This window comes from Diprion similis, chromosome 12, assembly GCF_021155765.1.
Source record: "Diprion similis isolate iyDipSimi1 chromosome 12, iyDipSimi1.1, whole genome shotgun sequence".
NCBI lineage: Eukaryota > Metazoa > Arthropoda > Insecta > Hymenoptera > Diprionidae > Diprion > Diprion similis.
The window spans coordinates 6,464,469-6,586,364 of NC_060116.1; the positions used below are offsets into that span (position 1 = coordinate 6,464,469).

The 121,896-nt window shown below is 41.9% G+C and overlaps 2 protein-coding genes across 8 annotated transcripts; one reads left to right on the top strand and one right to left on the bottom strand.

Moving 5' to 3' along the window:
* Nucleotides 1–29,725: 29,725 nt before the first annotated feature.
* Nucleotides 29,726–117,250, bottom strand: LOC124413484 (M-phase inducer phosphatase-like). 4 transcript variants are annotated; one of them, XM_046894082.1, is made up of 6 exons: nt 116,988–117,250; nt 116,778–116,823; nt 115,407–115,872; nt 91,507–91,561; nt 32,641–32,833; nt 29,726–31,196 (listed from the first exon to the last, which is right to left on the bottom strand). In XM_046894082.1, exons 3-6 carry the CDS (start codon nt 115,630–115,632, stop codon nt 29,820–29,822), a joined length of 1,851 nt encoding a protein of 616 aa, XP_046750038.1. In that variant the 5' UTR covers nt 115,633–115,872; nt 116,778–116,823; nt 116,988–117,250; the 3' UTR covers nt 29,726–29,819. The 4 variants fall into 4 exon arrangements, with proteins under 4 accessions (XP_046750038.1, XP_046750037.1, XP_046750039.1 ...); XM_046894081.1 differs by lacking the exon at nt 116,778–116,823; XM_046894083.1 differs by lacking the exons at nt 91,507–91,561; nt 115,407–115,872; nt 116,778–116,823; nt 116,988–117,250 and adding an exon at nt 33,472–33,610.
* A 2,017-nt stretch (nt 117,251–119,267) lies between these two features.
* On the top strand, nt 119,268–120,950 carry LOC124413486 (phosphatidylethanolamine-binding protein homolog F40A3.3-like). 4 transcript variants are annotated; one of them, XM_046894093.1, is made up of 3 exons: nt 119,268–119,309; nt 119,875–120,128; nt 120,447–120,950. In XM_046894093.1, the coding sequence occupies exons 2-3, from the start codon at nt 119,933–119,935 to the stop codon at nt 120,797–120,799; spliced, it is 549 nt and encodes a 182-aa protein (XP_046750049.1). In that variant the 5' UTR covers nt 119,268–119,309; nt 119,875–119,932; the 3' UTR covers nt 120,800–120,950. The 4 variants fall into 4 exon arrangements, with proteins under 4 accessions (XP_046750049.1, XP_046750047.1, XP_046750048.1 ...); XM_046894091.1 differs by lacking the exon at nt 119,268–119,309 and adding an exon at nt 119,349–119,623 and having other exon boundaries at nt 119,877–120,128; XM_046894092.1 differs by lacking the exon at nt 119,268–119,309 and adding an exon at nt 119,350–119,584 and having other exon boundaries at nt 119,877–120,128.
* The last annotated feature ends 946 nt before the right edge of the window (nt 120,951–121,896 follow it).

A 121,896-nucleotide genomic window follows, 5' to 3' on the forward strand; every position in this document is an offset into this window, starting at 1 on the left:
GAGAGAAATCGATTGATCGCAGTCCCAATGCGCTGCGAGCAACACCTGTAAAGTTACAGCCGAAAAACTGCAGATTTTCATCGCCATTTCTCTGCTGCTGGTCCTACGCTGTTTTTCATGTGTTTTCTGAGTTCCTGGGCCTCGAATTAGTCTAAAAAGCGTCATAATAATCGATTCCCAGACAAAAGATTTTTCGGCCAAAAAAAATCCAAGGCTAACCCCTTTGCATTTTTGGTGAAAATTTCGACGACTTTGAAAAGTGCTGCAATTAATTCTTTAGAACACTATTCCGACGTAATTTTGCGAGAGAAATCGATTGATCGCAGTCCCAATGCGCTGCGAGCAACACCTGTAAAGTTACAGCCGAAAAACTGCAGATTTTCATCGCCATTTCTCTGCTGCTGGTCCTACGCTGTTTTTCATGTGTTTTCTGAGTTCCTGGGCCTCGAATTAGTCTAAAAAGCGTCATAATAATCGATTCCCAGACAAAAGATTTTTCGGCCAAAAAAAATCCAAGGCTAACCCCTTTGCATTTTTGGTGAAAATTTCGACGACTTTGAAAAGTGCTGCAATTAATTCTTTAGAACACTATTCCGACGTAATTTTGCGAGAGAAATCGATTGATCGCAGTCCCAATGCGCTGCGAGCAACACCTGTAAAGTTACAGCCGAAAAACTGCAGATTTTCATCGCCATTTCTCTGCTGCTGGTCCTACGCTGTTTTTCATGTGTTTTCTGAGTTCCTGGGCGTCGAATTAGTCTAAAAAGCGTCATAATAATCGATTCCCAGACAAAAGATTTTTCGGCCAAAAAAAATCCAAGGCTAACCCCTTTGCATTTTTGGTGAAAATTTCGACGACTTTGAAAAGTGCTGCAATTAATTCTTTAGAACACTATTCCGACGTAATTTTGCGAGAGAAATCGATTGATCGCAGTCCCAATGCGCTGCGAGCAACACCTGTAAAGTTACAGCCGAAAAACTGCAGATTTTCATCGCCATTTCTCTGCTGCTGGTCCTACGCTGTTTTTCATGTGTTTTCTGAGTTCCTGGGCGTCGAATTAGTCTAAAAAGCGTCATAATAATCGATTCCCAGACAGAAGATTTTTCGGCCAAAAAAAATCCAAGGCTAACCCCTTTGCATTTTTGGTGAAAATTTCGACGACTTTGAAAAGTGCTGCAATTAATTCTTTAGAACACTATTCCGACGTAATTTTGCGAGAGAAATCGATTGATCGCAGTCCCAATGCGCTGCGAGCAACACCTGTAAAGTTACAGCCGAAAAACTGCAGATTTTCATCGCCATTTCTCTGCTGCTGGTCCTACGCTGTTTTTCATGTGTTTTCTGAGTTCCTGGGCGTCGAATTAGTCTAAAAAGCGTCATAATAATCGATTCCCAGACAGAAGATTTTTCGGCCAAAAAAAATCCAAGGCTAACCCCTTTGCATTTTTGGTGAAAATTTCGACGACTTTGAAAAGTGCTGCAATTAATTCTTTAGAACACTATTCCGACGTAATTTTGCGAGAGAAATCGATTGATCGCAGTCCCAATGCGCTGCGAGCAACACCTGTAAAGTTACAGCCGAAAAACTGCAGATTTTCATCGCCATTTCTCTGCTGCTGGTCCTACGCTGTTTTTCATGTGTTTTCTGAGTTCCTGGGCCTCGAATTAGTCTAAAAAGCGTCATAATAATCGATTCCCAGACAAAAGATTTTTCGGCCAAAAAAAATCCAAGGCTAACCCCTTTGCATTTTTGGTGAAAATTTCGACGACTTTGAAAAGTGCTGCAATTAATTCTTTAGAACACTATTCCGACGTAATTTTGCGAGAGAAATCGATTGATCGCAGTCCCAATGCGCTGCGAGCAACACCTGTAAAGTTACAGCCGAAAAACTGCAGATTTTCATCGCCATTTCTCTGCTGCTGGTCCTACGCTGTTTTTCATGTGTTTTCTGAGTTCCTGGGCGTCGAATTAGTCTAAAAAGCGTCATAATAATCGATTCCCAGACAAAAGATTTTTCGGCCAAAAAAAATCCAAGGCTAACCCCTTTGCATTTTTGGTGAAAATTTCGACGGATTTGAAAAGTGCTGCAATTAATTCTTTAGAACACTATTCCGACGTAATTTTGCGAGAGAAATCGATTGATCGCAGTCCCAATGCGCTGCGAGCAACACCTGTAAAGTTACAGCCGAAAAACTGCAGATTTTCATCGCCATTTCTCTGCTGCTGGTCCTACGCTGTTTTTCATGTGTTTTCTGAGTTCCTGGGCGTCGAATTAGTCTAAAAAGCGTCATAATAATCGATTCCCAGACAAAAGATTTTTCGGCCAAAAAAAATCCAAGGCTAACCCCTTTGCATTTTTGGTGAAAATTTCGACGACTTTGAAAAGTGCTGCAATTAATTCTTTAGAACACTATTCCGACGTAATTTTGCGAGAGAAATCGATTGATCGCAGTCCCAATGCGCTGCGAGCAACACCTGTAAAGTTACAGCCGAAAAATTGCAGATTTTCATCGCCATTTCTCTGCTGCTGGCCCTACGCTGTTTTTCATGTGTTTTCTGAGTTCCTGGGCGTCGAATTAGTCTAAAAAGCGTCATAATAATCGATTCCCAGACAAAAGATTTTTCGGCCAAAAAAAATCCAAGGCTAACCCCTTTGCATTTTTGGTGAAAATTTCGACGACTTTGAAAAGTGCTGCAATTAATTCTTTAGAACACTATTCCGACGTAATTTTGCGAGAGAAATCGATTGATCGCAGTCCCAATGCGCTGCGAGCAACACCTGTAAAGTTACAGCCGAAAAACTGCAGATTTTCATCGCCATTTCTCTGCTGCTGGTCCTACGCTGTTTTTCATGTGTTTTCTGAGTTCCTGGGCGTCGAATTAGTCTAAAAAGCGTCATAATAATCGATTCCCAGACAGAAGATTTTTCGGCCAAAAAAAATCCAAGGCTAACCCCTTTGCATTTTTGGTGAAAATTTCGACGAATTTGAAAAGTGCTGCAATTAATTCTTTAGAACACTATTCCGACGTAATTTTGCGAGAGAAATCGATTGATCGCAGTCCCAATGCGCTGCGAGCAACACCTGTAAAGTTACAGCCGAAAAACTGCAGATTTTCATCGCCATTTCTCTGCTGCTGGTCCTACGCTGTTTTTCATGTGTTTTCTGAGTTCCTGGGCGTCGAATTAGTCTAAAAAGCGTCATAATAATCGATTCCCAGACAGAAGATTTTTCGGCCAAAAAAAATCCAAGGCTAACCCCTTTGCATTTTTGGTGAAAATTTCGACGACTTTGAAAAGTGCTGCAATTAATTCTTTAGAACACTATTCCGACGTAATTTTGCGAGAGAAATCGATTGATCGCAGTCCCAATGCGCTGCGAGCAACACCTGTAAAGTTACAGCCGAAAAACTGCAGATTTTCATCGCCATTTCTCTGCTGCTGGTCCTACGCTGTTTTTCATGTGTTTTCTGAGTTCCTGGGCCTCGAATTAGTCTAAAAAGCGTCATAATAATCGATTCCCAGACAAAAGATTTTTCGGCCAAAAAAAATCCAAGGCTAACCCCTTTGCATTTTTGGTGAAAATTTCGACGACTTTGAAAAGTGCTGCAATTAATTCTTTAGAACACTATTCCGACGTAATTTTGCGAGAGAAATCGATTGATCGCAGTCCCAATGCGCTGCGAGCAACACCTGTAAAGTTACAGCCGAAAAACTGCAGATTTTCATCGCCATTTCTCTGCTGCTGGTCCTACGCTGTTTTTCATGTGTTTTCTGAGTTCCTGGGCGTCGAATTAGTCTAAAAAGCGTCATAATAATCGATTCCCAGACAAAAGATTTTTCGGCCAAAAAAAATCCAAGGCTAACCCCTTTGCATTTTTGGTGAAAATTTCGACGGATTTGAAAAGTGCTGCAATTAATTCTTTAGAACACTATTCCGACGTAATTTTGCGAGAGAAATCGATTGATCGCAGTCCCAATGCGCTGCGAGCAACACCTGTAAAGTTACAGCCGAAAAACTGCAGATTTTCATCGCCATTTCTCTGCTGCTGGTCCTACGCTGTTTTTCATGTGTTTTCTGAGTTCCTGGGCGTCGAATTAGTCTAAAAAGCGTCATAATAATCGATTCCCAGACAAAAGATTTTTCGGCCAAAAAAAATCCAAGGCTAACCCCTTTGCATTTTTGGTGAAAATTTCGACGACTTTGAAAAGTGCTGCAATTAATTCTTTAGAACACTATTCCGACGTAATTTTGCGAGAGAAATCGATTGATCGCAGTCCCAATGCGCTGCGAGCAACACCTGTAAAGTTACAGCCGAAAAACTGCAGATTTTCATCGCCATTTCTCGACTGCTGGTCCTACGCTGTTTTTCATGTGTTTTCTGAGTTCCTGGGCGTCGAATTAGTCTAAAAAGCGTCATAATAATCGATTCCCAGACAAAAGATTTTTCGGCCAAAAAAAATCCAAGGCTAACCCCTTTGCATTTTTGGTGAAAATTTCGACGACTTTGAAAAGTGCTGCAATTAATTCTTTAGAACACTATTCCGACGTAATTTTGCGAGAGAAATCGATTGATCGCAGTCCCAATGCGCTGCGAGCAACACCTGTAAAGTTACAGCCGAAAAACTGCAGATTTTCATCGCCATTTCTCTGCTGCTGGTCCTACGCTGTTTTTCATGTGTTTTCTGAGTTCCTGGGCCTCGAATTAGTCTAAAAAGCGTCATAATAATCGATTCCCAGACAAAAGATTTTTCGGCCAAAAAAAATCCAAGGCTAACCCCTTTGCATTTTTGGTGAAAATTTCGACGACTTTGAAAAGTGCTGCAATTAATTCTTTAGAACACTATTCCGACGTAATTTTGCGAGAGAAATCGATTGATCGCAGTCCCAATGCGCTACGAGCAACACCTGTAAAGTTACAGCCGAAAAACTGCAGATTTTCATCGCCATTTCTCTGCTGCTGGTCCTACGCTGTTTTTCATGTGTTTTCTGAGTTCCTGGGCCTCGAATTAGTCTAAAAAGCGTCATAATAATCGATTCCCAGACATAAGATTTTTCGGCCAAAAAAAATCCAAGGCTAACCCCTTTGCATTTTTGGTGAAAATTTCGACGACTTTGAAAAGTGCTGCAATTAATTCTTTAGAACACTATTCCGACGTAATTTTGCGAGAGAAATCGATTGATCGCAGTCCCAATGCGCTGCGAGCAACACCTGTAAAGTTACAGCCGAAAAACTGCAGATTTTCATCGCCATTTCTCTGCTGCTGGTCCTACGCTGTTTTTCATGTGTTTTCTGAGTTCCTGGGCGTCGAATTAGTCTAAAAAGCGTCATAATAATCGATTCCCAGACAAAAGATTTTTCGGCCAAAAAAAATCCAAGGCTAACCCCTTTGCATTTTTGGTGAAAATTTCGACGACTTTGAAAAGTGCTGCAATTAATTCTTTAGAACACTATTCCGACGTAATTTTGCGAGAGAAATCGATTGATCGCAGTCACAATGCGCTGCGAGCAACACCTGTAAAGTTACAGCCGAAAAACTGCAGATTTTCATCGCCATTTCTCTGCTGCTGGTCCTACGCTGTTTTTCATGTGTTTTCTGAGTTCCTGGGCGTCGAATTAGTCTAAAAAGCGTCATAATAATCGATTCCCAGACAGAAGATTTTTCGGCCAAAAAAAATCCAAGGCTAACCCCTTTGCATTTTTGGTGAAAATTTCGACGACTTTGAAAAGTGCTGCAATTAATTCTTTAGAACACTATTCCGACGTAATTTTGCGAGAGAAATCGATTGATCGCAGTCCCAATGCGCTGCGAGCAACACCTGTAAAGTTACAGCCGAAAAACTGCAGATTTTCATCGCCATTTCTCTGCTGCTGGTCCTACGCTGTTTTTCATGTGTTTTCTGAGTTCCTGGGCGTCGAATTAGTCTAAAAAGCGTCATAATAATCGATTCCCAGACAAAAGATTTTTCGGCCAAAAAAAATCCAAGGCTAACCCCTTTGCATTTTTGGTGAAAATTTCGACGACTTTGAAAAGTGCTGCAATTAATTCTTCAGAACACTATTCCGACGTAATTTTGCGAGAGAAATCGATTGATCGCAGTCCCAATGCGCTGCGAGCAACACCTGTAAAGTTACAGCCGAAAAACTGCAGATTTTCATCGCCATTTCTCTGCTGCTGGTCCTACGCTGTTTTTCATGTGTTTTCTGAGTTCCTGGGCCTCGAATTAGTCTAAAAAGCGTCATAATAATCGATTCCCAGACAAAAGATTTTTCGGCCAAAAAAAATCCAAGGCTAACCCCTTTGCATTTTTGGTGAAAATTTCGACGACTATGAAAAGTGCTGCAATTAATTCTTTAGAACACTATTCCGACGTAATTTTGCGAGAGAAATCGATTGATCGCAGTCCCAATGCGCTGCGAGCAACACCTGTAAAGTTACAGCCGAAAAACTGCAGATTTTCATCGCCATTTCTCTGCTGCTGGTCCTACGCTGTTTTTCATGTGTTTTCTGAGTTCCTGGGCGTCGAATTAGTCTAAAAAGCGTCATAATAATCGATTCCCAGACAAAAGATTTTTCGGCCAAAAAAAATCCAAGGCTAACCCCTTTGCATTTTTGGTGAAAATTTCGACGACTTTGAAAAGTGCTGCAATTAATTCTTTAGAACACTATTCCGACGTAATTTTGCGAGAGAAATCGATTGATCGCAGTCCCAATGCGCTGCGAGCAACACCTGTAAAGTTACAGCCGAAAAATTGCAGATTTTCATCGCCATTTCTCTGCTGCTGGCCCTACGCTGTTTTTCATGTGTTTTCTGAGTTCCTGGGCGTCGAATTAGTCTAAAAAGCGTCATAATAATCGATTCCCAGACAAAAGATTTTTCGGCCAAAAAAAATCCAAGGCTAACCCCTTTGCATTTTTGGTGAAAATTTCGACGACTTTGAAAAGTGCTGCAATTAATTCTTTAGAACACTATTCCGACGTAATTTTGCGAGAGAAATCGATTGATCGCAGTCCCAATGCGCTGCGAGCAACACCTGTAAAGTTACAGCCGAAAAACTGCAGATTTTCATCGCCATTTCTCTGCTGCTGGTCCTACGCTGTTTTTCATGTGTTTTCTGAGTTCCTGGGCGTCGAATTAGTCTAAAAAGCGTCATAATAATCGATTCCCAGACAAAAGATTTTTCGGCCAAAAAAAATCCAAGGCTAACCCCTTTGCATTTTTGGTGAAAATTTCGACGACTTTGAAAAGTGCTGCAATTAATTCTTTAGAACACTATTCCGACGTAATTTTGCGAGAGAAATCGATTGATCGCAGTCCCAATGCGCTGCGAGCAACACCTGTGAAGTTACAGCCGAAAAACTGCAGATTTTCATCGCCATTTCTCTGCTGCTGGTCCTACGCTGTTTTTCATGTGTTTTCTGAGTTCCTGGGCGTCGAATTAGTCTAAAAAGCGTCATAATAATCGATTACCAGACAGAAGATTTTTCGGCCAAAAAAAATCCAAGGCTAACCCCTTTGCATTTTTGGTGAAAATTTCGACGACTTTGAAAAGTGCTGCAATTAATTTTTTAGAACACTATTCCGACGTAATTTTGCGAGAGAAATCGATTGATCGCAGTCCCAATGCGCTGCGAGCAACACCTGTAAAGTTACAGCCGAAAAACTGCAGATTTTCATCGCCATTTCTCTGCTGCTGGTCCTACGCTGTTTTTCATGTGTTTTCTGAGTTCCTGGGCCTCGAATTAGTCTAAAATGCGTCATAATAATCGATTCCCAGACAAAAGATTTTTCGGCCAAAAAAAATCCAAGGCTAACCCCTTTGCATTTTTGGTGAAAATTTCGACGACTTTGAAAAGTGCTGCAATTAATTCTTTAGAACACTATTCCGACGTAATTTCGCGAGAGAAATCGATTGATCGCAGTCCCAATGCGCTGCGAGCAACACCTGTAAAGTTACAGCCGAAAAACTGCAGATTTTCATCGCCATTTCTCTGCTGCTGGTCCTACGCTGTTTTTCATGTGTTTTCTGAGTTCCTGGGCGTCGAATTAGTCTAAAAAGCGTCATAATAATCGATTCCCAGACAAAAGATTTTTCGGCCAAAAAAAATCCAAGGCTAACCCCTTTGCATTTTTGGTGAAAATTTCGACGACTTTGAAAAGTGCTGCAATTAATTCTTTAGAACACTATTCCGACGTAATTTTGCGAGAGAAATCGATTGATCGCAGTCCCAATGCGCTGCGAGCAACACCTGTAAAGTTACAGCCGAAAAACTGCAGATTTTCATCGCCATTTCTCTGCTGCTGGTCCTACGCTGTTTTTATGTGTTTTCTGAGTTCCTGGGCGTCGAATTAGTCTAAAAAGCGTCATAATAATCGATTTCCAGACAAAAGATTTTTCGGCCAAAAAAAATCCAAGGCTAACCCCTTTGCATTTTTGGTGAAAATTTCGACGACTTTGAAAAGTGCTGCAATTAATTCTTTAGAACACTATTCCGACGTAATTTTGCGAGAGAAATCGATTGATCGCAGTCCCAATGCGCTGCGAGCAACACCTGTAAAGTTACAGCCGAAAAACTGCAGATTTTCATCGCCATTTCTCGACTGCTGGTCCTACGCTGTTTTTCATGTGTTTTCTGAGTTCCTGGGCGTCGAATTAGTCTAAAAAGCGTCATAATAATCGATTCCCAGACAAAAGATTTTTCGGCCAAAAAAAATCCAAGGCTAACCCCTTTGCATTTTTGGTGAAAATTTCGACGACTTTGAAAAGTGCTGCAATTAATTCTTTAGAACACTATTCCGACGTAATTTTGCGAGAGAAATCGATTGATCGCAGTCCCAATGCGCTGCGAGCAACACCTGTAAAGTTACAGCCGAAAAACTGCAGATTTTCATCGCCATTTCTCTGCTGCTGGTCCTACGCTGTTTTTCATGTGTTTTCTGAGTTCCTGGGCCTCGAATTAGTCTAAAAAGCGTCATAATAATCGATTCCCAGACAAAAGATTTTTCGGCCTAAAAAAATCCAAGGCTAACCCCTTTGCATTTTTGGTGAAAATTTCGACGACTTTGAAAAGTGCTGCAATCAATTCTTTAGAACACTATTCCGACGTAATTTTGCGAGAGAAATCGATTGATCGCAGTCCCAATGCGCTGCGAGCAACACCTGTAAAGTTACAGTCGAAAAACTGCAGATTTTCATCGCCATTTCTCTGCTGCTGGTCCTACGCTGTTTTTCATGTGTTTTCTGAGTTCCTGGGCGTCGAATTAGTCTAGAGAGCGTCATAATAATCGATTCCCAGACAAAAGATTTTTCGGCCAAAAAAAATCCAAGGCTAACCCCTTTGCATTTTTGGTGAAAATTTCGACGACTTTGAAAAGTGCTGCAATCAATTCTTTAGAACACTATTCCGACGTAATTTTGCGAGAGAAATCGATTGATCGCAGTCCCAATGCGCTGCGAGCAACACCTGTAAAGTTACAGCCGAAAAACTGCAGATTTTCATCGCCATTTCTCTGCTGCTGGTCCTACGCTGTTTTTCATGTGTTTTCTGAGTTCCTGGGCGTCGAATTAGTCTAAAAAGCGTCATAATAATCGATTCCCAGACAAAAGATTTTTCGGCCAAAAAAAATCCAAGGCTAACCCCTTTGCATTTTTGGTGAAAATTTCGACGACTTTGAAAAGTGCTGCAATTAATTCTTCAGAACACTATTCCGACGTAATTTTGCGAGAGAAATCGATTGATCGCAGTCCCAATGCGCTGCGAGCAACACCTGTAAAGTTACAGCCGAAAAACTGCAGATTTTCATCGCCATTTCTCTGCTGCTGGTCCTACGCTGTTTTTCATGTGTTTTCTGAGTTCCTGGGCCTCGAATTAGTCTAAAAAGCGTCACAATAATCGATTCCCAGACAAAAGATTTTTCGGCCAAAAAAAATCCAAGGCTAACCCCTTTGCATTTTTGGTGAAAATTTCGACGACTTTGAAAAGTGCTGCAATTAATTCTTTAGAACACTATTCCGACGTAATTTTGCGAGAGAAATCGATTGATCGCAGTCCCAATGCGCTGCGAGCAACACCTGTAAAGTTACAGCCGAAAAACTGCAGATTTTCATCGCCATTTCTCTGCTGCTGGTCCTACGCTGTTTTTCATGTGTTTTCTGAGTTCCTGGGCGTCGAATTAGTCTAAAAAGCGTCATAATAATCGATTCCCAGACAAAAGATTTTTCGGCCAAAAAAAATCCAAGGCTAACCCCTTTGCATTTTTGGTGAAAATTTCGACGACTTTGAAAAGTGCTGCAATTAATTCTTTAGAACACTATTCCGACGTAATTTTGCGAGAGAAATCGATTGATCGCAGTCCCAATGCGCTGCGAGCAACACCTGTAAAGTTACAGCCGAAAAATTGCAGATTTTCATCGCCATTTCTCTGCTGCTGGCCCTACGCTGTTTTTCATGTGTTTTCTGAGTTCCTGGGCGTCGCATTAGTCTAAAAAGCGTCATAATAATCGATTCCCAGACAAAAGATTTTTCGGCCAAAAAAAATCCAAGGCTAACCCCTTTGCATTTTTGGTGAAAATTTCGACGACTTTGAAAAGTGCTGCAATTAATTCTTTAGAACACTATTCCGACGTAATTTTGCGAGAGAAATCGATTGATCGCAGTCCCAATGCGCTGCGAGCAACACCTGTAAAGTTACAGCCGAAAAACTGCAGATTTTCATCGCCATTTCTCTGCTGCTGGTCCTACGCTGTTTTTCATGTGTTTTCTGAGTTCCTGGGCGTCGAATTAGTCTAAAAAGCGTCATAATAATCGATTCCCAGACAAAAGATTTTTCGGCCAAAAAAAATCCAAGGCTAACCCCTTTGCATTTTTGGTGAAAATTTCGACGACTTTGAAAAGTGCTGCAATTAATTCTTTAGAACACTATTCCGACGTAATTTTGCGAGAGAAATCGATTGATCGCAGTCCCAATGCGCTGCGAGCAACACCTGTGAAGTTACAGCCGAAAAACTGCAGATTTTCATCGCCATTTCTCTGCTGCTGGTCCTACGCTGTTTTTCATGTGTTTTCTGAGTTCCTGGGCGTCGAATTAGTCTAAAAAGCGTCATAATAATCGATTCCCAGACAGAAGATTTTTCGGCCAAAAAAAATCCAAGGCTAACCCCTTTGCATTTTTGGTGAAAATTTCGACGACTTTGAAAAGTGCTGCAATTAATTTTTTAGAACACTATTCCGACGTAATTTTGCGAGAGAAATCGATTGATCGCAGTCCCAATGCGCTGCGAGCAACACCTGTAAAGTTACAGCCGAAAAACTGCAGATTTTCATCGCCATTTCTCTGCTGCTGGTCCTACGCTGTTTTTCATGTGTTTTCTGAGTTCCTGGGCCTCGAATTAGTCTAAAATGCGTCATAATAATCGATTCCCAGACAAAAGATTTTTCGGCCAAAAAAAATCCAAGGCTAACCCCTTTGCATTTTTGGTGAAAATTTCGACGACTTTGAAAAGTGCTGCAATTAATTCTTTAGAACACTATTCCGACGTAATTTCGCGAGAGAAATCGATTGATCGCAGTCCCAATGCGCTGCGAGCAACACCTGTAAAGTTACAGCCGAAAAACTGCAGATTTTCATCGCCATTTCTCTGCTGCTGGTCCTACGCTGTTTTTCATGTGTTTTCTGAGTTCCTGGGCGTCGAATTAGTCTAAAAAGCGTCATAATAATCGATTCCCAGACAAAAGATTTTTCGGCCAAAAAAAATCCAAGGCTAACCCCTTTGCATTTTTGGTGAAAATTTCGACGACTTTGAAAAGTGCTGCAATTAATTCTTTAGAACACTATTCCGACGTAATTTTGCGAGAGGAATCGATTGATCGCAGTCCCAATGCGCTGCGAGCAACACCTGTAAAGTTACAGCCGAAAAACTGCAGATTTTCATCGCCATTTCTCTGCTGCTGGTCCTACGCTGTTTTTCATGTGTTTTCTGAGTTCCTGGGCGTCGAATTAGTCTAAAAAGCGTCATAATAATCGATTTCCAGACAAAAGATTTTTCGGCCAAAAAAAATCCAAGGCTAACCCCTTTGCATTTTTGGTGAAAATTTCGACGACTTTGAAAAGTGCTGCAATTAATTCTTTAGAACACTATTCCGACGTAATTTTGCGAGAGAAATCGATTGATCGCAGTCCCAATGCGCTGCGAGCAACACCTGTAAAGTTACAGTCGAAAAACTGCAGATTTTCATCGCCATTTCTCTGCTGCTGGTCCTACGCTGTTTTTCATGTGTTTTCTGAGTTCCTGGGCGTCGAATTAGTCTAGAGAGCGTCATAATAATCGATTCCCAGACAAAAGATTTTTCGGCCAAAAAAAATCCAAGGCTAACCCCTTTGCATTTTTGGTGAAAATTTCGACGACTTTGAAAAGTGCTGCAATCAATTCTTTAGAACACTATTCCGACGTAATTTTGCGAGAGAAATCGATTGATCGCAGTCCCAATGCGCTGCGAGCAACACCTGTAAAGTTACAGCCGAAAAACTGCAGATTTTCATCGCCATTTCTCTGCTGCTGGTCCTACGCTGTTTTTCATGTGTTTTCTGAGTTCCTGGGCGTCGAATTAGTCTAAAAAGCGTCATAATAATCGATTCCCAGACAAAAGATTTTTCGGCCAAAAAAAATCCAAGGCTAACCCCTTTGCATTTTTGGTGAAAATTTCGACGACTTTGAAAAGTGCTGCAATTAATTCTTCAGAACACTATTCCGACGTAATTTTGCGAGAGAAATCGATTGATCGCAGTCCCAATGCGCTGCGAGCAACACCTGTAAAGTTACAGCCGAAAAACTGCAGATTTTCATCGCCATTTCTCTGCTGCTGGTCCTACGCTGTTTTTCATGTGTTTTCTGAGTTCCTGGGCCTCGAATTAGTCTAAAAAGCGTCACAATAATCGATTCCCAGACAAAAGATTTTTCGGCCAAAAAAAATCCAAGGCTAACCCCTTTGCATTTTTGGTGAAAATTTCGACGACTTTGAAAAGTGCTGCAATTAATTCTTTAGAACACTATTCCGACGTAATTTTGCGAGAGAAATCGATTGATCGCAGTCCCAATGCGCTGCGAGCAACACCTGTAAAGTTACAGCCGAAAAACTGCAGATTTTCATCGCCATTTCTCTGCTGCTGGTCCTACGCTGTTTTTCATGTGTTTTCTGAGTTCCTGGGCCTCGAATTAGTCTAAAAAGCGTCATAATAATCGATTCCCAGACAAAAGATTTTTCGGCCAAAAAAAATCCAAGGCTAACCCCTTTGCATTTTTGGTGAAAATTTCGACGACTTTGAAAAGTGCTGCAATTAATTCTTTAGAACACTATTCCGACGTAATTTTGCGAGAGAAATCGATTGATCGCAGTCCCAATGCGCTACGAGCAACACCTGTAAAGTTACAGCCGAAAAACTGCAGATTTTCATCGCCATTTCTCTGCTGCTGGTCCTACGCTGTTTTTCATGTGTTTTCTGAGTTCCTGGGCCTCGAATTAGTCTAAAATGCGTCATAATAATCGATTCCCAGACAAAAGATTTTTCGGCCAAAAAAAATCCAAGGCTAACCCCTTTGCATTTTTGGTGAAAATTTCGACGACTTTGAAAAGTGCTGCAATTAATTCTTTAGAACACTATTCCGACGTAATTTCGCGAGAGAAATCGATTGATCGCAGTCCCAATGCGCTGCGAGCAACACCTGTAAAGTTACAGCCGAAAAACTGCAGATTTTCATCGCCATTTCTCTGCTGCTGGTCCTACGCTGTTTTTCATGTGTTTTCTGAGTTCCTGGGCGTCGAATTAGTCTAAAAAGCGTCATAATAATCGATTCCCAGACAAAAGATTTTTCGGCCAAAAAAAATCCAAGGCTAACCCCTTTGCATTTTTGGTGAAAATTTCGACGACTTTGAAAAGTGCTGCAATTAATTCTTTAGAACACTATTCCGACGTAATTTTGCGAGAGGAATCGATTGATCGCAGTCCCAATGCGCTGCGAGCAACACCTGTAAAGTTACAGCCGAAAAACTGCAGATTTTCATCGCCATTTCTCTGCTGCTGGTCCTACGCTGTTTTTCATGTGTTTTCTGAGTTCCTGGGCGTCGAATTAGTCTAAAAAGCGTCATAATAATCGATTTCCAGACAAAAGATTTTTCGGCCAAAAAAAATCCAAGGCTAACCCCTTTGCATTTTTGGTGAAAATTTCGACGACTTTGAAAAGTGCTGCAATTAATTCTTTAGAACACTATTCCGACGTAATTTTGCGAGAGAAATCGATTGATCGCAGTCCCAATGCGCTGCGAGCAACACCTGTAAAGTTACAGCCGAAAAACTGCAGATTTTCATCGCCATTTCTCGACTGCTGGTCCTACGCTGTTTTTCATGTGTTTTCTGAGTTCCTGGGCGTCGAATTAGTCTAAAAAGCGTCATAATAATCGATTCCCAGACAAAAGATTTTTCGGCCAAAAAAAATCCAAGGCTAACCCCTTTGCATTTTTGGTGAAAATTTCGACGACTTTGAAAAGTGCTGCAATTAATTCTTTAGAACACTATTCCGACGTAATTTTGCGAGAGAAATCGATTGATCGCAGTCCCAATGCGCTGCGAGCAACACCTGTAAAGTTACAGCCGAAAAACTGCAGATTTTCATCGCCATTTCTCTGCTGCTGGTCCTACGCTGTTTTTCATGTGTTTTCTGAGTTCCTGGGCCTCGAATTAGTCTAAAAAGCGTCATAATAATCGATTCCCAGACAAAAGATTTTTCGGCCTAAAAAAATCCAAGGCTAACCCCTTTGCATTTTTGGTGAAAATTTCGACGACTTTGAAAAGTGCTGCAATCAATTCTTTAGAACACTATTCCGACGTAATTTTGCGAGAGAAATCGATTGATCGCAGTCCCAATGCGCTGCGAGCAACACCTGTAAAGTTACAGCCGAAAAACTGCAGATTTTCATCGCCATTTCGCTGCTGCTGGTCCTACGCTGTTTTTCATGTGTTTTTTGAGTTCCTGGGCGTCGAATTAGTCTAGAGAGCGTCATAATAATCGATTCCCAGACAAAAGATTTTTCGGCCAAAAAAAATCCAAGGCTAACCCCTTTGCATTTTTGGTGAAAATTTCGACGACTTTGAAAAGTGCTGCAATTAATTCTTTAGAACACTATTCCGACGTAATTTTGCGAGAGAAATCGATTGATCGCAGTCCCAATGCGCTGCGAGCAACACCTGTAAAGTTACAGCCGAAAAACTGCAGATTTTCATCGCCATTTCTCTGCTGCTGGTCCTACGCTGTTTTTCATGTGTTTTCTGAGTTCCTGGGCCTCGAATTAGTCTAAAAAGCGTCATAATAATCGATTCCCAGACAAAAGATTTTTCGGCCAAAAAAAATCCAAGGCTAACCCCTTTGCATTTTTGGTGAAAATTTCGACGACTTTGAAAAGTGCTGCAATTAATTCTTTAGAACACTATTCCGACGTAATTTTGCGAGAGAAATCGATTGATCGCAGTCCCAATGCGCTGCGAGCAACACCTGTGAAGTTACAGCCGAAAAACTGCAGATTTTCATCGCCATTTCTCTGCTGCTGGTCCTACGCTGTTTTTCATGTGTTTTCTGAGTTCCTGGGCGTCGAATTAGTCTAAAAAGCGTCATAATAATCGATTCCCAGACAGAAGATTTTTCGGCCAAAAAAAATCCAAGGCTAACCCCTTTGCATTTTTGGTGAAAATTTCGACGACTTTGAAAAGTGCTGCAATTAATTTTTTAGAACACTATTCCGACGTAATTTTGCGAGAGAAATCGATTGATCGCAGTCCCAATGCGCTGCGAGCAACACCTGTAAAGTTACAGCCGAAAAACTGCAGATTTTCATCGCCATTTCTCTGCTGCTGGTCCTACGCTGTTTTTCATGTGTTTTCTGAGTTCCTGGGCCTCGAATTAGTCTAAAATGCGTCATAATAATCGATTCCCAGACAAAAGATTTTTCGGCCAAAAAAAATCCAAGGCTAACCCCTTTGCATTTTTGGTGAAAATTTCGACGACTTTGAAAAGTGCTGCAATTAATTCTTTAGAACACTATTCCGACGTAATTTCGCGAGAGAAATCGATTGATCGCAGTCCCAATGCGCTGCGAGCAACACCTGTAAAGTTACAGCCGAAAAACTGCAGATTTTCATCGCCATTTCTCTGCTGCTGGTCCTACGCTGTTTTTCATGTGTTTTCTGAGTTCCTGGGCGTCGAATTAGTCTAAAAAGCGTCATAATAATCGATTCCCAGACAAAAGATTTTTCGGCCAAAAAAAATCCAAGGCTAACCCCTTTGCATTTTTGGTGAAAATTTCGACGACTTTGAAAAGTGCTGCAATTAATTCTTTAGAACACTATTCCGACGTAATTTTGCGAGAGAAATCGATTGATCGCAGTCCCAATGCGCTGCGAGCAACACCTGTGAAGTTACAGCCGAAAAACTGCAGATTTTCATCGCCATTTCTCTGCTGCTGGTCCTACGCTGTTTTTCATGTGTTTTCTGAGTTCCTGGGCGTCGAATTAGTATAAAAAGCGTCATAATAATCGATTCCCAGACAGAAGATTTTTCGGCCAAAAAAAATCCAAGGCTAACCCCTTTGCATTTTTGGTGAAAATTTCGACGACTTTGAAAAGTGCTGCAATTAATTTTTTAGAACACTATTCCGACGTAATTTTGCGAGAGAAATCGATTGATCGCAGTCCCAATGCGCTGCGAGCAACACCTGTAAAGTTACAGCCGAAAAACTGCAGATTTTCATCGCCATTTCTCTGCTGCTGGTCCTACGCTGTTTTTCATGTGTTTTCTGAGTTCCTGGGCCTCGAATTAGTCTAAAATGCGTCATAATAATCGATTCCCAGACAAAAGATTTTTCGGCCAAAAAAAATCCAAGGCTAACCCCTTTGCATTTTTGGTGAAAATTTCGACGACTTTGAAAAGTGCTGCAATTAATTCTTTAGAACACTATTCCGACGTAATTTCGCGAGAGAAATCGATTGATCGCAGTCCCAATGCGCTGCGAGCAACACCTGTAAAGTTACAGCCGAAAAACTGCAGATTTTCATCGCCATTTCTCTGCTGCTGGTCCTACGCTGTTTTTCATGTGTTTTCTGAGTTCCTGGGCGTCGAATTAGTCTAAAAAGCGTCATAATAATCGATTCCCAGACAAAAGATTTTTCGGCCAAAAAAAATCCAAGGCTAACCCCTTTGCATTTTTGGTGAAAATTTCGACGACTTTGAAAAGTGCTGCAATTAATTCTTTAGAACACTATTCCGACGTAATTTTGCGAGAGAAATCGATTGATTGCAGTCCCAATGCGCTGCGAGCAACACCTGTAAAGTTACAGCCGAAAAACTGCAGATTTTCATCGCCATTTCTCTGCTGCTGGTCCTACGCTGTTTTTCATGTGTTTTCTGAGTTCCTGGGCGTCGAATTAGTCTAAAAAGCGTCATAATAATCGATTTCCAGACAAAAGATTTTTCGGCCAAAAAAAATCCAAGGCTAACCCCTTTGCATTTTTGGTGAAAATTTCGACGACTTTGAAAAGTGCTGCAATTAATTCTTTAGAACACTATTCCGACGTAATTTTGCGAGAGAAATCGATTGATCGCAGTCCCAATGCGCTGCGAGCAACACCTGTAAAGTTACAGCCGAAAAACTGCAGATTTTCATCGCCATTTCTCTGCTGCTGGTCCTACGCTGTTTTTCATGTGTTTTCTGAGTTCCTGGGCGTCGAATTAGTCTAAAAAGCGTCATAATAATCGATTCCCAGACAAAAGATTTTTCGGCCAAAAAAAATCCAAGGCTAACCCCTTTGCATTTTTGGTGAAAATTTCGACGACTTTGAAAAGTGCTGCAATTAATTCTTTAGAACACTATTCCGACGTAATTTTGCGAGAGAAATCGATTGATCGCAGTCCCAATGCGCTGCGAGCAACACCTGTAAAGTTACAGCCGAAAAACTGCAGATTTTCATCGCCATTTCTCTGCTGCTGGTCCTACGCTGTTTTTCATGTGTTTTCTGAGTTCCTGGGCGTCGAATTAGTCTATAAAGCGTCATAATAATCGATTCCCAGACAAAAGATTTTTCGGCCAAAAAAAATCCAAGGCTAACCCCTTTGCATTTTTGGTGAAAATTTCGACGACTTTGAAAAGTGCTGCAATTAATTCTTTAGAACACTATTCCGACGTAATTTTGCGAGAGAAATCGATTGATCGCAGTCCCAATGCGCTGCGAGCAACACCTGTAAAGTTACAGCCGAAAAACTGCAGATTTTCATCGCCATTTCTCTGCTGCTGGTCCTACGCTGTTTTTCATGTGTTTTCTGAGTTCCTGGGCCTCGAATTAGTCTAAAAAGCGTCATAATAATCGATTCCCAGACAAAAGATTTTTCGGCCAAAAAAAATCCAAGGCTAACCCCTTTGCATTTTTGGTGAAAATTTCGACGACTTTGAAAAGTGCTGCAATTAATGCTTTAGAACACTATTCCGACGTAATTTTGCGAGAGAAATCGATTGATCGCAGTCCCAATGCGCTGCGAGCAACACCTGTAAAGTTACAGCCGAAAAACTGCAGATTTTCATCGCCATTTCTCTGCTGCTGGTCCTACGCTGTTTTTCATGTGTTTTCTGAGTTCCTGGGCCTCGAATTAGTCTAAAAAGCGTCATAATAATCGATTCCCAGACAAAAGATTTTTCGGCCAAAAAAAATCCAAGGCTAACCATTTTGCATTTTTGGTGAAAATTTCGACGACTTTGAAAAGTGCTGCAATTAATTCTTTAGAACACTATTCCGACGTAATTTTGCGAGAGAAATCGATTGATCGCAGTCCCAATGCGCTGCGAGCAACACCTGTAAAGTTACAGCCGAAAAACTGCAGATTTTCATCGCCATTTCTCTGCTGCTGGTCCTACGCTGTTTTTCATGTGTTTTCTGAGTTCCTGGGCGTCGAATTAGTCTAAAAAGCGTCATAATAATCGATTCCCAGACAAAAGATTTTTCGGCCAAAAAAAATCCAAGGCTAACCCCTTTGCATTTTTGGTGAAAATTTCGACGACTTTGAAAAGTGCTGCAATTAATTCTTTAGAACACTATTCCGACGTAATTTTGCGAGAGAAATCGATTGATCGCAGTCCCAATGCGCTGCGAGCAACACCTGTAAAGTTACAGCCGAAAAACTGCAGATTTTCATCGCCATTTCTCTGCTGCTGGTCCTACGCTGTTTTTCATGTGTTTTCTGAGTTCCTGGGCGTCGAATTAGTCTAAAAAGCGTCATAATAATCGATTCCCAGACAAAAGATTTTTCGGCCAAAAAAAATCCAAGGCTAACCCCTTTGCATTTTTGGTGAAAATTTCGACGACTTTGAAAAGTGCTGCAATTAATTCTTTAGAACACTATTCCGTCGTAATTTTGCGAGAGAAATCGATTGATCGCAGTCCCAATGCGCTGCGAGCAACACCTGTAAAGTTACAGCCGAAAAACTGCAGATTTTCATCGCCATTTCTCTGCTGCTGGTCCTACGCTGTTTTTCATGTGTTTTCTGAGTTCCTGGGCCTCGAATTAGTCTAAAAAGCGTCATAATAATCGATTCCCAGACAAAAGATTTTTCGGCCAAAAAAAATCCAAGGCTAACCCCTTTGCATTTTTGGTGAAAATTTCGACGACTTTGAAAAGTGCTGCAATTAATTCTTTAGAACACTATTCCGACGTAATTTTGCGAGAGAAATCGATTGATCGCAGTCCCAATGCGCTGCGAGCAACACCTGTAAAGTTACAGCCGAAAAACTGCAGATTTTCATCGCCATTTCTCTGCTGCTGGTCCTACGCTGTTTTTCATGTGTTTTCTGAGTTCCTGGGCGTCGAATTAGTCTAAAAAGCGTCATAATAATCAATTCCCAGACAAAAGATTTTTCGGCCAAAAAAAATCCAAGGCTAACCCCTTTGCATTTTTGGTGAAAATTTCGACGACTTTGAAAAGTGCTGCAATTAATTCTTTAGAACACTATTCCGACGTAATTTTGCGAGAGAAATCGATTGATCGCAGTCCCAATGCGCTGCGAGCAACACCTGTAAAGTTACAGCCGAAAAACTGCAGATTTTCATCGCCATTTCTCTGCTGCTGGTCCTACGCTGTTTTTCATGTGTTTTCTGAGTTCCTGGGCCTCGAATTAGTCTAAAAAGCGTCATAATAATCGATTCCCAGACAAAAGATTTTTCGGCCAAAAAAAATCCAAGGCTAACCCCTTTGCATTTTTGGTGAAAATTTCGACGACTTTGAAAAGTGCTGCAATTGATTCTTTAGAACACTATTCCGACGTAATTTTGCGAGAGAAATCGATTGATCGCAGTCCCAATGCGCTGCGAGCAACACCTGTAAAGTTACAGCCGAAAAACTGCAGATTTTCATCGCCATTTCTCTGCTGCTGGTCCTACGCTGTTTTTCATGTGTTTTCTGAGTTCCTGGGCGTCGAATTAGTCTAAAATGCGTCATAATAATCGATTCCCAGACAAAAGATTTTTCGGCCAAAAAAAATCCAAGGCTAACCCCTTTGCATTTTTGGTGAAAATTTCGACGACTTTGAAAAGTGCTGCAATTAATTCTTTAGAACACTATTCCGACGTAATTTTGCGAGAGAAATCGATTGATCGCAGTCCCAATGCGCTGCGAGCAACACCTGTAAAGTTACAGCCGAAAAACTGCAGATTTTCATCGCCATTTCTCTGCTGCTGGTCCTACGCTGTTTTTCATGTGTTTTCTGAGTTCCTGGGCCTCGAATTAGTCTAAAAAGCGTCATAATAATCGATTCCCAGACAAAAGATTTTTCGGCCAAAAAAAATCCAAGGCTAACCATTTTGCATTTTTGGTGAAAATTTCGACGACTTTGAAAAGTGCTGCAATTAATTCTTTAGAACACTATTCCGACGTAATTTTGCGAGAGAAATCGATTGATCGCAGTCCCAATGCGCTGCGAGCAACACCTGTAAAGTTACAGCCGAAAAACTGCAGATTTTCATCGCCATTTCTCTGCTGCTGGTCCTACGCTGTTTTTCATGTGTTTTCTGAGTTCCTGGGCGTCGAATTAGTCTAAAAAGCGTCATAATAATCGATTCCCAGACAAAAGATTTTTCGGCCAAAAAAAATCCAAGGCTAACCCCTTTGCATTTTTGGTGAAAATTTCGACGACTTTGAAAAGTGCTGCAATTAATTCTTTAGAACACTATTCCGACGTAATTTTGCGAGAGAAATCGATTGATCGCAGTCCCAATGCGCTGCGAGCAACACCTGTAAAGTTACAGCCGAAAAACTGCAGATTTTCATCGCCATTTCTCTGCTGCTGGTCCTACGCTGTTTTTCATGTGTTTTCTGAGTTCCTGGGCGTCGAATTAGTCTAAAAAGCGTCATAATAATCGATTCCCAGACAAAAGATTTTTCGGCCAAAAAAAATCCAAGGCTAACCCCTTTGCATTTTTGGTGAAAATTTCGACGACTTTGAAAAGTGCTGCAATTAATTCTTTAGAACACTATTCCGACGTAATTTTGCGAGAGAAATCGATTGATCGCAGTCCCAATGCGCTGCGAGCAACACCTGTAAAGTTACAGCCGAAAAACTGCAGATTTTCATCGCCATTTCTCTGCTGCTGGTCCTACGCTGTTTTTCATGTGTTTTCTGAGTTCCTGGGCCTCGAATTAGTCTAAAAAGCGTCATAATAATCGATTCCCAGACAAAAGATTTTTCGGCCAAAAAAAATCCAAGGCTAACCCCTTTGCATTTTTGGTGAAAATTTCGACGACTTTGAAAAGTGCTGCAATTAATTCTTTAGAACACTATTCCGACGTAATTTTGCGAGAGAAATCGATTGATCGCAGTCCCAATGCGCTGCGAGCAACACCTGTAAAGTTACAGCCGAAAAACTGCAGATTTTCATCGCCATTTCTCTGCTGCTGGTCCTACGCTGTTTTTCATGTGTTTTCTGAGTTCCTGGGCGTCGAATTAGTCTAAAAAGCGTCATAATAATCAATTCCCAGACAAAAGATTTTTCGGCCAAAAAAAATCCAAGGCTAACCCCTTTGCATTTTTGGTGAAAATTTCGACGACTTTGAAAAGTGCTGCAATTAATTCTTTAGAACACTATTCCGACGTAATTTTGCGAGAGAAATCGATTGATCGCAGTCCCAATGCGCTGCGAGCAACACCTGTAAAGTTACAGCCGAAAAACTGCAGATTTTCATCGCCATTTCTCTGCTGCTGGTCCTACGCTGTTTTTCATGTGTTTTCTGAGTTCCTGGGCGTCGAATTAGTCTAAAAAGCGTCATAATAATCGATTCCCAGACAAAAGATTTTTCGGCCAAAAAAAATCCAAGGCTAACCCCTTTGCATTTTTGGTGAAAATTTCGACGACTTTGAAAAGTGCTGCAATTAATTCTTTAGAACACTATTCCGACGTAATTTTGCGAGAGAAATCGATTGATCGCAGTCCCAATGCGCTGCGAGCAACACCTGTAAAGTTACAGCCGAAAAACTGCAGATTTTCATCGCCATTTCTCTGCTGCTGGTCCTACGCTGTTTTTCATGTGTTTTCTGAGTTCCTGGGCCTCGAATTAGTCTAAAAAGCGTCATAATAATCGATTCCCAGACAAAAGATTTTTCGGCCAAAAAAAATCCAAGGCTAACCCCTTTGCATTTTTGGTGAAAATTTCGACGACTTTGAAAAGTGCTGCAATTAATTCTTTAGAACACTATTCCGACGTAATTTTGCGAGAGAAATCGATTGATCGCAGTCCCAATGCGCTGCGAGCAACACCTGTAAAGTTACAGCCGAAAAACTGCAGATTTTCATCGCCATTTCTCTGCTGCTGGTCCTACGCTGTTTTTCATGTGTTTTCTGAGTTCCTGGGCGTCGAATTAGTCTAAAAAGCGTCATAATAATCAATTCCCAGACAAAAGATTTTTCGGCCAAAAAAAATCCAAGGCTAACCCCTTTGCATTTTTGGTGAAAATTTCGACGACTTTGAAAAGTGCTGCAATTAATTCTTTAGAACACTATTCCGACGTAATTTTGCGAGAGAAATCGATTGATCGCAGTCCCAATGCGCTGCGAGCAACACCTGTAAAGTTACAGCCGAAAAACTGCAGATTTTCATCGCCATTTCTCTGCTGCTGGTCCTACGCTGTTTTTCATGTGTTTTCTGAGTTCCTGGGCCTCGAATTAGTCTAAAAAGCGTCATAATAATCGATTCCCAGACAAAAGATTTTTCGGCCAAAAAAAATCCAAGGCTAACCCCTTTGCATTTTTGGTGAAAATTTCGACGACTTTGAAAAGTGCTGCAATTGATTCTTTAGAACACTATTCCGACGTAATTTTGCGAGAGAAATCGATTGATCGCAGTCCCAATGCGCTGCGAGCAACACCTGTAAAGTTACAGCCGAAAAACTGCAGATTTTCATCGCCATTTCTCTGCTGCTGGTCCTACGCTGTTTTTCATGTGTTTTCTGAGTTCCTGGGCGTCGAATTAGTCTAAAAAGCGTCATAATAATCGATTCCCAGACAAAAGATTTTTCGGCCAAAAAAAATCCAAGGCTAACCCCTTTGCATTTTTGGTGAAAATTTCGACGACTTTGAAAAGTGCTGCAATTAATTCTTTAGAACACTATTCCGACGTAATTTTGCGAGAGAAATCGATTGATCGCAGTCCCAATGCGCTGCGAGCAACACCTGTAAAGTTACAGCCGAAAAACTGCAGATTTTCATCGCCATTTCTCTGCTGCTGGTCCTACGCTGTTTTTCATGTGTTTTCTGAGTTCCTGGGCCTCGAATTAGTCTAAAAAGCGTCATAATAATCGATTCCCAGACAAAAGATTTTTCGGCCAAAAAAAATCCAAGGCTAACCCCTTTGCATTTTTGGTGAAAATTTCGACGACTTTGAAAAGTGCTGCAATTAATTCTTTAGAACACTATTCCGACGTAATTTTGCGAGAGAAATCGATTGATCGCAGTCCCAATGCGCTGCGAGCAACACCTGTAAAGTTACAGCCGAAAAACTGCAGATTTTCATCGCCATTTCTCTGCTGCTGGTCCTACGCTGTTTTTCATGTGTTTTCTGAGTTCCTGGGCGTCGAATTAGTCTAAAAAGCGTCATAATAATCAATTCCCAGACAAAAGATTTTTCGGCCAAAAAAAATCCAAGGCTAACCCCTTTGCATTTTTGGTGAAAATTTCGACGACTTTGAAAAGTGCTGCAATTAATTCTTTAGAACACTATTCCGACGTAATTTTGCGAGAGAAATCGATTGATCGCAGTCCCAATGCGCTGCGAGCAACACCTGTAAAGTTACAGCCGAAAAACTGCAGATTTTCATCGCCATTTCTCTGCTGCTGGTCCTACGCTGTTTTTCATGTGTTTTCTGAGTTCCTGGGCCTCGAATTAGTCTAAAAAGCGTCATAATAATCGATTCCCAGACAAAAGATTTTTCGGCCAAAAAAAATCCAAGGCTAACCCCTTTGCATTTTTGGTGAAAATTTCGACGACTTTGAAAAGTGCTGCAATTGATTCTTTAGAACACTATTCCGACGTAATTTTGCGAGAGAAATCGATTGATCGCAGTCCCAATGCGCTGCGAGCAACACCTGTAAAGTTACAGCCGAAAAACTGCAGATTTTCATCGCCATTTCTCTGCTGCTGGTCCTACGCTGTTTTTCATGTGTTTTCTGAGTTCCTGGGCGTCGAATTAGTCTAAAAAGCGTCATAATAATCGATTCCCAGACAAAAGATTTTTCGGCCAAAAAAAATCCAAGGCTAACCCCTTTGCATTTTTGGTGAAAATTTCGACGACTTTGAAAAGTGCTGCAATTAATTCTTTAGAACACTATTCCGACGTAATTTTGCGAGAGAAATCGATTGATCGCAGTCCCAATGCGCTGCGAGCAACACCTGTAAAGTTACAGCCGAAAAACTGCAGATTTTCATCGCCATTTCTCTGCTGCTGGTCCTACGCTGTTTTTCATGTGTTTTCTGAGTTCCTGGGCGTCGAATTAGTCTAAAAAGCGTCATAATAATCGATTCCCAGACAAAAGATTTTTCGGCCAAAAAAAATCCAAGGCTAACCCCTTTGCATTTTTGGTGAAAATTTCGACGACTTTGAAAAGTGCTGCAATTAATTCTTTAGAACACTATTCCGACGTAATTTTGCGAGAGAAATCGATTGATCGCAGTCCCAATGCGCTGCGAGCAACACCTGTAAAGTTACAGCCGAAAAACTGCAGATTTTCATCGCCATTTCTCTGCTGCTGGTCCTACGCTGTTTTTCATGTGTTTTCTGAGTTCCTGGGCGTCGAATTAGTCTAAAAAGCGTCATAATAATCGATTCCCAGACAAAAGATTTTTCGGCCAAAAAAAATCCAAGGCTAACCCCTTTGCATTTTTGGTGAAAATTTCGACGACTTTGAAAAGTGCTGCAATTAATTCTTTAGAACACTATTCCGACGTAATTTTGCGAGAGAAATCGATTGATCGCAGTCCCAATGCGCTGCGAGCAACACCTGTAAAGTTACAGCCGAAAAACTGCAGATTTTCATCGCCATTTCTCTGCTGCTGGTCCTACGCTGTTTTTCATGTGTTTTCTGAGTTCCTGGGCGTCGAATTAGTCTAAAAAGCGTCATAATAATCGATTCCCAGACAAAAGATTTTTCGGCCAAAAAAAATCCAAGGCTAACCCCTTTGCATTTTTGGTGAAAATTTCGACGACTTTGAAAAGTGCTGCAATTAATTCTTTAGAACACTATTCCGACGTAATTTTGCGAGAGAAATCGATTGATCGCAGTCCCAATGCGCTGCGAGCAACACCTGTAAAGTTACAGCCGAAAAACTGCAGATTTTCATCGCCATTTCTCTGCTGCTGGTCCTACGCTTTTTTGATTGTGATTTTCGAGTTCCCGGGGTTCCAATTAGCCTAGAAACGGTCATACAAATCAATTCAGAGACCAGAAATTTTCGGCTCCAAAAATCGCAAAAAAAGTAAGGCTAACCCCTTTGGATTTTTGGCGAAAATTTCGACGACTTTGGAAAGTGCTCTAATTGATTGAGTAGGGCACTATGCCGACGTAATTTTGCGAGAGAAATCGATTGAGCCTAGTCCCAATACGCTGCGAGCAACGGATCAGAAGTTACAGCCAAAAAACTGCAGATTCTCATCGTCATTTCTCTGCTGTTGGTCCTACGCTTTTTTAATTGTGATTTTTGAGTTCCCGGGGTTTCAATTAGCCTAGAAACGGTCATACAAATCAATTCAGAGACCAGAAATTTTCGGCTCCAGAAATCGCAAAAAAAGTAAGGCTAACCCCTTTGGATTTTTGGCGAAAATTTCGACGACTTTGGAAAGTGCTCCAATTGATTTTTTAGGGCACTATTCCGACGTAATTTTGCGAGAGAAATCGACTGAGCGCAGTCCCAATACGCTGCGAGCAACGGATCAGAAGTTACAGCCAAAAAACTGCAGATTCTTATGGTCATTTCTCTGCTGTTGGTCCTACGCTTTTTTCACTGTGATTTTCGAGTTCCTGGGGTTTCAATTAGCCTAGAAACGGTCATACAAATCAATTCGTAGACCAGAAATTTTTGGCTCCGAAAATCGCAAAAAAAGTAAGGCTAACCCCTTTGGATTTTTGGCGAAAATTTCGACGACTTCGAAAAGTGCTACAATTGATTCTTTAGGGCTCTATTTCCACGTAATTTTGCGAGAGAAATCGATTAAGCGCAGTCCCAATACGCTGCGAGCAATGGATCAAAAGTTACAGCCAAAAAACTGCAGATTCTCATCGTCATTTCTCTGCTGTTGGTCCTACGCTTTTTTGACTGTGATTTTTGAGTTTCTGGGGTTCCAATTAGCCTAGAAACGGTCATACTAATCAATTCAGAGACCAGAAATTTTCGGCTTCAAAAATCGCAAAAAAAGTAAGGCTAACCCCTTTGGATTTTTGGCGAAAATTTCGACGACTTTGGAAAGTGCTCTAATTGATTTTTTAGGGCACTATTCCGACGTAATTTTGCGAGAGAAATAGATTGAGCGCAGTCCCAATACGCTGCGAGCAACGGATCAAAAGTTACAGCCAAAAAACTGCAGATTCTCATCGTCATTTCTCTGCTGTTGGTCCTACGCTTTTTTTACTGTGATTTTCGAGTTCCTGGGGTTCCAATTAGCCTAGTAACGGTCATACAAATCAATTCAGAGACCAGAAATTTTCGGCTCCACAAATCGCAAACAAAGTAAGGCTAACCCCTTTGGATTTTTGGCGAAAATTTCGACGACTTTGAAAAGTGCTACAATTGATTCTTTAGGGCACTATTCCGACGTAATTTTGCGAGAGAAATCGATTGAGCGCAGTTCCAATACGCTGCGAGCAACGGATCAGAAGTTACAGCCAAAAAACTGCAGATTCTCATCGTCATTTCTCTGCTGTTGGTCCCACGATTTTTTTACTGTGATTTTCGAGTTCCTGGGGTTCCAATCAGCCAAGAAACGGTCATACAAATCTATTCGGAGACCAGAAATTTTCGGTTTCAACAATCGCAAAAAAAGTACGGCTAACCCCTTTGGATTTTTGGCGAAATCTTCGACGACTTTGAAAAGTGCTGCAATTGATTCTTTAGGGCACCATTTCGACGTCATTTTGCGAGAGAAATCGATTGAGCGCAGTGCCAATACGCTGCGAGCAACGGATCAAAAGTTACAGCCAAAAAACGAATTTGTTATCACGTCATTCTCTTGCTGCTCATCTTTCAGTCGTAATTCTTTAGCCGATGTTCCTACGCACTTTTCGCTGCGTTTCGCGAGTTCCCGATGGTTCAATTCACCTAGAAAAGATCATACAAATCGATCCGGAGACGAAAAGTTTTGTGTTTCCGGAAATCACGAACGCGAAAGGCATCCATGTCGCACAGTCGGAATACGCTGCAATCAACACATGAAAAGTGACAGCCCACAAAAGGAAAGATTCCATTACACAGAATTTGATGAGGATCCCAACAAGAAATCAGGCAAAAAAATTGGAGAGAATCAATAGTTGCAGACAGAATTACAAAAATTGGAAAGACAACATAATTAAGGGCTAAAAAAATGAATTTCTCACCTAGATACGATATTCACTTCTATGCAAATCAAGGATTTGATCGAGGTCAAAAGTAAAGTAAACTGAACGCTTGAAGCTGTATTAGCTGCAATAAGCTTGAAAAGTGCCAGTCTGAAAGCTTATAGTGATTTGATAAATACTAAATAATAATACCGTGAGAAATTCGCCATTTCAAATGGACTTGCAAGAAGGCATTCTATCCGACGTTTCTTTCTAAATCGATAATTGAATCATAAATATCCATTTTATATCAAACCATTCTGTCACACGCTGTCGCAACTCTACCATTTAATAAATTTGTGGATGTCTACATTGAAAAACTATTACATTTTGTCAATTCTACGGGGTGTATTGTTATTGTTCATTTTTTTTTGTAAAAAAGTTGCACTGATAGTTGCTTGACTTCAGGCAAAGCCGTATAACTAAGTTACTAAAACATGAGCTTCGTAAATCTAGGTTGGAAAAATTCTGGCGTCAGAGTACTTAATCGAGTATTTTTTGTATGAAAAATCGACTCAACGATGAGGATGTATCCTATACATGTAAATCTTGAAAAAATAAAAAAGGATCATTCATATATGCTCTCCGAGAATTAATTTCCTCGCATGCCTTCAATTTTAATTTCTCACTACACACTCTGCCGTGATTACATCAGCGATATTAGCAGGGATCCAGGACAGGTGAAGTATGATTAATAAATATGTAAAGCCATTATTTTAGTATCAAGAATTATATTCTTATATAGAAGAATGTGTATCGCATTACAAAACAACTGTAAAAATAGAATAATATTTCAAAATTTTGCATATTTTATGAAATCAGTTCATATATATTTCTTGTATCAGAACAGGAAAAAAGAAAGGAAAGGGGAGAAACAAGAATCGGGGGAAAAAACGATAACAAAAATATTCAATTTTGTAAAATGTATTCATGGAAGGATTAATAATACATCAAAATATAACACTATTCTTGATACAGAAATTCAATTACATTCATAATCAATGCATTTTTGACCGCCGTCATGTCAGACTGCCTATACCGCGAATCGTTTCAACTCTCCGCATTCTTGGACTTAGAAAAAGTAGCTGCATCCGGAGTAGTGTCATATCTGTACAGTGGGATGCCTGCCCAATTTTATATAAGCATTAAAATTTGTGACACATGACACCTGTGTACAGCTGTATTGCTTTTGCCATCATTTACAATCAGGCTATTGCTTTTGCCATCGTTCAAATTGAGGCAGTAATAATCTTATGTACATATTTAATTTTTCAGTTCACATTATAATTATTCTCCAATATTTTACTGTAAGTGATTAATGATCTGCATTAGGCATTTTATTCTGCTCCTTGTACTTGCTTGATACTTTATATATATATATATATATATATACATACATATACATACATATATATATATATATATGCATATACTTAAAATTTATTATATGTACAAAAACAGGTATTTTCATAAATCTTGAAAATATATTTAATATTTCCCTAGATATGGAGCGAGGAAAAAAATAGCATTGAACAAAGTACGACTCTTTTAACTTGTCCTTTTAATTCTCAGCTAGTTTCTTTTTACACATTCACACTCGCGAGATCACATATAGTATCTATTTTATGAATTAAGCTATAACGTCACAGAACTCTATAAACCGAGTCGCTTAAGATTAGCACGGGCAGTGAAACCGTTCAATCGCGATTTTTCCCCTTGCCAACTCTTGCTCTTGCTGCGAAACTGGCGCAAATCTGCTTCGTGATCAGGATGCCGCATAGGTCTGTATCCTTGAGGCGAGCAGAGTTCCTTTTGCTGATGGTAAAATTGTTGATATCCACCGTGAAGGAGATAAACTTCTGGATAATGGAGCGCAGGATAGTGTTCCTTGTTACGTTGTCTGTCTATGTTGCGAAGGAACCGAGAAAGATTCGGTCCTCTTTCCCAGGAGAATTCACAGTGAAAAACAATGATATCCCGCTTTTCTGCGTCCGATTGAATTTCCGGAACATTCTTCAACGGTTCGAGTAGATGCTGTTCGATCATATCTTTGCTGAAGAGGTTCAAGGCGCCTTCTACATGGCCTCCTTCAAATTCATACGGATATCTGCAATCTACAATCTTAAAAGACCTCACACGATCATTGAACTCTCCGCGAATCAGCGACGCCAAAGTCTTCGAGGATATCGATTTAAGATCTTCGTGCTGTCCTTCGGCCAATGGCAGTATGCACTGTTTGCTAAAATCTCCAGTGAGATCAGCGTCGGTTGTACTTCTGTGAATCGCAGACTTGATGTGCGCGTGGGCCTCGGTCTCCGAGAAACATCTCTGAAGTGACGGTTTCTTCGGGCTGGTAGTTTGCTCGGATATATCCTGCAGACTATTAGATTTTCTAGATCTCTTGACGAATGCTGGACTGGCGTCGGTCGGTGGTTCCGGTCTCTTGAACGATTTTGGTGGAGGTGACACGGGCGTCGAAACCAACCGAGGACTGTCGTTGAAGGATAATCTTGACACCGAGGATATCGCGCTCGGAGATCTGAACAGGCAGGATCTGACCCTCGAGCTCTGTGGGGTGATATTTTCGTTCTGTAGAGAGAGGGAACGCCGGAAGGAAGGCTTCGGCCGGCTTTCCGGCGTCGTGGGCTCGCATTCCATCGGCTTCTCGGACATGATCTGACCGGAGAGAAGAGAGGACAATCCGCAGGGTAACTGCGTGTTCTCGTCCAAGGTGTCCATGTCGATGAGCTCGGTGAAACCGTCGTCCATGTTTTCCGAGCCGGATGAAAGGCTCCTAAAGAGCGGAGGTCTGACGTTTCTGATCGGTGATCTATGCGGGGATCGCAACGGACTCCGGGATTCGGCGGAAGAACGTCTTGGTGCGACACCCAATGGTTCCGCGAACCTGAACTGATCCTGACATTTGACGTCATCCTTGTCCGGGAAATTCGCCCCATATCCACTGTCCTGGCTGTTCGGATCGCAATCCTCCAGAGGCGCACGAGATTTTACCGGCCTCGATAGGGAGAACTAGAAAATAAATAATAAACAAATTGTTAGACGTCGTCGAAGTAAAATATCGTCGGGTATCTGTAAAATTTCTATCCTAACCTTCTATCATTGTTGAAAAGAAGTCAAATAGTAAATGAAAGAACCTTGAGGCTTAGGTTGATTGAAATGGAAAATAAATTCGTTCAATTGTTATCATTTTCATTGTAAAAAATATGAAATTATTTCATTCTTAACGGAACCGTAACGGAAAGTTGTGACGAAAAGATACGAGAGCATTTTGAAGTAGTTTGTCGGGTGTAAATTTACGATTCGGTTTACTTGACTTCCGGTCTGAAATCGATATTGGAATCACGTCGTCGACAGCGGCTAATCTGAAATAGCCCGGTACCTATTTAATAAAATCTTGAATGCCGAGTGATACTATATGCGGACGGAAATGAATGAGCAGCGCGACTGGGGCAAGGTGCTGAATAAATTATCGAAAAATCAGTGAGCATTCGAGATCTCGTATCGTACGTGTAAAATGCATCCACATCGGTCGAAGGCACGTATATAATCGCGAGTCAGATCTTCGTATCGGTATAATACTTCCGAGTTGGCGTGTCGCTTCCCCAACATTTCGAATCTATGATCGAATGCAAATTTGATAGAGGATGTTTGTTTATTGTGGCTCGTGTGTAAACCGTTTCAAATTAAAGCGACAGCTGTACACATGAAACGCCTTTGCTCACGTTGCAGCCACGCGACGGTTTTTCACCAAATATCTATAATGCTGCACGTGCACGACGATACCGCGGCTAATTGACCGTGAATAAATTACGTATTCAGATTCGACATGATATATACACGCGCATATCTGTGCAGCGACGATAAAATAAAATAAATTCAACGATGTCTCGGCGGAAAATGGTTGTAAAAAAAGAATAGAAATACAGTCACGGTAATATCAATATTGTTTCATCGAGATTTTAAGATATTATCAGTTCTCAATTAGCCCGTTTAAATACTTGAGGAGAGAAAACGACGGGTAAGATTAGTAAGAAAGCAGGAAAAAACGCACAGGAAACACGTTCAACGAATTAAATTTTCATAACAACGATAGAATTTTACGGTTACAGGCTCCGTTTAAAACTCGAATCTAATCAATCTGACAAGACATAAGTACACCTTGAATAAAACACATACGAAATGATACATTGTACGAAAACTAACGAAGACTTTAAGTTTTGCGTAATAAATAACCGACATGAATTTTCTTCGGTAACTGATTCCAAATTTGAACCACTTGAAGGAAAAAAAAATGAAAATAACTATTATATGAAGATAAAAGACATTATTTCACGAAATTGGAAAAACCGAACAAGAGAGTTGAAATCAGTATTTTTCAAAACTGACGAAATTATTAACGCGACGTTTTGAAGCCGGGCAAAGTAAAATCGATATTACAGATCATCTTTCTTACCTTCTGGGGACTCGTGTTGAAGGCATGAGGACTACGGAGTGCGAATCCGTTCTCCTTGCCGGAGGTAGATGGCAGCACTATTTCCGAGCTGGTGTGACCTCGCGACGTCATGCCAACGAGACGACGGGACAGCGGTCGTTGTTTCACCGCTGTTTCAGGTGTTGTAGTGAGTTTGAAGGCATTTTTGAAGAGTCTGAAAAGAGATTGAAAAAACACTGTTTTACCAATTTGTACATTTGATATAGAGCTTGGGTTTAAATCGTGTACAATTTTTACAGAGCGAAATAGAAACCCAGTTACGGTGCAAAATGGAATTAACCACAAAGAAAAAAAAACTCCGATCGGCAATCCAAGCGTGCTTCCTGAGCAGCCATGTAACATAACCTAACATAACCTAAGAAAAAGCGCGCTAAAACTACTAGCAGTCACCACAAATGTGTTGCGTATTTCATGATAAATTGATATACCCGCGTAGATTCGTAGCGAGAATAAGGAAAATGGGAAGAAACAAACAAATTACGACATACCAAAAGACAATTTCGAGCCTAAAACAAATACAGATAGGTTAAAACTACGGATATAAAATTGTGAACGATGTGCGGCAAAGAAACGGCAGAATTTTTACACCGCTTTTGTGCGTACAGAGAAATAGATATCATACCTATAAATCACAAAACAGTCTACGAGTAATAGAGAGACCAAACAGAGATAGAAATAGAAGACAAAAAAATGATAAAACTCAAACATTCAAGACAAAACCAAAGTGCGAAGTATAGACAATTGCAAGGTGGTAAATTGTTGCTGTTGATTAAATTTGAACAAAACTCGTACCGATACTGCGGAAATTTTGCTTATTACGATCAATAGACTCCGTAGTTCCTTCGACTCGACTGAAAATTCACCATCTCTTTTTATTGTTTCTCTTGTAGGCCTTCTCACTAGTATATATCACGCTTCCCACTGGCAGACTCCCTGCACGCAACTGAGAGCGAGCTCTACGTTAGTGACGTCTCAGAGAGAGAAATATGCCGACGAAGGGGAGGGGGGAGAAAGGGAGAGGAGAGGAGAGGAACACTAGCGCGCGAACCCGGGCTACGATGTGTCGATCATTTTTTGTACTAACTACTAATTTCTAGCGATCATTTCTCTGCATAGTCTCGCTCTTACACGAGGGTGAGAATTTCCTCGTTCATGAATACCACCGAAAGTTTCAATCATTGCATATCTTTTTTTCCCATTTCGATTTTAGTTTTTAATTCAACCGCAATAGGTATAAACCAAGAAGAAATATTATGCCACGACAAATGTAGTTTCTGCTAGTGTATTATCTGATAACAAATAACTACAATATCCAACGAAATATATAGAGAATATAAAGACGAGAAACGATCCCCAAGCGTGAGGCGAAAAAAAAAAAAAATCAAAAACGAGTCATATGGTGAACTCGATTTACTTCACTTCACTTTTTTTTTTTCTCACACATGGTCACATTTATCGCTTCCCGGAGATCAATGCATTAATAATAAATGCCCGTAACTGCAGGGTATCGAGGTTCTATAGCCGATCGTAGCACTTTTTCTCATAACTTTATATTATTTTTAAACTCGACATGTTCAATATAAAAACAGTATGTCGTATAATTCGTGAATAAATATATCCGCAACATGTGATATAAGTATATGTATACATATACATATATATATAATATGTTCATATATATTGTTACAGGTTTATTATGTACCTTGTGCATTGACACACTTCACAAGACTCCGATAAATTTTTCCACCGCATAATCGACATGAACTCGAGAACCCGGTCGTAGTGGAGTGCAAAAACAATGATAAAAACGGATAACTGAACGATGCTTGTTTGTATATCGCTCTTCTTCGTTTTGCCTAGTTTATAATATACAGAATACACTGCAAAATTATCTGCCTATACAGAAAACACACTGCACAATTCAAAGACTTGTCGCGGTTCACGGTGACGTCTTCACTTAGGAGCAAACACACTTCACCGAGCAAACTCCGAAGCTCGAATGATGCCTCGTGAACGGAAACGAGGAGTATATATAAGTCCGAGAGCCCAGAGTGGGGATAAGGGCTGGCCAATCGGGAGCCGGCGGAGGTCCCGCCTAAACCTTTTCCCTACCGCGATAGGGCTGCCTGCCCTCCTTCCTTCCTTCGAGGAATGAACGGAACCGCTCGGTGCAGCCGCAACTGCACCGGCATCGACGAGCCGAAGCTCTGGGGGGCCGTCTATGTGGCCCATTTAATTATATTTGGGCCCTATTGTCTCCGAAATCAATGCCCGCGCGGCTAAAATCGCGAGGGCCCGACGTCGGCCGGTTAAAAATGAAGATCATTCGCTGCATCATCGAGATCAGTTCGAGATCTTATTCAGGGTGTATACGGAAATCAGAAAAAAAAATTCCCGGGTTTTTCCCGGATTTCCTGGTGAAGAAAATTTTTTTTCCCGGGTACCTTGACATCGATTATCGGTTTTACTTTCCATATCAAAGAAATAACAAACCTGTGATATATTTTTATAATACCGTGCTTTAGGCTTCATAAATGTTGTTCATAGCTCGCAAAATACAGAATTCTGTTCACGAAGTCTAAGATCACAGCAATGTGTGCGAAACCTTTTTATCGCCATATTAAGGACTTCAGGATACACTAATAATTTGAATATCTAAAATATTGCAGTCATGCACATACAGGCGCAAGCGGCTGTATACAATGTTAGCCAGCCGAAAAACTATATTATTAATAATGTCAACCAGACAAAATGTAGAAAAATGTTTCCTAAAAACTGAATTACGTACTCACCGCAAAATTTGTTTCATTATCCCGTAGTACTATACCATTCCAGTATTTTTCCCGGGTTTTTCCCGGAATTCCCGAATTTCCCGGTGCGTATACACCCTGTTATTCTTGTAAAAAGAAGGAAAACGAAGAAAAAAGGAATATCCTTCACGCTGGTAGGTGAGGTATATTTGATAAAAGAAATGGAGGAATTTACCAAGTGCAGCACCGAGGCGCGACTTATATACGTATCTAAATGTAACTTATCTCACGATTCATGAGAGATCACAAAGTTCACGGTTGCAGGCGGAGATTTTTATCACCTAGATATTATAGTTGCCCGCTACGAAGACCGCTTGCAGACCGTACGATTCGCGGATTCGATTTACTTACGGGCACAGTTCGATTCGATCAGCCGAAGCCTGCCTCCCGCTTGTACCACCGCACCGGGTCAAGCCTATAATCATTCATGAATTATTCCGAGTTAAATCGGTGAATGCATTCGTCATATATTTCCAAAATCTTCTCATACAGAGCTCGGTGGCGTCTGACGCAACGATGTCTTCCCGTCTTATTAATTTTTCATCTAATCACATATATACAGGAAATTTTTTGTTTTCTTTGTAAACTATAAGGCTAAATTTGCGAGCGAATACCGCAAAGCACGACGTATGAAGAAGCCGCGGGCAGGGAACAGGGGAATCCCCAAAGGACCAAAAATCTTCAGGATGAAGCAGGTACGACGACTCGAGGCCCGGTTTTTCTATTCTTTGATGACAATGCTTCACCTGACCTCCCGGACCACCCTCGCATTCTCCGGGGATTTTCACACGACAGGTACCTTATACCTCCCTCTACGTCCTTATGCTCCTCTTCTACGCGCCGCTGCAGCGTTATACGCCTCTACACGTGAATACATGTGCGTATATACAAAACGGTAGATATATACTAAGAAAAGATCCGAAACACGTGGTAGCTGGATCCCCGAAATACCGACAAAGTGCGAAAAATCGAAGTTCAACCAGCCTCTGTCTCTCTCGATCGTTGGGTTGTAACTAGTTTTTTCTTTCCCTCTCTCTCTCTCTCTCTCTCTCCCTCCATCTCTGTCTCTATCTGCCCTCTCACACGCCAAATTTTACCCAGTCGCCTGATATTCTAGGAGTTCGTTGAACTCTGAGAATTCTCATGGCGATGCTGTTACAGGCTCAAGCCTATCAGATTAAGGATTTTTTTTTCTGATAATTTATTGCAAGATATGTATAATATCTCTATTGAAATGTATCGCAAAAATTTTGTGAAAGTAAACGTGAGAATTACACGGTAGCGTCATTACGCGATTCCGTAAATTCATTCGCATATAACTGCACTTGGTGTGTAAAATATTTTGTTGCAAATTTTTTACATCGCTGAGATTCATACTCGAGTAGGTACATTATAATATTTGATACTGAATTTCAAAATTCACCAACTATTAACACATCATTAAAAACAATGTTTTCAGGATATTTTGTGTAATATAAGTAGAAAATAAATGATGACTTAAGGAAATACGTTAGTGAAACGCGTAGACTTTTTCGATAAAACGAGTGGTTTCCAATCGGTTCTAATCAGTTACGTTTCATATGTAGGTACCCAGGTATTACGTAAAATAACGTCGAAAAGTGGTGTTTTTTAAAAAGCTACTTGCGTTACGATTCTCGTCGTAAAATTCTGGAAATATTCCACAGCTATTGGAGGAGCGTAGGCAACAAGAGTTACCCCCTAATTGTCCCCATAATAATCGGTAATCGAAGATTTGTGTAAAAATTGTCAATTTCTAGAATTTCAATGACGTATCCCCTTAAGATAAAGATATTCGCCGAAAGTAAATATATCTTCAAGCGAGGTATGCAGTACAGACGGTATAGTTTGGTAATGCGCGATAAGTTGCAGTGAATAAGTGACTGGCTTCTATAAGTTTTGAGGATACTTGCATTTGAGTATTTCTACAATCGAATTTTGTAATGTTCCAGATAAAGCAAATTCACAGAGATAATCAGCAGTCGTATCGATGAGGAATTAGCGAAAAAGAAGTATACTTGGTCTGCTGAGACGATATATATATACATAAAATTTGGACTGTAGGTTCTTGGTACTCGATCCTAATAACGTGTGTGAATTGTGCACATATCAGGTATAAATTCAAGGTAAGAATGGGGTTCGGTTCAACAGGGGCGAGTTAAATTTGGAGCAACCCTTCCGCTTCCTTTTTTGTTTTCTTTTCTCTTTTTTTCTCTTGTATACCTATTTCAAATGTCTCGGAGCAATTGTGTGAAAGGAGAAATGAAATACCAAGGATCCCTGTGAAAGTCTTGTGTTCGGATGTAATTTTCTACCGCGATATTGCAGAGGAACAGACGATGAGTGCAATTGATGAAATTGAAAAATGTATCTAATTATCCGCCGTAATTGAATACAGGAGCAAAGTTTAAAAAACAGTTTACATTTTCTGTATCTGTAGAAAGTATCAAGTTATAATAATCTGTACTCGTTCATCCGTAATATAAGAATAATTCCGAACAAGTATCGATGTGGCTATTTTTGGATCTAGACGCGAGAACTATTTGCAGAAATCAGTCCTAAGTGGTTGAAATAACGGTCGAGTAATTATCAGTTCCGAATTATCGGGAGATTTTATCTAGTTTGGGTAGCAAATAAAGCCTTGAAATTATAACGGTAGTTCGAAATGCGGTGGTTATATTAGAAAAATTCCGAAAATTTTACAGCGTCGGAAAACGTTTATACGTTGCATCGATGATTAGTATAATCCTGCAAAAAATACGATATAGAGAATGAGTTCAAACAACCTAAATGATGGTAATCGATCCAGATCCTGGTCAAATTACGGTGGGAGGGCTTTGTTGAAATTTCGATAATATCGATTTATTCATTTTTGAAATGACTAAAAAAGATGTGATCAAAAATTCTTTCCACCAAAATTCAAATTACGATAGTACCTGTGGTGAAAAAAAATGTCCACCTTCCGCGCTGAAAGTGTACGCCTTTTTAGTAATTTCATAAACGAAAAAATGGAAACGATACAATGGAAAAACGCGTCATTCTTTCATACAATTTGAAATACAAAATTTGATCGAATTTTCTGCGAAATGTTTAAAAATGGAGAGAATGAAAGGAGAAAAAGAAATAGAAAATTTTGCACAAGGTTTTTTTTATAAACCATATACCACACAGGTATAGGCCTTATAGACCATGTCCCACGGATTTTTGCACAGGTACAGTCGGTGCTCGAAAGGCGACGTGGCGTAGCGCCGAGGACGCGGCTGTTCGCCTCGGCGAGACCCGGGCGAATGGCCGGAGTTCGAAGACACCGTCGAGAACCTTGCGGATTTGCCACCTGTGGGCGCCACGAGAGTCTGGCAGGTAAAACTACCGCGGAATGCCGCTAGCGAAGGGTAACTGCAAATGGAAAGACGACTGGGGGAGAGCTTCTCGATTTACCATTCCGTTGCTTTTTGTTTCTTCCCATTTTTTTTTCTTTTCTACTCTCTGGGTAATTTTAATTTTACTTTTTGTCGCTTTGATTCTTGTCTCCGAATTTTTTCTCCATCTTCCGAGAGTTTTGACGGACGGCGCTAACGGTCTCTACCCAGGCTCTAAGTTCCGCACATTAACATCTGGGCTTCAACCCCTGCACCCCATTGTTTCATTCGCTCAAACCGAGAGGGTGTCACGGGGCGATGATCTCGCCGAGAAAGATCTTGGATCGCAAAAAGAAGATGCATTGCACGATACGAGACTGTCTTCTTCTACATCCAGGATATTACTGAAATCACTTTGACACGTATGATCGGTTGAAATTGCGATCCGGTATATCGATGATTGATCAGAATAATCCGGCAATTCACTTACAGCTTTGATATAAAGGGAAAGCATGACTTAAATATGATCGATAAAACAGATATCTGTATAATTAGTAGAATTTTTTTCGATTATACACTTCAAGTTGTATTCTACGGTTTTCGTATATACAACGCGAGATTTGAAAAGCTTATTATCATCACCCGGATAGGAGGCTTAAAGTGTTAGAACTTATCAAGACGTTTTTGGACCCCGGGAAGCGTGAGTGAAATCATCTTCTTATCGGGACGGAGTACCGTGAAGAATAAATAAAAGATAAGCTATGGGTACGTCACTTGCGCGTTTAAGGTAGGACAAGTGGATGATCGATCGAGATCTAGTTTGAATAAATTATAGGCACGTAGCGAGTTATTTGAAATGATTTGGTTTCACCGCAGACGCGTTGGGGCTTTCTCCGTTTCAATTTTTGTTTGGAAATTGGAAAAATGATCTGCTATTTTCTCTGAAGAGACGCAGCAACTTATCGAATGAATATGAAACTTGTCAAAAGTAAACTTTTTAAAGTAAATTTTGTAAGGAATTTATTTTTTAAAATATTTCGTTCTCCTTTGATCGACGTTTCTTTGCAAATTGGATATATAAACGGATTATATTAAGTTTCAAGAATCTTTGACTGAAAAATATTCAACCTTGTATCAAAACCACCCAAAATCTCAAATCCGAGGAACTTTTCATACAACTTATGAAATTTAAAATTTTTTCAGGTATCTACCGAGAACCTAAATTCAGCTTATCGAGTAATAAAGTAATTCCTGGCCCTAAATCTCGCTAAGCTGGCCTCTTTTGATCGTTTCGATGAAGGGTCAGGCGGTTACCTGATACGAACGATATTCGTCGAACCCTTAGGTACAATCGCGAACTAATACCTGCAGTTATAAATATCCTATTGTCTAATTGTAATTGTCACCTAACCACCTGCCGAGCGTTGTTATAATGTGAACCAGTGACTCAAATACGTACCATTTTCACGGAAATATTCAATTTCGACCTGCTATAAGTCGCAAGATTCATCCATCGGCTCAATTACGTGATGAGATAAAGATTTGCTATCTAGATTACCAGATTCCGAGCGTTCACGTTTGCAATTGCAAATCAGAGTTAATGAGATTGAAAATTGTTTCTGTGAGCACGGATCTGTTCATTCAGAACTTCAACGTGCGATATTATCGCCGTATTTTATACTTAGGTATACGTGTAAGGAGAACCTGTTTGCGATACTTGAGAAGAATCTTGTATTTCTGGATACATATTCAAGTAAAAGAACCGAATAAAACACCGACTTCGCTGAGAATTTCATTCAAGAAAATCTAGAAGCTGTTCGCCATACGCGGCTAACTTAAAGGCAAATATATATATATATATACATATATGTAACCGCAGGGATTTTCAATTTGTCATCGATAATTTGAAAGAAACTTAAAAATAATGAAAAATAATTACATTTAACGAAATCAAAAAACGTTTGATCCCTATCATATTTTATGATTTAAAATTATATTCAAACTATTTTTCTAAGTACCTAACCATATAGCTTGTACAGTTGTAAACCCAAATCTATGCATAATAAATGTTTATAATTCTCCAAGTGAAATAGTTAGTTACAATTATTTTTTCCCCCAATAAATTATTCATAGAAAAATAATTAATGTTGAGATAGAATGAAACAGTCGTAGGCTGACTAATAGAAAAAAGGTTCTAAGATTTTCTATACATCCACGACTAAATCCCGTTATATGTAACATATGAAAACGTTTTAAATATTCAGCATGGGGTTCAGACATGTTATATACCTAGTGTGAACGATTATCGAGAAATTTGGAAAAACTAATACTGGAAAAAGAATTAAATGATTTTCATTGCCATAAAATAAGACGAAACGTAGCCCACCGAAGGCTGGTTTAAGAAAGATCGCAACCTCGTAAAAAGTTGATGAAAATAGATTGGAAAAAAAAAAAAAAAATTCCAACGTTTCCGCACAAGAAGAGTGACCGGATGCAATGCGATTGAGACAGCCTCTGTTCCGACCAGACTAGAGTGCCTTACAAATAGGATCGATTCATCCCGGTTCCTGGTCACCGCACGATATTAAGGGGCGAATAAGGCAGGCGGACCGGCGGTGACCAAGTTGAGGTCAAACTTAAGATATTCGTCGGCGATCATCTGCTCGGTGCGGTAGTCAGCAGGAGGAAGAAGTATGGGAACCCAGGGCGGCGGGGCCCGGTTCTAGACTCGCTCGAGTCTCGTGTGAATTTTTGGGGTCCCGTTCGGGGTCGTTGGGGTTACGCGATGGGCCAATCAGGGCCCGCCTTTGCAATCGGGGCCCAATGGCCGGCCGGCTACAGGCGAATACCCGAGATAGCGATACGTGTCGTCTGGGCCCCGAACCCCCGGCACATCGCATTTTGCCTCTTGAGCGTGTGAAGGAATTTAACGACCCCGTACTTTCGGGGGGAGACTTTTCTTCCGATCTTTACCCAATCGCAATCCACCACTTCCTCGCATATATACATATATGCACGTGTGTTAAAGCTACACGCGTTTACCTGAAGAGAAATCCTGTATTCGGTTCTCTGGAGGTTGAACTGGGCGTTGCGGAGAAAATAATATGGCGAAAGTGTATCTCTTGTACAAAAGTTTTGTAGAAAAGGATCAACGAATTTTCAATTTATTGTTGCGAAAAGGCAGGACATTTTGTTTGAGCAAAATTGTCGTCAGCCTCTTTCAAAATTTCACGTTATTTTATAGTCCACGATTCGCGAATGGAATATTATTCACGATTGAATTTTCAAAATTCGAAAGTGTCAAGCAAGGAAATCTTATCTTATAATAAAGAATATTTTTTTCTAGTCTCAGAGTCAACTTTCATCGACGAGAAAATTAACGTTTTCTTTTACCAACAATCTGATAACGGTCTCTCTGTTCTGCTAACGCTTGCTAGACAATATCTGAATTAAACCCTCGTCCCATCAATGGACACACGCGTTTATTGATATATTGCAAGGCTCGTTTCAAGTGAAGAGAATATGGGGAATTCTCGAGTCAACGGGTGAGCGAAATTCTGAAAATTGGGGCTTTTGTTTTGACAAAAGTTAGCAGTAGGTAATAAGCTCCTCGTGATCGCTGCCTTTTCAATTTACAATAAGATCATAATGACCCCTGGGGCTTGTTGTCTCCTCCTTTCGCCGGTTTACATTCAACGCGCAAGATCCTGCTGGGCAGGTATGTTGGTAAGCGGGGGACAGGATTAGAATAATCGAAAGTCGCATTCACGAAATTTACCTGAAGGAGCGATGACACCCCCTGCTGATTCCTCGATTGTCTCTTACCTGAGTAGAAAGGGTTTACCTGTAATCGGTAAAATATGATATTCCCGTAGAAAGTCACATTGCTAAACGTACGCATATAACCACCATGACTAATTATAGACGTTCTGGAATTTGGGCAGAACTACGTTTTTCTTTCCTCATCGCTAAGGTATTTCTCTTTACAAATAACGAATTTGAAGTTTGTAACGTTTAATGCAACGTTGAATTATTAGGAAAAAAAACTGGATTCAAAACTCGTCCAAGTAAGATATGTGAGAGTGTGCTTTGATTTTTTTCCGTTGACAGAAAAATATATTAACTCAAACTGAAGGGTGACACGGCGAAACGGTGTGAAATTATTTTGATTTTTCAGTAGAGCAAGAACTGTACAAAAAATTAAGTAATTAATTAGAAAAATAAAATAAAAAAGTACGTTTTGGAGTTTGTCAAGCTCTTTCAAATGGCCTAAATCCAGATTCAATATGGTAATCCACCTTCGAAAAATGCCTTTTATGTCAAATTTTTTTTAACATTAGATGCTGATTAGAAACATAATTGCGATATTGAAATTATGGAACAAAAATGAATCGATGACTTGAATGTTAACAAATAAGATCCGCTTGTAGACTTTCAAATTTGTACAAATTTCCAAATATTACAGAGCAAAGTGGTGAGCTAGGGAGGATCGAAAACGGTGTAAGTGTCGAAATGAACATAATTTGCTAACAAAATTGTGAAATTTTAATTTTGTTGAAATAAGTCCTGATAGTAAGTGATTTTGCAAACTTTGAACTAACTAGGACCCATACAAGGTCAAGGCTTATCGCCGAGAAAGACCGATTTATATCTGTTTCATAATTTTAATATCGTAATTGTGTTTTTAATCAGCATCCAATGTAAAAACAAAATTGGGACGAACCGCAAACCTACAGTGGCATGGAAAAAATCGATTTTCGCGAGTCATTTTTTCATATCGGATCGGGTGTTTGGCTATTTAAAAGAGCTTGAAAAACTCTGAAATGTACTTTATGATTTTCATTTTAAATTAATCAATCAAATTTTGGGAAAGTTCTTTACTCTCCTGAAAAATCATAATGTCAACATCTAGACTTTTTTGTCGTGCCAACTTTTTATAACTTCGCGAATAAATTGTCGTCAGTCTGCAGTCATACCGTTTCGCAAGGAAGTGCATATGGATTTTTTTTAATACATTTTCACGAAAAAAACCCGTATTTCCGATATTTTAGCACTTACACCGTTTTGCCATTCCATCTTTCACCTATAAAATTATCGGATTGCATCAATTAGCAAAGTCTGTACATTAACGAAAAGAAATTTAAAAATATCTCCGGGATTTCTAGTCCTAATTACCATACACGACAAGGCGTAATTGTACAAACGTGGTGTATGGCACGCACGGCTCATTGCATGTGTACCCACATCATACGAGTTGAACGGAGCATATAACGTACTTCCGCATCTGTCAAATGAGGAAAGCTTGGCTCGCGCCAACGAAGAAAATAGCAGCCCTTGGGGCCCGCCAACCTAGATCGGAGGGGGGAGTAGGGTGCAACGTGTGTGTCTGTGCATGTGTGTAATGGCATGAGCACACGGGTGGCGATACATCGAAGGTAAGTGGTGGTGAGAGAATTTACCTGCAAGAAGCGAAACGCCTCGCGTAAGGGCACAAGTTTATATGTCGTGAGGGTAGATCAGCTGTCGCTTGACTTAATCGCCGCGACGCAACCGCCCCGCATATGTATATATATATATATATATACAGACACACGCATATGTTTATATATATATATGTAGACGCATGTATAGCAAAGGCCTCTGTTTCCTTCCTTCCGTTTCGCCGGGGTGATTTCTTGACGCTCGATTGTTCCTCCACCGGCCTTAGGAGAGGGTGGAACTCCTACAATAAGGACCGATCAAGGAGCGCGGCAAAAACGTCGAGAAGTGAACTCCCACCCCGTTTCCATCCCCCTCGAAGGTCGAATGAAAACCGCCAGACCGCCGCCGCGCCGAGGTTTTCGACCGGCGATCATATGCAGTGTCCTCACGTGGTGTGGGCCACGCGCTTTTGTCCACGTCTCTGCACGCATACCTACTACTAAGAATTTTGTGTACGCTGGATATAAGGGTGGGTAGGCGGCGTGCCTGTGTACCGCGAAAAACTACTCAGCTGCAGCCTCATGCCTACGAAGGAAGGAACTCTGCACGAGACGACGAGTACGTAGCCTAGGACGACTTCAGGGGTCGGAGACCCCTTAAGCAGCTGCCTGTGTACCTACACGGAACCGTGCTCGTTTGTTCACCGTTATCGTTGCTGTTCCTTATTGGTGTACCTACGCCTGCAGTATGCGACATATGCTCAATTTATTACGCAACGTCTATAATGACACTGCAGGGGCTTTTCACCTTGGCTTTTGGCTTTTGGCTTCGGGCTTTTCTCGCCGTACCGTCATACTTCTTAGTAGCTAGTTTATGACGAACGAACGTCTTCCGGACAGTGGATTGACTGTGACTTCGGAACGAATCGGACGTTCTGAAACTAATTTCACCTCTCCGATCATTGGCGATGCAATAAATGTCATGTGGATATTCGGTATAAACCATTTTTGCATGATTCGAAGCTCGTCGCTGGTCTGATTCTGCTTGTCAAGATCTTTGGCACTTTGGGTAAGAATCCTATTTAGTATGACCGGATGAAAATTGCAACACATATTCTCTCATGCGAGATCTCAACTTTGTTCGAAAGGTTCGAAGGTATACAAAAAATCTGTTAGAAGCCACAATGATTGGAACCTGCGGCCGAACGGATAAACTTACAATGACCAAGACGTTTTGTTGAACTGATTTTTTTGACAGTTTGAAACAAGTTTCAGGAAACTTATAGTTTACTGCATATCGGTGACTATTTTTAATAGAAACCTATGAGGTTACACTTATCGGGTAATGATTACAATAAACGATCGACCCCGAATTCTCTCTCTTCAGAAGTTAAAGTTCACTCGAAATTCAGATTAACCCATCAACTTCTTTGACAGATTAATACATCTAGACACATACCAAAGTGTAATACAAAATAACGAAAGAAAAGTGTGATACTGAAAGTAAAAATGAAAAACGGTTACCGCATGCGCCTCACTGACGTAATTAATCAGCAAGTAACTCATTTCTCATCAAAGTATCCGATCAGTAACTATCTTGCAAAACCCCACCGATGCCCTCAACTCTGCATAGAACATTCATTCAGTCATTTGGTAGTTCGATTCCTTTCTAAGGAATCCATTGACGCGTACATAGATGCGGCAGTTGGTCCATAAGAAGATGAATCGAGAGGGGGAGGCAGCGATGTAAATGTTACGTGAAAATTGGCCTGCAATAAGTCCGGAGAGACGATAGACGGAGACGAAGCGATGCATCTTGGACGCGGGTCAGCGTGTCCCATCCAACACAGAGGGTATCGTTCGTTCGGCCGAGGTACAGATGCTGGATTTCTATTGTGATATTATTGGCGCGTGCCGCGTGTCGATGGTCCGTCGTACGTGAAGCAACGCACCGTGCACGGGGACTATATGGATGGGGTTTCCCGGGGGTTTCACCCTCCGTTTCTCGCTCCCTGCACTGGGCCACCTTGTGCCTTCTTCTTCGACGGCTTCTACTGTCCCTCTTAGGTGGCTGTGAGTTACACCACTGCTGCGGGAATCTTCGGGACCGCTTACGCAATCCCTCCTGGTCCCGAGTGTGAGTGGATATACACACGTGAGTGTATCTACATTCAAGGCGTACCTGTGGGCTCGTGTGGTTCTCAAATTGGAACGGATCTCTCAGAGATTTTTGCATCATAAGGATGGATGATCGTTAATAAAACACGGTAAAGAGTAGCATTCGAGAATCCCGATCACCACATTAGACAGACTATGAAACAACACCCGGAGCATGAAGAAAGAATGGAAAGAATCGAATCTGTCTACTATTTGAATCAGGATCCATTTTAAATGCTTGGAACGTTCGTCCAGACGAAAATTATGTACTTTCTTAAAACTTTTTTCAAATTCCAATAAATTTGTTTTAAATTTTCCATCATGATACGATTATGTTTATCGGAGAATCAAAAAGAATCTGTTCGAATCAGCAATGAGAATCACTGTAACGGCAAATGATGACCCCCGTAACGTCTCCAGACGAATGGGGCACCTTTGCAGCTTCCTAAACGGGATCATCTGTTCCTTCGGGATTCTACCCTACTACCTTCCCATTCTTTCGACGGCACACCCGTCGCAGATGTGTGTATGTAAGTATATATCCACATGTGAGATGCCGAGTACAAAATCTGCAATATGCGATGAAGAAAAAGAAAAAGAAAGGGAAGAAGAAGAAAAAAAAAAAATTTATCGAATCCCCTCGTTTCTCCCCACTGCGGCTGTCTGCGCAGATGAAAGGTCACGAGATCACCGGATCACGGAAGTCCTGTGGGAAGAACCGGGAAAATTGGGGCAGATGCTAATCGACGCTACGCGTTGCAAAAATTTTACGACAGTTTCACCTAGTTCCGATGCGATTTCTGCCCTCCCATTTTCAGCCCCTTCCATGTTCTCAGGTAATCCGTTCTTTCTCTTCGAACGCTGTTTTCCAAAGTTTGGTAAAAAAAAGTTCCCGGATCTTGACTATTGAACAAAACAGGTGGATCGTAATCGCGTGAGAAATTCTTTCCAACATTTTACCACATACTCATCTGCGTCCAGAATGTCTCGCGGAATTGGTCGTTTTCAATTTTCAAAAACGAATCAGTTAATTTAGACATTCAAAAAAGGACGTTTGACTGAGGACGAAAAATAGGTTAAAAATGAGAAATACGGTCAGCGGCCGTTGGCACGCGACAGACACTAAAGGGTGCATAATATCGAAGGGGGTAAAACCGGACAGCGAGTCATTACCGGGGCTGAAGGTTCGGTATTCGGAGGAAAATAAGAAGGCGAAATACGAAGGGTCGTCCAACGAAGTTTCCGTCTCGAGATGGGGTAAAAATAGCACAACTGATTACCATGGATGAGGAATCTATAATCAATCGCCAGTTTTCGCAAGATTCTAAGTAATCGCGAATGCATAACCTACATTGTAGAACGTGGATTGACGGAGTTATACGTACATAAAGCAAGTTGTGTCCGCAGACGTCGCGTTTCGCGAGGCAGACGGATGACATTGAGAGATCGCGATCCTGTACCGCGATAACGCGGTAATACCGTTGCTTTTGTCTATCTCTGATGTTTTAAATGCCCGAAGACCGAGCGATGCTGAATCCCGATTATACTGTGCAGCATCCACGTCACGACACAAGTGGATATACCTATGCAGTACAGAAGAATCGCTCTTCGACGTTTATAATTCAAGGTATAAGATAGATAATGTCTTTGATTTTTCTTCCAGTTCATGCTGTGGCAACGGTTTTACTTTATACGTAATACGGGTGTTGTGATGGACCATGCAGAGCGGGATTTGGAAGACGAAAATTGGGAACCAATAGGACACGTAACGCGGTTATGAAGTAAGCAGCTGATATTTCGAGGGGTCGCAACAAAAGTTGCCAATTCTTAAGACTCGCTCGCGCTCATATACCGCACTTAAAGCAGTTGACTGTTATACGAAGTTTAGGCTTACTTATACGGTCCTGATTTCTCGTTTTAGGGCCTAAACGGGGTAAAAATATAGAGTCATGAAAAGAGGGGAGCAATTTTTTTTCAATCTTAAAATCCGCTACGTGTCTCAAAATTAGTAACCAATGGTATGTCTGAACTAAAATAACCCATTACTAGACCGGGTATAAAAAAGTATTAATTAACGAACCATTCTCTGAACGAAGTGCGAATGGGAAATTTCACAAATTGGATGATCGACGTTCAAAGATTGCCGAAAATGTCTTCAAATTGAACTCGTTTTATTATAAGAACCGGAGCAAACATAACGCGGTGAGAAATTTACGCAACATTGTTTTGTATTCGCGAAAGCGCAAAAGCCTCTTATTGTTAATGTCAATTATTACCGAGATTCACGATCAGAGTTTGCCATGCACCTGTAATCTCACGGGTGTATCGTCGCGTATATCGGATCGGAGACTTTCCGTTGCACGTTTTTGAAGCTGTCTCGACGTCCTGCATTGGCGAATATCTCTTACCGGTCTTGTATGAAACGGATATATCGTCTATAAAACGGAACGGATAAAAGCGCAACGCCCGATATCTCGTCTCTAATTAAGCTCATTCAGGCCCGAGTTTTCGGGTCAACGATACCTGATCTGCAGCACGCCTCTATCTCTTGCGACGGGGGGATCGTTGATTGCGTATTGTCAAACCCCGCGCTGACATTCAACAAAACGCTTTCGGATATCCACGGCACATACCGCGTATGTACACATGTCGGCATATATTTACGTCTTCGAAACAAGAATAAAAAACCACACCGTCAACGTCCTCCGGAAGGAACGGTTTTGTTCCGGTTCCCTGCACCTACGCCAACGGTGTGTTGGGTTTTAGAGAGTTCTGTTGGATTTCGAACGGATATTTGTTTATAAAAGTAGAATTCAAATTATTTTTAATAGCATCGATAATAAGTGTATCGATGGATTCCGAGTTCAGATGGGATTCGAATTCGCATTGCAAATTGTAAAGTTAACCGATTCAACTTCAAAACTGTGGAGCAACTTTGCTATGATCACCTTTTTAATTGATTTTTTTTTTTTTTCTAACTTAAAAATACAAATCTGTGAAATGAAAATTGTAGAAATAAATTGAAAAGAACAAAAGTGCGAAGAGCACTGATCATATTACGATGTAAAAAAAAAAAATAAGATATTGTTACGATATTTTTAACGCGTATAAATTTGGCAAAAAATGAAATGTATATAACTGGGATGACTTTAAGAATTTTTATTCTAGAAGTCTGGACGAATTCTGCAGACTTTCAGATTGATGCAGTTTGTTGGAATTTTTTTCTCTGGTACGTATCTGAACCAGTTTTTGGAATCCTTAGCTTTCAAAAACAAATTTAACCATAGTACATTGTGTAACAAAAAGGCAAAGTCGTAGGTGAGCCGAAGACGAATATTGGAAATACGCAAGACGAAAAGACCGTTTTTTCGTTGATGCACACGATTTTTTATACACCAAGAGTATGTTACGCGTTTTTTCACGAAGTAAGAAGTTGAGGTTAGGGTCACGTAATATCAGATTTGTTCGCAAAAAACGTGTAAAACATGCTCGCGTTATATATAAATGTTTTTTCTGCTGAGCGGTGTCAAGTGGAAAAATGAAAAATAAGAATTATCCTAAATTGACCGCCCTAAAAACACAGAATTATGCAATCATAATCCCCAAGCGGCAAGCCTGACATTCATTTTTCTGTAGAGAGAACAGCGTCCCATCTCGAATGCAAATTAATTGCAAGTGTATTGAATGGCAAAGAAGCTATTTACAATATTTAACAAAAATTTAAATATCAAAGCTGGATAATCCCGAATCGCATTCTGTTCTGCCCGTTTCAAAATCCAATGTACAGGTACGTAGGTATGCATTCCGCGCACACAAGACTAACGGCAGCAGTGTCACAGTGAGAGTTCCGACGGAGTCTCAATGATCAAGGACCAACCGCGACCGACCTCCTTGCATTTTCGAACTTATTTACCGCAGTCAGACAACAGTCTGAGAAAATAATTCATAGCAAAAGAACGAGGGTCAGAGAGAGAGAGAGAGAGAGAGAGATAGAGGAAGGGGACCGATGTGGAGGCAAGGTATAGAATCAAGAGCAAGCTGCTAGATCCGAATCCCCCCCTCGACGTCCGTCTGTCGTGACTGAAGAAGGAAGAAGGAAGAAGGAATGAGGAAGGAGGAAATGGCGAAGGAACCGAGGCCCCCCTGGGAAAAGAGCAATGCCAGGATTCAGGCCCCCTTAAATTAGGCGCCATTTATATAACGCTAGTCACGATTCAGGAAAAGGAGGCTGCACGATGTAACAGAATAGGAGGTTCGTGTGACGCGATTTCGCGAAAACGTGAAGGAAAGAAGTTGGGGCCGAGCTGGCTTGGGACGGGTGTGTTTCTCAAAGTTACGAACAGTCGAGAGAAAAGTTGATCTGATTCGTCAAACAATGCCGCGCATTGATCTTTGGGAAATGTGAAAAAGCAACGTACTCAAGCCTTTGAAACAGAAAACAAAAAATTGCCAAGAGCAAAAAAGTAAAAAGGAAAAATATAGTCCGTGGCTATAATGTTGCTCAAATGGGTTGCAAAAAGTTTGACACAAAGGTCCGACAATCAACGCTGCAGTTTCACATCGTTTCCTGTTACAACCCGCGCGAAAAAATTCCCTCGTAATTTCGCCTTCTATTTTCTCCCTCGTTTCTTTTAAATTGAAAAAAAATTCAAAAAATTCAGAAACAGAAGGAGAATTTTTTGGAAACCCAATCAACTTATTGTTGAAGGCAAAGTACCTCGAACGTAAATTTGCAAAACAATTATCGTCTTGAATATAAAAGTGAGAATTAATTTTTGATTTTTAAAACTGTATCTCATTAGTTTCACCTTATTTTCACGAATTCGTTACTCGAACAAGTACTAAATCCTCATATTTTCAGAAATTATTCGTTGTTTCAATCGCAGCTAACTCATTTCATGCATAAGTGTAGACACTCGGCATGAGGGAAGGAAACGGAAAAAATTCTACAAACCGTTATCCCAGAGTCCCACGCGTCAGAGCCAATGACCTTTGTATAATTAGATGACGCTACTGCAATAAAGTGGACGCATCTGCCCTCCGGTAAACTGTAAGTGAACTGTGCATAATTTCCAGTTTCACGTACATACATACCGATACACCCGAGTTCCTAGACTCGAGGTGACGTTGAGCTCTACAATTTCCCACAGTTATTGTCAGAGAGAAACGAAACGGTACAAAGTAACCAAATTTTTATATTGGCCAGATTTGACGAACCTCTTTATCAAGGAGCTCAAGGTTTCGCACAAAGGAAAGGGTAGTAAGAAGATATATTCTGAATGATTTACTGCATGTTAGGCGAATTTCAGGAAATTATACTTGTTGTATAGAGTCAATTAGCGATTGATAAGTACAGACAGGTGAACCCCGGGTGTGGCGCGGAAGGCCCAAGTAGCAAGTAGCTTTACGTACCAGTCACATATCAGATATTAGTTACAGAAAAAATGCGATTAACAGAGCAATATATTCACCCTGATTAATTCGCGTCGGTTAAGTTTGTAGTTGTATATAAACTGAAACGAAAAATATTAAGCGGATTAAATGGAGGGTATTATCCTTTGGAGGTTAAGTCAAAGTGTAACAGATACCTTGTCAGCAGTAATAAAGGTGTATAGAAGACGAAGCAAAGCGTATGGTCAAAGAATAAAAGCGAACTATAATCACCTTTTGAAATTCTGGTAATTCCATTCTCGGTTTAGACTCCGCGATTACAGCTTTCTGTCTTTCTAATGCACCTCATACCGGTGTTTAATGTTAATCTTCAAGGGTGTACGGACTAAACAAAGCGAAGGATCCGGGAGCTTGCACCTCCATTGTGTCAACTCGAGCGACGTTCAATGGCGATCATTTCATAGCTATTGTATCCATTCTGAAGAGGATCGAATGCTCATTCGATGCTTTAGTTATTCGTAACAGAAACAAAAGAAGTATTACTTTCGCGTGCACCGTCTCGAACATTGTCATACGATCAGCGGGGGACTCGATCGAGGGTAAGTAACTTACCTTTTAGTTTGCACTTCCACCCCAAGGCTTCTCATTGTCCAAAGCATGAATTATACCCACTTTTACAGTCTGTGCAATTGCGAACCGACCACCACCCGTTGAGAACCGGCAGTAAAAACATCTTCGGCAGTTGTGAGAGCCAGTATGTGCTGACTTTTATCGTCAGAAGTTCAGACAATACGAGTTGGATAAAACTAAACGAATTACTGCATGTTCCATCAATATGTTTCAATTTTGAATAAGTGCTCTGATTTCAATGGCTTGAATCTCCAATTATCTTATCTTGAATCTTAAATTAGTACCGCTTACTAATTACTTGTGTGCTCCGGTTTGTTACACTGGTGCTTGAAAATCCTCTGCACGATCTGGAGTGGATGTCGAGCGCTGCAGGCCTCTACCCTTTTGTTTGTCACCATTGTGATTCCTCTGGGTTTATTCTAACGACTCCGAAGAATGGTAATAATAGAAACAACAAATAATAATCTCTGGACATTTGTCACGATCGTTGACAATGAGTTCGAAGCTGAATAGTGGCGTCTTGCTGTGGCGATGATTCTTATATTTATAACTGGATGCCTCTAACAATAAGTATGTCGAATGCAAATTCGTTTCGTTTCAACACGGTGAGCTTACCGGCTCAATCCCTTGAATTCAGAGCTTGTAAAAGTTTTATTTCCAGTTTTTTTTTTTTTTTTTTTTTTGGTTCGACGATATGATTTAAATTTAATTTTTAAAGCAATCTCTGTCGTTTTTCAGTGTTGTTTGAAACAGATCGAATTCGGCCTAATTGACTGGCGCAATCTTACCCTAATATTTTATTTCGTTACTCCAATTAACAAGACCTCTACGAGTTTCAATTAAACTGATTACACCGTCGTAGTGATTTTCTTACCGATTTAAACGTCATCGATATTTCATCATGGGATAAATGAAAAGACACTACAAATCGCATGCGGGGTTCCCATAGGAATTGAGATTTCAGCTCAGGGTTAATGAAATAAGTTCGGTTTTCGACCGGCCGATCCGCAGCGTTATCGCGCCCTAACCACTTCCCCAATTATTTCTCGTTATTTTACCTTCTTATCAAGTTGCAGAGCCGTTGCATAAACCACATGCGGACTTGTTATGCGACCCCGGTCGTACAAGAGCTTGTGGTAAAGTTTAAGCGGTATATAGTTGGTTATGAGTATACCTAGTGCTGCAGTGCAGCGCTACGACCGCTGCGCAAACACAACGCGGCAAACACGCGTGTAAGTAACCACCGTATTATTATACTCGATCACTGGTGTGCATGGGGGTATTTGATGCCCGCCCTCTAGTCTGCAGCCTACAAATGTCGTCGTATCGAACGCAATCAAGAGCGTAAAGTGAAACGGAATTGAATGCATGCGCGAGCGTAGGGCGGCCGCGTGCCCTTCTCGTTCTACCCCAAGCCTCGTCAGCAGCTGGCAGTGTATACTCAAAAGAAACGGAATCGTTTTAGCCAAATTGATAAGGAAAAGTAAGTATTTTTATGAATTTTTGGAGAATAATTTTTTTGATAAGATTAACCATCGGAGGGTGAAATTGAAAGAATCGATATCTTATAAGCTTTCATTCATAATTCCAGTATTTGGCTCGATCAAAATGGATTCGTCGATTATTCGTTGACGTAAACCGAATTTTTGCCTCTGTTTTACCATTTTCAAAACTTAAATGAGAATTCTGTTTATCCGAGAATAAAAACTCTATGTTTTCGTCAAATTGCTGCCATTTTTCACCCAATCGTCCAATTGCAAAAAAAAATATTTTTTTTCATGGAAGTTTGCGGAATTTAACAAGCTTTAACCCCGTTTCTAGGAAACTATGTTTTAGTGGAAATACTCTGAGATACAAGATAAAAACTGAAAAAATTTAATTTCAAGAGAAATTTGTTTTCTCAAAAATGCCATTTTCGATCATTGCGCGAAAACTTTACGATCGAAAGTGGCCACCACAGAATGATCGATGAATCCGCATGGATTACTCCGTCTACTATTTTGTATTTTTAAAGGTTTTGGTAGCTTACGAATATAATAACTTGATGACAATCAAACCGAAGAACATTTCAGATAATAATTGTCGTAGTTTCATCAGTAACAACTTTCGAAATTCGCAACAATACCTTCTCTGAATAAAAAGGAGTAAAAAAAAAAATTCAATCGCGCTATCATGCCAAAGTTCCTCTCGAGTTTTTTCCCCACTGCATTAAGGAACGCTGCGTGTATAATAGTGAAGACCCCAACCGCATATTTCGTCCAGTGGCAGCAATATGAAATTTGACTTGACGATAGCGTGAACCCTTTCTGCCTCGGCGTGGTAATATCGATTGCTCGAGCCGACAGATGGGCCCCTATTCGTGGGTATCTCGCGGGCCCTCGTGGCGAACTTCACGTTACACGTAGGTATACCTCAGTGGCTCGCAAGCAGTTTACCTCTTGCGTTTTTGCATCGTACAACGACTTCACACTGTGGTCAACCAGACTTTTCACCACTATTCTGTAATTATTTCCGAGAAAGCGCTACAGCTGCTCACTTAAATATCATTTGAAAAAGGTAACGTCTTGGCGTGAATTTCGAACGTTTATACCTTCGAGGGTGTTTCGACTGTGTGCGGTAAAACGCACTCTGATAACCACTGGGTTAAACAATGCTCACATCTATGCAGCCCATGGGGGCATTTGCTCTATCAACTTCCCATACGTACGTTATACGGTACGTTCATCCGTGTATACGGACCCGTTTCCAATTTACGGCACGTGTTTTTCTGGGGCGTGATCCGTCCGATCGATATGGCCAGCTATAAGCAGGAAATACGCCGAGAAATCGTGCGGCTGTGGAAACTAACACGGACTGTACGTCTACGTTGATGTATCACCGTCAGAGATAAATACAGACAAAAAGAAAAAAAAATGGAGATATATAGCCGGGGTGAATGAGGAATCTGTCCTACGATAAGAAAATTCCTTGGTGTCATCGTCCGGATTGACACCATAGAAAAACGCATGCCTGAAAAACTTGCTTTATCGAGTTGGACGTATAATGGTTCAATCTTCAAAGAGACCATGATGAGCGAGTTTTGATAAATATGGGTAAAGATATAAGATATTCGGTCACGTACTTGTAATTATTTTCTGAACTACTTGAAGTCTTGGGCAGATGAAAAAAAAATCAGTTACGTGAACGAGGGTTCAGGCTTTGAATCTCAGTTCAAAACAGACCCCTCAAAGTTATTTGATAATTATTTTTGCAACGTGTATAACCTTGGAGGAATAAAATATTGATAAACAGCTAACGTTATTGAGATCTGTAATATTATTTCAAGGCATATCGTTTACAGATTCGAAGAGATAACGAAGTGTGAATCAATAACGATAGTGAATCTATGAGTCGCATCCGCGGTTGGATTTCATCCGCCATTATAACAGTACGAGTCTTCCAGCAGACGGTGGAGGGTAAATTAATTCAGATCCAAAAGCGCGTGGTGCGGGAAAGGAAATGATAATTTTTTTCCAAATGTAAAATCGTTGTAACGGCCTGCAGTTGTGATTTGGAAGGCCGAAAAATTTGCATCACAACGTTCGAGACTTCCTGAAATTCCTGACACGCGTAGCTATTTGATTGCAAGACGGTTTAACAATTCCCCGGCAACAGATAACGGAGAGAGTCTCCGCAGCGCAGGGTGACAGGTGTAATGCATTACGAAGATGTGTCGTTTCCTTTTCCTGATTTAAATCGGCCAGATTTCAGATATGAAAAGACAAGCGCAAGGCCGAGTAGATAACTCAGCATTTTTCTACCCCTCGGAAAATAAAATGGAAATATTTCCGAGCTAGGCAACACGCGGCAGCAACAACCATTCTACACCGAGTCGCTGGCCTCTGCATGGGGCGTTCTGAAAATAGACAGACCACTGGAATCGAGTCAAAACTCGGCGAGCAAAAGTATTTCAATGATTCAAACTGGCTAAAGAGAGAATGAAAAATCGCGAATACTTGAAGGTAGTTTCGAACCAGCGAAAAGCGGTTCCTTCGAAAGAGGAACGCTCTTTGTATACAGCCGGATTGTTAAGCCAAAAACGGTATTTAGTATTCACTTGAAACTGTTCCACCATCCCCAGTGCAGCATCGGCTACTTGGGGATTTTGGAATCAATTGACCAGCTTTGTTTTCACGCGACGGAACTGCGAAGATCTTTGATCGACTCGGGCGATCCTGGACTCAGAAACTGCGGCGGGAAAGAAGGATTTATTCCACTGTACGTTGGGTAATCCTTATAGAATTCGGCGATTTTAGAGAGAAGAAAACGAACGCGAGGACGTGGGGCGAAGTCTGGTTGAAAAGGACGTGACTTGTCGATGGTCTCGAAGATGGCCTGAGCTTTGGGAGAGCGATTTTGACCGACCGAGCAGGAATGTCTTTTAGTCCTCACGTCCTGCACGCAAGACTCGAGGGCTACCGATCCGGATATTACCAACGTTTGTCCTCGGAGGAAGAGCATTAAGGTAGTTTCACGCCGTTTACGGGCATGCACAGATCCCAGCGGCCTCATCCCCGACTGCGCATTCCGATTTCCGAGAAAAGACATTCCTGGAATTTAATACTTACGCCGATGTAAACCGATCGCAATTATTTCATGAGAACAGCTCTGATTGCACGTCAATCAAGAGGGATTCAATTTTATTAATCAGAGATCCTAACTGAGCAATATTTTCAAACAAGTATATTTCGCATTATATTTTCATTGGTTTTCAATATATACTTTCTCGTCACGGTATAAGTATTAAAAAATGTATATGTAACGTCGGAACCAAAGTTGAATAAATACAAACGTATTGAAGCTGGTATCAGAAATTCGTCAATCTACCACCGAATCAGTTACACCCTAAATTTGAATGATCTAGTATCTACAACCATTCAATATTTCAAACAACATTTAGTGATTCGAGTATTTCTCCAAGCATTTTAGTACAAGATCAATGGAAATGTTCACCTCCACTCTCTTCCGCGGACTACAATAACAAACAATTTCTCATATGGTGTTATCTTCATTTATATCATGCTAATAAATAAGACATTTGTAATTAAGTATCACGATTACTGGAATTGAATTTAAGACTCTGCAATTGTTTAGTGAATAAATGGGCTAACAGTTAATTTCTGGTTTACCCGTCACTGCCAATGATTCCAAGTGACGAAGTTTTCCAAAAGAAATAAAAACCAAAAATTTTGAATCCCTGCATTCATATTTCCTCCGTAAAGAAACGTAAATTTGAGTTGCAAGGACGCCCCAAATGGACATGTACCACTAAGGATTACAACTGACTGAAAACACTCGAGATGATCTACTTGGGACAATAGATTTGAGGCGTTAAATTAATCAGCTGATTAGATCCGAGGGCTCTTTACCTGTTACCGCGGCCGTTCAACCTCCCTCTATCTGAATAAGTGGGACCTGTCCGTCTCGGTGCGGGCCAAAGAGGGCCCAAGTTATGAATGATAGGTGCATCGTGGGCCTCAAGGCAACGGATGAGAGCTCGAAGTTTAAGGAGAGAGGAGAGAAAAAAGAGGAAGAGAGAGGGAGAGAGAGAGGAGGGATGAGAGATCGTCATTTCGTATCCCTCTCTACGGGTGGGAGCGAGAAAATTTCCTGACTGGGCGGCCAAACCACATTCCAAACTTCTCCTGCATCGCGATCCTCCTCCTTATTCGTCCGGAGGCTCTTGCCTCCCTCGTTCCCTCTTTTTCCCTCCTTCTCTTCCCCCTTTCCGAACCCCGACGAAGGATAAGGCGACGCACACGTATACGGACATTAATCGGTAGTTGGAATCGTGTCCGCTTTATACATGTAAATTCACACGGAGACTTCCTTCGTATTCATTGTATGCACCGCTCGACCTTGGTCATTACGGAATTAGGATAAAGTCGTAACTCAGTGTCCCTATGGGCACCGGTTGGCTTTTAACGATTACCTTGAAATTCCAGATCTCCTATTATGTAATAGTCAGCAAGTTACATATAACCATGCACTTTTTGCACACGTAATCGCTTACCGCCAAGGAATCAAATTTGGTTATTTTCAGACTCATCTGATGCCTTCCTTGATACGATTGTACTTGCAGATGGTTAAAAATCAACTCAATGAATATCCTCATAATTTGCTCAACACTTCTTCACCATGGTAGGGTGGTTGTTTGGTCATGATACCTTAACGTGCTGCAGTACTAGAAAAAATGCCTGTCAGCGTGAGTGTCAAAGTGTATTTCTGAAAAATTTCCATTGGATTAAATTATCAAAGCTGAAACTGACATTTAGGAATTTGGGTATCAAATTGCATGAAATTTCCGATTTTCCATAAGATCATCCAGTGATTCTCGAGCTTTTCCGGGCGATGCCAAGTGCCAAGATAACTCCACGATGACTGGAGATCCATGGATACAATCATCGTTTGAGTTATTGAATTACATTCACCCAGATGCCGCGACTTGGGATGAGAGTGCAGTGAAGCAATAACGGGCGCAAAGTGGTTTGGTTCAATGACGAAAGATTGATGTCTCGTCAACAAGTTCATTTGATCCCGAGGCGACGAGGCGGCGGGTCCATCATCATCATCACATACAAGTCTCTTCTCTTTCTGGTATGAATCTCTCGGCTGTGGCCAGCGGGTCTCTTGTTCCCAGGCCGCGCAGGCGGCCGCGGCCTATAGAGACGGGGTCTCCCATCCTCCCAGTTGGAATTTAAATCTTAACCGTCGCGGCGACTCGTTGAAGTGGGGGAGCTTCGTAGGATGAAGAGAAGGAGGAAGAGGAGGAAGAGGAGGAAGAGGAGGAAGACGAGGAGGAGGAGAAGAAGAGCCGAGAGGGAGAGAGAGCGGGCGGGAAGAGGGAGAAGGAATTTAATGTTTGTAAACAGAAACACAAGATGTTCCTTGAACCGGAGGACGTATAGCCACGACGGTGCTGCTGGTGTATGCTGTCTGCATTCGTGCACACAGACGCGGCGGCGACAACGACTCGGACTCGCGGAATCCACCGACGGAGACAGAGAGGAAGAGAACGAGGAGAGAAGAGAGCAACAGAGACTCGCGGGTTTGTTGCCAAGGGGAACCCGTTGCCTGCCTTCTCTTTTTCTCTCTCTCTTTCTCTCCGCGCCTATTTACTCGCTCCGTTCTTGATATCTTCCCGCTAAAGCGCGCGCCGCGTGCTCGTGCTCGTCCTTCTCTTCCCTCCCTCCCTCCCTCCCGGCCAACATGATCCCTGATCGCGGTCCCACCCGCGGCTCGTTTTCCCGCGCTTCTCTTGCTCTGTTTCTACTCCTCTTTTTCACTGTTCCGCGTCTCACTTCTGCCACACTTCTTGTCTCCCTGACTACGGTCGTCCGGGTGCTAATCAATGACGCTGTTTGTTGACACCGACGACCTTGACCTGCGCGAAGACCTGCAACCGGACGGCTAGAAGGCAGATGCTATGCATGTGCACAGATGCGGTTTTTTACCGATGCAAAAAAACTGACGAGGTTCGCAAACCGTAGGTCAAATTTTCCACCGCGTACAGTCTCTCTCTCTCTCTCTTTGCGATCCGTTGGCCGGAGTTCGATACTTTTTCCTCCATTTCTTCTCCTTCCTCTTCTTCGCTTCCTCGAGCTCACTCTTCGCTTCGAGTATTTTCGTCCTAGAGATGAGCCCAAGGATGCCCACACAGGGTGTTCAAGGGTTCGGATTTGGGCTTTTGTTCTCTCTTTTTTTCCTCGCTGTACTCGCCTCTCTGCCCGCGTCTCTTCCTCTTCTTCTCATCCTTTCTCCGACCCTTCGACGACGGACCACACCTAACTGTATAAAGTATCATCTCGGAATAAACTCGATTGTTCGATGAGGAACCTCTAACTCGGATCAACCTCGGTCGAGGGCGGATGGCAATGTGGAAGAAGTTCTGCTTCCACGACATTTCTAGGTTCTACAGGATTACTAGGACCGCTGCCGCCGCCGAACACTTATAAGGTCAATAACGAACGTTGTACGTCCCGCTCAAGATTCATTCCAGAGTCTGCCCTCGGTTATCCGTATAAATATCTTCGGAGTACTCCTTTTATCTTCGGTATTTCTCTTTTTTTTTTTTCTTTTTTTTCTTTTCTTTCTTTCATCGTGAGAAGACCGAGGGCGCCAGCCAGCAACGTTATCAGCATAACGCTTGCATTACCACATATTTAGGTGTAAATTTCCCCTTGTACATGCACAATGGAACAGCATCTCTCTGTGATCTAACCGCCGCTGCTGCTCTCGCTGCAGTCTCTCTTCTCCTCTATTACATCATGAAGTAGGTATACACCTAAACAGATTTTGTAAAGTAATCCCTAAACAGATACTAAGTGTCAAGTATACCCTCGAGGTATGCGACCGTGCAGATAAGATTGTTTAAATGCAGAGCTCGACTGTGTCACGCAAACGCTAAGAAGTACGTCGACTTCTTCCCCATCTTCCACGTGTACCAAGCGTTAGAATGTAGCGTTAATGAAATCACTGCAGCGAGTCGTTATAAAATAGTGAAGATGAAAGTTGTACTTTTTCTCTTTCAATAAATAACGTGGAACTTATCAACTAAATCAATTGCTATTCTCGGTAAATTTGAATTAAAAAAAAAGATCGTTGCTGCTAAGTTCGTATACAAAAGGTACGAACTAAAAATTTTTTTTCAAAACCACTTGTATCAATGATTTAAATTTTAAATACCCATGAAAATGGACAAAGCTCCGTTATGTATTTGAAATCTCTACGATTCCTGGACTTTTTCAATCTAATATCCACTTGACTAGTCCCTCTTTCTAGTTCTCGACGTTTTCTATATACGTAGTCAATATTTTGAATCGAACCAAGCAAAGTAGGAAGATGATCTTGATTTCCTGAGAGCATTCTAAGCTTTTTGATGGCTGTTGGTAAACCACGCTGGCATCAAAACGTGTACTCAATAGAGACATTGGTTTCCCATGGAGCCGGCATACATAGAGATCAATAGTACTTGCACATATGTCAGAGACGAGAGTTGAACATCCGTGAAAGAATCGATTGCTGGAAGGGTTTCTCGCTAATTACCAAATATCATCTCGTCCGTCGTGACGATGCCAGGACGATTAATCAGCCAGCGTCCCTTAAGTGGATCCTTGGCGTGTCGGACTCACACGAGCGCGTACCCACACACTTACAAGACTCCGGCCCTCGAGGAGCGCCGACGAAAAAGCGGCCGAGGGGCCCTGTAATCACGAGCGGATCCAAATAAGAGAAGTCCACCGCGGCTGTGCTTTCTTCGCGCTAACTCATCATCTTCGGGGAGATTCGAGAATTAAAGTGAACCGATTGCGCTGTTGTTACACGATAGTTGAACGCGGGGGATCGTCGACCCTTCGATATCGCGCGGGATGTTGATGCTCCGCGCTTGCATGCCGCTCACACGACCGTTCCGCACGTTGCTCTCCTAATGGGAAATATCGAATCATATCCACAAGTTAACTTGACCGTAAACGCTTCAAGGGTCAGGTTGCACGCACGTCAATTTCACCCGGGTTTTGCAGGGTGATAAATGCGAAGGGGGGGAATAGAGAAGCGACTATCACTGCTGGCGGGTGAATTGAGAGATTCTTAAACCATTCCAACCCTCAATTCCCAGTGGCAAGTCTGGGCGGTGTTCTGGAGTTACGAGAAACACGGCATGTCGCTTGATTTTTTGTCACGTTCTACTTCGCCGCGCCGAACCAACTATTCCGGAGCTCCGTCTCGTCTCTGACAATAAACAAGGAGAAACGATCGTGATTTCGAATTCCAAATACACCCCGCAGCACTGACTTAAATACGAATCTAAAACGACCCACGCAGAGAGGGTCGAACGGTGGATAATCGGAGACTGAAAAACACCTATATCCTATGGAATCAAAAATTACGGAACGAATCCGGTGGAGCTCGGGAACACAGATTTTCCTCTTCGTCTCCTTCAAGTCCCCCTAGCAACAGTCTAGATACGGATGCTAGAGATGATGTATCATTTTTTTCCACTGTTGAGATGGATGCATGTTGTTCCACGTGGTTTCATGAGCCGAGACTTTAGCTGCTTACATTCCTCTGCGTCCAATGGGAAGGAGGAAACTTTTCCTCAATCCTCCTTCGTCTCGATATAATTGATGAGAATCGAACGAATGATTCTTCCATCGATTTAATTTTTGAAGAAAAATCAACTGACAGTATTTATTCGTCCTCCGCGTCGTTTCTGGTCCCTTTTTTGCGAACGTGACCCTCGAGAAGAGTTTAGAAGTAGGTACCGCAAGACGAGCACGAGTAAAGAGGCGAGAAGATTCGCGTCATGCGTTGAACGAGGTGTGTGTTAGCCAATTAGCACCAGTACCATACAGCGACATGCGGTGACACATGCTAGTTATGATGAACAGCCGTTGGGTTGCCAACCAGCGTCGTTGAGGCGAGTGAATACTGTCATAGGGAGTCGGGTGTAAAGATGGCGTTCGAATTCTATGGAAACGTGACGATTCGTCCTGATACCGTTCGGTGAAATGCCCGGATTGATGGAGCTATACTGTTCAGCATTAGCAATCGAAATTGTCTCTTTGAATGGTCGAACTTCCGCCTGATCCCACGATCGGTATCGGCACTCGACCGGAGCCCAGCCGCATGCATCTTGATCTGTCGGCTCGGTCTCGCCCCGTTTTTATCCGGGGCATGGCACAGAGAATTAAATATACTCGAGCAGACAGCAAGATACATACAGACGAGGCAAACCGACTGAATGAATGCCACATGCGCGATGAAAAACACTCACTTCTCTTACGGTCTCGATATCCAGCTATTTCGGACTGGATACTGTTTACCATACAACCCTGATTATTATTAAAGCGTGCATTACATGCGGGCGAATTAATTATACATAGACTGTAGAAAATTTTCTAAGTAAATAACCAATGAAATCTTGACCTTTTTAAATCTCTTTTAACGCGATAATGATAACGAATTTATTTACCGTCAAGAAGACGAAGGGCGCGAGAGTAATCAGTGCAGTTTTATAAAACGGCAATCGTATATGAGATAGAAAAAGTTTCACAGTCGCGTAGAAACTGATAATAAGAAAGAGGTGAGTGGATCATGAGTTACCAAGGCGAAGACTATAATATCGGCGAGATATTGGCACCTGGTTTAAACGCCGGTGAAACGAGCGTGCGGTTCGCGGAACGGAGATTATAGAGGTTGAAATACAAGGAGCGGGAGGACCTGCTCTACGCTCGAGTCTGGTGCCCGGCAACGGACCAGGGTGAGTTTTGGGCCCGACAAAGGGCCCCGCCCAACACGTGGCCCCCACTGGATCGAGTCCCGTGAGATGCAGCTCTGACCTTTAAAACGTCTTCCAGCCGAAAAGGGAATTTTTATAGTATAAACGTCGTGAGTTTTACTGCTTGTAGGGGCTAACTAAGGGACTGAACTAGGTTTCAATTTACAAATATTACGTGAAGGTGGCTGCCATTTTCAAACAACTGACACTAGGTCGTCGGTTGTAACCCGGTCGGAATTATTGACCAATCGTCGTCGTCGTAGTGTTAGGTGGGAAGTCGAACCGAATTCCAGGAACTTGGAACCCTGCTCAACTATCAACAGGGGCGTAATGCGCGAACTTGAGAAGATTTCTGGGTTCAAAAGTGGACGAAAAATGCGTGAGCAACGTTTTCCAGGAGACCTAAGCCTGCAGGCTATCCAAGAGTATCCCAGCAACGCGTCTCCTCAATATACCATTATCTTCCTCTAATTACAAGCTGTCAGACGATCGTAAATTTCGTATTTACACACGGAGTTCAGTAACTCGTTACAAGCGGATATGCAATCCCAATGTCTTTAACTTACGAAAATTCCTCCAGGAAAACGTGACAGTCGTCCTGAAGATGCGGAGGATGCCGCCAACGCGCCCCAGGTCACATCAGGTATTTCAGGGTGGGGTCCATAGCTCAGACCAGGGGGCCCCGACGGTCTCCGTTGAAGAGCTCAACTTGATAAAGTGGACTGATAGCTTCCAGAAACCCCGTGGAGCGAAGTGGGCGAAGGAGCGCAACACGCATGCAGAGAAATCACCCTCATAGCTGGTGGCACCCCCTCAAAATGTAGAGTTTTTGAACATTTGGTCAAGACATAAACGGCGCATGTCGCAATGAGCAAAGATATGCGGTCGAAGACCCGGACGCAGTTATTTTCGTTGAGCGTCTAGTTTAAGGCCTTCGGTATTTCCTGCTTGAAGTTGGGGGAAATTTCAATACAGCGTTGAATTCCGCGGAAGGCGAGAGTGAACGCTGCACCGTCTGTGAAGCGCGAATCTCGTTTGCGCGGATCGGATGGCGGGGATAGACCGCCGCGGGAGGAACGGTTTCCCGCCTTTTTTACTCTCTCCTCTTCCCGCCAAGTGAGAAGTGACAAGTGAGAATACACCGCGGACAGGTATCGCGTAGCTGAAGTCGTCGCGACTAGGTTTGTAGACGAGAGCCCCGGGACGACTAGAAGAGAGAAAAAAAAAAAATACGAAATGCTATGTTATAGACGGCGAGGAGGTTAGCTCACGACTCCAGCGCTCCGGCGGCGAATGCGTGAAGTAAAGACATAAACAAACGCTGTGTTCGCTCGTTCGAAGGCGGTTGAGCAGAATAATGGGAAATCAAGGCGCCAAAATGCCCGTAGATCGAATGCTTTGACCTCTTGCAGGTTCGATAGCACCCCGCGAACCCACGCGGTTGCTATGCGAAAGCGCGGGAAGAGACTCTCGCTTATTATGCCGAGTGGCGTACGAAGAGGGTGCAGCAGCAGTAACAACACAACAACAACAACAACAACAACAACAACAAGAGGCAATTTAAAATCGCTACGCCGGTTGTTTGGCTCGAGAAAGCCGGCGTGGCGGCGGAGCTCTGCCCGTTGATGGGCTGCGGCATTTATAGGTTATGTTTTTGTTTGCAGGCCGGTCCTCCTCCGACCGCCACGTCGCGTAGAGCCGCGGGAAGGCTCGACCTCGTCGTGTTGCTATGGGGACGGTGCTGAAGTCGGTTCGCCGAGGAATCCCCAGCTATCGCGTTCCTCTCGCGCTGAGGCTCGCCTTCTCCGCGTCCTGAACCACCCGAGAAGAAGGCGGAGGTGGTTGTGGTGGTGGCGGCGATGGTGGAAGGAGGAGGCTGCCCAGAAGACGGTTATATTACCGCTACCACACAGACTGCTCATGGGAAGTTCTACACACACGTGAACTTTGCGTCACGTACTTAACGCACTCCGTCGACGTACATACCTGCCCATCTACATGCTTGAACGACGGGCGCCGCATAGCCGCACAGCCGCACAGCCGCACAGCCGCACACCATTTCGCCTACGTGCGATTACGCGTACCGACGTATTCATCACGGGCAACACTGATGTACGTAGTAAATACACGCGTGTAAGTTATAATACACGGGCGAGACGAACCCTTACGTGACCACCTACCGCAGCATCCAACATTTGGCATTCGTCGCCCTTGCTGACTGCCCACTCACCGAACTCACTTCGCTCCGGTGATGAGCTTCGGTCTTCTGGAGGGAAGAGATTCACGTGTAAGTTCCAACGTAAAAACCAGTTTCATTTGAAAACTATATCTATCTACCACTACCATAAGCCCGGCTGGCTTACTCCAGCAAAAGAAACTGGTTAAATAGTGAGACTAGATGAATGCTGGGGAAGTGGCGAGAAGAAACAACCTCGGGAACTTTTCTGGAATTGAAGAATTTCCATCGGTGTATGGAGACCGTGCAACTCCTGGATGCTTCATCATCCAATATTGACTACTACACCATTCGAATTGATAACCTCGCCTCAAGCAGCACTCGCAAGAATTATATTTCGATTATTATAATCTAACCATCCTTCGGTAGTTACGGAATCATGTATGCCGTCATTTATTCACTACTACAGTATAGAATTCTTCCTGAAACTAATACTCAATAGCGCATAAACGAAGCGTAAGCTTTACTTACAATTAGGGTCATTCATAAGATTGAGAGACCATCAGATGCAATAATTCATATTAAGCTTCATAATTGAAATCAACAGTTGAAAGAAATAATATCCTTATATTAAACGAACAATAAATCCGATGTAGAGGAAAATATTTATTCAGTTCATTAGAAATCGTGTAGAGCTCTATACCCAGACAGCATAAAACTGAAAGTCGCCGAAAAGTCATTTAAAATATGTCTTATGACCCATTTTTTACATCAAGACGTCACCCTTACCTCCAAAAAACGTTTTTCGCAGCTTTCAGATGTATAAAAATCATCTAACCAGTTAACTTTTAGCCATTTTGAAGGGTTAACTCATTAAACCATGGGTTAATTAACCAGATTCCGGTCAAGCTGCTCAAATTAAATTGTCAGCCCTACTGGATACCTCCTGATTCTGCTAACATTACTTGTATTGCATGAGAAAGAAAAATGGACTTGATGGTCTAATTCTCTACTGTAAAACCAAGGAGAAAGGGAATTGACGGTAGTAAATTTAAAACGATGAGATAACTCGATTCGTTCTCAGTATATCTTATTTCTATTTTATTTTCGCTTCAAATCGGCAAACCAGTATCGTAACAACGTCATAACTATCCTCGGAGAACGTTTGTGATACTTCCGAGGTGTTCGAGACGACTAAGAATGAAGTATACTTCAGCGCATAACATAATCTTACGCCGTTGCGAGTTACCCGGAACGAATGGATAATTGGTATTGAAGGCGTTGAGTGTTTCCTGGTTAATTCCGTCTGGTCGGATGAGTCCAGATTTATCCTAATAACATTGGCTTATGACGGCTAGCGAAAATGAAATTACTTATGCAGAATCCTATTCGCATATCACACACATCCGTATATACGAGTATGTGTAATACGAGTATGAAGGTAGAGACATATGAGCTATACCTATAATACAAATAATTCTCAACCGTTGCTCTAGACTTTGAACAAAGGCAGGCTCTGTCCGCCAAATAAAAGTTTCGGTGAGAACCAGTCGCTCCGCACCTCGTTTTACTGGGCTTATCGCATTCAGAGTTAGTTTGAACGGTTGATCATTCGTTCCAGACGACGACGTTTTTTGTTCCCGAGATTTGCAGTGATCGGGATTCGACGGTGATAAAAGTATTGATCATTTATGATCTATACGGAGGGCGTGCAGAGTCAGCCAAATAAAGGACGTGCATTCCGAAAGCAAAGACTCGATTAACTACTCACTGCACGAAGAGGTGCGATTCCTTCCCTGAAGAAGGACGTCGCTAAAAGTGGTAAGAAGGAAGGAAGCGTGGTTGAGGTAGCAAGTAAAGTAAATTACCCTGAGGTATAAATACTTTGGAGTATAGTTAAGCCGAGCCGAATGCGTCTATGCAATGGAATACATGCGTACATACGTGTGGGGGAGAGGAAGGAACAACATATGGCTATCTTACAGGTGTAATTGTTTGGAAAACGTACGGAAGTGTGGAAGTGGTACGCGGTGAGCCTTGACGAGGTCGCAACCTGGTCAGAAAAGGTTTTGCTGATGGAAAAAGAGAACTTGCTGTAGGTATCACGCGTGCGTTAAGCCGCGGTTTAAAAACACGGTGACAATTTCAGATATAAAGTTTAAGAGAAGAGTATTACCGTCTTGAAAGATAAGAGAGAAGAGCATCGAATTCCGGTGGTAACAAATTAGTGGGTTGATTATTTTCAGATCTGAATATTTGTAAATGAAATAAATTGTATTAACGATATATTTAACATGTGAATGTGGAACGACGACAGTTAATTATAGCACCGACCTTTCACGATTTTCAAAGTCACGGTTATTCAATAAACCAGTTTCTAACAAACCCGGCCATCAGGTTGCAGCGGCGGCGCGGTTTCTTTACAAGACTACGACGACGACGGTAGGTAGACTTTGGAACGTTTCGAGGAACCACATTTGAACCGGGTATAATTTATGCATCGTCCGAAAATTATTACCGCTGTGACGTCACGAGCTGGTTAAGACTTTCAGTTCACGTGAGAGAACGATCTTACGCTTAGGCTTTTGTACCGACAGGTACTTGACTCCTGGTGGCATGGCGGTTGCTCAGCTGACGCGATACTCCGAGCGAGAGAACTTATCACGTCGCGTTTGACGCATACCTATATACATGCATTCCTCGTGTCGTATACACAAGTATGCCTCGTGGTACGCGCATGCCTATGTGGACATCTACAGTGCGTGTGGATGTACCGGAGAAGGACAAGAGGACAGAAGGAGGGACCGATATATGAATGGGCTGCACGCGTGAGAAAGGCTCTATCGTCTTTCATTGAATATCTCGCCGTCTGTAACGTTCGCCGATAAGCGGCGAGCGGCTTCTTCTTTTTTTTTTTTGACCCAAGTTTTTCAATAAATTTATACTTTTCTGTGGTTTGTTTCTTTTATTGATTTATTTTTTTTATTTTTTTTTCACTCCTCGTATTGAAATGCGAAGGATTTTATTCTTACATCCTTCTTACAGGTCTGTCATCAAGGAAACGACTAGCGCATACTCGCGTAGAACTAAGAAATGAATTCTCAGTCAAGGTAAACTGGTTAAACTCAGCAGTCCTGCTAGACCAACAAGGAATTCAAGATTTTTATTATTTGCTTCTAAGTCGAAAATGAGAATAAGTGAAAGATTAAGCGTTTTTAAGATAAGCTAGGAGTCGCGCTGTCTCAATTCTTCAAACGTATTCAGCTTCTTCGACGCTCGAAAGTTTTACGATTCTACTTCAACTACAATTTATGCCAAACCGTCGGTGTTAAATTGGCCAAATTATCCTATCAACTTTCTGGTTCTCTTCGTTCTTTTCTCGCATTTTTGTCCTGTCCTTATCTCTATCTCTATATACCTACAGGTGTATACATAATCCGGGAAAATCGCACAAATAACGGGAGGTAACAGTCAACGTGAAACGGGCGAAGACCAAAGAAGCAGTTGGGAAGCTTGAAGATCCATTATAGGTCCTTTAAATTTGCCGATCCAAGCTAGATCGTCGTGGGGTAAAACTATGCAGCCTTCTCACATTGAATAGTAACTGCATAGATTACACAGTGAGGCAGAATGAAGGAAGAATAAAACATCTCGAAATTAATCTCCCGTTAGTTATACATAAACATACATACATACATACTAATATATATATGAATATGTATATATAACGTGATATCTTGACGGTATGTATTAATTAGGGTTGAAACGACAAAACCGACTTTCATTAAGCGTATCTCAAAAGTTTTATGACCGCAGCGACGGCCACAAGCTCGCATGGTGAAGAAGTCCAGAGCCAATAGTGCCGAGAATCAAGACACGCGGTAAAAGGAGAGGAAGAGGAGAAAGAAGACGGCAGGAGAACGTGCTGCACAGAGAGACTGAGAAAGAAAGGAAGTTACGCAATCTTTAACCGCCACTGGACCAACACACATGAGAATCATACGTGACCGTCTGCAGCTCATCGACACGCATGCACGCATGCCAAAGGGCGAAGACATGCCGGAGACTCGAGAGTCATTCGTGTTTTGCTTTACGTGTCGTTGTGCCGAATGCGTGATAAAAGAAGGAGAAATTGGAAAAGGGAAAAGCCCGATAAACACTCAACTGCACGAGTCCTCTCGGCTTCCAAATAACATTATCCCAAGAGTGCTCCGTGATCGGAAAATAATTTTAATATCTCTTCTCATTTCCATTCGTGATAAGCTTCAGTGTTCAGCGAAGCTTTTCACACCATATACCCTTTGCAGGTCTGTCCGTTGGTGCATTCCCAAGCCAAAATCGCCCCCATGCGATCGCCCTGATAGAATTTTCACGAGCGAGTTGACGGAGCAGGTGGATCTATACCTGCGGGACGGGGCCAAGGAGGAGGAAGAGGATCTTCTCCTCAAATTTCCGCAAACCTCCAACGAAGCTTTGCGCCATGCATCTGTCTATCCAGACTTGGCCCGCCCAGGGAAAGAAGCAACGTGATTCGGGTGTCATCATGTCATGTCGGCCCCGTTTCGGGCCACGTTTCACCTCGTCCGGAGGAACGAAGAATTTCTTAGAACGGACGCTGGGACGCGAAGGATCTCGTCGACGCTTGCTGCATAAACGATCGCCAATTGTTATTCCCTCGACGTATATGGCTTGTGGCACGCTTCGCCGATAAAAAAAACCCCCCCACCATAACTATGCCGGAGGAATCATCGTCGTACAGCTTTTTCTCCGACGTTGTAATTAAAATAATAGATATTTACCGAAACAGCGAAACTTTTACGCCGATTAGACGTTGGTTTCAGAATTTTTATAAAGACAGAGAGAGAGAGAGACGACGACGACGACGACGATGATGATGATGATGATGATGATACTTATTATGCCTTGGCAAGCTTTGAAGAAAATGTGTACAAGCATGGATATATCAGTTATAATTTACAATAGAAGTTCAAAGAATAAACAAATGAATAGTATTAAATAAAGTAATGAGCTAATCTATGCTGAGTACTACAACAAAAGAAAAGAATGACTGACTAACCAGAGAGTTTAGACAGGGATTACCAAAGTTTTGCAAGATTAGATTAAGTTTTAAATTGAATGACAGGTTGACCAACGTCACGCTTCGCCAAAATTCGCCCTGATTTAACCCGTACAACTTTGTAAAGTTGAGATTTCGCTTTTGCTCTTACACAAGTTAAAATGTTGCATGACGCCGGACAAAGAGAAAGAGAGAGAGGGAGAGAGAAAGAATTCAACTACTTTGTCAAGGCCCAAAGAAATTGCAAAAAGCATTCGTGCAAAAGGCCGGCAATGTCCCGCATAACCTGATAAGGCAGAGTAAGATTTTTGCGAGTCTTGCCTTCCGCCCATGTCGAGTTTCATCAACCTGTTCGCAGAAATTGGGTGTATAGGTGTGGTCCTATAGGTCCAGTCGGCCGGTTCGGCGGGCAGCTGCATTCACCCTTTGGGTTTGTCCTTAGCGAAACGAGCCGAGCAACTTCCTCATTCCTCAAATTCTGTATCGAAAGTTTTTTATCTCGATTTACCTCGACTCTTCTTTCCCGTCCAAATTAATCCCACAATCGTTCTTTCGTCTCGACGATATACGTATGTGGGTTGTGAGACAGGATACCAACACTTCTGCATATAGGAGGATGTTTTGGCGGTAACTGTAAGTCCGAAAAATCTCACGATCATTGCTGCATGGTGTGCTGTTTGAGTAACAAGGGTAAAAAGCGAATGCAATTCTTTCACTGCATTCTTCTCAATTCGCCGTTAGTCAAGCTAACTTTTTAAGCCTTGTTATTCCTGGAATTTATTCTTACTTAAAGAAAACATTACAGTACCAGCGAGGGCTGAACAATTTTTCTGGAACTTCAAATCATGCGTAAAATAACCTCCACAGACGTGGGCAACGTAAGTGTAAATCTAGAATAGAATACATTTTATCGCAGTCTCATCGCAAATGCGTAACCGCAAAATTGCAGTTCTTACAACGTCACGGATCTTCTACCAGGCATGATGCAGAGCTCCGCAGGAAGGTTATACATATCGCTAAGTTCAATCTCAGTTAAATCAGTGAATACAACCGTTTTATCACCGGTCGCATGATGTATCGATAAGCTTGACTACGCCGTAAAGTCTTTCAAGACAACCGCGAGCTTGATGTAAATATTTTTCTAACGAATCGTATATTCCGTAGATTCCATTTACTCTCTATTTCAGAAAGGCGTATTGAATGGAGAGATTTGAAATCATTCGAACGTGACAAATTGTCGTGACCCCGTTGATATGATGTAAACTATGGACATGCATGTGCTCAGTAAATGCCTCGTGTATTTGATGGTATATGCAGTTCAAGTATCACGACTGTTCTTTGTCGAGTCAAAAACGAAAAATGAAAAAAAATAAATAAATAATCGAATGTTGTGAGGCAATCTATACAAACAAGGGGTCGAGTAAACGGAGAAATTTAAATTAAATCAAACGTCCAAGAGGGAAGAGAAAGTTAAAGGACTGAAGAGAGGAAGCGGTAATAAACTTGGTGTATCCGGTGTGAGGTCGGTCGGTCGGTTCCTATAAATGAAACGAACAGAAATCAAGGAAGTCGATGGATCACGTGAAAAATTGAGCATTTCAAATAGAATAATCGACGGAGGGTAGAATAAAATCTGTGGATGAGTAGCTGGATCGATACTTGGACGGGTGAGTAATTGTAAACCTCTTTGAGATAAACCGCCGTGACATTTACATGGCGTCTCCCGTTTCAGATGTAAGTTAATCGGGTCAAAATAATCGGGGCACCTACGCCTATAACAGAGAAGTTTCCCCAAGCTTATTGTTCTACTTCCGTTGCTTTTCAAACCGAAACCCTGCTCTGACCGTTGTTCATTTCTATCAACGCCTTCGTGGCCATTGCATACTGGGAATTATCCGGTACACAAAGCGCATACTGAAAACCCACATTCTCTATACCTCGAGCTATTTAAATGCTAAGTTTAATACGTTACAGTTAACAACAACGCTTCGCACCGTTCGCCATTGTCTCGTAGGCTGACCTTTTGCCGTCATTGTAAGAACTTCCGTCTCTTTCCAAAAACCAGAGACCGTTTTGATTTACACACTCTGCTCTCTCTCTCTCTCTCTCTCTCTCTCTCTCTCTCTCTCTCTCTGTACCGTCGACCGTCTCAGTTGGATGTTCATTTTTGTTCACACATTGCACACCGGACCGCCGTTAAGATTTCTTCGAATGTTAAAAATGCAGCGTATAAGGAAACTTTATAATACGTGATGAAAATTGTTTTACCAAAACTGTGACGCCTATTTTTTTTCAGCGATTACAAACTTTTATATCTCATGGTGAGAATAAGAAAAAAGAATGTCATGTAATGACGTTTTCGTACTTGGTCCAGCCTGTGATGAAGTGACTTACTGGCACGTGTATACATAACAACACATTTTGCTGAGCGGAAGTGAACGCCAACTTTCCCGCCTTTTCGCTCTTTCTTTTATCCTCTTCACTGTCTTCTGTCTTTCTTCATTATTGAGCAGTGTAAGCCTGCACTATGCACTGGAGGCGGTTGGTACGGCACAGCACTAGGGAGAAGAAAAAGGCGTTGCAAGTTTCACAAGACCCTGTCAAGTGCCTCGTAGATAGAACCTTCTTGGAAATTGTTGAACCTTCCTGCGTTCTCTTTCTGGTAAACGAGTGTTGATGGTTTGATGAGAGAGAGGATATGCATCGCCGGCTAGCTTGCAATTTGTATGATACGTGCCCCCCAACCAGTTAAAGAGCCACTCTCTCAGTGCAGATTTCACATGTGTTGTAAAGAATGATGTGAGGTAGGTTAGTCGAATGAAGATTCGAAGTAGGGGAGAGCTGGTTCAACGAACTGAACGCGGTACGATTGCAGCAACATGCATCATTAAATTTTAAATAAAGTCAATCAAAGAGTATGCTGACAAGAATCGTTCATAAAAATTGTAACAAGAAATTTCATATTTTCTTCTTTCTTATTATGGGGAATCGAAACTATAGAAACACGGCTGACCTGATTTTTTACAATTTTCATACCAGGCACCATTCTGCTAGAGGAAAGTGATAAAAAGTTCGTAAAAATGAATCGACACAATTGACAGGCTGTTTGTAATAATGACGCCCACGAATTCTTCTGGTTTTTATTTCATTTTCCGAATGTTTTTCTTTCTGTCTTTAATTTTTATTTAGTTTCTACTCTCTCCGAAATAGTTGTGCGTATGTGCATGCAGGGTATGTAAATGACATCTGCTGCACGTCTATGGATTGTTCACCAGTGCATATCTGAGGTGGTGCAGTATTCGGTTATGCAAACTGTTATACGTTCGTGTGCTTACTCGTACGCAAACATAGTTAAAAAGGGGGAACCTTTTGTCGATAGGACCAGTTTTAAGAATATTTGCAGTCTTTCTATACATCAAGTTGATTTGAATTGTGCGAAATTTTTGTATTCTCCAGACATCACTGGACGTCTCACCCTGCCCGAAGATATTACCGTATGTCGAATCGCTTCTCATCTATATGTATATTTATTCACTAAGGTAGCAGGATTGTTTTGTTGAAGGGATTCTTTAAAATCTGAACAAACCGTACCAAGGGGAAGAAATGTCAGTGCAGCATCAGACAGACGTGATTCGAAGTTGAAGTGGTCCGAGGAAGTTTTTTACCTCGACGACAGTCCCGATTATTTGCCAAAGCACGGTTCAAGTGCTTCACGTTGTAGTTGATCTGTCTACGAGTCAGGAGGTTACTTCATCTTTGTTAATATTCTACATCGGCGGAATGGTTTAAATCAACGAATAAATTTTCCTCAATTTCCTAATGAACGAGGGGAAATTGTGGAGCTTTGTATACATCGCAGAGTTAATATTCTGAACACGCGTCGACGCGACGATACCGTCAAATTCAATGGCGTTGATGCCCCTCGAGCAGAGGGAGCCGTACGTGTAAACGAAATATCCGTTATTTGTTTAAATGCCGGTACATGTGCATTGGGGGGGGGGGCATAAGACCCGGTCGTCAAGCGCCGAGACGTCAGGACGCCGAATACCTCGGCAAACTGCTTAACAACAAACGTCAGAAAAAAGGACTCGGCGTTTGTCGGACATTTTTAAATGCCCAGACGCGTAGCAGGCGGTCGTTCACAGCCCGACCGACCGACCTCATGGGAAATCAGCTGACCCATCCGTAGCCCTAAAATTCCAGGATACACGCCAAGACTATTGTTAAAAGTACTGAAAAACCTCATTTAAAGTCTTCTTTGTAGAAAAGTATGAATTACTAGCACAACCCTTCGAGCACAACGTCTAAAAGCGTCGATAGAACTGGTTGGTTCATACCATTAGAAATATGATGATGTCTACGAAGGTGCGTGATAAAAATCCGAAACTGTTTCCGGTTCATCGAGTAAAAAAATTGCGCTGAACATCGGGGATACTGGAAGGGGATTTCTGTGACGAGAGACTATCGCGCTGTATCGGTTGGAAGAAGATATGTAAGAGATGAGATGAGATTTAATCTGAGTAAGTTAAGTACCGTCACGGTCGAAGATCATCTGACCGTTGGAGCGCGAGACGAGGGCGGCAGGTACGACACAACTCGAAACTTATGCTCTGGTCATCGAAGACACAAACAGACCGGACAAAGAGAGAACAGAGATAAGCCGCCTGCACTGACCATAACGGCCGCCGCCGTTACCTCTTGAAATATTAAACCTATTCTCTCCCCGCTAACGCCGGTTCCTCCCGTGGGTCCGAGGGTGAAAAAAAAAAAATTGCTTCTTCTCAAAGAAATTTTTACCCAAGTCCAGTTGGACGGCAGGAAGTGGCCGATTTTTTCGAAGAAAAAGGCGTTTTCTGCTGTGTAGAAGCGCGTCTAATTGCCGTTAATTGGAAAATATTTTTGCAAGATAAATTGATTTCGAAACTAGTGTTGGTGCGTACTATCGCTGTTAAACACGTTTAAATGGTCCGTGAAAGAACCGATTGTCGACAACACCGCGTTTCAAGAGGATGCGGGGCTACGTCCTGAACATTTTAAACATTTCAAACGCTGCCAGGAAGTTCGTCGGCCATTGCCACTGGTTGTCTAAGTGTCCCTCTATGCGTCCGCGTGAATGCATATATATAAGTTTTCTTCGACAAAGTCGAAACTGTTGTCTTCATAGCACGAGGTTCGTTCGGTACTGTGCTTGGAAAGGCATTGTACGATTCTATCGCATCCCAATGTTCGTTTGAATTCATTACAAAGCAGCACGGAACTGATCGAACATTGCAAAACAATTCGTCCAAGATGTTATAGCGATGGTCATTCTCGTTAGCAAGAGTAACTGATTCGTTTAGTTCCGCAATCAAGTTGTTATTGGCTGTATTACCTCCATAATGAAGAAGAAGAGCTGTATATGTAATAAGAGCTTACAATAAGAACTTCACACTGTAATGCTTAATACACATTCCTTAGTTTATTGAGACTGAAAGAGTAAAGTAATGGTCGAAAGTGCGAAACGGGATAATGGGATGAATGGAACAATCGTTGATCCGATTTTGATGAGAAAAATTTCAGTTAATCCTACAACTTGATGCACTGTTGATTACATTTTATACAATTTTGGATAGAGCCAGAATCCTTTTTTTTTTTGGAATATCGTTTCAATTAGACTCCCACGTGATCGTAGTTTGGTCCAGCGATGGGCGGTGTCACGTCTCAAGTTGAGTACGGTGTTTCTCTTTTCTATGGCGCCCCCTGGCCCGCATAACTTCACAGCTCAGTGACGGTGCATAAAGAATGGTCCGAGAACCCCGTACAGGCCTCATGCGAGCCCACGAAGTCTTGTTTGAGGGAATTTCAACGTCTTAGAAGCAAGCTATACTCGAACGGCGGGTCTTTTTGGGATCCAAATCATTAGCCGCCGCTTAGAAGACGTACGTTTGTTGATACTCAGAGCCCCCCCCCCCCCCCCCGCCTCCTTCCAACACTCCGACAAACCCACCTTCGTACCTCCAGCAATTCTATAATGGCGCGTACTTTATAGGATGCAAAGAAATACCGAAGCACTCACACAGTAGTGAGTATTTGTCGAGGTGAGAATCAAAGATGCGGTTTTCTTAGTAGAGTTTTTCTCTTGTGTTCCCAGAAACTGGTACCATTCGCGAGGTAAAGAGTCTAGGCAACTGGTTGAGCTTTAAGCATACATCGCCAGTGAGGAGAATATCTCATTTGGAGGTAATTTTTAGAATTTCGATGAGATCTGGACCAGTTTAAGGGTGTCTACGGGGTTCCAAGAGGTTCCAGTCAATTACCTACGAGAGAACGAGTTACCGCCATATATCTTGACGGTAGTTCCCATAGTTAGGAACCCGTAGGATAATTGTCCCGGTTCTCATTTTCTAATCACGTTCGGCCCACACACCAACGGCTTTCAAAGCTATTTGGGCATAAATTACGGAATTGTCTCGGCCCTTGGGTGGATGTTTCGCCATGGCAGCCTGGCATTTTCATACTGCGCTATTCTATTTTCTAGGGCCTCGAGTACAATACAGAGCAACACAAGCGGCTAATAAGGGGATGAGCGTAACCAAGGGAGACCTTGCATTTTTCAAAAAAAGGAGGCACATCTTCAACAAAAAACTTGACCGTTAATCACGTGTCACCGGCGTATCTTATCTACGGTGCGATAGCAAACTGATCGGAAATGAATGTCGAATTCTTAAGAATAACCGGCGAAATCGATAGTGGATATGGAACTAGGGTCAAAACTGAATTTTTAGCGCTAAAATGGCATGGCGTGGATTTTGGCGGGAAACGGCGGCTTATCTGTAGGTTGAGAGTTACTGATGGAAGACGAAATAAGGACTTGGAGGACTGGGGATATAATATCTGTGAGCGCATCTCCCGAGCACACCATCCAAACCAGCATCAAGATTCTTCTTCACACTTACGCATTAAATGACGCGGTTGGCGGTGGTTTCGGATCCCTTTAAACCCGCAGGTCCCCGAATCCTCCTTGAGAGCTGTGTAACTTGCTCGAAGCACTACTCGTGACCAAACATAAAAATACCTTCGTATGCGTCCAACGGTTTCACATGGTGCATGGACGTTAACGTTGGTATATAAGTACGTACATGCTACGTGGCGAGACGAAGAAGTCTTGAAGTAAGTTTAGACGTTTGTAGCGACGTGGCAACGTCTCGGGGTTGATTACCAAAAGAATAGAGAATCTGTAATCTCTAAGAAAATATAAACTGCCGTTGAACATTCGTAAACTAGTTGCTACTTCGTGACTGTTGCGTGTAACAGGAAATGAGATTTTCCCTCCAAAAAGCGGCGGAGGCTCTTGTCAGCTGACTAAGGAGAGGCCGCTCAGCTGCGGGAGCGGTATAGCGGCGGTCCGTTCTGACGTCCATTTTTAAATCCCTCTTCTCAGTGATTTAAAAGGCCCGATACCGACGTGCATCTATCTCTCTCTGCTTCCTTCTGGACTCCCCGCCTTCTCGCTTCCCCGAGAAACCCCAGGGTCTGAAGGCTTCCTCCTCAGAAAGGGCCACCAGGGCTCAACTGCGGGGCCCGTAAAAACTTCATCTCTCGCGCCGCCACGGTCCCACACTAGCTCTCTAGAGTGAGACGAGCCGAAGAGAGTCGTTGGCGCGAAAGAGAGGAACATCAGACTCTGTGGTCTGGGCCCGAGTCTCGCCGTTGGGCATCACTAACATGTATGCATCACTAACACACCAGAGGCGAGTGCCCGCGGGCCTCAAGAGATAATAATTACCAAACTAAATGGTATTTGGTCCGGATTTGGTTTCAGGGAGTCCATTTTCCGCTCTTGGCTGCCTGTAACCTCGAGGAACATATTATCATGATATACCGAAAAACCGTGAACAATTTTTTCCCGCCAAAAATCAACACGAGGAGAAAGGAGTCGACTCACAACCACACTAGCAGACGCCCCTTTACTTCTACGGGAAGAGCTCTTGTGGCTGCCTGAGCTGCCCCCGCTGATAAATATTGTTGAAGGATGTCAACCTGTTTGTCCCTCGAGTAGGTAACAGGACTCCCAAGACCCGAACCCCAGCCTTTCCCAGGATGTCTCAGAATGCCCATCGCCCCCACATGCGGGCAACCAACGAAAGAGTCCTTTCAACTCAGAACTCAGAATCATTTCATTCCATATAGGAGCATGTATAAAGTAGGAGGAGTTAGAATTCCGAGGGACATTTAAGGTGATCTATTACAAATTCCCTCCCCAACCGCCGAGATGTTGAAAAGTCACATGAAAATCTTTACCTCGTGGTACAATTCTTGTGCTGTTTTCACGTCTTCCTAACTTTTGTGAAGAGAAAACTCCAACACTAAGGCTAAATATCTGATCGTGTTTTTGTTGCCGCTTTAATTGCCTCGCCGAACGATCCACACACGAATTACTTGAATCCTCGCAATAAGTCGAAGACGTCTACTTATCAGATACGAACCTTCATGAGATGAAAAATATAGTTTATTTACATCCTGCTTGGCACTCGGTCCGCGGCTTGTGACGATAATGCGCTTTAAAAAACCAATCTATCATTCATCTTCACGGGTTTCGGATACAGGATTTCGTAACAGGTCCCATACAGCGTAGGAGGAATGAATAGGAGAAAAGATGAAAAGAATAGCTGCTCTGGCGCAGGTTCTCCAGTTCCAAAGGGCAGGTACACAACACCCCCGGCACCGGCGAATAAGCCCAAAGCGCGGGCAGGTACTACTCAAAGTGGCCAACATCTTCCCACACCTACCTGCCGCCAACTCCAGCCGCTTCCTCGAGGAGGTTCAGCTGAGAATTCTGATTGGGATCAACCGTCTCACTCTGTTCACTCCCCCCCTCCCCCTACCCTATAAGCGGAAAAAGGCTGTTTGCGCTTATGACGTTTTTATTGAAAGATCCCTTTAAAAGATGTTTCGTGTTCTCCGGGCGTTCGGTGCAGTTCCCAGCTTCCTCTGTCCTCTGAGGATCTTCTCTAGGGTTGGTGAGAGGCCTGGTAATCCGAGCCACACCCTCTCCCCCTGGATTAATTTTTCGACTTTGTTTCCTCAGCGTACGAATGCCAAACTAGAGTCAAAGTTTCATTTTCCATCGACGGAGGAAACTCGAGGGAGTTGAGGCTGTAATCGGCTCTTCAGAGTTTTAATCGGTTTTTCATAACCCTAGTACAATATTTTTGCATGAAAAATTTTGAATGTATAGAAGATGAGGGGAGAGGGAAAAAGGAGGGAAAAGGCGGGAGAAACATAAGCTCGGAGGAACGACACACACTTGAAAATAAAACACAGACGCTGCACCAGACACAACACACTGATCAGCTGAGAGGCCTCTAGTCGGTTGCCCGACAGTCTTGGCGGGAAATATCGACCAATCAGAGAACAGCTCACTCCCCCGTCGGCCAGATCTGTTGCCAAGGAATCCTAAGGAATTGTTCCTGATGCTTCGAACTTCTTGGAACTGGGTAAGGAAAATTTACATTCATCGAGCTGTGTACCAACTTCCTACCACATATACCTAGAAATTGAACTCGTCGTACTTTGAAAACGATTTCTTTCTTTCTCCGCTCAATTCTAGCTGCTAAGAGAAAGAACTTAAAGAAAGAACCTGCTAAATCAAGCATTCTAAAAATTCTTGAAAAATGATTGAACTCTGATCTAAACCGGTTTCTCATTTTCATTGTAATCTCAAACGCAGTCTCCCGGAATGAGTTTAATTTGTTTTTTAAATTTTTTCCGTATGATTTATTGCGCCTTCATCACAGCGTCCGTGATCTTTCTATTTGCTAAGTATACAAAGTGCACATGCAATGGGCCAGAGATACATCTACAAAGCCTCCAAGTACAAACATATTATTATCTCCCTGAGTAGATAGCGTTTAAAGTCCGCCTTCTTCAGATATTACGAGCTCCCTATCTCTCTCAAGTCTTTCATGAATCCGGGAATACGAGGCCTTCTTCACCATGTTCGAAGGATCAGCTGTATCCACATCTTCCAAGCTGTGCCCCAAGATAACTGCACCCAGTCGGTTGTCATTCGTTCAACCGTCTACCAAATGTTCGGTAACTAAATCAGGATTTGAATGTTTTTCTTTTACGTACAACATATCTATAGTGAAAAAGTCTCATTTGTATTTTCATCGCACACGTTCGGAATTTGCTCAATGTGAAATGTGGAACATTGAAGGAGAAAAATCGTTCGGAATACAATATTGAGGATTATTATTGCACTGTTTCAGGATGGTGCAAGCCAACAGTCAAAACTGAAAGAAGACTGCAGACGCAGGCCTTCGTTTTCTTAGTAGGTAATGTTTGTTTTCAGAAGTTCACTTGCAACTTCCTGCCATGCCGCCTGGAGAGTGAAACCGAGAGCCTAAATTTTCTTTCCATTCTTGAAACCTTGTTCGCCCGAATCTTTACTGTCTCTTAGTGGCCCCTTTACCACCATCAACGCCAGTCTCAAGTCTCAGTGACTAACCAACACATTGGAATCGCGGAGAATTTACAATTCGTTAATTCTTCACACTTCTACAAATCGTTTTTATGGACCCACACGGTATACAACGTGTCGTAGGGCTTTTTTTTTATTCTAATTTTTTTGGTTGTATATTCATTCTAGACTGTCTGAGACAAGACGCGTCCTTCGCAGAGCGGGAAAAATTATTAATAGTGTAACCTGCGCACGAAGAAGGAGGTCCCTTTAATAAAAAAAAACAACTGTGATCCACAAATAAAATGAAAAAATACCACCGCCGATGCACTTTTTGTGGAAGTTGACCCAGGGACTCCGCAAGGAAGTCAAAGTCACCTCGAACTCATACAAGGTCTTCCTTCTCTCGAGAAACATCATCATGGTCCGGGGCTTTACGAGGATGACGATACGAATTCCAACTTTTTGCCCCCCCCCCCCCCCCTGAATGAAGTCTATCCTTTATAGAGCCTTGCGTGGTGGTGGATTCAAGAATGAGTGTGATACAGATTCACTTTTACTCGAAAACTGGTTTCCCACACGATCAGAAATGGGGTGAAATATTAGAAAGAGAAACGACGCTTGTATTTTGCTCAAAAACTGAATTGACACTATAGGAACGAAAAATCTCGTACGATACGTATTTATCAATGATAATCTAGAAAAATCCTATGATCTGGTCGATTTATCTAACGGTGGGTGTAGACCGAGCGTGGGACTGCATTAATTGGCGTCCGTTGCGGCTCTTTGAGCCCTGGACCCTTGGGTTTCTCGGGCTTTCGGCTCGACTACCAGGCGCCATGGTCTATCCACGACACATACGTGTAGCGAGAAAACAAGAGACGATACGGCGATACGTGCGCAGGTCAAAAACTCGTTTAAGCACGTGTGACGCCTCCTAATGGTTGATCTCTATAAAGCAGCCGCGGTATCGATTTCTCGATTCCACCATCTCCGCCAGACTTATTTTCCTCCTCATTTCCTCTCACCCATTGATCGTCACTCATCACCTCATGCTATCGCGAGTCCTCAGACAAGCGATTCTCTATATTTCTGAAGGGGACGTCGCAGAAGAAGAATATACGTTTAACCGTAAGCCGCAACGGTGAGACGTAGATGTGAACTACCGTGTCCAAAGTCCAAAGATACCAAACAAGTTCCGCTTTACAAACGCGCCCCACGCGAATATGCGTCACACAATAATATTGTACAACCAAAATACTTGGTATGTCGTTGCGTGTATGTACACGGGTACAAACTTATCCACCCACTTATTTATTTACCTTACAGATATGTACATGCCCTACCGAGGAAGTACATAGTTAAGAAACAACGGAGAGGACGTACGATAGCCCACATAACCCGACTCCCCTCTCCTTCAAGCTACCAGTAACCTCAACTCTCGAGGTATACGGTTATGGAATATAAGCCAACCACCCACATCCTGTCCCGGCTGAGACTATGGCTGGTATGAATTGCAGTCCAGTACTACATCAAGGATTATGGAGTACATAGTTAATGCCAGTACTTGTTTGTTTGTTACCATTATGTCAGAATCTAGACGCATTGTGGTACTTGGACACTGTTATTCGAATGTCGTTAAGAACTTCAAGTTCAAAGTATCCAGAAGGAAGTTTTTTCTCTTCGTAGTCTCATTTTGGTAGAAGGATAAAGACGGTACTATACGTACTTTTACTATTTTCCTCTCCGTTGACTGAGATTCTAATCATCTATGACGCATAACGATTGAAGCCGATCGTTACGGTGGTGTTGTTTTTAGAAGGGATTCAATCCGGAAAAAACTATTCATGCAAAACACAGGTGCAAACGGTTCACAGTGATAATTTATAACTGTAACTTGTATAAGAACGCAAGGCTGTATTCTCTGCTGTTTCCCACTTTTCCAAAATTCACATGGCGAAAGTATTTGTGAAAATTTAGCGCGAGGAGAACACCACGCGTTAATCGTTTCACGCGTATTCTAGTTCTGCTTGTACATCAGCCACCCCATTAGCGAGACCTTTTAACGACCGCCTCAGAAGTGAGAGAACGACGACTGTGTGCCCAGAGAAATGGTTTTTGCCACGCGATGTCACAGTTTCAAGTAAAATTTTACCCTGGACCCCGTTTAAAATTGAAACCCTTTCAAGTCCTGTAGGCCGTTACAAAAGTCTGGTGAAACATTTTTCATCGCCTCTTCGTTTGACACGGATCATTTTCTTTCTTACACCACAGCTGAAGAGGCAGTTGACGCACAGAGATGTCGCTAACTTGGCATGACCAATGTACTTACGGTACCTGCCACGAACAAAAAAAGCCAGGTGCAAATCCATAATCTTATGTAAACCGCACCTAATCTATCCAATGTAAAATAAAATACTTGAAAAAACTGTCGAATAATTTTTTCTTTCTCAAAAGTTATATCCCAGTGCAGCAGTCGAGTGTTTTGACTAGGATACCCCCAGAGATCCTTCTTCTCTTAGTCCTCGACAACAATAACACAGTCAGTAATGACTCGTCATTTCGTTTGTCTCGTCGGTGTGTTTGGACAGTTTCCATTTTTTTACTAGGAAATTGACTATTTTTTCCTATCTCGGTAGAAAAAATTGGTGTGAGATTATTCATCGAATTAATTTCAATCAATTTGGTAAAAAAAAATATCGTCTAGCATTTCTAAAAAACAAATGATCAGGCGAGGAAAAAAAAAAGGATGTGAAAATGAATAAGATTAGAAAGAAAGCATTGAAAAATACTCTGAATGCTGAATCGTATCCATTCATCTAAGGACAATTTTGAATTCTTCACCGATATCAAATCTCCGGACATTTAAAGCCCGTGAAAAGAGCGATTAAAAAGTGAAGTTATTATTATATTCAGTCGAGTAAACGGGGCAGAGAGATATAAGTGTGAGCGGTAACGCGCCAGGGCGTGTGCGTCGTGTATTTTGCGTGGGCACATGTCACGCATTGCACTCGCGTGTGCGTCGAGGAGTCCTAGGTGGGCGTTATTCCTGGTGGGGGAGACGGGCGAGTCGTTTTGCTCGGTTTTTTAACGGTCGCGGCGCGAGAGAAACGCTGGGAGAGAGAAACCTAAAGATTGGAGTCTGAGAGCGAGGGAGGAGGGCGGTCGGGGAGTGGGAAGCGAAGGATCGTTAGAGATGAAAGAACCCACAGCGATACAAATAAACCAAGAGTATTTTCTCTCCACGGTGGCTCGTGTACAGCGGTACTCAAACCCCCGTCCAAGAATTTACAAGAAACGGAATTGTTGTGAAAAGTGGTTGAGGATTACCCGGATTAAACAAAAAAGAAATGACGTCTTTAAAAAAATAGTGAAAATTAAAAAATCACTGACAAAAATTATCCTTCGATTGTCGATTTTCGAGTCTTAAGGTCCCGGTTCGGATAGCGATCCTTGAAAAACAAAAGAGGGATCAGCGGTCACGTTGCATACCGGTGTCTATGCGGTGGTGGAGTATGGGCGGTTTGGTGGTGAATTATAAATTTAAATGAGCGCCAAAGCTGAAGTAGAAGGTGAGCCGAGGGCTAAGGCCAGATCGGGAACGTTGAAAAGAGAATAGAAGGAGGCGAGGGGCGAAAGAAAGGAAGAAAGAATGGAGGGAACAACCAAAACGAGAAATAAGTAAATAGGGAATTAGAGAATCGGGCAAAGAGCTCGGCAAGAAACACCGCGTACCTATTATACGAAGACTATAACGAAGAGGCAAGTTGCTTCGTAATCAGCATCTTCAAAAGAAGCGCGATCACTCTCAGTCGCTGTTGAAGATCCGTAGTGTCAGATTCAGCACCGAAACCGTCTGACACTCTGCACCAAATGCAACAAAGGTATGAACAAAAGCCATGCGAATGCGGTTTGAGTGAAGAAACAGAAGGGGGAAAAGGAAGATCAAAACCAAGAAGGATGTGGTGACTGTAAGAAGAAGATAGTGGGCTGAAAAGGGAGTAGAGAAAGAAGATGGAAGGTAACAATCACTTCGAACTTGAGACTCTAGTTATATAACAACAACGTAAACAGGCAAAACGCCGAACAACTTCTGAGAATATGGATACTCATCTTCATGAATCCGGGCGGGTAGCAACAGCGGATTGACTTACGAAAGCTCGATGCTCGAAACGACTGCAAGACACTTAGCGTTTAATTCTACGATGATCGAATACAAATTAGCATCTTTCCATCCGCCGCACTTAGAAATGATAATTAGTAACATACACACGAATCTGGATGAAAGGAGGATGAAATTTGATTTTGAAGTGTGAAGCAAGAGGGAAAAGCACTTGCATGCTGAACTGTAAGCAAGGTCATAACTAAAAAGAAAATAGAAAAAAAGAACTTAAAATGATGCGAAATTCATTCTCCTCGCCTCTCGACAAAACAAAGGAGCTGAACCTGCCGACTCGCAAAACCACGAGTTTATAAAAGCCGCGAAGAGGGTTGGCGACGCGGAGGCACTGAAAGGCATATATCCGGTCCAAACCGTACGCATCATGAAGACTCTCCTCTTGAAGACGAACCCTGACCATCGGTAATAGACCGAAATTGACATGTCCGTGAGAAATGAACGTATCCATCCAAGCATCCATCGGCTCTGGAGAAGCTTGAAATTCGGTACCAAACCCCAGGGCACATTCTTGCCTGGGTTAGGTTTACGAGACCATTTCCCGCCGGTACCTACAGGCCGCCACTAAATACGGATTAAAAAAGTAAGCAGACACTGGGTGTATGCTGTGTACCAAGAAACGAGAGGAGGGGGGGGGGGGGGGAGGGGGAGAGCTCTTCTTGAGTTTGTGAATGAATGCAGAGGAGTCCGGGTTTACTGAATGAAACGGCAAATACTACGAAATACGCACGCTTAGGTGGTCAGAGGTATTTTGTCGGCGGGATGTGCACACCCAGCAATGTTTTGCACGTGTATTGAACCTAATACGGGGCCTCGTGAACATGCTTTTACACGCAGCCTCGCTTATGCTGGTTCCTTGAATTATAGAACCTCGAGTAGGTCTAGTCGTACGGAAAAGTAGGCACAACACATTTGCGAATCGGTCAAGTCTTTACGCCCCTTCACAGATATTTCTATGGAATTGTGTCACCTACGTTTCGACAAATCCAGGTTTTTTTTTTTTTTTTTTCTTTTTTCACTGTTGAAATTACCCCCAGACTCGCCGGAAATAGTTTCAGGTTACTACTCGCTCATGTGCAAATCTTAAGATGAATCCTATTCAACTAGTCCTGGGAATAAATACTTTGGTAGTTTTATCCTTATTTAGTCGGTTTGTTCAGTGGGAAAAAAAAACATTTTCGAAGAAAGATCGTGCGCGAAAAGTAACGTATAATAATTTGACAAGTGGATTCCTTTCTTTCTCGGATCTGTTGGTTAAAGTGTCCAACTTTTGCGGAATACGTTGAAGATTTGATGATTTTGAAAAATTTCGTGTTAAAGTACGGTTCGAAAGATTGAAAGGAGACGAGGTATAGCAGCCCACAAAAAATTCGTGCCGGCATTTTTGAGTTTTCGACCTTCTAGGAACTCTCTGGATATTTACAGTGCCCACAGGACTACAAGACGTTATTTCTCACTGTCCCAGGACTATCTCTTACCTTCGAAGCCTCCTATGTAATTATACGGTGGATGGCACCGGTTCAATCTCCGGAAAAGTTGAAACTCACTATAAATTAAATACATTATAGATTTGCCGAATTCCCAATTACGAATAGACAGAGAGGCAATTTGTTTGGTAAAATTCTGATCCGCGTACAAGTTTTCATCCCACAAGAAGATATTTCATCTAACGGACAAACGGCGGCGTGTATCGTGTGAATATGTAATGGTGATATGGACATGTGGTCGTTGTATACGTGCGCAGTTACCTAGATCGGATATTTAAAATGTAAAAGAAACTGGCTTTCAGGAAGACAATTATTATGCCGGTCCTCGTCGTCACTGGATCCAGAGTCTAGAGTCTAGACGGCATACATTGTAGATGGACTTTGTTACTCGGTCCAAGGATATTTGGATAATTCATTGATAAGTTAGAGGTGGTCTTGTTTGTCCACTGTCATCTTCTAGCAGAGAGAGGAAAAAGGTAATGTGTCACGAGGATTGAATGGAACGTTACAGCCAGGATAATGATTGAGAAGGAGTAGTCTGAGACCTCCCATCGCGTACACAATTATCTTTTTGAGGAAACTTATTGAGCTGATCGTAGTTTAATCGGAAAGGTCCCGACCACCCGGACTGCAGCCGTGAAGGTAAGCGAAAAGTTTGCAAAGTAATAAAAGTTCAGTTGTTTAATGGAGGGCGGAGAAATTTTTGCGTGGCGGTGACAAAATTGAAACGTTAGAAACCTTGAAGCCTCTTCTGTATGACGACGATCTTAGCGGGTACAGGCAGCGGCGTTCATAAGAAGTCAGGAGTAGGCCGGCTTGTTGGTGGGCTTCAACTTCAACAAGTGAATACCTAGCGGTGAACAAATGATCGTATAAAGGGGTTTCCTTACTCGACATCCGGTTTATACCTCCAAAACTTTCTTGCGGCAGGAAGTATTCCAGATGTATTACAAATACACACTCCGTTTACCCTTGAAAGGATAATTTCATTAACCGTGGTCACCTTATTTCTTCTCGATGTCATACTTTCAGGCAACTTGACATACGAACTTGAATGCTAATGAAACAATCGACTGCAATGTCCGAAAAAAAACAAACGGATAACTTTGGAAGAATAAATACAACCGAGAAGTCTGAAGCATGAAGTTCACGAAACACGCCGCAGCGACGTAATGTAAAAGGTGAAAAATGTTTCAGTGCACATGACTGGCCCGGATGAACACTTTATTAGGCAATGTAGCGTGTGAAGAGATTTTCGTCGGGCGAAGACTAATGCTCTCAGTACTTTATACGCTTCCGTAAGAATATTAATTTACGTTAAGTATAGAAGCCAAGAATCTACCAATCGGTACTCCATCGGTACAAGGTCTTCCGCGAACCACGATGCGGATACGCTGCGGTTTTGACAACTGATATGCACATCCGATCTTTTGTGACGAATATCGGCTTCCACGAAAAACGCATCCTCTCGCTGTGTAAGAAAAATGCATGTAAACGAAAGATCTTTTACAATCACGACGGGAAAGAATGGATTTTAACTGTACAATTTTTTTTGTTTTTTACTTTTACCTAAAAGAACAAATCACAGTACAACAACAATCAATCAATCAATAAATCAAGCTTAATATAAATTGTAAGCCTCCGGCAATCACACTGTGAGTGTTTTTTATCCACTTGTAAGCAGTACAGCAAAATTTTTGTGGACAACAACCTCGCGCGTGCAAAGTGACACTTTCGCAGAAAATTTCACCCTTTTGACAATCACGGTTTATAAGGTTTTTAATCCCTTTTTAACTTAAAGAGGTGCCTCGCGGTTAAGAATCCCGAGATTACCACAACAATGTGAATAATTACAATACGAATAATGGAAGTACGCCTAAGCATCCTTCAATTTTCATTCTAAGGATACAAGAGGGTAGACCACAGCGGCGTGTAGAAACCCCCGTGTCAAAACGCCCCGATTGAAAGAAACCGAAATATGAATTGCAGGGAAAGATTTTTAGCCGTACAGTAAAGAAGGAGAATTTCCTTATCTCTGAACGTTGAAAGGGGTTCTACTTTGTGGTGTGAAATGCGTTAGCCTACCACCACCACCATCTACCAGACATTATTGACCAGTCGAGAGGATCAGCTGACCGGTCCAGGCTTTCCAGATACCTTGAACCGCAAAATTTTCTCAAGCTACATTGAAACAGAATTCCAGTAGGTACCTGTTTCCTTTTTTTCGTGCAAAAGGAAATACCGTTATTTTCAAACCACCATAACGTTAAATTTTCGTACCAAAGAAATAGATGTTAATATTTGAAATATGCTCGATGAAAACGCGCGATGCTCAACCACACAATGAAACCTCCGTACCGAGATTCTGGCTGTTAAAAAATGCCTGAGAGCTTAAATCTGAACGTCACAAAAGTAAACACCAAGATGTTAGAAGGCACTCACAATCAGTTATTTCTTGGGAAGATTAATTGAAGACCCGAGCAGCATACCTGGAATTATTCAAGCACAGCCTCCGAGTCGAAAGGAAGAATTTAACTATATTAAGGGATAGAGCCGGATGTTTTTCCCGTAAATAATTGGGTGCGTATTCTTTTTCGGAAATTTTAGTTTCATATCTTCAATAACGGTCGGTTGCGAAAAGTCGCTGTGTTTATGGTTGAAAAAGAATAAAAAAAATAAAGAAACTACCACACAGAAATTCAAGCTCATCACAAGAGGATGGATGAAGCAATTTGGTTCAAGAATAAAGAGAGTGACCGAAAGGCATATTCATTCTATGGCAATACCTCGATATAGGACCAACCACAATTGTAAGATGGGCATAAACGCGGGCAACCCTAAGGAGCAAAACAGCGCGGCGCCTCGTTGCATCCTCTGGAACTATAAGCTATACAGGAAGAACCTGACGAGCTAATTGTGGAATAAAAGTATAAAATGTACGAAAGGACTCGACTCCTTTGTGGAAAATCGTACCTGCCTCATTGATCCTCCCTCCCACACGCAAGTTATAACCTGCCAAAAGTATGTGTATAGGTTCGGCTTCGTTTGGTTTGGCCGCCTTGCGTCAGGTTGGGCCAGGTTAGGAGTGTGTCTATCTGTCTATCTGCTCACTACCACGAACTCCATCCATTCCAAGCATGGCTGCCATAGGTTATCCGGTCGTGTTTTGTAAACTTGTGCATTGAGGCTCATGGGAACTGGGCAAAAATCGTATTGTCCTTTGGCAGTTTCTCCTGGGTATACATAGGAAACGTGGACTTCGGAGTATTCGTGGAGGATTCGTGTTCTTGTACTCATCCAGCGACCGCGCAAGGTGTCTTTTCGGCCTTGCCTTGCAATCTTCCCACTAGCAATCGACAGAGTTTCTTTGTATTACTTTCCTAGAACTCCTTCGAGAAGACGAAGAACCGAATTTCTTAATGGAAATGCCCACCGACGACTGCAGGGCGCCGACCAAGGCGCCACTGGGAATTCGAGGGGTCCGAGGGTCGGAGAGATCCTTGGAATGCATTGGATATCAAATTTTCTCAATACAATCTCCCACGAGCGGGATTCCGGATCTCGTGAGAATTGCCACAGCTTTTCAACCGTTTACACGCGCCCTGTCAAACAGGCTGAATAATATCAACTGAGAACCGTTCAAGCTCTGTGAAACTACCGATAAGTCGACTACACGCGTTTAGGCATGCGATTTAAAATTATATGCCTGAATGTTACTTTCATTCTTCGATTACGTGGGAAAATGTTTTCAATATTATTGGTCCAGTTTAACAGTGAAAACTTGTCCGTTTCAACGAAGTCCAACGCAGTAAGCAAAGTGTAATTAATATATAAGTAAAAAAATCTTTCCTGAATGTTGACGAATCGATTTTTACTTACTTTTAATTTCTTATTGCACGAGTATAGGTATAATCTAATTTGCTCTGCCAGCCAATTAGTTTTCTTCGTTAACGCTTATCTCGCTGAGTAGCAATACACGTGCAGACGGTATTTAACCTTTAAAGATGGCGCGTCGACCGGCCCGCGGCTTAAGCCGCTTTTACCTAACCTGCGGCCAACCGGTATCACATATGCAGGTAATATATCTGTGTGTATAGAGCTTTCTTGAATTGAGATAAACGGTTCGAGTTTAAGACTGACTGCGGTAGTCCTGATTTCTCAACGTACCTTCGCTGCTGCGAAATAATTTTATCGGTATGGATGCATGAATGAGCCAGACCTTGTCCCCGATTTAAAACCCCGCACAGGGAATAAGGATTGTTCTCATAACACACGTGATGCAGAAATTGTAAGTATATAGAAATTCGTGTAAGCAACAGAGTTATCGAAAATATATGCTAGAATATTGAATTCTAAAACATACTCACTTTTGGTTTGTCCGGCGATTGGCAGTCCCTACAACCGATGGTGACTTGGAAAAATCTATAATCAAAAAGAAAATTACGATCAGCTGAATGACTTGCGATAACTCGGAATTTTTACAAATTGCACTAAACCCTTGATTACGAAGAAAAAATCAATTTTACTAACTCTCAATTTTAAAGAATTCCAAATTTACAGATCAAAATACCAAATTGTAAAAAGCTATTTAAATATTTTTCTGGAGGGGTATTTACTACCAAGTATTCAGACCATGACCTTCAAACTTCTGCTAAAGTTTTACGAAAATTTTAATCCAAAGAAAAAAAAAAAAAAAAATCTTGACTGTAATTAGTCAGCTCGAAGGGCTCTCGGGCTAAAAAAAAATTCTGGCCAAGACCCCAGGCAAAACCATCCCTTATCTTCAAGAATAAGGATCCAGGAAAAAAAAACGGGAACGGATCGAATACACGTAGCCGAATCTTTCCTTTAGAAGACCCAAGTAAAATTTATAACGATTCGATGGTCCATTGTCTATTCATCTGCCGTTAAACATCAGTGTATACATATATATATATATACATATATTCATATATATATATATATATATGAAAGTGCAAGGATTTAACACCGAATTTGAAATTTTCTACATTATACTTTATATATATATATATATATACGAACGACAAAAATATTTTTGAATTAGTTCGAAAGCAAATAAAATTTATTCGTGATTAACAAAATGAACAATTTTTTTGTTCCGTATACAGAGATTGGCCAGGATCGAAAATACGAGGAATAAAAATAGGCCGGTTCGCCGTTACATACCATGTGGTAACATCCCGGCAGCATTAGCTCATGGTAATGTAAATCATAGAAAAATCCTTGGACAAAAGAATCTTGATGACACGTGACCCCCTCTTACATGTGCGCCCCCATATGTGGTACGTCGTTTTTGTATACCTATATGGGAGATACACCACCCCAGGAAAAGGCATCAACCGCATTTGGACATTGGGAAAATCTGGCAAGTGTGCACGTGGCACAAACGAAATAAAAATGAAAAGCAGAAGGGGGGATCATTTGGCCGGTTCAAATCGGTGCTGATATTCTTGAAAGTCGAAAGTTCATAAGCGACCATTCAGCGGAAACAAAAACTTTTCAGGCATTGAAATTCTTGGCAATTAGACGTTCAAAATTGTACCTTGAATAATAATAATAAAAAATCGTAATCGGACAAATACAATTTAAATTTATCGCCAGATTATTATCAGTTCAAGTAATTCTCGAGATGCCTGCAAAACCCGATAAGTCATGCAGTTCATACAAACTTTATCGGATGAAAATCCTTGAAGTGGTTTGCAAACGATTTTTACACTATACATATTCACATTAAACGCGTTACGACTCGAGCCCTCCGCCGCAACTTCCGGCCATAACCGTGTATAATTCATACCTGGCAGGAGAAGACAGCCTCGAGCAGTATTGTTTCCCAAAACTTTCTCTACTCCTTTCTCGGGCTAAGATGCTTCGAGAATCGGTAAGAGGCCGTCATTTTAACTGCCCCCAACGGATTTCGAAGGTTGAACAAAAGAGGATTGCCGACTAGCTGGACCAATAATAAAAATTCTTAGTATTGTTTTTTTTTTTTTTTTTTTTTTTTTTTTTTTTTGTTGTTATTCTAACTTACGCAATCCTGCAGAAAAAAAATTTATCAAAATATCGTTGCTAGCCGGGACAAGAAAAATGCGCAATAAAACGATCACCAAGCAATGCGAATGCGTGCACGACGTCCCAATGCGCAGGATAAAACGGTAGATAGTCAACACACGCGCAGACGTGAGTTGGCGCGTGAATCATGCGTGCAGGACAGCTGCTCGCGTATCTTTCCCCTATCAGACACCCCCTCGGTCCACCCTATGGCCACCCTATGGCGGTACAGTCACCCTCCCCATCCGAGCATATGAAAAACGCGGGCGAACACGATATCAAGCATCAAACGCACGCTGCGCGCATCCCGATATTGTATGCATCCTTACGTGCTGCACATCTCAGGAGTCTCATCGAGGGCTGATGATATTCTGATAGAAGGGGATAAAAAATCAATTTTACGTCTGTTTTTTTTTGTTTTTTTTTTTTAATGTAAACCATGACCAGCATCATCCGAAATGAGAGGCTCAAAGATCTGATTTATTGTTGTGATTACCAAAACCGGGTATTAAGTTTTTGTATGAATAGAGCTCTTTGATTTCTTGCAAGCAATATCTTGTTATTAACGACACAAGAATAAACTCATTTCGGCGTCACGTAGTTGTGAAATTTTTCGTATATAATCAGAATAGCTCTGACCGTTGTAACAACGTATTAAAGTTTGTTTATTCGTAGAGCATTGGCTCGTTTCTTTCAGAGTATGTAACGGCCAACGGTTAAAATCCTAGTCCCAAAACGTGTCAAGGAGTAATAACTCAATACGAGGTCAAGTGGAGTGAAGTATGATCGTATAAGTTGAAACGTTGCGTGGTAAATTGAAGCCTCGTAACCCGATCTGCTCGTAAGTTATACCTCAATGAACGAGAGTCAGCATTCCAATTGTTGCCCATACTTTTGGCGTAAATAAAGTAGCGAGAGAATTGAATCGTTGTTATTAAATTCAGTGTGGAGAAATGCAGAAAAGAAACATTCGCTGACGCAGTGTAATGTGTGAAGTCTCGTAACCCAATTAAAATTATTTCTTAACTGCAAACATTTCCAATACCTGCACAAGCTACTCTGAGCTAGATTTGACAGGTAAGTTATCAGTCGAATCGTTCCCAGCACCAAGTCGGGATTTTCATCCCTAACATCGCGACCTGCAATTCGTCAGCACACGCCAGACTCGAAAGTTGACGGGGGGTGCAGGAGAGACCCTCTCCTCGAACCGAAATTGGTCACGGACTTGCAACGTGCTTTGCGAGAATCGTACGAACCTTTTACACAGCACAAAGAACCAGAGAACCCCCAACGGATTCAGGGTTGTTCTTGTTACAGCGATGGGGTGGCGGTCCGTGGGTGGAGAAAAACTCCGGTATCACGTGGCACGCACATGCTGGAAATCCCTCGCAACGTGAATTCAAGAACTACTTTGGTGCTGTGCACGGAATAGCGATAAGTGGAGGTGGGCTTATATTGGCTTGCTAATTGATGGGTTAGATTCATTCGTCAAGAGGTGAGACACGGCTTCACAACAACATTAAACAATAATCATTGATCAAGTCTTTTCCAATCTCTAAAAACGGATTTCTTTTTCGTTACATTCACAAATGTAAAAGTGCTGTCATACGGTCTTGGTTTTCGACATGCAATCAACAAGCTTGAACAACCGAAAGAAAAGCGCAGTTTTCCTCAGTTCAGATATAACGCATCCAGCAGACGAAAATCTCTGTATATATGTACACCAGACCTCACAGATGTGTCACCCTAACGTGTTATTGCAGGAATTATGTGGGCAGGGAGGAATGGAAGAAGACGGGGATAGAAGGAGGATTAGATCCTGCATACAGGGACGAATGAACAGGAGCAAACCGTGATAAATATAGCTAACTGAAATTTTTCCACTCTCCTCAAGTTCAAGATACACGCATGATCAAATTTTATCTTTTACCCTCTAGATGCTCTCTTGTATTGCATCTTGTGTGCACATTTCACACCTTTTTACATACCCACACGACTAACAATCAGGTCTTTAAACCAAATGATAGAACATTTTAAATCATTTCACCATTGTAACAAATAAAAATGAACCACTAATCTCATTTGCTCATACTTATTGCCAGATACTCAAGTCCAAATCGAAAGATCGTCCTATTTTCTGGTAATTCTGCTCAATATTATGTGGTTTGGTTGAGTTAGGTTGAAACTTGAAGGAAGGAATGGATGACCAGCGTGTTCGTGGTAAATCTTGGAACTTTGTCCACCTACGCTAGTTTTCCCGCGCTTTTTTCATCGATGCACCGAAAACTCTTGGGTTTCATCCTACGTCTGGAAGTCAAGATGATCACTTGACTCGAGTATGCTTGGCTCAGCCGATGCTAAGGAACAGCTGACTGCCCCTGTGTTTACCGACTGAGAAGTACCAAAGGAAGTCCCAGCAACCGATCCCTTGGCAGCCGATAGAATCAACCACGGAACAAGCTGGATACCCTGATTTCTTTCCTCAAGATCAAGAGGGTGGAAGTTGTCGTGGATGGTGGTCAACCAGAATTATCGACAAGCGTACCTTGGCGAGAGGGAGTTGGTAGTACGAGTTTGGCCTAACTCGAGGCATATCCAAGCCAACATTTTCTCGCCATGATGTATGTACATCGCGTTGAGATTTGTTTTAATTATTAACCAAGTTCTTAGTTCATTATTAGAAAGCATCAATTCGTAGTTTGAAAGAATTTCCGGATATTTAATACGAAAAATGTACTGAACATAACCTCTATCGCTGTTGTGATCTAACATTAGAAATGAAACATGATGTGAACATTTTTCAGCATAATTTAGATTAAAACAAAAATAAAAAAGGGCCTGAAAACGCATGTTGACATTGTTATTTGATGATAGATAAATGATTAGTTGAAACACCGTCCTGGAATGACAAAAAATGATAATTCCCTGATACCTTAACAATATCTGGACACCGCCTACGCCAATCAATGCTTCGTCTAGACGATACGTGACCCGGCGAAAGTGGAATCAGCCAAGTTTGACAGCTGAAAGAACATTCGAAATAGGGAAACTGGATTGCAGTTAAAGAGGAGACGCGTGCCTGAGGTGTGATTTGATTTTCTAAAAATAGGTGAAACTAGGAAGGGAATTTCCTGAGAATGTACTGCAGGGTCGGGGACGAGTAAATGGAGCGCACATGGGACCGCGGTTCGGAGTTTTTAAGGTGAGGGTTCCGCTCATGTAGCCCCCCATCAGACATCCGGAGGAAGTTATCGCGCGCCGTTGGCTGCATGGCTTCTTACACCAACACGTGGGCCTTGCGCGACATGTTATAACTGTGTGGTGTGTATCAATATCACAACCGCCCTGCACAGGGTTTTATACTCGCATCCGGCGCGGCGTGGCAAGCCTGAAATTTCATAAATATTTTCAATTCCGGGTTATCACAGCTTTGGCGCCTGACAAGAGGGTCACATAATTCACAGACACGACACACCCGGAGGATCCGGAGCTGTTGCTGCTGAAAACTGATAAACTGATAAATCTGACGCCGATATACGATTAGCCGCGTGATCGATTCACGGGCAATGAACTCTAGCCTCGGAAAATATACGATTACTCTACGATTGGAAAAAAAACCACTAAAGTCCGTAGACTCGACACTCTGGACGCGAAAGATTGAAATTTTTCGTTACAGGATTATGCGTGTCAAATTTAATATGAATGAAAAAATATGAATAATAATAGATTCGAGTATTGTTGTGCGATCAAATTTCTTTTTTTCTGCATGAAAAACGATTATTTCAGTTTGAAAATACGTTTTAAATAACTGGTTAAATTTTTTTTTCAAAATAGGACAGGATTGAATATCCCTGCAACAATTTTGGATCTAACATCATTTGAAATGAAGTAAATCTTCGCAAGTTTCATAGACAAACATTTCCAACGCTTACGTCATAGGAGGAATTCTCAGGTGCTAACGACGAAGAAGAGAGTCTTGAGATGTCCTTGCAGTTGGCAGAATGTTGCGAAGGGGCCTTATTCAAATGTAAGAATTCATTCATCGTTGCGCGTAGAGAGAGGCGAGCGAATGTATACGAGCAGGTATACATAATACATATAGTGGGCGTAAGTGAAGCAAAAGGGGCGCAAAGTAATTGAGCATCGTATATATATATACGAAGGAAGCGCTTTCAGCTGTGATTCCTTCCTTTGGCTAACGTTTCTCTTCATCCTGTTTCCACCAAGAAGCACGCGCCATGTCCGGGGCGCGTCTATCTTGCGTCTCGCTTTAGCATCTCTTCCGTCTCTTTCGAGAAACAGGTGAGTTATACGATAGACGCGCAATTCATGCGACAAAGACCCTTATTTCCGCCTCTCGGACACATCTTGCAATGACGTAACATAATACAGTCGTTCACGAAAGCATTTAACTGTTAAAAATTACTTCAAAGCGATTCTTCAACGTTTTTATTCTATAATCGTTTTAATTTCTTAACTATGAGTTATAGAAGAAATTGCAGTTAATGTACCTAATGAAAACAAATTTATGCTAGCTTTTTCTACTCATAGAATGTTTTGGATTTGGACGATCAGTACAGAGGGTTTCACTTCCGGATAGAATCTTTACTCTCTCTTCTCCCTAGTTGGAGTAAAAATAAATACGAAAACGGAGGGATCGAGTAGATCTTGTAGGGGTTGAATTTTTCTTCGAGAGGATGCGCAGGGCTGCTAACATACTATTTTTAGGAAAAACCGTTTCTTGAACATCCAAATAGTCACTGGGGGGGCTAAAAATAAATGAAAAGCGTAATAAACTCGGAGCGCGGAAAGCTACTCGTTGAAAAATGAAATTGAGAGAAATTGAATCGCTTTGGTTGTTCCAGTTTCTCACTCAAAGTAACGGTCAGCTAATTCTATGTCAACTTTTGATCCACTCTGAGCACCGAAAATCGAAATATGCATTGCACAGTAAGGTCGCATAGACCGTTCGATTGTGGAAAAGATAGACATAAAACATCAATTAAACATAACTTCACACCCGGGCAACGCTGCTACTACACCAAGCGGATAAAAAGGCAATAGAATGGAAGAGGTCAACAAACTATTCATGATTCATGATCGAATGCATAATGGAACGTAACGAGACGAATACAAGACTCTAGGACTGCACGCTATGCATATTATGCACACGTTTATCACACCAGCATAGCTCTGATATGACAATACAAAGATTTTTACGGCGGCAAGTAAAATGGCTGTCTAAAAAGAATATTTTCAAACTGTTGCGTATCAGAAAACACACATCCGATTCTGCGATAGCGTTACACACTCAAAACTTTCCAACGCCTGACCGTCATAGTTTCTCTAAATTTATCAAAGTACAAATCAATCCCCCCAAAAAATCTATGAGTTCGAAACGATGATCGATTAACAGCTGGAAACGCGAATCGTAGGTACATTTATACCTACATGGCGGTGGTGTATTTGATCGATGAATAACTTGATCCGTTAACTTTGATCTTGAATGTGCCCATATTATTCGATACGACGTACGAATGTTAGGCTGCGAATTAGATATACCTACCCATATGTAGGAATAATAATTGTATAGAGTAGGCAGCATCAAACCGCCCGCACACCGAACTGTTCGAACTATTGCAGGTACACACATAGAGCCGACTACGACTAGACAATACCTCGACTACTGTACACGTTTGATTGCGTTTGATACGGGGTGAGATGTGGGAGGGGCGGGGGATAATAAAAGGGACCAAGAGCGAGGGAGCAAATAAATAATCGATAGGTATAACAGCCATGCGAGGAGAAGGGAGAGTTAGGCGAGGAAACTGTGTTCGTTGACTCCTGTTTGCGGCACTGGCGTAGCTCTTGCTGTTAGTTAGTACATAACAGTAAAATGTTAACTCATCGTTAAATGATATCAGTTTTCTTCCATAAACCTCGGGAGTTTGTTGGCGCTATTGAATCGACGAAATATGAATAATTTCTGTACCTTCCTGTAAGGATACTTTGATTGAGTGTGTTATAAGTGGTTTGCGTTTGAAGATGGTTAATTCTACCCCACAGCCGAGTAACCCTTTTTTAGTGTAACGTTATTGGGAATATCGATGCATATAAAACAGGGCGAGTCAGCACGTGATACTGTATCAATGATCGAACGAGAGCAATCGGTAGATTGAATCCACACAGGTGGTAAGTTCGATGAAAAAGATTTGAAAGGTGGGAAAAGAAGGTACGAAGAAGTGGCTGGCGGCTCCATGGATCCCATGGAGTGCATCAGCATGGCAGCTGAGGAGGTAAACCTTTGCAGTCTACGACAATGTTTCGTGGCACGAGCCTCGTCCGAGGGTTGGGGTCACGGCGCTCAAGGTATTACCTACTACGAGTAGGTATACGGTATGCATGGCTATAGGGGTGGCGTGTATTGAACTGTGCCAGGTGGTTCAGAGCCAGTCGCCCTTATTCTTTCGCGGCGTATGCGTTCGTCGGTGAATGAGTGCGTGCGCGTTGGTACACAAGTGCGTTTACTATACTCTCTGCATATATCTACCGCGTATGTGCATGCGATGCCTGCAGACAGGTTTGAGTGTATCGAGGTGCGTGCGAAGAGGTAGGAAGAGCTGAAGGTAGAAAAAAGTACAGAAAGTACACCGGAACGATCTTGATTAATAAGGGACAAGAACAACAAGGAGGGGAATACCCTGGAACAATTTGTTGTGTACACTGTCCTCAGTTTTAAATTATGAGTTAGAAACATTTAAGTTTATTGTTCCATTCGTCACTCGTTTGAGGGTCAACTTCACACTAATAAAAAATATTGTCAAATTTATGAAAAGTATTACGAATTACTATAAACATATGGAATTTCTTCGGCTTATGCAAGCGAGTTGAAAGTAACTCGTGATCAAGGGAATAGCACTAGGTATCGAAAATAATGCAGAATGTATTTATGTACCTATAAACCCAATGTGATGTACGTGAAGTACCGATCGATAAAGTTTGATGGATAACTAAAGTTGCTGTTAATACTGTAATTCGATAAGGAATTTCTGAAAATTAAATGTAAGCTGTATAGTTATTTGAGAGTGATATACGGTGAAATTATAGCTAAATATTGCATCGATCTATTGATGTATTATTTGAACTGATTTCAATCAAACTTGATTCATCGAAACGTGAAGTACATTCACAGATACTCATCAATCATAGTGCGTCTCACTGTATTGATCTGGTTCATCATTTCAATTCTATTAATAAATTATCCCCATCAATCATGCAGCCATGGATCATAAATTGACAGCAAAATACTAACAATAACCTTAATTTGACAACTTAGGCAAAAAAGAACTACTCACATATGGATCCTGTTACATATATAAGAGTCAAGTTATTTTCAAACTCGCACCTTCAATTGTCCTAAATTTTTTCAAAAACGAAAGTCCGGATCGGCATGTTAGTTGAGTGTAAAGCGTGGCGAGTAAGCGATACACCCGGGACTTTGGTACAACCTCGATTAGTTTAACCCTGGCACGAACGATCGAAGCTGCATGGTCGAGTTATCGATTGCTAGGTAAGGAGTCCTCAACGGACTGCAAGCTGCCGTTACAGAGTGTATCGACACGGCAACACGTACCCTGCAGACTACCTAATGACCCCACGAAACTAAGAGAGCGAAGCACGCGTCCGTGTGACACGCGTGACACGTGCCACTCGTCTCTCAGTAAGACAGTTAATCACACCAGTGACTTTCTCTCTCTCTATCTCTCTCTCCCTTGCTCCCTATCGTTTGTTAGAACTATACTTCTGTGATTTTATAGGAATTTTATGACGCTGTTTAATCGATCCTTGCCCTCGTTTTCAGTAGTTTTCTATACACAAAAGGACGAAACTTGTCATATTACAGTTTATCGAAATCCGGGTTCAATAACACAAATTTTCCGGGGTAAAAGATGTGTTGAAAGAAAATAAAGAAACCATAAACTGCTGTTCGATAATTAAATCGTTAAAATTTTGATTTACACATTTTTATACCAAAAGACATTTACGACCCGTAACGTTCGTTCTAAATTTGTACAGTTCAAGATGACATACATTTGTTGTGGCGGTAAACTGAAACGTTCCGTTCGTACTAATTGCATCAGAGTTTATATATAATAAAGCAAAAGTACTAATAAGTAACTCAAACTTTTAACACATGTGTTAATCAGTTAACCACAGACTACGCGTCTCCCTCCACAATCCTCTGAGCTACCTTCCTCTCTTTTCATTCTTCAAAATGAAGCTAGTAAAGAGTCAAACGACCTTAACACCTCTAGTAACAGAATTTGAACATTAAAGTAAAAGACTAGAGGTCGTCGACCTCGTTCAAAGGAAACATGCCTTCAGACCTATCACCTATGATATCACTTTAGTCTCGTTGGTGTTACGCCATGAATAAAGTAAAATGGTTGATGATCACTGATCGACAGAAACGAAGCGACTAACTAACCAACAACCACCTTACTGGTTCGACGTACACAGATAAACGCGGTTTTAATGAAGGTACCGCCGCTAATTCAACCCAACACGAAACGGAGGCGCTAGACACATATGCTGACATATGTCGCCCCGTATCGTCGGCGCGTGCTCAAGATATTGTAAGAGGATCTCGCATCTAGTAGCGGGGCGAAAGACCCGGGGTGCCTACCGGTCAACGTCATGCAGGGGCTGCTCGGGGGCGGCGCGGCTTCCTGGTTACGGACGGTGACTCCCCCAGTAAAACTATGCTCCGATAGCCTGCGTAAGTGAGTGAGTGTGTGTGCTTGTGTGAGTAAGCGAGATCGTTGCACCAGGTCAACGATTGCAACCAAAACGTGGTGTAGCAGAGAGAGAGAGAAGAGAGGAAAGAGGGGGGGAGGGGGGGGGGGGGACGAAGAGGGCCATGTGTTCCTCGAGTTGGTGTATATGGTAGTGAAGTCTTTCCGTGGAATTGCCGAGAGACTGCTATAACAGGTTGAGATCCGCCGACCGTGACCGCCGGAATGCGTACTGACAGACAAATTTCATTCTGGATTATAGCTCATCGCAATATATGGAACAAAATCGTTAATTCGATACGTCATCGCCTCGGAAGTTTGGAGGGGGGGGATTAAAAGTTGGAAGGGTCTATATTGCAAATGGCCGATAGATCGGAATTTCAAACATGCGAAAATGAATTAACGAAAGTTGAATTGTTCGAAATGTTGATTTTTGAAAGTTTTACTGATTAGTAGTAATTGTAATCAGTGACACTTTCGAAAATCATGATTTCAACTTTCGTTATTTCATTTTCGCATGTTTGAAACTTCGATATATCGGTTACTTGCAACGTTGACCCTTTCGAATTTTTACCCCTACCCGCAAGTTTTGTGAACACCATTGATGCAAGGGGTTGTAGTATAACGTGCAACTTAAATTCAAACAATTGTTGATTTTTTTAAAAGAAAACTTTCAACCCACGAAAGGTGAATACAAGTTATGAAACAGACCGAACCGTCACAGTGATAGAAGGAAGAATTATTTCACGCTCAATTAGAATACATAATTCTGTTATAAACAACCAATTCGATAATCCATCTATTAAAATGTTGGATTATCCGGTTCTTACAGGGACCAAATAAGCGAGTAGCTATTAGCTACGGCCTAATTCCTATTTAGCTTCTCCTTCCCCGTTAATTCCTGCTCAATATGTACCTTCCTTTCCTCTCACACATGTCCGAAACACGTTCGACGATTAGGATGGAAGGCGTTCAATTTACACACACGTTTTAGATATGTTTGGATAAAACACACACACACACACACACATGCTGGCAAGCGTGCCGCTCGTTCACGGGGGGATAGGGATTCACTAATGCAGCAACTATTCGCCATGTGCAGACTCCCACGTGTGTCTAACGGTCGCGTTTGTGTTATCGAAGGACACCAGGGATGGAGGGGCGCTCCAAAAGCCTGATAGGCATGATTCACTAGCTCTCCTAGAGCCACGCGCCATAGACCAATGGGAGTCATATACCCGGATCGACATATGTGGCGCATCCCGGCTAATTTGACCCTTCGCTTGTCGCGACTGCAGGGCACGAAGGGCCGTTACGAATGGAGTAATTTCGCCGGTTATGAATCGATTTAATTTTTTCTCTATCCACCCGCCCCCCTCCCCATCTCTTGTCCCATAATCAATTTGGCATTGCCGTTTTCTTCACCCTCTCGTTTTTGTTTCCGCAGGAATAAGAAAATTTTCGTAAACATGGGCTAATGTATGGTAGAGGTCCCGAGATATGTAATCATTTATAAGGTATAACGGGCGAGCGTCGTTGTGATAAGAGCAACGCCCACCATTCGGGTGTTTTATATATTTATACTGTAGATATAATATTAGGAGAGAAAACGGTCGGGCGTTGCTTCGTATTTGTGACATAAAAACTCGCATTATCAGAGATATGGGAATAAAATCAACCGACGACCGCATTACGCGGTTAACTTGTAAAGCGCTTCAGTGCACAACGTTCCTGCTTTGTTTTCTGATTTCATAGTTTCCGCATTTTGCAGGTGATACACCATATGGTTTATTATAATACATTATACATTTATTTCTCGTAGTATAACCACACATGCGAGCGAAAAATTTATTCGTTAATCGTTGCGAGAGAAAAAAAAGAAAAATCCAGAATCCATCATTATCAATTTAGAATTTATTAATCGATCATTAAATTAAATTAAACGATTAAGGAATCTTAATAATTGAATGCGAACACAACGATAATTTTTTAATACCTATACATACGTGGAGTAGAAGAGGAATTACTATTTATGCCTAGAATACGTATACGAATGAGTATAACAGTCCATATGGCGTTGCATGTGTTCTCGGCATGTGAATACAGCAGTTAAATGGTATAGATGTTCACCAAACCAGGACTATCTACCTGCGGCATGCCTTATACCTACCTACGGAATTTGAAATTTATTCTAATATAATACAGTCGGCGCTTGAAACAATATGGTCGGTGCATGCGATTATGCATGTAAAGCACTTGTTCGATATATAGGCGGTGGCCGGTGCATGCAGGAGTTGTGAAAAATTCGTGTAAAGTTGAAATTCGGATAACTTTGTGACGACCGTCAAAATGTAAAATTGGCAAAGCCGTTAAGTAAGAAAAATTCGTCGATTAATTTTGTCAAGAGCGTTCAGCGTCACTGAATCGTAAAGAAGAAGCGCAAGTAATGAAAAAAGGAATAAAATTACACAATTAGAATGGTCGAAAAGTGATACCATGTCTTATAGTAGGTGCGTGGATAATTAATCGACGAACCGTGAGCCGTGGCCGTGTATAACGAACCGGCGAAGGTCGAAGGAAGGGGTTTCTTGCAGAGGCTTCCGTCCGCCAACGGAAGGAATCACCTTTGAGCTAACGGAGCTGGAAGGCGCGCGCGTTGTAAAAATTTATTTGATCGAGACGACGGGACGTTATTATACAACGTGGCGCAAAGGAGTAAAAAGCATGTCGGGATCAAGGTGGGCGCCCAGAATGAGATCCTTCTTTGATATATATATAATATATCCGTTAAGGGATAAATTTTGAAATGAAATTAGGGGATGGATGCTGGTTGCCGTTGGGTTTTCGCTACCCAAGTTCAGGGGTAAGGGACGGACGACCTTCCTCCGCACCCTTATGAAATCAAGATATCTACTGTGAGCCGAGAATACGTCGCAGGTATATCGAAGACTCCTCTGCATCGATTGATTCCTTTAAACCACGTAACGGACTTCCAGGACTTCCTGGTCTGGTTTATTTCCAACCACTTTTCCAGCATAGAACGTTCCCCGTTCAGTAGTAAGTAGGTACAAAAAAACATTCCTCAAGTACTTATTAACTGTGAAATTACTCCATAAGTAACAAAGTGGTGGATGTTTTTAAAACTTGAAAAAACGACACCATTACTCAAAATAAAAAAAAAAAACCGATTCATCCTTGGATACCAGTGAATACCGCAATACTTAAAAGTTCATTGTCATGCACAGGCTGCAGTGAAAACATTAAAATAAAATTTGTGACGTAGTATAAAAGAGAAGGAGGAATAGACGGAAGCCTTTGGGATGCAGCGAGTGCAGCACGAAGAGCCGCGGGGAATCCGTTCCAAGTGGTAGTAAGAGAGCAGATGATTCCGGCACTTTTACGGATCCTTTTAAAACATGCAAATGCATCACGGTAGATGGAGAGACAGTGGAAAGCCTGTTCGTCGCTCTGGTTTACCTGCGAAAAAGGCATGGAGGCAGACAAGGCGCGCGTGCACCGGTTTCTCCTCCCAGTGTATGTACACACAGCGTGCCGCGATGATCCTCCTTCGGTAGTTTGATCCTCTGGCACGTGGAGGAGCACCTCCCACAGGAAGACGACATCCTGCACCTTGTGCCCGGCACCTTCTGTCCTTTGGCCTTCGCGTTACGCGGACTGTACGCTCGTGATATGCAGATATGTAGTCCGTAGCTTCGTTTCATCTCCAAGACATTTTGGCACAATGATCACCTCCGACTACTATTGTTGCACCCGTTTGTCACTCGACTCAACCCTAGCTTTTGCTACTGAGTTATGTGGGCGTCGCGTCATCTTACAGCTTCTCAAGTGCAGGATAGGAATTACAAGGATGTCGGAATATCGGTGGAAAAAAGATATAGGATATAACACTTTATTTAGAAATTTTCTGAGTGATTACTCAAATCGTTTCATTGTCAAAATTTGGGAGAGGACAAAGTTTACAAATGTGCTTGCGGGGCCGTTACAAAAGTTCGGAAAACTGATTGAAACGATGTGCAAAAATACTTGCAGTTGATTCTCACTAGCTTTGAGGAATCCCGCGTTTTTTAGTAGTTATTCATTTTTTTTTCTTGTTTTTTTTCTTTTTTTTTTTTTTCTTTTTGCAAACTTTTCTTAGCGATCAGACAAGCACGATTACGAACCCTATCTTTTCCTAGAGTTTGAAGAGGTTGTATGGCTGAGAAAAAGAAGATAAAACGTGAACTATCGATCTGCTGAGTTCGTCGGTAAAAGTGGAAGTTCGGTATCTCCTTATCGACAGAATAGAAAAAAATTCTCTTTGCTAAATTCCTTCGTTCTTCTCATTCCCATGGTCAAGACCGAATCTAAATTCCATGTTTTCTCTTGCATAATCAAATCTAAACTTCATTTTGAAATTCGGGAATAGACTGTCTAAAGCCCCGACTCGTCGCGAAAGGTATGAACCACCAAATCATACCCATAACCGTAGGCACAATAAACTGGGCGATAATTTCGCGCCGGAAGTTTGTCTTTGATTTCTTGATTTCTCAGAGGCATAGCCATGGCCGTTTCGAATCCGGTACTTATTACTTCCATTATTCCGTAAACATATATATATATATATATATATATATGTATATACACGTATATACCGGCGTATAAGGTTTGGACCGTAATTTTCACCGGGAACGGCACAATGGTGACACCTTGTCGCTATTGTCGACCGTCGGAGCAGTAGACGTGGTGAACACATGCGCTCGCTCGCGCGAACCTTAAGAATACACTGCGCTTATGCACGCTAGAAAAGCGTACGTGGTGCAAAGAGAGCCGAGCTCGTGCTCCCCCGAAAACGGTGTCAGGCAGGGCAGCGGAGGGTTGCGCTTCGGGACCCAGGGACCCGAGGGAGCTGGGGACCCCGGGGATCTGGGGAACCTGGGGGACCTGGGGGATCTGGGGGACCTGGGGGACCGAGGCGAGGCGCAGCCGGCACGTGCCCAACGAATTTTTCACCCAACGGATATCCGAGGCACCGCGAGACGCCCCGGGAAGGGTCCTCGACCGAAGAGAAGAGGAACTTGATTTTCAGAATACCTTTGAAAAATTGTCATCGCATGCCACTTACCGAACGGAAAATGCAGAGGACGTAATCGTTTGAGAAAGTTTATTTATATCTACTCGATTTTAAGATTAAGAATTTATTTCATAGACAGCGCGTTGACCAGAAATCTGTTGAACAAAGTTCGAAAAGTATGCCTAAAGCTGATCAAGTCAGCTTTCTTTGTAGCTTCAGTCGTACTTTTCAAATGATCGTTTTACCACGTTATAGATTCAACACCGTTTTGGCCTGCCTGTACGTCCCATAGATTCTTAAACTAGGATCCTCCTAATTGCATTACGCTGTACAGAAAAAAATAGAATAAGAATATAATATGAAAAACAAATTTGGTTCACTTCTCTCGATATCATCGCCTATCATACCCAAAACACTTCCCTCCCATTCCAATCAATTTTACAACAAAACGATCACTCAGTCACGAGATCCTTGACGCAATTTTTTCTTCACTCTAGAGCACAATATTCGAAGGCGGTTGAGATCGAATGCGAGCGAGAACCAGTTTATCACAAAAACCAGCATGAAGTTAGAGGAAGATTGCAACAATTATCATCATCATTATCCATAATTATATTTACCCATTACACTTATATTTGCAAACAAGATTGGAGGAGTTGCAGAAGCAATCCAAGTCTGCCTGGAGGTGTGATAACACACACCCATAAACTCAGCTAAAACCATAACCTCGCAAAAGTGATATGAAGTTAAAACTTTCGGTCTTTCCCACCACAGAGTCGCGTGTCTACCCTGGAGCAAAACACCTCTGGCACAATTCAAAATTGATCCTTCTGCGCCATAACGACATCATCGGATGCTGCGAGAAGATTCGGGAAGCAAAAGTGTGTCGACATTTTATACCGAAAACTATGCACAACTTTAAAAACTGTACCTACTCCGGATCCAAAACGAAACGGACATTGCATGTCGAAGATTAGGCGCTCAACTTCGATATCGGATTATTCTATTCAGCACAATATTTCAAGATCTGCACGCAGTTGCAGAAATTCCGTATAACGGCAGAAATATTTTCAGCCCAGCCGGGCACCGCGTTGCTGATAAAAATGGAGCGTGTCGACGTTAAAATCAACTCAAGACACTGTTACGAGTCGTTGTCGTCGTGCGGTTGGTATCAGATTCCATTCGCAGGAAACGGACAAACCGTGCGAAGCATTTGCCAACTGGAAACGGTCTTATCTTAGTTAAACACGAAAAAACCGTTTGACACCGCTACCAACTGCGACGCTGCAAGTTAGCGGTGCACATGTGCTCACACGTTGAATTCGGGCCTTTTTTCGATTTATCGAAGTTAGAGAGAATTTTTGCCAGCGCAACGAAGACGCGGCAACTAAGCTTGCAATTATTGTTCCAAGAATATTCCCGCTTCGTGTTCACGATGCGACCCGCGGACAAATTATTCCGGTTGTGTAAAAAGTTGATTAGTTATTCGGCCCGCGACCGTTAAAGGTTGCCAAAGTGCATCCTTCGTCTTCGGAAATGTTGCGCTACTTGCCTTACCGGCCTTACAGGATATGCTGATGAGGCGGCGTGACGGCCAGGTTGCAAAAGCCGTCCCCCTCAACCCTTTCAGCTATACTATACTAGATAGTTAGGTACTTTAAGGATCCTGCACTCACGGGACATTTAAATTTTAAATCCCGATCGGAAAACCATTTCTCTCGCAGTCCTCCTCTGAGACATCATTGCACTGCAGATTCTCTTCGCTCTTCTTCCTCCGTACGTCTATTGACTTTATATGCATTTCTTTTCGTTTCTCCTTCTTTTTTTGCCCCTCGTCAATACAGATCTGGACGCGTGCATATGTTAGGCATTCTTCCATGCAAAACCAACCTACGTATGACTCTCAACATTTTTTTAACTTCTTCCAGCATTACGAAAACTCAGTTTTCGAATGATCGCCCTAATCAATTGGCTTCCAATTTTTCTCATGAATTTTTTGTTAAAAAATAAGAAATGAAAGTTGAAAAGTGAGACAAACCGTATAAAATCTAGATTTGTAATTTAAAAAATTCTTTTTAATCCAATTTTTCTCATTTGCTTAATTGTTTCGTGTGTAGCTTCTAAACCCGAAACTTCCTCACTTCCATCTTGGTCTCAAAATTTTCGTTTTTTAACAACGAATTCATGAGAAAAACACGAAGCCAACCCGTGGTCCAAAAATCTAAAACTCAGTAATAGATGATTTCTTTTTTGGACAGTCTACACCATTCTTAAAAATAAATGAATGTCGATGGAATGCCTAATTTAAAACCATTCTCATTACTGGATGTGATTTGACTTATTTTATTGTTCGTTAAATAAATTATATCAGGTGATATCAGTTTTCAGATATTCATGCGGTTTGTCTAATTGTCAACTCGTTGTTCATCGAGTTGCAAAATAGACATAAAAACGAATTGTAAACGCTTTCGATAAAACGTCACGTTCACCGAAAAACGTTGAATTTCCTTAAACAAAACAGAAAAAACTTAATACCAAAATATAAAATCTGGATCCTTGAGTCGATGGAATAAATTTGTTCTTTATCCCAGTGAACCAGTACATTAATACCATGAGATACCTATCATTCATGAGGATGAAGTTAGTAACGTTACTATAACGATGCACATTTATGGAAAATCGTTATTTCGAATCTTGCGGAACGTCTGAATTTTAGTAAACCATGATAAACAAAACGTATACTTGTATATTTATTTCGAAAAGCTGACTTCTTTAAAGTCATTCTAAAATTGTGGAATAATAATTTTTTTCCCTGAAGTTTCGTTACGTTAAGGTTCCCAACTTCAGCCCCAATATCGTTGAACCTCGCTAACAATAAAACAAGTTCTTGACGAATTTCATCCTGCAACTTGCAAATAACTACCTCGAAACTGCAACGACAATTTCATAAGCGGCTAGCCAGATGCCCGCTGTGGTAAAACCCTCGAATGAATCAAGGATAGCGGTTATGAACTTGAGAACTGGTCCAGGTGTATCGTATCGGCATGACGAACGAAGATGAAGAAAAGTTAAACTAGATTAAAGATAGTAAGAAAAAGAGGGTTCGTTAATCTAATGGGATGTCCTTAGAGGGGGTATATAATCCGCGGGCAATATAACAACAGCGAGTTTCCTCCCGCGGGATGAAAACTGGAACTCCCAATAAAGAACTCCATAAAGCGAGCCCCCTGGACGTATGATCTCGAGTTTCGACCCGTGGTCAGCGCGCGCGCGCAGAGACACGCGACGTGGACGACGATCGTCGAGAAGTTGCTTATAAATAATTATAAGGAACTCGTGCCATATGCTATGCAGGGGGTAAGGCAAAGCAGCCCACGACACCGGTCCCTTCGGCAGCAAGAAATTCATGTCGCAGGCTTTACGGTGTGTTTATGTTCGTGTGCGTGTGCGTGTGCGTGTGCGTGTACGCGTGACGTGTACAGCAAGCTGACAAGAGAGAATAGGCGATAGGGCCAACCATGGCAACCACGCGCGATTCGAGTGACGCATATGGGGTGGTGGTGGTGGTGGTGGTGGTGGGCTGGCTTTCTGGTGACCGAAACAATTAGGAACGCGCGAGCCAACTTGACGTGCTGGCAAAGGAGCCCCGGTCTTTCGTCGACGTCGTCGTCGTCGTCGCGACGTACCCCGTTGTTCAAGACTCGGTTGCCGCCTTGTTCCACACAAGGTACCTTAACCTCACGTAAAATCGATTCCAACAATAAGTCGGCGTGTACTCTTCAGTTTTGGGGCTCGAGTCATATGTCAGGGTTCAATTACCGCATTGTGTATAACGAGTCGCGAGTCGTGGTCATTGTTTTTAAGAAACGCACAATGGGGAGCAGGATTCTTTCACTCTGCATGCCCAAGTTATTACATAAGACTAGACGAATTTTTCACCGCGCACGCATTAGCGGAAGAGCTGCGTGAATTCAAGCATCGCAGCAGATTTTCAAAGGATCTTTTCACGCTTTCGAGGGGATGCTGTTGTACTCGATTCCCATGCGGACTTCGGGTGTCTCCGAATATCTCCACGGATCTCAAACGCGAAAGAGTGCACAACAGTCGTATTTTTCACGAAATTCTGACTAAAGAAATTACGAAAAAATTTTCTTTTACGCAAATGTAGAGAAATTACGTAAAATATGTAAAATCGTTATTGTTGATTATCACGATTTTGCAGATTATCAGGTCTCAGATATTTAGAGATCTCTAAGTCTACGCAAAAGTCAAGCAATACCAACTTCTTAAGACGATTCCAACTTCAAGAACTTCAGTGATCATGACTTTGACACAATTCGTAAAACACTCCTGGATCTTTTTCGACACTGTCTATCCTGGGCGAAAGAAAATATTTTTGCGTTGTTTGGCAGAGTCAATGCATGGCATCCTGAATAAAATCACGAGATAGGAATGAAAATTTAAACTAGAAGAGGGATAAAAATTTATAACTTTTTCATAAGCACCAACTTTCGTGGCGAATTAAATCTTTTGATTAACAATTGGATTGAATAAATTGGAAAATTCGATCAAACTGTTCTAAAAACCAGTCACTAACGGATTAGAAATTTAACCTGACCTGAGACAATTGCATCTTTTCCTTCTACTTGCCGTACCGTCCAAGTGCAATCGGAACGAATTAATCAGTCCAATTCACTTGTAAATACAGTTTTGAATTAAGTCAAATTCCGATGAGATTAGAAATTAGAAAAAAAGTCGTTTCTGCAAGTCGATCCTTCAAAATCTTACAATAGCGAATATGTCAATTTCTGATTTATTAGCTTTGCCAGATTATCCTTCGTTTCCCGGTTCCTTATTTCCCACCATTTCACCCCCCACCCCCGGTAATTATTCCGAATATTAAAAAGCCATCGAAAGGTGAAAGGACCCGCAGGTTAAAACAATCGTTTCCCCTGCGCACCGTGCGTACCTGCGTTAGTGTAAAACAGGTGGATTTGACTCTAACTGACAGTCACCGCCCCGACACGTATAGGTATAACCATAGAACTGCATTTCCACCTTGCGTAATAGCGCGGCTGAATTTTCCGTTGGACACGTAGAGAAGCGTGGCACGAGCGAGTCTAGCTTCGCCGAGGCGAAACCCAGCGCAAACCCCTCCCTCCCTCCCTCTCTTCTCGACGAGGATAGTAAGAGCGAAAGGGGCTCGCCGCCTTGATCAACACGCGTGCTGGGGCTGCGGCACGCAAGTGTGAGTGTAATTCCAGCGTGTCTGTGCGAGCTGCACGATCGGTTCGCTATGAAACGGCCAGCGAGTGTGTGTCTACAAGGGTAGAACCGAGCGAGTGCGGAGCAGCACAACGTGTAACGCAAAACGCAACGTACTATGAGGGCAGCGAACAAGAACGAGACGACATGTGGCTTTCCGTCGAAACGCCATCCCTAATAAGTCGTTACCCTGGCTCCCGATACCGCGCTAAAGCGCCAAAAAGCCATATATTACTTTTTTTTCCCCTTTATCCTATGCACAATTTATCCAACAAGATAACGACGAACGAAGGGAAATGTAATAAATGATGTAAACTGGAGCGAGGGAGATACGAAGATAAATGGTTTATTTTCAAATCATTCTTCCTCTTGTTCTTCGTATTTGTAGTGCACATAATAACCCCGATGAGAAAATTTGATAATCATTTGTATTTTTCACCCACAAACAGAATGGAGATTTCAGAAAAGTACACACGGACAACAACATGTTGTTGCGAAATCGAAATCCATGATTCCAACGTCAAGAATCTGAACACAGACATAAGCCTTGCGTATAAGGGACTTTTTCTTCTTTTCCTTAAAAAAAAACTCAAGAAATCCTTTTTCCTTACCTACAATTGAGTACACATAGCTGGACCCTACAAAGCTCGACATTCGAAGGATCGAGCCCAGTCAGGTAAGCCTTTTAAACTTTAAATGCCCTAGCCGCCCCTTTAAATTTTGCGAAGAGAAAGACGCTCTAGAAGAGACAGAAAAAGATGGCGAACCCGGTGTGCAAGGGTATAAGGCGGGGCAGACAAGCAACGGGTTAAAAGCTACTCGAGTGAAAAAACGGAGAGTCGACAAATTGTCCATAACTACAATTTACCGTTCAACCGTATTTTATCCCCCCCCCCCCCCTTCTCACTCCCCCCGTAAATTATTTCCGCAATTTTTGTTCAGACATAAATGAAACTTGGATCATTTATACAAGATTTTTATCGACAAAATAAAAAATGGAACATGTGACACTTGTCACATACTTATCATGATTTTCAGCACAGATAAAATTTAGTCATGTAGAGAGACACGAATGACCAACGTGTCGGCTCCCTTTCTAGATAGCAAAGTACAAATTAGTGCAACGTTTGCGGTAAACAGAAGTCGGTGATCAACGAGAAGGAAACCACCTCCGCAAATTGGCGCGTTGTGTGCGCACACAGTTTTGGCAAATGAACAGCTGATTCCTGCTGGCTAACGGTCTTGCGGGGGTAGGTCAGTGCCCCAGGCGGCCTCACCCCCGGGGAAGCCCGTCCCGGCCTGGGTTTGGGGTGTGGAAGGTGACGGTGAAGGGAAAGGGAAAGGGAAGGTAAATGGGAAGGAGTGGAAAGGTGGCGGCGCACCTTGGCATAACTGCAGCAGCACGGCGCCCAGGTAGAAGCGAAAGCGTATATGTGCACAGACACAAATATAAGGACACAAACGTGAACACACAGATGCAAAGCCATCGGAGAGAAACACGGTCGCGCCGATATTTCTGGGTGTATGAAAGCAGGTGAGCACCTGGCCGAGTCGGGGCACGAACTACTTGTTTCCCTAAATCCCGGGGGGTTCTCAACTCGAATTCGAGGAAAAACGGAAGGAAGGAAGGAAGGAAGGAAGGAAGGAGGATAAAAAATTGGGGGATACAACGGGTTTGGTGGCGCATCGTCCCGTCGGGTTTGCGAATGCATTTGTAACGACGACGGCGGCGGTGACGAGGAGGAGACACCCCTCGTTGTTCTCGCGGTTCTATCTTCGTTGATTAATTCGCAAGGTCAGCTGTTAGTCTAACCAGCTGTAAACACGACTGGCTGTTGTCTTACTAAGTGTGCGTCATTAATCCGCGTCAAGAATCTTTCTCTGCATCGGAATGCAGCAGCACGATGTTCAAGCGAAATTCAAAGTCCCAAACATCGTTCTGCCATTTAACGCTTCGACTTGCCATTTAGTCAATTCGTTCACGTTGAAGCGATCGGACCTCGATTATGCGAAAAAAAAAAAAAACAAATTTAACCGGGAGATAAAAAGATTCAAAAAAAAAAAAAAATAATAATAACGGTGGAATTACGATGCGAGCAAGAATTTGCCGGTTGTCTCTATTTCGATTTGAGAACTACTGCCATTTTAAGACGAGGCACGGCCCGTGGAGGCCCTCTGCGGCAGACGTCATCGGGCCCCCCTTCAAGGACGGGGAATCCCTCTTGCCTCATCCCATTCTCACACCGTCTCCTCCCGTCCGCTTGTCCGTCTGTCCGTTCTTCCTTCGTGCAGCAGTCTGGACTCGATTCCGTGTGTTCGTGCACCGCGTGTAGGTATGTATAATGATAATAATGAGCGAATTCGCGAGACAGGAAGCTTCAAGTATCGTTTCATCGAATTTTCTTCCGCATAATTTTTCGAATTGAAAATTTTTTAACTTTTAAATAATAAATTGTATACGCGGCGATAATTCGATTTCCACAAAGTATTGTTACACTTCATTTACGCGTTGATTTCTCAAGTCTTTTCTTTTTTAAATTCATTCATATGTGTACAATAGTGTACATACAATATATCAACCAATTCATCAATTCAGACTTACAATCAAACATTTCATTGAATATGCAAGTTTCTCAAATTAATCGCAAGTGTAGGTAGCTTAAATGCAACATAAATGCGAAAAATGCCTTCATCTTAAAAAGTAAAATATGAATTGCATTGTACATCGTAACATAGTAAAATGGCCCTTAAATCCGATGAATTCCGAATTACACACGCGTTTTAGGAAGGGTAACTTCAATCGGTCAAGATAAAGTGAGTTGGTAAAATCGCACACAGACATGTGTATACAGTACAATCATACATCCAATTCCAATAACAAAGTGAACCATTCGTACAGAATCGAAAACAAATAATAGCGTGGATACAAAATCGGAAATCCATACCAAACAGAACGAAAAGTATAACCACGATTTTACAAATAGTACACATCACAGTCCATCATGGTTGTTTATCATGATACCTACGTTAAACTGATATTACGTGAAAATGTTATTTCATGACTCACCCAGCGTCTGCGAAATTTCGTCGATGACATCGATGGCGAGTTTTGTATCACTACGATAGCGTTTCGGCGTGTCTCCACTCGATATAGTCGACTTGTCAAGAGCGTTGACGATCCTGGTCATAGGTGAAGCGTCGACGTCGTCTGGAGCCGTTGATTTAACCTCTGGTTTAGGGTTTTCACTGTCGTTTAACGGCGATAAAACGACACCGTATCTCCGTCGCGACATGACTTGATTCGTTCGTTCGTTTTTTTTCCCTTTGATGTGTATATTATTTTTATTTTATACGGCGCGAAGTTAGTCGACAGTTCGCGGTAAGGTTAGTGTAGAATATTCAGGAGTATGTTATCATATCCTTCGTCGTTCGTTAAATTGTTAAAACTCGTCGAATGTAATGTAACTACGTTTAATGAAAAATCGCTGGTCCTTTTCGCAGCTTCGTTAGTACGGCTATGATAGAGTTACGAACTGTAAATAGAAGAAAAAAGATAAATTAGAGACAAGAATTGTATCATGTTTTTATTTATCTCTGGATATTATCGATTGAAAAAAAAACATATACGACTAAACTGGAATACATTGAAATTGCGGAAATTAAAGCGTTATCCTAATTCCTTGAACACGGTTTTGCCATTGCCACATGGTACTTGCGTAACGGGGTGTGTAATAATCAGATTGCACACGTATGATAGGCACGTTGAAATTCAAACGCAATGTTTATCACAAGTCAACAGATTGGCGGAGGTGTCCGTGGTGCTGTGGATAACAGCAGCTGTTCACCCACTTCCGTTTCCGTCTTCTAACCAACTCGACATCGTAGCGACACGCGTTTCAACCGACATTAAATGAGAATAAACGAACGTACAATATTACGTGTAAGAATTTTTGTTTGAGTTTAGAATGAAAATATTTTTTTATAATTGAATATGAATATGTGTGTATTGCGTGAAAATGCCGATGACATAGTCAATTCTCTGTTTAATGAAACGTCAAATTTCGGTCGAACATGTCATCGACAGAAAATACATGTGGTCATAAAAATTAAATTTACCTAGCACGGAGCCGTGAAGAGAAAGGAATAACGAGAAGAAAATCGAACGGGAGAACGAATGATCGCACTGGTATAGTTTATTAGCTGGTGATTAATTATAATCATGCCCGTCGTTTAGACACATCGATTATCAAAGACTAATGACTCAATAAAGCCGGTTATTATCTTGACGAAGGAGAAAACAAACCAAACCTAACCTAACCTAACACTAACGTGTCACAGACGCCAGATTTACAGGGTACGAAATCGCGGAAGGTTTAAACAACACGGATATGCAAAAACGATGATAAAAACGAAAAACAAGACACGGAAAAAAAATTACCTTAGACGTCGTTTAGCGAGAGGTCGAAAGATCCAGCGGACGAGAACTGGGCGCACAAATCCGGCATTCAGGCGGGAAACGTCACAAGCAAAACGACGAAATCAATCGGACGGGGATAATAAGTGAATGTAGATAGACAGACATATATAGAGCAGGATAGAAAAGAAGAATCGACGTAAAATCGTTAATAAAACGCTCTCTATCTCTCACCTATTGTAACGATGTGTATAACATGTTAAGCGACACTGCGCACTGTGATAATATCGAATGGTGAGCGATACGAAGGGGACAAGAAATTGAGCAAGACGAGTACGAGCAGGGCACGGATGATAACAATGAAGGTGAAGGATGACGGTGATGATGATGATGATGACCTAGCGGGCTAGACCGGCGTCAACACGAGGCAAACCGCATGGCTGTAGAATCGAGACTGAACCACCCGCCAAACGTGACGTCGACGATTTCGAACGTTAACGATAAACAAGAGAAGCTGCCTCGTGACTTCGCCTCGCCGTCCGCCGTTCAACCGTCGTTTCGGTCTGCTCGGCTGGTCCATGCCGTGGGAATTCGCAAGGGCGGGACCCTAGCGATACGGGGAATCGCGCGGGCGGCCGAGTCTCGATCCTCCCCCCCCCCCCCCCCCCCCCCTAAATCCCCCTAAATCCCCTTCCACTCCTGACGACAACTTTGAGACAACAAGCTGCCGGTGTATGAGCGCAATGTGACTACTTCGCATGCCGCGACACGAGGCGACGACGAGTCCTTCCTTCTTTCTTTCTTTCTTTCTTTTTTTCTTTCTCTCGTTCGTTAACTCCTCTCCTCTCCGCTGCTCTTCTCTTCTCTTCTCTTCTCTACTCTTCTCTTTAAAGTTTCAACGGTCGTTCGGGTAGCGACGAGATGCGGTGACGAAGCCTGCGGCGCCGCTCTCGACCTGCTCTGTCGTTTATTAAACCACACGCGTGCAGCGTGCGTCGCGCGACTCCGAACGATGAATGAGTTCAATGAATGAGTTTCTACCGCGAATTATCCCGCGGGCCTTCGGTATACCTATTACTCTTCGAACTATCCTCTTTCTTTCTGTTCTTGCTGTTTGTTTGCTCTTTTTCGAGAGTTATATCGAGAATACTTCGATCTGGAATACCTTTTCCCACATTTATGTAATGGATTAATTTTATTTTATTCGCATCGGTTATTCCAAATTACGCATTTGGTTTTACAGCTACGATATTCTACTAGTCATAAGATCGACTCATAATTATATCCGTACATTTGTATTGCTTGAGAAAACTTGACGCGTGACGAGAACTTGAATTAGAAACTTTACCGACATCATTCTTTTGAAAAAAGATTAGGAACGCTAATGTTGGACCTATAAACGGATCGCTTACACGCAAACGAATCACGAAACTCACACGGGAATGAGATGAGCATTGAGCATGGGATGTCACGCGATAGTTGAGCTGCGCTGCGAGCCATGAGCTTGTAACGCCGAATCGCCCAAAGACCAGTCCGCTGATTGTAATAGGGATGGACCTAATTCTCCGGCGCAAGACGCTAACTCAACCGTCAATATTACGTCATCGGATTAATAACGGCTTGTTGGGAGAATGAATTTACAACGAGGAGAGGAAAAACCGTTTACGATGAACAAATTTTGTCTAGATTTTGATATAACCTCGTAACGGGGTGTCTTGAATAATTCGAAGAAAGACAGATTCATTTTTTCTGATCAAATAAGAATAGCGTAAAAATTTAAAAAATTTTGCAAGATTCTTGAGACATAACGTTTTTGTAATCAGGAGATTTTCTTGTTGACAATTTCTCGGCAAATAATAAGAAGGTATTTCAATTTCTAGAGCGATTCAAAGAATAATTACACAGTTTTAGAATACCTCGAGCACCTCAATATTTCCATTCTTTCGAAGTCATTGAATATCTTTGTTCAAACATCTTCAACACCCGCGAAGCTGTACGTGATATGCAAGGCAACTGTAGCCTCGCTCTTGCGGCATTTATCCGAACTTTGTAGGACGCGGTATGAGGTATCAGAGGTATAAACTAAATTATCAACAGCTGGTAAGTAGATATAGAAGTATTCTGCTTCAGTCAATCCGAACAATTTATGACTATGGATGATATTGCTCAGAGTTTCGAATGTAATTGATTTCAAAAACGCAGTACGATGACTTAAAATAAGCACGTAATTCACAGAAACCAATTTAAATATGGGTATTTTATTTTTGTATATGAGCGCGCTTTCTCGCTCACCTGAAATCTGCAATATTGATTGTGAAGAATATCACAATAATCTTAAGTTAATTTATACAATAAGAACGATGGAATCGGAAAAATTGTTGAATAAAAGTATTTGACTAGTCTCGAGCTAGTGATTGTTATTTTTTGATTCATTCAATCAACGATAATCTCACACACTCGTTTCATAGTTAGACTTGGACACGATTGTCCAGCCAGTCACATCCATAGTCACTCAGTCACCGAGACACCCAGCGACGCAATTTTGCAACTCTCTGAAGCTGGGTAAATTTGAACGAAAAAAGAATACCTATTAGAAAAGTTAAATCGAACTATCAATCAGTCACAAATTACTTACAGTTAGTGGAATGGTGGTTAGAAAATACTTCGAAGATTGATAATTATCGAAAAATTATCTACTAAGAAATAATTATAAAGTTTAATCGTCGAGAACGCGCCATTTTAGCAATCGTCTGCACCATAAGGCCTGAGGGCAGAGGATATTATCACCGGACAAGTGCGTTGCAGTATATTCTGAACCGGCGTTGGTAATTGTACGTGGCAGATGATGTCAAAAGTGTTATTTAACGCAAGTAAATATAAAATAACAAATTTTTGAACAAATGGAGCGAGTCCAATGAACTGTATATCCACGTTATGTCTGGGTAATCTGATCGGTAGCTCTGCATGTGTACTGGGAAAGTGTTGTAGGGTTATCACAGCGTTGCTAGCTGGCCGTTCATTTTATCAGCACTATACAATCTTGTTCACTTCTCTCATATCTCTGATTATATGTGTTATCTATGTGCTGTATAGGTATAAATGTAATGACTTAAATTATTTCAGCTTCACTACTAGCCAAGAGAACCTTCAGCTACACACCCAGAGTTCTATCTTCAACAATGACCGAAGCACTGAAACAACACGGCGTTGTCCCCGATGTAATCGACAAGGTACCAGCCTCAATTGCCAAGGTATCTTTCCCTGGAAATGTGTCCGTGGACGTTGGAAAGGTTCTTACGCCAACGCTGGTAAAAGACCAGCCAACCGTCACCTGGGATGCAGAACCTTCTACATTCTACACCCTTTGCAAAATCGGTAATTTGTCCTTCGTACTAGCCGACTCATTTTGAGTAAGAATTTCTTGAAATAACAATCATTTATTTAATACTCGTCGCATCATCAGCCCTATCACACGATTTATGATAAATACCGTCAAGCCTGTGATGTAATTTTCAGATATAAAACTCAGCGAATGATAATCGTACGCACAATATTCGTTATCATTGAATTCATCCACCAGATTGCTTTCATGTTATTCAAATCCGTTAGAAGAATTTGGTTAAACGTAAATAAGCAAGGAATGTTATAGCATCGCTGAGTTACTAATTTGCATGCATGAATCTTTATTTGCAGACCCTGATGCACCCAGTCATAAGACACCGACATACAGAGAATGGCACCACTGGATTGTCGGAAACATTCCAGGAAATGATATTTCCAAAGGCGACGTTCTCTCCGAATACATTGGCGCTGGCCCCCCCAAAGACACAGGTCTTCACCGCTACGTTTTCTTGGTGTACAAGCAACCTGGTAAGATTAACTTCGATGAGCAACGGTTGACCAATAAGAGTGGAGACAATCGTGCCAAATGTTCAATCAAGAAGTTCGCTGCTAAATACAAGCTTGGAGATCCTATTGCCGGAAACATGTACCAGGCTGAATACGACGACTACGTTCCCATATTGTACAAGCAACTTGGTGACTAATTTTGCTAGTTAAGTTTGTTGATTTGATTTACATATGATGTTAATTTTATGCAATATCTATGCCGTACTACTGTTTACACGAGCAAGTTGGGAGCTAGCCAATAATCACGTATTTTCTTACAAATAAACAGTTCCACGTAGATCACTTATTGATTAACACCTCTTATCATTTGATCTACCTTTCACTACTAATTGATTCCTTGAGATGATGAGTATTTCTGGTAATTCACCTATTACAAACTACTTATGGGAGCATTTCGAAAAAATGTCTTTCATACTTTGGAAGCTGGTACACTAGAAGCAATGTATCGTGATTTTACTACCGTTTTACCCAATTTTTCGTTGCATATCTATTTCCGAAGAATACAGTTGTGAATAATAAATTGTAGCAATCTGAGAGGCAGAAAGCTAATAGGTATAATGTTTATGCAAACCAGGGAGTTTACATAATTTTTACGAACTTCGAGATCATCACGGTAATTGATTGAATAATGTCATTGAAAAAAATAGATCCGTAATGAATATACACAGATTAAAGATAATGATTAAAAAAATGCGTTGGTCGATGGGTTGATGCATCACAAACGAAGCCTATACGGTATTCACAGTTTTAATCACTACCGATATTCTTGAAACAAATGAAATTCGAGATCGAAAGACAAATTCAAAGGTATCTAATAAATCTGTTTAATAATAACTTGTCAGTCACTCGCCCCTTGTCGTGATATTACTACTTCAAGTACAGAAAGACTTCGGGAAATTCAATTTTCTCAATGCTCATTTGCGTTTTCCCGAGAGAAGAATATTTTCGAAAAATTTCATGTTTTTTTCTAAACTTTTCTCAAAAGCTTAAACCATAAAATTTTTTTAATTATATCGGTAGTCGATAGAGTTTGATTTTGTGTAGCTAATTGTTTTTTAACCCCAATAGTAAGGCATCGTACTCGAGGTAAGTGTACGTTACATTTGTATCTAACAATAAATATATATATTATTTCGAAGTATGCCATTTCATTGTACATACTATACTGTATGAACTATAGATATAACTTTGCCGGTAAACGAACAGACCGTAACTATGAATTAAATATAAATCA

Bases quoted from the DNA above. Each gene is read 5' to 3' on its own strand.
- LOC124413484 (XM_046894081.1), bottom strand. From the start codon at position 115,632: ATGTCGCGACGGAGATACGGTGTCGTTTTATCGCCGTTAAACGACAGT. The intron at 32,834-91,506 runs GTGAGTATGTTT...ATCTCTTTTCAG, and splicing joins AATCGCCGGACAAACCAAAA to ACTCTTCAAAAATGCCTTCA. The intron at 31,197-32,640 runs GTAAGAAAGATG...TTTATTTTCTAG, and splicing joins TCAACACGAGTCCCCAGAAG to TTCTCCCTATCGAGGCCGGT.
- LOC124413486 (XM_046894090.1), top strand. From the start codon at position 119,668: ATGAACTGTATATCCACGTTATGTCTGGGTAATCTGATCGGTAGCTCT. The intron at 119,738-119,876 runs GTAGGGTTATCA...AAATTATTTCAG, and splicing joins ATGTGTACTGGGAAAGTGTT to CTTCACTACTAGCCAAGAGA. The intron at 120,129-120,446 runs GTAATTTGTCCT...CTTTATTTGCAG, and splicing joins CTACACCCTTTGCAAAATCG to ACCCTGATGCACCCAGTCAT.